This window comes from Halichoerus grypus, chromosome 10 (genome assembly GCF_964656455.1).
Source record: "Halichoerus grypus chromosome 10, mHalGry1.hap1.1, whole genome shotgun sequence".
Taxonomy (NCBI): Eukaryota; Metazoa; Chordata; class Mammalia; order Carnivora; family Phocidae; genus Halichoerus; species Halichoerus grypus.
In genome coordinates, this window is record NC_135721.1 from 127,353,074 (window position 1) to 127,496,370 (window position 143,297).

A 143,297-nucleotide genomic window follows, 5' to 3' on the forward strand; every position below is an offset into this window, starting at 1 on the left:
GAGGCCTGCACTCAACTCTTGTGGTTACTAATTAGCCACGTGATCTTGGGCAAGCCACTTACCTCTCCGACCATCAGTTTCTCCATCTGTAAAAATGGACAATAATATACAGAGGGATGCTGGCGGCACGACTGGATTCTAAAGGCCCTGTCCCAAAGTCGGCACACAGTAGGTCGTCTGTGCCTCTCTTCCCAGAAACCACCCTTGCCATTCCGGACATGGCCGACTCTCAACCTAAATCACACTCAGAGGCAGTTCCATAAACAAGGATGGTTTAATACATTTCAGCACATTTCCGCTCAACAAGATTATATGAAAATAGAATTCTTTATTAAAACAGCAAGGCATAATAATCATTGCTACTCCCCAAACACTGTGTTTACTAACACACACATACACACACACCAAGATCAAGGACTTTAGCAAGACACTTCAACTCCTAGAGCCTGTTTCTCCATCCGGAGGATGGGCAGGTGGGCCGTCCCCAGCTCACTGTGGGCGGGCCCGGCCAGCGGCAGGAGCTCCGACATGCGCTGAGCAGCTTACTCCTCCTCCTGCCCCAGACGGTCAAGGAGAGAAAGTCTCGAAAGTCTCAAGGTGGTGCTGCCCTGGCTCTAACCGCCCCTGCATTGCTTGCTTGTCTCATTTTGTAACAGAGCCAAGACAGAGAGCTCAGGCTCTGAGCCTTGGCGACAGGGGCCCGGAGGCCCTCCCCCGGCAAATGTATTTTTCACAGCCACTTTCTATTTTTGGCAGCGAGTGATACATGTTGTCCCTTAATGGCAGCAGTGGAATAAAGTTCCCCTTTTAAGCAAATTTAAAGTTTAAAGAATGAGTCTGTTTTAAAAGAAAATACCTGGTAAACAACAATACGAAATAGAGCACAAACAAAATAACAATAATGCTGACAGAGAGGAAACACTTCATTAGGTCGACCTAAGAGCATTTCTGACATGTGTCCTGCAATTTTGTGGTTCTAAAGCAAAGTATGAAGAAATACAACGATGTCTGGGTACCTTCTTAACTAACCTGCAGCAAGGAGCTAACACACTCATTTTTTTTCTCTCTTTACTCTATACCTTATATTGATTTTTTTTTTTTTTAAGAAGAAAAGGGTGGGTGGGGGAAAGGAAAAAAGAAAGATTAAAACAAGGGAGGGTTTAAAGCATCGTCCCCCCAAGCTCTTCTTCAAGATCTCTGGTACCAGCTGGGGCTGCCTGGTGGGAGAACCATCTCTTCCTAATGTCTGTGGTTCCAAGGAGGCGCCACCTTTTAGAGGAATTGGCCTTTTAGGGAACATGAGTGAGAACCTAGTCCCAGTGACAGGGCAGCCCTGATTTGGAGGGGGGCAAAGTCATAAGGGCTTTTCCCCCCACACACCGGGGTACAGCCCTGCTCGAAGAGATCTTCCTGCATCTATTTCTGCCAGCCTTCTTCCTTCCCTTCCAAGCCAGGAGGAGGCAGCTACGGTTGCCATGGAAACAGGCTCCGTCCTCCCACAGAAGGCTGCCAACCCTGATTTCCCGCAGAGTTAAGAAGCAGGCGGCAGCGGGGGTCACCCAGGCGTGAAGATGGGTTTCCCTGGGGATACCCTGCCTCCTGCCAATCACAGTGTCTGTCTGGGAATCCTGGGGGTGCCTGGAGGCTGGGGGCCAGGGAAGCCCCCAAGCCCTGGTGCTGCTCTGAGCAGAGACTGGCCCCTGGAATGTTCAGAGATCTCAGGTCCTCTCCTCCCTCCAGCTAAAGCTACAGGGACCGAGCTATGCGTGCATATGCATGTCTGTGTCTCGTGAGACGCAGCCAGCCATGGGTGCCTCTGGCTTTGTCAGCTCTCCAACGTGAAACAGAACTGGCCCTCCACCCCCCGCCCCCCTCCTTGAGCCCAAGGAACGCAGAGCTGCCCATCTACCATGTGCTACTGGGACAATAATTCTGCCAAATCCTACCAAGTCACGTCACCTCTCTGAGCCCATTTCCTCATCTCTAAAGAAGGCATAACCGTCCTCTCTTCACAGGTGCTGTGAGAAGCAGAAATACTGCATCCACTGTGCCCGTCACAAGCATTTAGAGGGTCCTCAATAAACAGGGACTAATGTTAGTAATAGCACTTAACAGAATAAAGGTTTCCAGGCAGTTTTTCTCTTTGACCTGTTTTTTTCTAAAGCTGACACAAAGGCAAGTTTTCATCCTTGATCTTTGTTCGAAGGATGGTGCATCCAGGATAGGGTGCACCACTGGTCCGAGGACCAATTAGTAGGTTCCTACCACCTCCTACAAGATCACTTCTAAGAGTTAGAATGGTGCTCTCAAACTGGAATGCCTTCAAGGGCCAGGAGGGACTGTGAATGGAGAAGCAGAAAGAAAAACTTCCACCAAGTGGAAACCCTAGTGAGCCAGAATGCACATCCCTGGGTAAGGAAGTGGGCAGCTGCTCAGCTCTGGCCAACAGTTGCCCTTGGGAATATGGGCCCAGCGTGGCCAGAGCTTCCAAATTTTCAAGAGAAGCTGGACATTTTAAATGAACTCTCCCACAGATGACACGGTAACAACTAATGTATTTTTTCATAAGCGTAGGCCAAAAAAACAGGTCGGCCAATGGATCATATACCACAGCTGGAGCTTCCAAGCTAGAATGTAGAAAACCAACACCTCTTTTTTTGGCTTGACCATTCCAAGGAGCCCTGGCTGGTTCCTTCCATTGGGGCCATCCTATTGGCCTGTCTTTCTTATTCCCTACTTGAGTCTCGACACTGGGAAAGCTCTCCCATCTGGAGCCCATAGGTCTACAACAAAGAACTCTACTCCTTAGAGCCCAGTCTTTGGAGGGGGCTCATGATCTGCACCTTGAATGCATCAGCCTTTGGGAAAACCTTCCTGAATTTTCTCAAACATCAGTGTGAATGGAGAGATGAGGGAAGTGTCTAGTGAATAGGGCACCTAGGGAGGAGAGATTCTAAGGGACTCCTTTGGTGTTGGCTAGTTTAATAATTTGGGGACACAGCTGATTTTAATAGATACACTGCGTGGCCCTGATTGGCTCTTTTATGGCCAGCATCTGGTTTGACTGGCTAAGGCCTGGACCACAGCACTGGCAAGGACTTGGCCCCTCGGGGAGGTGGGGCACAGCGGAGCTTTAAGGACTCCTGCTTCTGCCCTGCCTGCCCCAGCTTTTGTGGATATCATGGGGGTGGGGGGAGCGGGGAGAGCAAGGTGAGCTAGGAGCAGAGACTCATTTTGGAACCCAACCATAGCTGCAGACAATTCACAGAGCTTTGTGTCCTTTTCCATCCCCCTCCTGTCAGCTTGCCTTCGTTCCCCTCCCCAGACACAGCCTTCTAGGAAAAAAAATCAGCAAAGTGGTCATGCTGGCCCCATTGGGTGGTCAAAGCTCCTGCACCCAGGGCAAACATAGACACAGGAAGTTGGGTGATGGGGGGCAGGGTGGGTGGAGGCACGTGTGCGGAGCCCCATCTGCTCCCGGAGCTCACGGCCGGACGCGGTAACGGACGGGCACGTCGTGTTCCGGCTGCATCAGCCCGAAGCCGTACCTGCTGAGGTCAAACTCGGGGATCTCCACGTCTGGGTTGATCAGCTCCAGGTCAAAGTGCCCCAGCACAAGGAACACGAATCTGCAGAGAGATGGTGTTGAACGTGTGCGGCAGTGGAAGACTAGGGGGGCTTCTGTGGAATAAGGCAGGAAGGCAATGGCTTCCTCCCCAGTCTGACCCCAGTCCTCGCTTCGGGGAAAGCGGGAGAAGGAGAGGGCAAGAGCACAGCCGAAGTCCACGAGCTCCTCCCCGTCCGCCAGCCCCTGTGGCTCGGAGGCCCGCCCACCAGTTCTGCTGTGGGGCTGGACAGAAGTGACAAGGGCCGACTCCACACCAAAGGCTGCCCGGTCAGCATGAGGCCCTCGGCGTGCTCTCTACCCGATGGCCGTGTGTACCTCGTGCTGGGGTGCCGGAGCGGGGAGACGGGTCGCTGAGTCTGTGTGTGGAAGGCAGGGGTCCTCCCACACCCACAACCCACTTTGTGAGTTGTCACAGGCCAGAGATTTGGGGGTCGTTTGTTACAGCAGCATCGGTGACCCTTTCCGACTCCCCCAGACCAGAGTCCTCCCCACCCCCTGCACCCCCCCCAACTCCTGGAACCCTTACTGTCTGCTCCGGTGAGGGCCGCTGTGAAGCCAGGGGCTGTCTCTGAGACTGGGAAAAGGCGCCCCTGCCTCGAGGCGGGAAGGCGAGGACGGAGCGAAGTCCACGCTCTTGACAGCGGAGCTGAGCAAACACAGCTCTGCCTCTTGACCCTCATCAGGTTTCTTTCCCCACTCTGGGCCTCAGTTTCCCGACCTGGTCAAAGAGGTGGGATGGGTCCATCCCAGCTCTGAAGCTCTAGGATGCTAGAGAGTGAGTTTATACAGGACAGGGCGGGGAGTTCTGTACCCACACCTGGATGTGGATCCCGGCACCTCCCCTCACCCAGGTGCATGATCATGGTGGCAGATGATCTGACCTCTAGGGTCAGTAATGGACTGACCCCTACCGGGCAGGGTTGCATGACAGTGAGCGGAGATCAAATAACAAGAAATTGACGAATGTGTTGAAACGCTAGGTGCCAGGTGCTGCGCTAAGCATTTAGTATCCGAGATCTTTTTATCTGTCCAAAAACTTTATGAGGTAATACCCGCAGTGAGTTCTGCTGCAACGCTTTTGAACACGTGAGTCTGTTACAATGTGACCGATGTATTGGGGCACCAAGGAAGCCTCAGGCAGATTTCCCATTTGCTCACGTGTTTTGTGCGCAAGAAGCACGAGGAGAATGCAAAGCCGCACCCAGCTGGACCCACTAAGTGGGAATCCACAAACCCACGCACGTGCACACCTAAACTCTAGCCACCAGCGGGCTCGGCTCACGGGGTGGCTCGTGCGCCCCCAGGGGACCCTCCTTCCACACTTCACAGCACAGCTGCAACCCACCACCGCCCACTTCCACAAACAAACTTCAGGTGGTTTTCAAAGTGAAGAGCCATATTTACGGCAGCACCTAAGTACTTCGCAGCCACGAAACACGTGTAAGCCTGTACGACCGTCTCCGCCCCTGGGTTCTTATCTTGCATGTGTCACTTCGGAGGTTTTTTGTCTGTCGGGCCCCAGCCCCATTTCCCCCACAATCCCTGTGGATTTTATCATGTGGCTTCACATGGCCGTGATTTTTAGGAATGTCACCTGAAGCAGTCAGGCAGAACTGGCTATATTAGGAGCTCCATTTCACTGCTGAGAAAACGGAGACCAATAGATTAATGTAATGTGCCCATTCACTTAGCACAACGCCTGCATATTAGTAATCACTAATTATTAGTAATTACAGTAATAACTAGCACTTATTAGATATTTACAATGAGCCAGGCAGTGGATTAAGTACTTTGCAAGCCTCAATTCCTTTGTTCTGACACCCCTGGGATACAGTATGATCAGTAACCCCAACTGGACAGTTGAGGACCCAGGCATAGCAGGTGACCCAGCTTACAATTACACGGGGGCAGGACAGAAGGACAGGGCGGATGTCATAACCCTGGCCGGATCTGTTTGTGGTCCGGGGCCAAGGCTCTCGGGATCCAGGGAAGAGAATTTATAAAGCACTCGAGTGCACAGCCATTAAAATAACCAAGAGGGAACAATGACGTTTGGCCAGTTCCTGCCGAGGGGTTCTGAACGTGCCCGGCAGCTGCAGACAGACAGCAATGGCCAGCGGCACCGAATGTCCCGTGTTTAGTATCTGGACACCAGGTTTGGAGGGAAGAGCTCACTGCCAGATCTGATTATTTCAGAAGAGACCAGAAATCTGGCTTTTTTTAATGTGAGATCTTCGGATTCTTAAAAGTTAGCACACATTTTTAAACACACAAATAAACAGACCCGTGGGCAGGAGATGGCTCAGAGGCCGTTTGGAGGCTCTGCCCATTTTCCTGGCTGAGAACCCCTGGTCTCCAGAGAGGAGGGCGTGTGCCAACGGGCTGGAGCAGGTGCCTCCCCCACCAGCACCCCCCCGCCCCCACACTCACTGTTTGATGCTATTAACGGCGTAAGCCTTCCCCATGCACTGGTTGTGTCCAGCTCCCCACGGCAGGCTGCAACTTTTCAGTCGTTTCCCGTCCTTGTAAAAGTCTTTCTTCTCTGACCCATCAGAGTTCAGGAATCGGTTATATTTAAATACCTGAAACGGGAAGGGGTTCCATTTTCTGACTCCACGCCCAGAGCACGCATGCCCGAAGAAAACTGTGTCAGGATGTTCCTTGAAGTCTTGTTTATAAGAGGGAAAAACTGAAAACATTGTAAAGGCCAATCGATAGGGGATTGGTTAAAAAATTATGACAGCCATTTAGAAGGTTGAGCTTGCTCTTCGTGCGCTCACACAGAATTTTTTAGACTGGCTGTTGAGTGAAAAATGCAAGTTTCGGAATAGCACGTGTTGTGTGATCCTGTCCACACACCTATCTTTTCATGTGTGTGAGTCTGTTGTGTATCTGTAAAGACATAAAACTAACTTAAAGGATACCCTCCAAACCATTGTTAGGGAAGTCTGTGGAACTGGAGAGTAATAGGAATAAAGGAAGATTTTTACTTTTAAACATATGTGTCTGTATATTTCTACTTTATAAGTATATATTAGTTAGGTAGTTTAAAATTTAAAAATTAAAATGATTTTTAGAGGTGGCCGGCTGGCTCTGTCAGTTCAGCACGCAACTCTTGATCTCGGGGTCATGAGTTCAAGCCCCATGTAGGGTATAGAGATTACTTTAAAATTTTATTTTAAAAAAAGAGGATGCCAATTTCCTTTGGTTACATTGTAGAATGGTAAGGGGGATTGTATCTGAGCACAGGGCTTGGCACAAAGGAGGAGGTGAATGAAAGATGGGTGGAAAGATAGGTGAATGGACCAGTGGTTAGAGAGATGGAAGGGTGAGTTGATGGATGGGTGGTGGGTGGGTGGACAGATGGACAGATGGATGGATGGGGTGGATGGATGGATGGATGGGTGGATGGATGGATGGGTGGATGGATGGATGGATGGATGGATGGGACGGATGGGTGAATGGATAGGTAGGTGGGTGGAGGGGTGGATGGATGGGTGGGATGGATGGGTGAGTGGATGGATGAATATACAGCATAGGTCCTGGCACAGGGTAAGCACCCAAATCTGTTAGAAACTGTGAAAGTTTGACCCATCTCAAAGTCCAGGGAGAGAGAAAAGTGTTGAGAAGCTGACATTGTAACATTCCAAAAAAAGGAAAATTGCTCAGCTATTGCTCACAAAGCACTCCCTGTGTGCCAGGCACTGTGAAGGCCTTTCTTACATATTCTCATTTAATCTTCCTGACAACCCTGTGAGGCAGGTGCTATTATGAGGTCCATTTCACTGGTGAGAAAACAGACAGAGAGGTGAAGGAATCTGGGCATGGTCACACAGAAAACAAAGAGCAGAAGTGGGCTGCCACTCAGATTTGGCTAGTCCCAAAGCCACTGATTTTTTTCCCCATGGTCCCTAGTATGTAATTTACCTCTGGGTCTGTGTAGATTTCCGGGTCTTTCTGGGGACTCAGGAAGGGAAAGAGGAGGAGGCGGTCTCCACGTCTCAGGCTGAATTCCCGCCCGTCTGCCATGGGCAGGGCCAGGTCCACCACAACCTCCCGGGTAATGAAGGGCGCAGCAGTGAGCCTGAGGCTCTCACTCAGCACGCTATCTGCACAGGCAGGTACCAGGAAGGGTCAGCAGCTGTCCCCTCACACACTAAAATGCCACCCCCAATTCTCACTTTATAGAGGAAGGTGAGCAGGCTCAGAGAGGGTATGTAACTTGCCCACCATCACACAGTGAGGCCACAAAAGGCCAAGTGATGAGATATGATTACTATGGTCCTCAGACCTTGGATGTGAGGGTTTGGGTCTGACTCTAGAAGCTGTGAGGGACTATGGGAGCCAGGGAGATATCAGAAGAGACTACGGGGGAGCAGGGCCATCGATATTGGTTGTTTCTGTCTGCCCAGCTAACATTTCCCATCTGGAAATAGTTCCCTGGTTTTCTTCTGGGGACCACCCCTCTCCCACTCTCAGAGGTTGGGCTGTTTGTTGACTTCACTCCCAATTCCATGGGCTCTGTGTGATTGGCCAATCCAAGCATCCCAACCTTTTGAACCCCATAATTGGTTCAAGGTGGACATATAACTCAAAGAACACCAATAAGACACATTCCTGGGACTTTGGGTAGGAATGTTGCAGAGAAGCGCACCCTCCCTGGGCTGACAGCATATCAGCCTGGACCCGCTGGTGGCCATCCTGCGGGCCTGAAACTGGAGCCAACCCAGCAGAGCAGGGCTGAAAGAGCGAGTACTGAGTCCTGATGATGTTGTTAAAGCACCTGGGTCCACCTGTGCCTGAAGCTAGATATCCTCTGAACTTTCTAGTTAATGCCCTCAAAAAAAGTCCTTTTTCTGCTTCAGCCAGTTTAAGTGAGGTTTTCTGTCAATGGCAACCGCAAATCTACTGAGTCCACGAGTCCTGGGCAGCTGAGACAGGGGCATAGAAATGCCAGGTCTAAGAAGATAGGAGGTCTAGGGAGACCCTAGGTCAGAGGATGCCAAAGGACCCTGGACTTGTGGAAGCCCATGCTGGGAAGGACTTAGGGCGCCCACGATGACTCAGTCTTTGGGGCTAATTTGGAGGGTCTGCCTCTCTCACCGAGCACAGGCATGCTGTCCAAAACCTTCTGGGGGAGGGTGGTCATCTGCGAAATGGGCTGCTCCGCTCTGGAAAGGAGCTGCTCGAGCTCTCCACGGACAGCCGCCAGGGCCTCGGGATTCTTGAGGAGGAAGAGCAGAAGCCAGAAGGCAGCAGGACCCATATTCCCCTGCAATGAGAAGGAGCCCCTGTTATACCACCAAGAAGGCAGGCCTGGGGCGAGAGCTGATCGGTCTGTGCCACGGACACAGCCCGGGCCAAGGCACAGGGGTTCCCACGCCTGCCAAACATCTAGGCATGACTCATGTTTATCTTCAGCTCAGGCCGTGGCCCAAATGTGCTCTGGGGCTTTGGTGTAGCCCAATGCCTATTTCAGGGCTATTCTTGGCATCCCCGACCTTGAGCAAACTCATTGATCTGAGCTCGCACAGGTAATCTTCATAGCGAATCGGCAAAGAAGGGTCAGAAGTAGGAACAAGGTGTATCAGTTAAGATTATGGTTAACATCTGAGGGTAACTGGATCCTTAGCCCCAATTCTCCACCCTTCCCTGTATCCACGCCCCTCACCGTGGACTTGGCACCCCCTCCCATCTCAGAGGCAGAGGGTACTTCCCCAGCCCCGTGAATCTCTTAAGAGACCTTGTGTGTTTCCACCTGCCCGGCTGGCTTGCTGGTCCCACGAGGAGTGCACGAGACACACGGGGCAGAGCTGGCTGTCCAGCTGAGCCCAGTCTAGAGCAGCTGACTCCCAGCAGACCCACAGACCCGTGAGGTAAATAAACGCCCCTCAGTGTGTGCCGCTGCGTTTTTGTGGTTGGCTGGTCTACAGCAATAGCAAACTGATGTGACATCTGGACATCTACTTTCAAATAACTGAGTACTGTGTATGTATGAAACAAAGAAGCCATAATCAATGGGGACTGTGAGAGCTCATAATTTCTTGAACAAAAATTACATAAAAATCCCCAAAAGTTTAGTAATGAGGAAAATGGATAAAATTTCTTGCTCCCAGACTTCAGCCTTAGCTGAACTGTTTTAATATTCAGGTATTTAGCATGTGGCTAAACCGTGTGTGGGGTTCCCTGAAATGAGCTCCAGGCATGGGTGGAATACCAACTCACCTCGACTGGGGGGGAAGAGTTTGGTCCACCAGCCAGTCTTGATAATGTTAAGAGTCATTACATATCGTATTTCCCCAGTAACTCTATTACAGACATAATCGCACACAGACAAAAGGACATTTGCACAAGGATATTGATCGCAGGGCTGACGTAACAACAAAAGATTGGAAGCAATCTCGATGTCTATCAATAGATCAATGAGATACAGGATGATCCCTCCTCAGGATGATGATACAGGAAGTCGTTAAAAGGCAGGTGGCTGTGCAGCTGTGTGAGTGCTGACGGGACCGTAGCCAAGATGCAGGAAGCACGACGTGGAACAGGGCTTCACTGTGCTCCCACTTACGTGTACTTTTCAAGAGCGATCATATGAAGAAGCACAGACCAGCTCTTGAAGGAGCCTCTGGGACAGAAGCTGGAAGGACAGGGGGTGGATACTGATTTGCACTGTGTATGTCTTTTTAAACTGTTTGACTTTTTTTAATGGATGCAGTACTTTTTTTTTTTTTTAAGATTTATTTATTTTGAGAGAGAGAGAGTGGGGAGGGGCAGAGGCCGAGGTACAGAGAGAATCCTCAAGCAATCTCCCCATTGAGCACAGATCCCGACACAGGGCTCGATCTCACGACCCTGAGATCATGACCTGAGCCGAAATCAAGAGTCAGACGCTTCACCGACTGAGCCACCCAGGTGCCGATGGATGCAGTATTTTTAAGCAAAACAAAAATGTGTATCTTTATAGTGATCTGCAATGACCAGGAGAAAAGCTCATGACACCATATTAACTAAAATTAAAACGTGGATTTTAAAAACTGCACGATCTTCATCACAGAAGAAAACATTCGGAAAAAGGTAGTAAACAAGTGCACCAGAGCATCGATGATGGTGACACAAACTTTGGTTTTTTTCTTTAGCTACTGAGAACTCGGCACCAAGGAGGTGCCAAGCTTCCTCGCTCAATCCTCCCTTCAAGCAGGCACTGTTATCATCCTTTTCACTGAAAAGGAAAACTAAGCACTCCCTAGCCTCTGCTCATGGCCCAGCACATAGCAGGGGCTCAATGGCATTTGTCAAATAAACATCTATGTCCCAACATAGCCCGGGAGGTGGGCTGGCAGAACTCTGGATTGGACCAGGCAGAGCTGGGTTCGAATCCCAACTCCCCTCTTTCTGTGATTCTGGATAAGTCACTTCTCACTCCCGGTCTCGGAACCTCCCTCTCGAGGGGCGCCTGGGTGGCGCAGTTGGTTAAGCATCCAATTCTTGATTTTGGCTCGGGTCATGACCTCAGGGTTGTGAGATCGAGCCCCACGTCGGGCTCTGCGCTCAGTGTGGAGTCTGCTTAAGACTCTCTCCCTCTCCCTCTGTCCCTCCCCCTACTCTTTCTCTCTCTAAAATAAACAAATAAATCTTAAAAAAAAAAAAAAAAGAACCTCCCTCTTGGTAAAATGGGGATAATATGCTCACTCCTGGGGTTCCACAATGGTCCCCTGAGACTGAGACTGGATACAAGCGACCTCCACATGTTGGCACAGAGTAGGTGCTCAGAAGTAGTTTCCCTCCCAGCACTCTTCCTCTCCCTCCCCTACCCTGTTCGAGAACAAGGGGGAACTTGGACACTGTTGAGATTTCCTCCAGCACCTCAGCTCCAGCAGAGACAAGCAAGGTCACTTGCTGTCCATCACTTAAATACCAAGGGAGTGTAGTGATAAATAATTCAGCCTTGCCTTAACTCAGTGCAAGGGCCATTTTATCTCAACCAGACAGTCTGATGGGGGCCACCACTGATTAATTACGAAGTGGGCAGGGAACTTGAGGCTGCTCAGTGATCTCTGCTTTCAGGAAAAAGCTGTGGCAAGTTAGGCAAGTGGCAAAGACTGCCTTCCACCCAACCACCCAGACATGTGAGTGTGCATGTGTGTGTGTGATCACACCACTACAAGAGATCTTGAATTCGGGCGCCTGGGTGGCTCAGTCGTTAAGCGTCTGCCTTCAGCTCAGGTCATGATCCCTGGGTCCTGGGATCGAGTCCCGCATCGGGCTCCCTGCTCAGCAGGAAGCCTGCTTCTCCCTCTCCCACTCCCCCTGCTTGTGTTCCTGCTCTCGCTATCTCTCTCTCTGTCAAATAAATAAATAAAATCTTTAAAAAAAAAGAGAGAGATCTTGAATTCACTATCCTGGAAGTTGAGCCTCCCGTAGGGCCTTGCCTCAGTTTACCCAGGAGGACATGTCCCATCTAGCCTCATTCCCTACCCCTGCAGCCAAAGTCCATTCACCCAGGAGCACCTGTCCTCTGCTCTACTTTTTCTGTGAATGGCGGTAGCTGGCCTCCAGGGGGCGCTCAAGGTGTGCGGGATGCAGGTCCCGGAGACTCCTGTGCGCCACTTTGTGGCCACCTCACCACACAGTCAGTAGGAGTGGGGGACACCTGCAGCCCTGCCTGCCCCGCATTCCCTCCCTTGCCTGTGGGTAACAGCCCCATTTTCCTTCGAAGAACTACCTCCACTTCACTCTGATCATCTGGGGCTGACCCAGCCCCCCCTAGACCGCAGGTGTGGCCACATGACCCGGGCTGGGCCACTCTGAGTGATGCCCTCAGAGGGGACGTGTGACCCCGGCTGGGCCAGTGAGCACCACACTTGGGATCTCTGTGAGAATCCCAGGGAAGGAGAAGCCCTCCTCCGCAGGGACTGCCCAACAGCTGGGAGCCGCTGGTGGCCTTCACTGCCACCATCTGGGGAAGCCCATCTGGGGCTGGAGCCTCCGCAGAAGAAAGCAGAGCTGAAGGATGGGAGATCATAGATGATCTTTCTTTTCACTTTTTATGATTAAAAAAAATTTTTTTTTAGGGTCAACATGGTCACCCACTGCCTAAAGGCTCAGAGCTGGGAGGGGAGCCTGGACTGTTGTGGGCCTGCCCACATGAACTCCTCTCTCTGCCCACCTGGTGCCCTCAGAGCCAGCCTCTTCCCTGGCCTGGACCTTGGATCTCAGCCCACCAGGTGGCCCTCTAGGGCCTGGATGCTGGAGCCTCTGCTGACTCCTCCATTATCACTCCTGACTTCACTCTGACCAGACACTAGCAATCACAGCTACACCATTTGCCACCTTGTGGAACTCTTTCTGCACCTGGCCTCTGAGTGGCCTCCCTCCCGGTTCCCCTCCCAGCCCCCTGGCCACTCCTCCTCAGTCTCCTGGGCGGGCTCCTCCCCATCTTCCTGACCCCCACAGCTGCAGAGGCCCAGGGCTTGGTCCCTTCTCCATCCACCCAGGCCCCCACTGTCTCCAGTCCGATGGCTGCCAACTCCCAAATGCTCATCTCCCCCCTGGGCCTTAACCCTGAACTCCAGATTCTTCTTTACTCCAGCTATACCCCCCCACCTCCCACCCAGTTGTCCGTTTCAAACTCAGCACACCCAAAACCAACCCTCTGATTTTCTCCCCCCAGACTTGCCCCTTCCACCATCTTGCGCATCTGTTAACATCTTCATCCTTCCTGTTGCTTAGACCAAAACCTGGAGGCATCCTCGTTGGAGGCCTCTCTCAACGTCCCGTCCAACAGCAAATCCTGTTGGCTAAACCTGGAAATGAGTCCAGAATGCACTCACTCACCCTCTGGGCCTCTGCGCCTACCCTGGTCCAGCACCATCCTCTCTTGCCTGGACCCTGCAGTGGCCTCATCTCTAGTCTCCCTGCCTCCACTTCTCTCACTACAGCCAATTCTCAGCAGTGTAGCCAGAATGATCTCCCTAAAGCAGATGGCAGGCCATGTTGTTCCTCTGCTCAGAGCCCTCAAAGAATTCCTTTCTTAGAGTAAAAGTCAAAGTTCTCCCCAAAGCCCACAGGGCCCTGCATGATCTGGCACCTGCTATCTCTCTCATCATCCTCATCCCCGCGCCTCAGGGCCTTTGCACTTGCTGTGTCCCCTGCTCAGATACCCTCATCCTATGTATCTATATGGCTCCCCCACTCCCTCCCTTCCTTTGAGTTTCTGCTCAGATATCATCTTCTTGGTGAGGTCTTCCTTGGCCACCCTACATAAAATAGCCCCTCCTCATTCCCCTCTGCTATTCCCTCCCCTGCTTTATCCTTTCTCTGCAGAACTTGACTATATTTTAATATGCTTACTTGTTTATCAATTGCTCTCTCCCAGAATATCAGCTCCATAAGAGGAGGGATCTTTGGTCTGCTCACTGCTCTATCTCCAGCTTCTAGAATGATGCCCAGCACACAGTGGGCCCTCACTAAATATCTGTTGGACATGTCTCCTGAGCTCTAGTTATCTCCGAGCAGGTTACAGGCTTTGCATCATTCCTTCCTCTCTTCCTCACCAAAGCGCCTTGAGGAAGGGACTGCCATTTTCGTTTTACAACCAGGCAGGTTGATCACAGGGCCTGCGCCCGAAACCACTGGGCTACTCAGCATCTTGGCCCTATTCCCAAGACTCGAGCTCTCGAAGTGTCTTCCCACTTGCCTGAATTCTGCATGCTGCCAACGACTCAGAGTCAGAGGATGTCCTGTCCCCAAGTCCTGCTCAGTTCTCCTGGCCCCGCCAAAGGCTGTTCCCCAGGCTTTCTGCCACTCAAGCCCCCAAGCCAGCGTCCAGTTCTGCTGACAGAGGTCATTCAGCAAGGGATTCTGGGGGCAGTTTGGAATGCCAAGTCTCTGCCCATCAATATGTTATTAGGCACTAATGGGGCCCCAACTGTTGATTAAACCCAGCCCTTGCCCCTTGTCAGCCTTCGCCTGCAAGGACAGTTAATGGCTCTGAGAGAAAACTAAAATAAGCTGCAAGTCGATGGGAAGGGAATTACCCAGAAACGTCAGTCTGTGCAGCTGTCCCAGCTGAGGAGGGGCCAACAGAAGGAGCGGGACTCTGGGGTCCAGGAGAGGACAGGAACCAGGTCTCGAGCGGCAGCATCCTGAGCCCCACTTTCTCTCTCCTCGGTATCTGGTCCATTACCACATCCATTGGCACTGTCTTCTCTGTTTCCAGAATCCATCCACTTCCTCATCACCTCCATGGCCACCACCTGGTCCTACCACCACCGTCTCCTTATTGGTGTCCCTGCTTCTGCCTTTTCTCCTCAGATCCTGTCCCTCCTCTACTTAGAACACTCCCAGGGCTCCCACCTCACCCAGAGAAAAATCCCAAGTCCTTACTTACTGGGACCCACAGGCCCTCTTCCCTCACTCCCAGCACCGCCCCCTCTCTACTCTGCTTCAGCCACACTCAACTCCTTGCTGTTGCTCAAACACTGGGTATGATACAACCTCAGGGCCTTTGCACTTGCAGTTTTCCCCACTTGGAAGGTTCTATTCCCACATCCCTCCCAAGCTCCCAACTTCAGCTCTTCCTTATCAACCAAACATCTCCTCAGAGAGGCCTCCCTGACCCCCCGGGCTACAGGAGACCCCCAGGATCTCTCTATTCATGACTTCATTTTACATCCTGCATATCCACATCTAAAATCACCCTATACATGTGTTTCTTTGATTGTCTGCCCCACCCCCACAGCCAGCGAAAACACAAGCAACAAAAGCAGGTCTTTGAGGCCTATGGGAAGTACTCAAAGGAACTTTTAAATAATTCTTCAAAATGACTGTTCTGCATACTCCAAAAATGTCAAGGTCATGAAAAACAATGAAAGGCACAGACACTGTTCCATATTAAAGAAAACTCAAAAGACAGAATGACGAAATGCACCGTGTGATCCTGGATTGGCTGTCGGACCAAGATGAGCCATAAAGGACATTACTGGGACAACTGGCAAAACTGGAATAGAGGCTGCCTATTAACTAATGATCCTGTATCTGGGTTAACTGTCCTGAATGTGATCATTGTACTGTGTCACGTAAGGGAAAATTCTTGCTCCCAGGAATGTATGCTCAAGTAAACGAGGGGTAAAGAGCCATGATGTCTGCAACTTATTTGCAAATGGTTCAGTAAAATAATCACAGTAGGACAGAGGGAGGAGGAGGAGAAGGGGAGAGGGAGAGAGAGAAAGCACATGCGATAAAATGTTCAAAATTGGGAAATCAAGGTGAAGTGTATGTAAGTGTCTATTAAGCTATTCACACAGCTTTTCTCGCAGTTTGACATTTTTCCAAATTAAAAAAACAACTGAATACTGAATGAACGATCCTGTTCGTGCTAAGGGCCTGACAGTCTGCAAAGCCAGGGAACTGACCGCTGGGTCCGTGTCCGTGCCCACACTCGTGCGGACAAACACTCCCAAACGCACACCCCCACGCACGCGCACTCGTATGCCCACGCACAGGTGTGCGGGCGTGTGCCCGACAGCACCCACAGGCGCTCCCGTGCGCAGCCGCACCTGCGTGCCCCCCGCCCCCGCACGGCCACGCCCACCTGTGTGGCCCAGAGCTGCAGCACCATGGCCCGGGCCTGCATGGCCTCCGCCGTGCCTGTCTCCTCCAGGTGCAGCAGGTAAGTCTCCAGCCAGCGGCTCCGGTGGGCCCGGGTAGCCAGCCGGGCCGGGGACAGCAGCTTCCACAGGCGACCTTTGACTTGGCACGCGCGGTCCTTATCCCCTACAGGGCCAGAGCACAGAGGGTGGGGGTTACAGATCTCCCCCCTGCCCCAGCCCGGGGCCACCCAGCCGGATGTCCCTTGAGGCCAAGGGTCTGCTGGTGGGTGTCACTCCTTGAGGGGCGGGGGGCTAGAGAAAGAGGCTCCAGGGAGGGCCTTTGAATGCTGACCTGTTATTCCCCGTCCTCCCTGCCGCCAGGGGACAGGAGTAAAGGGCCTCTTCGGTTTTATTCGTATCTGTGTGTCCACCACCTGGCCCACCGTTGGTGCCCCGTCAGTACGCCTTAAGTGAATGGTGCTTCTTACGCAGCAGGGGAAGGAACACGAAACACAGAGCAGCATTCTCCCTTCCCAGGGTCCGATCCCAAAGCAACGCCAGCCCGCGCGCCCTGGGGGACATCTACGAGCAGACTCAGCACAGCGGCATTCAGGAGACACTGGGAAATAACCTAACTGCCATCAAGTGGGGACAGATGGGCCTGGGGTCTCATACTCAACTACCTCCGGGGAAGGCAGGGAAGGTACATGAGGGAGGAGGGCCAGGAAGGGGCCATGGGGAACAGGAGGGGTGGGGTGGCCTCTTCTCAGCCCCACGGGCCTGACAGACACACTTGGCCCAGCACGGCCGGGAGCCTGAGTTTTCAGAAGACGATGAAAATCCAGATGTCCATATGGACTCTCCCCCTGTTTTTTTTTTTGGTTTTTTTTTTTTTTTTAATTTTTTTTTTTTTGTTTTATTTATTTATTCATGAGAGTCAGAGAGAGAGATAGAGAGAGGCAGCAGCAGAGGGAGAAGCAGGCTCCCTGCCTAGCAGGGAGCCCGATGCGGGACTCGATCCCAGGACCCTGGGATCGTGACCTGAGCCGAAGGCAGACGCTTAACCATCTGAGCCACCCAGGTGTCCCTCTCCCCCTGTTTTTTAAGGTTAGCATCTGAGCAAGAACTGTGCATCACTGTGCAGGCCGCAAAAGCATCTCTGAAGGTCAGCTGTGGCCCTCGGATTGCCAGCTGATATCACCATGAAATAAACACCGGCAGGTCACGCTCCGGAGCACCGCGCCGCGGTGGAAGCCGGGTACAGATCCAGATGGGCCCACAAGGGCAGACCGTTGAGGGTGTGAAGCCAGGTGCTTATTATTTATACGGTGTGTTAACGCTACAAGACGGTGCTGTATTTACAAACGTATGTGCAAATAAAAGATTTGGTTCTTCCGAAATCACCCCTTGGAAAAGCGGATGTTGCTTTGGGTTGTTACAAGGTTCCCAAGCACTAGAAACTTTCTTATTGCCTGTTTGGAACCACAAAGCAGTGTTTCAGGAAGACCCATCCATCCAATGGTCCTAAACTGGGCTGCATCTTACAGGGCATTTGAAAGGGTGGAAATGTAGGCTAGGCTTATATTAAAATACACATATATTTTAAGCATCTTAGTTACATTTTCAAATGATATGCTCTGTATGCTCTTCTTCAACCTCTAGACCCTTTGAGGTGATATCCTTCTCAATTTAAAGCAATGGGCCCAACTCTTCATCAACTACATTATCTTCCTGTGTTTCTTAATTTTGGGGGCACTGGAGAATCACCCAGGAGCTTTGAAATCTCTGGATGCCCAGGTCCCACCACAGAACAATCTTGCCAGAATCTCGGGGGGTGGAACCTGGGCAAGCGGAAAGTTTCAGCAGGTGACTGGAGGGTATAGGAATTGTTGAAGTGCCCCCGGTCGATGCTCATTCTGGATGCTTATAAGAATTATCTGATGAAATAGCTAAAGGAAACAGAAATTGAACACGGATTTGGAAATGACTGGCATTCTTTGAGGTCTGACAGCAGAGCTATAAACCTTGAATATCGCTGTCAACACAACTTTTCAGGATGACTTTAAAAAGCAATGCAATATGAAAAGACAACCAGCAGAATGAGGGAAAATATTTGCAAATCATGCATCTGATAAGGGTCTAGTATCCAAAATATATAAAGAACTCCCGGGCACCTGGGTGGCTCAGTTGGTTAAGCGACTGCCTTCGGCTCAGGTCATGATCCTGGAGTCCCCGGATCAAGTCCCGCATCGGGCTCCCTGCTCAGCAGGGAGCCTGCTTCTCCCTCTGACCCTCCCCCCTCTCATGTGCTCTCTCTCTCTCATTCTCTCTGTCTCAAATAAATAAATAAAATCTTTAAAAAAAAAACAAAAAAACAAAATATATAAAGAACTCCAACGATTCAACAACAACAAAAATCCACCCCACCTCTTAACTCCTCAGTTTTCACACTTGTAAACTGGGATAACGAATTCCCATGCAAAGGGTTATGCAGGAATTGAATGTGTTAACCTATAAAGCAGAGAGAGCAATGCCAGGCATAGACAGGCCTAGTAAACAGTAGCTATATTATTAAATAAAGCTACTGAATGTTAGCCAATTGTTAGTCCCTGGAGAATATATTCACGTACTCTTTCTATAATTAGGAAATAATTTGTGAAATAAAGAACACAGAGTTCACAGCCAGGGAGACCCAGGTAGAAATCCTAGCTCTGTTCCTTCTTAGAAAGATAATCTTGGGGGCGCCTGGGTGGCTCAGTCGTTAAGCGGCTGCCTTCGGCTCAGGTCATGATCCCAGAGTCCTGGGATCGAGCCCCGCATCAGGCTCCCTGCTCAGCGGGAAGCCTGCTTCTCCCTCTCCCACTCCTCCTGCTTGTGTTCCTGCTCTTGCTGAGGAAGGAAGGAAGGAAGGAAGGAAGGAAGGAAGGAAGGAAGGAAGGAAGGAAGGAAGGAAGGAAGGAAGGAAGGAAGGAAGGAAGGAAGGAAGGAAGGAAGGAAGGAAGGAAGGAAGGAAGGAAGGAAGGAAGGAAGGAAGGAAGGAAGGAAGGAAGGAAGGAAGGAAGGAAGGAAGGAAGGAAGGAAGGAAGGAAGGAAGGAAGGAAGGAAGGAAGGAAGGAAGGAAGGAAGGAAGGAAGGAAGGAAGGAAGGAAGGAAGGAAGGAAGGAAGGAAGGAAGGAAGGAAGGAAGGAAGGAAGGAAGGAAGGAAGGAAGGAAGGAAGGAAGGAAGGAAGGAAGGAAGGAAGGAAGGAAGGAAGGAAGGAAGGAAGGAAGGAAGGAAGGAAGGAAGGAAGGAAGGAAGGAAGGAAGGAAGGAAGGAAGGAAGGAAGGAAGGAAGGAAGGAAGGAAGGAAGGAAGGAAGGAAGGAAGGAAGGAAGGAAGGAAGGAAGGAAGGAAGGAAGGAAGGAAGGAAGGAAGGAAGGAAGGAAGGAAGGAAGGAAGGAAGGAAGGAAGGAAGGAAGGAAGGAAGGAAGGAAGGAAGGAAGGAAGGAAGGAAGGAAGGAAGGAAGGAAGGAAGGAAGGAAGGAAGGAAGGAAGGAAGGAAGGAAGGAAGGAAGGAAGGAAGGAAGGAAGGAAGGAAGGAAGGAAGGAAGGAAGGAAGGAAGGAAGGAAGGAAGGAAGGAAGGAAGGAAGGAAGGAAGGAAGGAAGGAAGGAAGGAAGGAAGGAAGGAAGGAAGGAAGGAAGGAAGGAAGGAAGGAAGGAAGGAAGGAAGGAAGGAAGGAAGGAAGGAAGGAAGGAAGGAAGGAAGGAAGGAAGGAAGGAAGGAAGGAAGGAAGGAAGGAAGGAAGGAAGGAAGGAAGGAAGGAAGGAAGGAAGGAAGGAAGGAAGGAAGGAAGGAAGGAAGGAAGGAAGGAAGGAAGGAAGGAAGGAAGGAAGGAAGGAAGGAAGGAAGGAAGGAAGGAAGGAAGGAAGGAAGGAAGGAAGGAAGGAAGGAAGGAAGGAAGGAAGGAAGGAAGGAAGGAAGGAAGGTGATCTTGTGCAAATAATTTGGATCTCCGAGCCTCAGTTTCCCCATCTGTAAAATGGAGGCAACCTAGCTCATGGGATCATGAGTGCTGTGATTTAGAACTGCTAGGCACTAGTTTCAAATCCCAGACCTCCCATGCTGTGTGGCCTTGGCTGGGGCCCTGTCTACCTCTGGGCCTCAGTCTCCCCATCTGTAAAACGAGGAGCTCAGACTACAGTAGCTCTCAGGTTTTTCCTCGGAAGCCCATCTGTTCCCTAGGAACCGGGGGGCACAGTCCAGAGAAGGACATATCTTTAAAGTCTTATGTTTTCCCTTTGAGATGTATTAGATTTTTGCATTAGACTCTGTGCCTTTAAAATAAGAGTGCCTTTCCCCCAAAAAAATATTCAAAGAAAAGAGGCCCCTCCCAAATAATCCAGTAAAATGAACATTCCAGCATATTTAACTTGGGGCTCTAGTTAACTGCCCCCAATTCCCTCCTGCATGAGAAGCACCAGACTCAGTGATCTAAGGGTCCCCCAAATGGTCAATTTTCTTTTAAAATATGTTTGTATTTTTAACAGTGCAGGGGGGAATAATGCATGCACCTGGTTAAAAAAAATAATAAGAAGAAAAAGAAAGCAAGCTGCTCTAAGAGTTCAAATGGGCATCTTCATCTCATCTCAGCCTCCTGAGAAGTAAAAATCTATACATGTTCCCACATTCTTACGAAACGGGGATGTGAACAAAACTTATTTTGGTGCTCATTTCACAATATATATAAGTCATTATGCTGTACGCCTCAAACTTGTACGGGGTCATGTGTCAATCATAGCTCAGTAAAATGGGAAAAAAATTAAAATAAAAAACCTCACAATATACCCACTCTTCTACACGTTTTTCATAATAGATTTCATCCTATAACAGTATATCCCGTTCTGCTTTAAGTTGCACGGTTTTCCTCTATGTGAATGCATAATTTACTTCATCAGTCCCTGCTGGGGAACATTTAGGCTGTTTGCTGCATTTGCTATTATAAGCAACGGGGCAATGAATATCTTTGTGCACCTCTAGACATGAGCTAGGATACTTCCTAGTAGTGGAAGTTCAGGATCAAAGGAATGAGCCTTTCTGCTTTGATAGGTTCTGCCAAACCACGCTTCCAAAGAGGCTGCACTCTTCACAAGCCCAACCAGCTCTGGGGAGCTTTGTCCACCAGCCTCGACCCCAAAGATGAGAAACCTTCCCCGACATTGCCACCTGCTGCCCGCACTGGAAAATGCAGCCTTCCTATCCAGGGCCCAGGGCCCAGGGTTGCTCCCTGAATGACCCAGGGTCCCTGGTAGCCTCCGTATGGAGGAAAGAGCAATGGAGAAACCACTCTTTCCTGGAGAAGCAACTGGTGCTGGGATGTGTCAGGTGCCTTGTCAGGTGCTTTACACACAGGATTTTGCAATCAGACCAAGTTTTCATTTTGCTGGCTCTGCGACCTCCCAGCTGAGTGTCCCTGACAAATGACTTCACCTCTCTGAGCCTCAGTTTCCCTACTTGCAAAATGGGTATAATAATGCCAACCTGTTAGCCTTGATGGCAGGATTCAATGATACAAGGAGTTGTTTCTAAAAGGATGCGAAGAGGCAACTCACAGAGAGGAAAAGCAAAGGGCTGGTGAAACACGAAATGCTGTTTCATCACAGTGGTCAGGGAAATGCCCATAAAGCCAGATGCCCTTTTTTTGCCCATCAGATTGGTGAGGCTTTAAAGGCTGATAACTGCTTGTTGACAAGGTTGTGGGGAAATGCAAGTTAAAACAAAAAGTTACCCGCCTCCGCCCATCAGATTGGCAAACAAATAGAAAGACTGATAACATCTGGTGGGGAATGAGCAGACTCCCTCCCTTCGGGCAGGCCTATGAATTGCTCCATGGTTTTGGAAACGATGTGCAGCAGGGAACAAGAATTTTAATGTGTATGCCCTTCGACGTGGCAAACCCACTTCCAGGAAACTGTCAGAGAGGAATAAAATCACCAGATGGTAGAGAAGATACAAGTACAATGAAACACTATACTAACCACACACACACACACACACACACACACACAAGGAAACAATTATAAATATCCACTGGAGGGGGATGGCTGCCTAAATACTGGCAAGCAAGAGCTGCAAAGATGTCTCAATTCTTCTGCACGTTGATTTTATATCCTTCTACTTTGTTAGAGTCTTTTTTGTTTGAGTTAGTTTTACCATGGATTTCCTGGGGTTTTCCCAGCATAGCGTCAGATCTTCTGCAAACAGGGAGAGTTTTACCTCTTCTTTACCCCTTCTTATAACCAGTAGTTGATTTCTCTTATCTAATTGCATTGGCTGACACCACTAGAAGATGTTTGTATTGACAGGGAAGAATACACAGCTATAGTGGTAGGTTAAAAAAAAAAATCGAATTGCAGACAATAGATATAATCCCTTTCTAAAATACACAGTGACACTCTAGATATGTATATTTGTCTCTATCTGTAAAATACACTATTCCTATAAAACAGTGTGAAGGGATCTATACCAGCCTGTTAACATTGGTTTCCACAGGAAGCTGGGCTTGGGAAAGTATTATTATTCTTACTGTCTACGTCTTTGAATTGTTAGCCACAAGAATGTTTCTTTCTTTTTTTTTTTTTTTTTTTTAAAGATTTTATTTATTTGAGAGAGACAGAGAGAGCATGAGCGGGGTAGGGGGAGAGGCACAAGCAGACTCCCCACTGAACCCAACACGGGGCTCCATCCCAGGACCTGAGCTGAAGTCAGACGCTTAACTGAGTCACCCAGGTGCCCCGAGAATGTTTCTTTCTTAATTTAAACAATCTAATGTGTTAAAGTTTGGTTTTTAAAAATTACATAAAGGAAATGGGGTCATGAGCTGTTGAGAGCACTGAATGAGATCACGCTTAACCTGGTATCTGGCTCATAGAAAGTGCTCAACACAAAAGTGTTTTTTCTTATTACCTCAGCCATTCCTAACAGTCACCCTGTAGGAAGACCCTATTGTTCTCCCCATTTTACAGATGAGATTGTTGAGGCACAGGGACAATATATAGGATCCAGTAAACCATCTCGAGCCATCTGAGCTGAGAGTCTGTCTCAATCACTCCCTTCAACTGCCCCCCAGAGAAAGGACCTGGGGCAAAAAGAAGTTAAGTAACTTGCCTAAAGTCATCAGTGCGGAAGCCCGCCAGTAGGGATCTGAATCCAGGTTTTGCCACAAGTGTCTGAGTCCAAGACGCACATTATTTCTCAACCTTCCTGTAGCACTTGTCATACATGCAGTTTCCTGGCCTCCCTGGAGACTTGGATTCAGCTGGACCGGGATGGAGCCTGGGGACTTGTATCATTAACAAGGGCCCCAGGGGATTCTTCTCACTAGGTAGCTGGAGACACAGTGGCCAGAAGACAGCGCAGCCCAGTGGTTCCCATGGCCCCATGTACTGAATCCTGCCAGAACCTCTTTACCAATACTGAGTCCCCTCTGGAGCCACAAAAATAAATGGGGTGGATTTTCACAAACCCAAGTGGAAATACTCGAGATGTGGGGTTCCATGAGAACATGCTAAGTGGCGGAACAATTCCTTCAATGTGCAAGATCAATGTCCTAAGAGTGGAGGGCTCATAACTAAGAGAAATGAAGGCACGTGTGCCACAAAGGACACGGACAAGGACAGCCTAATTCACAACAGCCCCGAACTGGGAAAGACCCAGACATCCATCAACCAGGGGACGGACAAACAAATCATGGTACCTCACTCTAACAAAATGCTATGCTACAACGAAAACAGACTACTGACACATACGGCAACGAGGCCAAAGTTGACAGACAAGAAGTTGAGTGACAGAAGCCAGACACAGAAGGGCACACACTGTCTGATTCTATTTATGGGAAGCTCAAAAAAGGTAAAACTAATCTGAGGTGAAAGGAACCCATACGGTGGCTCCCTCTGTGGGGTGGATATTGAGTGGGAAAGGACATGAAGCATTTAGATTTACCTCTCAGCTGTGCATTTAGGACCTGTGTGCTCTCCTCTATGAAAATTATGCCTCAGGGAAAAAAAAGTATTAAAAACCTTTAAAAATAGAATAAATAAACCCCACAATGAGGTCTCCAGGCCCTACTGCAGATGTGCTGTATCTACCAGGAACCCCAGCTCTGGCTTGAGCCCTACCCCCCACCACTGTGTTCTTGCATATGCCCAGTGACAGGGATCTCACTGCTTCCCAGGGTGAGAGACTGTCCTTCCTCCTAGGTTGTCTGTGATCCTTCAGCTGGTGTGTGGGCTCCCCCTGAGTCCCTCTGTCTGCCACACCACCCAGCATGGCCCCCCACAGTGCTTACCCACTGACAGGGAGCCACGTGCCAGTTTGGGGAGCAGCAGGTCGAGCTGGCGGAAGGTGTGGAAGACATCGGCTGAGTGGGCGCGGTCCTGGGCCTGGCTCTCCTGGGTACGTGGCAGAGCTTCGACTCCATACAGAGTCAGGTAGCCAGCTCTGCAGGTGGCAAACAGTGGGTCAGGGGGTCCTCCTTGGACACACCTGGTGAAACCCTCCCACAGTGGCCTACAAGCTTTTCTTCATGCATGCAGCTAATGAGCACCTGCTTTTCCTACTTTATGCCGGACTGTTCTGGGCCAGGGAGTCAGCAGTGGAGAAAACAAAGCCCTCAAGCCCTCAGGGAGTGGCCCCTCTCATGCGGGACACAGTCAGCAGGTGGTAGAGGAACGGGAACAAGGGACCTATCAGCCGATGCTCAGAATACGGGGAGGGGCTCAGAGTACGAAGAGCACGGGGTGGGGGCGGGTTCAGGGCAACATCCTGAGCCAGGAAGGAGATGCAAGGTTGAAGAGCAGCGAGGAGGCTGATGAGGCCGTTACAGAGTGACTGAGGGGACAGCAGGGCAAGACAGAGGCACCAGTCAGGAAAAGAGGCTACTGCCCCTGGAGAGGGAGTCAGGGCAGGCTCCCTGAAGGAGGCAGAGTCTGAGGTGAGCAGGGAGAAGGGGAGAGAGAAGAGGTGCGGGCCAAGGGCACAACCTGGGCCAAGGCTCAGAGCCGAGGGGGCAAGCATGGTCTGGTCAGAGAGCTGCCAGGTGTCACTGGTCCAGGTACTGGAGCTGGAATATGAGGGGACAGGGCGGAGCACAGCCAGGGGGTTGGCAAGGCCAGGGACACAGGGCAGGGCAGGGGCCTGGGTGGCCATGGGGAGAAGCTTGGGCTGGACCTGAAGGGTGCTGGGGGTCTGAGCAGGAAGGACAGGGCGTGGCGGGGCATGGACAAAGGATGAGACACAGGAGGAAGCATGAGCCCTTGTGCACACCCACACACACACTGCCCACAGGAATGCTCTTAAAGAAAATGTTTTCACCACCAGCCATTTGTAACTGCTCCAAAAGCCCAGCCCCACTGGCCTCAGTCCTGGGAGAAAAACCACAGGTTTTCACTTTTTCCATGTGGTGGGAGGGGCTGGACCTCCGCAGAGAGGCCACGGGAGCCCTGACCTGTCCCCCATCAGCTTCTCCTCGTCCCTGGATCTCCCAGGAGAGGGACTTTCCCAAGGAAAGGGTGGAAGCTGGAATGAGGGAGGGTGGGGGCCAAGAGAGGCCTGTCTAGTCCCACTCTGTCCCTCATCTGTGCAGTGCAGGCTCCAGCAGATCTTCAATGTTCGATGGAGGGATAGGCGGAGGGATTGGAGGGTGTGTGGATAGATGGGTGCATGGGTGGGTGGGTGCATGGGTGGGTGGATGGATGGATGGAGGGAGGGACGGGAGAGAGGGAGGGTGGGTGGATGGTTGATTAGAATTTGATCCTGAGAACACTGATCTTGGGAGAAACTATAGGGTCATCATGATTTCGAGCTCAGTCACCCAGACTACTACTATGCCCCCTTTCCCCTGCATCTCTTTCCCTCATCTGTCCTGGCTTCCATGCCCCACAGAGATGGAGAGCTCACGACCTGCCCATCCCACTGCATAAGGCAGCAACTCTTCCCTCCAAACAGCAGACCCTCCCAGGGCCATACCTGAGCCTCTGCATCGTCCTTGTCCCCCTGCCCCTCCAGTCACATGAGGCCCCGGGGCCCTGTTCTCCATACCAGTGCCCCCAGTTTCCTTACGGCAGAGTTGTAAAGGTGCAACTCACAAACTGGATTCAGTCCACCAACATGTTTGGTTTGGTGAAGGGAGTTTTCCTATGAACAAACTGAACTGGGAAAACCACACAAAATCTGGATGCCCCTCATCTCATCTTGAAAAAGGAATCTCCCCCCCCGCCCCCCGAACCTGCAGTCCCACCTGGTAACCCTGGGCAGCCAGGGAATCACAGCTGCCCCCCTTATCCAGGAACGAGCTGGGTCAGCCAGCCCTGTGGTCGCTGGTCCCATTTGCACCAGTGTTTTCCTTAAGGCAGAGAATCATTTCCCTGTGTGTGTGTGTGTGTGTATATATATATTTCTATGAAAAATAAGCAATGAAAAATAAACCATATAAAACCCAAGAAGGCCATGATGTTTCCCACTGTGGAAGTGAGGGTCCCTCCCGTGGCACCTGCACATCAAAGTGACACGGGACAGGGCGGAAGACAGAATAAATCATGGTGCGTAAACACACATGACCTGTAGGTGGTGCTAGGAGCCAGGAAGAAAAATAAAGCTGGCATGGAGCTGGGTAAAGAGAGGGGGCCATCCTATTAACTAGGGTGTCAGGAGAGCCTCTCTGAGGAGGTTATCACTTGACAGGTGAATGAAGTGAGGCAAGACCCATGCAGACATGCAGGGAACAGCATTCTCAGGCAAGGGAACAGAAAGTGCAAAGGCCTTGGGGCAGGAGTATGCTGGGCTGGGGCCGATGAGGCAGGATCCTGTGGCCAGGGTTAGAACTTTGATGGGACTGGTGAGTGAGGCAGGAGTGCCGTAGGACAGGTTGGAAGGTGTAAGTGGTGGCATCTCATGGTTTGGGGACACACGAGTCTGCACCTCCTGTCATCCAACTCACTCATTCCCTTCCTATCTCAGGGGCTGCAGACGGCACTAAAAAGGCCAAGTCCACCAGGCCAGGAGCCAGAAGCTCCATCCCAGGCCTCAGATCCTGAAGACACAGGGATCCATTTACACGTGACCCTCCCCACCCCCACATACACACATGGCTGTTACCAAGGGCGTAAACGGACCCGGCTGCCACCACATCGTCCCCACTCCCCCCCAATGCCACAGCCTCCTCCCTGACTTCTTTTTCTCACACAGGACATAGGGTGACAGGAGCCAGGGGACATGGGAGATGCCCTGCTATGAACTTGCTGTGTGGTTTTAGCTGCTCCTCTCTGGACCTCAGTCTCCCCGATCCCACAATGACGGGGTGGAGTGGACCAGCATCACCCAGATGAATTACAGCCCTGATGGTGTTTGCACCACTCCAGGGTGACAGGAGAAAAATGAGGACCGCTTACACAGCAAGGGTGTGCTTGAAAGTGCAGGCTCTGCAGGGCCGCCTGGGTGGCTCAGTCGGCTGGGTGACTGACTCTTGATTTCAGCTCGTCATGATCTCGGGGTCGTGGGATCGAGCCTCATGTCGGGCTCCACACTGAGCGTGGAGTTGGCTTAAGATTCTTTCCCTCCCTCTGACCTTCCCCCCGCTTGCTCACTCTCCCTGTCTCTCAAATCTATCAATAAATCTTTTTTTTTTAAAGATTTTATTTATTTATTTATTTGACAGAGAGAGACACAGCGAGAGAGGGAACACAAGCAGGGGGAGTGGGAGAGGGAGAAGCAGGCTTCCCGCTGAGCAGGGAGCCCGATGTGGGGCTTGATCCCAGGACCCAGGGATCATGACCTGAGCTGAAGATAGACACTTGACGACTGAGCCACCCAGGCCCCCCTAAATAAAATCTTTATTAAAAAAAAAAAAAAGTGTAGGCTCTACAGGCAGCCCCGCCATGACCCCAAATGATGCGACTCTGGGCAAATGCCTTAGGCTCTCCGGGCCTCAGTTTCTTCATCTGTCAAATGGGGTTTGTAAAGTTCCAGCCTCGTGGAGCTGTTGTGAGGGTGAGAAGTGTTAACGCACATTAAGCCTACATGTGAGCACATATGTAGGTGTCATAAACGTACCTGTGTGCCCATCTGTGTCAGCGAATGCCTGTCCTTTATTCTGAAACTCTGTCTCTAGCTTTTGTGAAGCAGCTGAAATGGCCTTTGGTTTCTGAAATGCTGGCCAGTTGACGGCACCACCAGAGATCCGCGGCTGTCCTTCCCGCTCTTTCCCATCCCACTGTGCCCACGCTGCCCGCCCCCGCCCCATCAAATCCTCCGCAGGTCCTGCCAACTCCGCCCCCAGAGCTACCCTTTGTCGCCATCTCCCGGTCACCTCCGGGTCCAGGCTCCTGTTCTCTCACCTGGGCTACGTTAACAGCCTCCTAACAAGCCCCCCGCCAAGGTTAGTCTCTGTCCGCAGCCAAAGAGAGCTTTAAACCCCAAGCCCAATCCTGTCACGCCCCTGCCCAAACCCCCAGTGTCACTCATCTTACTTAGAATAAATTCCAAAGCCCTTCCCGGCCTTGAGGCTCTGTGAGACCCGGTTTCCGAAAGCCAAGTGCTCTGACCCCATCTTAACCCCACCGCCTCGGCTCGCTGGGCTCAGCCGCACTGGTCCTCTGGCCACGCGTCCTCCTACCTCCGCCACTCTGCCCCTGCGGGCTCCTATGTCTGCAGTCTCGGCATGGGGGACATTTGTAGCCAGCCCCCAAGTCTGAGGCCAGACCCTCGGGGAAGCCCTCCTTTTCAGTCTGGTTAGAAGAGCCCCGTAGGCACTGTTGCCCCATCTGCCGATCTCTGCTGCCATATTTGCCACTCTCGGACATATCCATCTTTATTTATTGGTTTATGATCTGTCTCTCCGACTCGTGCTAGCTCTGTGAGTTTCGGGTCATTGTCTTTCCCCTGCTGTGTGCCCGGTGCTTGGAATCGTGTCTGCCGCTGCCGAAGGAAGGGACACTGGGTGGCGCGGTTTGTAATCTAAGTTTACAAGATCTGATAAAAAGTTCAAGTCCTGGGTTGGTCTCCCAAACATTGTGTTTTCCTGGTCTGTGAAGTCCAAGGCTTGGAAGCCACAGGACAAGACGGTCTCTAAAACCTCGTTCTGCGACCCCATCTCTGGACACCTGGCAAGGCCCGCCTCCCTGACCCGGGCCTCCTTTACAACTCAGCCTGAGCCAGGCGAACACCTGGGTCCCAGATACAACAGGTCATCTTGTAGTCTCTGCTTTGCGTGTCCCAAACTGTTGCCCCACCCACAAAGTCTTCGTGGTTCCCGTGGCCACTGTTAGTGGCTGACCCAGGTCTGGAGAGCTGGGCGCCACTCCTGAGAGGGGGAGCCACCCTGGCTCACCTGAGCAGGCAGCTGTAGGAGAAATCGAGGAGACCCATCTCACGCCAGCCATCGGCCTCTTCTATGGTGTCGCCCAGGAGGACGGTGCGGAGGTTGGTATACATGGCGTCCGTGAGTGCCTGGAGGTCCCTGTGGAGGGCCCTAGGGCGGGGAACAAAGTAAGGGTACAGCCTCCAAAGGGAAACACGTGCGCACAGGCGCCCGCCATCCCTAAACCTCCCAGGGCTCCGGTTCCCCGTTGCCAATGGGGGCCTGCGGACAACTGGCCTAAACTCGATAATATTATTATCATTACTATCATCATCAGTGACAATGGCAGTTGCTCTTTATTGTGCCAAGCACTATGATCTCATTTCATCTTTTGACAACTCTAGGGATCACAGTTACTATCATGCCACCCATTTTAGAGGCAGAGAAACTCAGGGACAGGGAAGAACGTGACTTTCCCAAGGTCACACAGCCAGTAAGCAATGCAGCTGGGATTGAAACCCTGGTCCGCCCAACCCCAGAGTCTGAACCCCCAACCGTGACAGTCTGTCCCTCCTCGGGACACACAAGCTCGGATAAGGAACCCACACACTTCTGGAAGAGAGAGAACTAGCAAGCCAACTCTTTCTCCTTGAGACCCAAAGTTAGGGACACCTGTTTGGATAAAGCATCCCCCGACCAAGGACTGCTAAGACGTGACCCTGAGTGAAGGCGACATGAGGAATGAGGTCGTCTGGGCTGGCGACCTGGTGTCACTGCGAGTGCCTAGGAGTCTGGCAGTGTGTGCGGCTGAAGCGGAAGTCCCTCCATACTGAGCCTCCACAATACAAGAGTCGACGCTGAGCCATGACTGAGCATGTGACTGGAAGCCCACAAAGGTGGGATCTTGTATCTGAGGTGAAGGCCACCCTGGAACACGTGCAGGGATCTAGACCAGGAAAGGCCCCGCGGCAGCAAGCACACGGTGTCCCCGCGCCACAGCGGAACCAACATCCAACAGCAACACCTCGCGGCAGCACCGAGAACAGTGCTAGCCTGCCGACCCAGCTCTCTGTCCCCACCTGCTGTTTGGAAACAGGATGGACCCCTGTAGAGGGAGAAAACCACCCGGTTCTAGGATAACTCAAGAGGGGAAAGCCTCCAGAAGGGTTCCACGAACTCCCAGGAAATATAAGCTTTTGGATGTTCAAGTTGAAACGTTGTTGGGGAAACAACAGACATGACCCACGTGAGATAATGGGTAAGTAAAAGGGCTTATCGCAGGGCCTGGCACTTACATTGTAAGTGCTCAATAAATGGGAGCTGGTGTAGCGATTGACCCTGATCCAGCGGTTCCCCAGACCCCACTCCAAGCACTAGTCCTCGATGGAGACAGTAGCCCTTAACAGATGTGGGAGCCATGCCCAGAAGACCACATACTGGCTGATGGGAAATTCCCAGGAACTCTTAGGGCAGACACTGGAGGAAAGTGGAGTCCTCCCTGGGTATGGGGGGCAGGATGCAGTGACCTGGGGATTCTTATTGCTAATGGGACCTGATGGTCCCCCTAGAATGCCAGGACCCAGGACACTCGGGCTCAGAAATATTCCTAGAGGTGACCCCACAAAGCCAAGGTCAGACTGGGCGTTGTCTCTCATTGATGTTCACCTCATATTCTGGCCTTTCCTCAGCTTTAGCAGCCCTGCAAAACCCAGTCTTCTCGATGCTTTTCCTAACCCCAGGAGGTTACCCTTCCTGGAGATGGACCACTAAGAATTACCATCAGACTGCATGAACTCTAGGAGCAGACCCAGAGTCTTATTTCCTCAGTACATCAGCTGGAGGAGACTAGGCTGTGGAGTTTGCAGACCAGGGTTCAAATCTCAGGGGTGCCATCTACTAATGGTGGACCGTGGGTAAGTCACTCCACTTCCCTGAGTCTGTTTCCTCAACTAGGGATAAAATAAAATATCCTTGTAAAATAGGGATAAAAGTACCTACACTTCTTGAGGCAACAGCACAGATAGCAAAGTATTTCTATCAAATCCCCGGCATATGGTAGGTGTCTTCAAATAGTGACTGGCATCATTCCGCACCCCCAGCATCTAGACGGTGACTAGCGTATAGTAGGTCCTCAGATATTTACAGACGTCATGATTGCAGAATGAACGTGCTCACATATCCTCTTGTTGATATAATTCCTCCTTATGTTTCAGGACCTGCATCACTTCCTTGCTGTGTGACCTAGGGCAAGACACTGCTCTTCTCTGGGTCCCAGTATCCTCAGCCATAAAGCAGAGCTGTGAGTAGCTTACCCTCTAGCATCACTGGGAAAACTAATGAGATCACAGAATATGGACTCAAAAATATTAACCACCCCACCCACTTCCTTTCCTTTTACAGATGAGGAAACAGAGGCTCAGAGAGGGCAAGGGACTTGCCCAAAGTCACACAGCTAGGAAGTGGTAGGGCTGGGATTTGAATCCAGGTCTGGCTGACCCAAGCCCCCGGTCTCCTCCTACTGAAATCAGACCTGCCTCCTAAAAGGAATAAAGCTGAGAGGAACCTTTCTTCAGCCCAATTCTTTTGGCCCCTCCCTGGCCACCCTCAGGCACCATCTCCAGCCACTCACGGTTTCATCTTGGCCTTTTCATCACCGGGGCTGTAATGCGGGAGCTGCACATCAAAAATCCTCTCCATGAGGAAGACAGCATAGGCGTGGAAGTCCAGCTTGGTGCGAGGCTCCCACACCACCGCGTCATAGGAGTGCGGGTCCAGGAGCACGGTGACATACCTGCCCCCCACCAGCACCTGTGGGAAGTCAGCAGGGACGGGGTGAGGAGAGCTGCTACGAACGACAGCAGCGCTTGGGGGTCGGGGGCCCACCCTGTGCCAGACACTTAACAGACAATGCTCTCTCAGCCACCCCTCATGATGACCCTACGAGGGAGGGACCCCTTATGGCCGCAAACGGAGGCTTAGAGAAGGCACGTAATGTGTCCAAGATCACGCAGCGGAGACGCGGCAGAGTGAGGACAGGCGTTCGCTTTTCTGCACCGAAGGCTGTGCTCTCAACCACCTCACTCTTAAGCACCTCCCATTATTATCTTGGTCACTGCCTTCTCTCCAGCATCCAGGAGAGAGTCTGCCCACAGAAGGCAGCAGGTGCACGTTGTGTGCATCACGGGTGGGCGGACAGACGGACACTGTTGGGTTAATGCTAGTAGCTGTAGCAGCAATACCTGCCTCTGAGGGAGCCTGAGCTCTGAATGTAACCTGCTGCCCAAGAAGGAAGGAAGCAGCAGTGGAGAGCTGTAAGCCTGCAATTAGCAAAGGAAAGGGCATTTTCCCTCAAATGTCTGTTGGGGGAGTCACACAATCCTAACCACGCACTGCCTTGGCCCCAAAGTGTGATCTGGGAGTCACATTAATCAAACTCTCTTATAAAATACAGGCCATTAGGGCATGATCTCAGGGTCGTGAGATCGAGCCCCACATCGGGCTCCATGCTGATTCCCTCTCTCCCTCTCCCTCTATCCCACCCCTACCTTCTAAAATAAATAAATCTTTAAAATACAGGCCAATATCCAAGAAAAAAATGCTACTGAACAGACTGTTAGATGGGTGGGTAAACAGAAGGATATCATCAGTGAATGTATGTTGGATGGAAAGATGAATGGACGAGTAGCTAAAGGTTAGTTGGAAACTAAAAGTATGGATGAATATTGGGTACATGATGGCAGGATGCTCAGTGGGTACTGGGTAAAAGGATTGAAGGATGAATGTTGCATGGGTGGAACTTGAAAGGACACATGGAAGGCGGATGGATGTGGTGGTTGTTTGGATGTTGAAGGGATGGATGGATGGATGGAGATATAAATAGATGCATATAGAGTGGACAGATATTGGATACTGAATGGATAGGTAACTGGATGTTAGGTGCATGGTGGCAGAAGGATGGAAAGATGGGTGGATAAATGGAAGTTGGTAGAAACTGAACATATGGGAGTTCAGTCAGTTAACTGCCCGACTCTTGATCTCAGCTCAGGTCTTGATCTCACAGTTGTGAGTTCAAGCCCCGCACTGGTCTCCACACTGGGTAGGGAGGCTAATTTAAAAAAAAGATATTGAATATCTGGGTAAAAACTGGATAGATGTTAGGTACATGAATGGAAGGATGCTGGATAAATTTGAGTAGACAAAGGGTTGGATGATGGATAAATGGATGGATGGACAGATGCTGGATAGATATATGGAATGATGGATGAGTGGATAGAAGTTTGATGGAAATGGAATGTATGAATGTGTGTTCAGTGGATATTAGGATGGAAGGATGCTGCTTATATATTGAGTAGACAGGCAGAAGGATAAATGTTGGATGGATGGATGTTGGGTAGATGGAAGTTGAATGGATGGATAGAGGTTGGTTGGATGGACATACAAGAACTGGACCGACATTGAATGACTTGATGTTGGGAAGATGCTGAAGGGATAATGAAGGGATGGATGTTAATTAAGTGCTGCCTGTACAGCTTGATGGAAAAATGGACGGAAAGTTGGTTGGACCACTGGATGGGTGGGTTAGTATATAACTCAAAGAAGGATGTAGAAGGAATCTGTGAACACCAGGTATGACCGGCCCAGCTGCTCATCCCCTTCCCTCCCTAGAGGCACAGGATGCACTTACAGTAAAGATATCACCATGCTTCTTCTTCATCCTAGTGAGGAAGCTGGCAGCATCTTTTCCAAACTCCAAGGCATGGCCCAACCAGGGGATACTGCCCAGGTCCAGGGGAGGCTCACCAGGTCGCCTAGAGAAGCCACAGTACTCATCACCATTTGATTAAGCAGGGAAGAAGACAAAAAGTGTAGGGCATAGGGTGTAATTTTTAAGTAGAGAGGACAGAGCAGGCTTCCCCGAGATATTTGAGAAAGACCTGAAGGTGGTGAGGGAAGGAGCCACATAGATATCTGGAAGAAGAGCCTTCCAGGCAGAAGGAACAGCGCAAAGGCCCTGAGGCTGCATCATGCCTGGTGTGTTCCTAGAACAGTAAGGAGGCCAGTGTGGCTGGATTGGAGGGAGCAAGGAGAAACAGCAGAAGCTGAGGCCAGACTGGTAATGGATGCCAGACCATGCAGGGCCTTGGAGGCAGCTGTGAGGACGTTAGCCTCTCCCCTGAGTAAGGTGGGAGCCAGGGGAGAGTTTCGAGTAGCACAGGGACATGATTTGACTTGGGTTTTTTTTTTTACAGGATCCTTTTGGCTGCTGAGTAGAAGATGGATTACAGGAGGCCAAGAGCAGAAGCTGGTGTTGGTACATGTCAGGGAGTCCTTGTGGGTGGGAGAGCTTTCTAGAACTCAGTAGTACAAGGACAGAGTTCTCTGCCTGAGCCAGCCTGGACAGGGTCATGCCCACAGGGAAAGAATGAGACTGGGAGAGCACGGCGGAGAGGCAGAAGATAGTGGAAGGACTAGCCTCATCACTGAGCCCTGGCTGCCCCTGCCCCACAATCCTCTGGGGGAGGGGCTGTTAGCTAGGGAGAGCTACCTCACCATCACGAAATGGGCCTCACAAAAGCGCAAGGCTGGTGCTCATGGTGAACCCCTTGGAGGTCCTTCAACCCAGCCTAGGACCAGTGTTTTCATCTTGGAATGATCAGAACCACAGGTTTGCAGAGAGCTCCCAGTCTGCTGAATGAGTGAGTGAGTCACCCCAGCTCTGCACTGTGGAGTCACTCACTCGCTCACCGAATATTACCTAGGAAGCAGGCATGCTCTGTGTGCTGGAGATAACAGCAGTGAACAGGAGAGGCGAGGTGCCTGACTTCACAGGGCTTCCATACTCATAAGGGGAGGCAGACAAAACCCCAAAAAAGGCAAAATCATTTCAGGGAGTGGGAAGTGTGATAAAGAAGATAAAGGAGCTACAACTCAACGGTGAAAAGACAAATAACCCAGGGGCCCCTGGGTGGCTCAGTCAGTTAAGCATCCCACTCTTGATTTTGGCTCACGTCGTGATCTCAGGGTCATGGATCTCAGGGTCACGAGATTGAACCCCACTTCAGGCTCCACGCTGGGTGTGGAGCCTGCTTGGGATTCTCTCTCTCCCTTTCCCTCTGCCCCTCCCCCTGCTCAGTCTCGCTCTCTCTTAAAAAAAAAGAAAAAAAGACAACCCAATTTTAAAACGCACAAAGGATTTGAATGGACAGTCCCCTAAAGAAGAGGTACGAATGGCCAGCAAGCATATGAAAAGATGCTCAGCATCATGAGGCACTGGGGAAACGCAAATCAAAACCACAGGGTGGTACCTCTTCACACCAAGATGGCTATCATCTAAAAAAAAAAAAAAAAAAACCAGGAAAGTAACCACTGGCAAGGATGTGGAGAAACAGAAATCCTCCTGTATTTCTGGTGGGAAAGTAAAATGGTGCAGCTGTTTTGGAAACTAGCCTGGCAGTTCCTTGAAAGGTTAAACAGAGTTACTTTACGACCCAGCAATACAGCCCAAAGAGCTGAAAACATAAGCTCATGTACAAACCTGTACACTATTGTTCATGGTGGCATCATTCATAGTGGCCAAAAGATGGAGCCAACCAAGTGTCCATCGACTGACGAATGGACAGACCAAATACGGTATGCCCGAGGCATGGACCGTTCTTCAGCCACAAAGAGGAATGAAGTAATGATTCACGCTACGGTGTGGATAACCTCAGAACCATCATGTTAAGTAAAAGGAGCCAGACACCGAAGGTCACATATTGTGTGATCTATTTCTATGGAATGTCCAGAAAAGGCACCTCCATAGAGATGGAAAGTAGATTAGTGGTTGCCAGAGGCTGAGGGGAGGGGAGAACGCAGAGTGAGTGCTAACGGGGATGGAATTTCTTTGGGGGATGACAGAAAATATCCTGGAGTGAGGCGGTGGTGATGGTGGCACAAACCTGTGACTATTCTAAAACCCACTGAGCTGGATACTTTAAAAGGGGGAATGTTAGAGTATGCAAACTATAGGTCAGTAAAGAAAAAAGAAGGGTGACAGGACAGAGTGAGGGGGGCTGGTTTAGAGAAAGAGTCCATGAAGGCCTCCCCACGGAGGCGCCACGTGAGCAAAGACCAGCAGGATGAGAAGGGAGTGCAATGGAAGAGGGGGGAGAAGAGGATTTCAGGCAGTGGGAACAGCAAGTGCAAAGGCCCTGGGGCAGGAGCATGCCTTCGAGGCTTTCAAGACAGCAGGAGCCAGCATAGCCGGAGTGGAGAGTGTGGGGGTGAGAGGCAGGACATGACCCGTGGCCAGGGTCAGGCTTCCACACGGGGTCCAGGGGGAGCCCCTGGAGGGTTGGAAGTGGGAGCTGGGAAGTGATGTAGTTATGCTTTTGAAAAGCCCCAACACAGAGACCACTGTGATCATCCAGGGGAGCAACAATGGAAGCGGAGGCGACGCTAGCATCTGACCCCCCCACTTCCAGGACAGGGGGCTTTTTCCCCCCTAAGACACCTTTGGCAGTATGGGCAGGACTAGAGCTTCCTTTCCTTACTCTTTGTCCAGGTTGCTGCCAGAACTCCCCAATGAGCCAGGTGTTATTTCTGGCAGCTTTCATCGTTCCCCAGAAAAGTCCCAAGGAGGCTCAGACAAAGGCAGGAAGCTGGGAGCCCAGGCGTCTGACTCCTGATGTGGTCACGCTGGCTCCTGGAGGCTGGGCCCTGGATCCAGCTCGGGCCCAGGCCACATTCCAGGGTGACTCAGCCGTCAGCCAGCGGGGATGAAGGAGGCTCTATTTTGGGGGCTGCGGTCTCGAGCCTCACCCGCTGACACTCTCACTGTTTTGAGGTACTGCCAGGCCCTGGGGAGGAGGCGGGGAGGGCTGGACCCTCTCATCCCCAGCTCCTGCCCACACAGCCTGCCCTTCCTGTTTCAGATTCCAGGACACCTTTTCTGATCCCCGCCCCCCCGGAGTTTTAATTCCCATCACATGGGTTCCTCTTCAAACTGCCCACTCCTCACTCACAGACTCCATCGCCAACTTCACCACCTGTCCCGTCTCTCTCCCACTCAACGCGCTGCAAATCGGGGGAGGGAGTTAAGGATGGGTATCACCCCCCCTTTGTGTCCTGAAATAGCACACCTACAGGGGACGGAAGTTCCATGAATGTAGGCACCTGTTGTTGACCCCGACACTTTACAACAGTGCCTGGCACGAGTAGGTGTTTAATAAATACATGTCAGACGAATGATTCATGTATACAGTTGGTGCTCAAGGAGCAGCACCTGCCCCCCAGAGTTGCTGAGGGGGTTAAGGGACTCTGGATTGCCCAGGGCAGAGGCTGCATCATTTAGCTGTGCTATCTTGGTGGACTGCCTCTCTATCCAGTAGTTTCACCTCAATTCAGAGCCTTGGGCTCTGGGAGGATTTCATGGGGGGACAACAGGGGGGCTTGTTTCAGCAACCTGAGCTTCCATTTAAAGTGCTAGACCCATCCTTTCCCAGGGCTCACCCACAAGCTGTCTGCCATTAACACTCTCTGGCTTCCCACCCCCTGCCCCTCGCCTCCCACTGTGTAGAGAAAGCATGTGGCCATTTTGCTCTGGTTTTTGTTTTCCTGTTTTTGTAACCGACACCAAAGGTTCAGAGAATTCTCAACATAATGAAGAACAGTCAGAGCAAGGACAGTAGACAGAACAGATGCACATCAGGGAGGCAACAAGGAGCGGTGGGGACTGTGGCCAGGCTGAGAGAGGGCTCTTCTACGGAGTCCCCCGCAGGTGCTGCTCCATTGTCCCATCTTTCACGAGAAGCTGGAAATGTGGAGTTTTATGTGTGGAACCCCCCCGCCCCCAATTTTCTCCTCTTGCACTGTGTGGCACACAGCGGCCCTTCATTTGTGCTGAATCCGGCCGTGGACCACCATCTGGCAGTGCATGTTGGAATGAGATAGATCTAATTGTGCCTGGAAATTTTGTATCCCTCAAGGGCCCAGATCAGCCCCGGACCAGGAACCTTCACCTGATCCACGGTGGCCTCTGGTGCCCTGGAACAGGGGCCTCCCACCCGGAGACCTCTTCCAAATGCTCCTAGAGTAGCAGACACACAAGCCCAAAAGAGGAAGAGAGATGTCCTCCGCCCACATCACAGGAGACCAGCTCCATGAGCCATCTCAGGGTACAGATGGAGAAACCAAGGCCCGAAAGGAAAGCAGGAAGAATGTTTCTGACACCCACATGCAGGTCATGAGCCCCAGTGGGCACAGAAATCAGACTCCTAATTCCCAACCCAAGGCCTCCTGATTTTGGCTCACAACCTCTCCCAGAAGACAGTCACAGTTACCGAGCTGGGTTTAAAAATCCTTGCTGTAACTGCAGAAATTTGGACTGGAGACTAGATGATATTAAGAATTTTTAGGGCGCCTGGGTGGCTCAGTCGTTAAGCGTCTGCCTTCGGCTCGGGTCATGATCCCAGGGATCGTGCCCCGCATCGGGCTCCCTGCTCAGCGGGAAGCCTGCTTCTCCCTCTCCCACTCCCCCTGCTTGTGTTCCCTCTCTTGCTGGGTCTCTGTCAAATATATAAATAAAATCTTTTTTTAAAAAAAAAGGAATTCTATATTCTCAGGCAGAATAATAGAACCGTGGTTGTTTTTGACACGCATTCTGAAATATTTCCTGCAGAGATATTGTAACATCTGTAATTTTTTGTAAAAATGCTAACTGTCAAATCAAAAGGGGATCCATACATGGGGTTCTTACACTATTCTTATTTTTCTGCGTAGTTGAAATTTTTCATAATTACAAATTTTAACTTAAAAAAAGCTAGAGGTAAAGACAGCTGCCAATTGACTCAAGTAGTTTTCTTTTCTTTTTGCTTTTTACTGAGAAAAGCATGAATTTTGGAACCGGCTAGATGCGGAATATAATTTCTGTGTGGCCCTGAGGAGGTCACCTAGCCCTTGTAGGTCTCAGCTGTAAAATGGAGTGATGAACAGTACCTCGAGGGTCAGTGAGCAGAAGGGAAGGTGCGGGGCCTTCCTTGTTTGACTCAGATTGGCTCACTTGTACACAGCATCAGCATCCTCCACCTCTTTTCCAACACTTGATTATCTGTCCTTCCTTAGGAACTTTCTGGTTACAGCCACATCTTACTATCTTAACATCATGTGGTTCTAAGACTTTTGAGTGTTCAGATTACAAATAAACTGTGTGGGAAGCAAGGAAATTCGTTTTTCCTGGGAATTAAAAATTCTTACAGCCCAGATTTGTAATCCAGGCAGACCCTGGACAAGTTGCTTAGCCTCTCTGAGCCTCAGTTTCCTCCTCGGTAAAATGGAAGGAACAAGAATGCCCCCTGCTGAGTTGGGAGGAGGAAATGAGATTGGCGCCTAAATTGGGGTCCCCGTGGGATCTCCCCAGGGCCCACCCAGCTGCCCCTGAGCTGTCAGTGACCCCTATATCCACACTTCTCCCCAGTACCCACTTGCTGACCCTCCTAAGCCACCAGGTATAAAAATCAACAACCCACCCTCAAAGATAAATTCGCTCTCCTGGTTATAGCAAGAATTTGCCATATGTTTAACTGGCATTTTTTTCCAACCCTGCAATTCCACTCTCTCCTATTCCCATCATCATCCCCATTTTAAAGAATGGGAAACTAAGGCAGAGAGAGGTTGCTCAGGTTGTTCTTATTCCTAGAGGCTGAGAATATCCATATGCTGAGCATCCAGGGACCCTGCCTCCCAGAATCCATGTAGTTCATGGCTGCCCAGTCTACCCCGGAGTAAAGCACGGAGCAGCGGGTCTCATAGGAAGACCATAGCACTTTGTCCCAAACAGCAAAACCGCTGGAGACAACCTAAGAGTCCATCAACTGGGACAGGAATAAAAAGGAAAAAACGGAACCTTCCATTTATTCATACTACGGAATACTACACAGATGATCAAAAGAATGAATCAGATCCCCATATAGCAACAAGGACGGATATCAAAACTAAAATCTGGAGTGAAAAAAGCAAATGCACAGTCTGAAAACATTTCCAGACTGAGTTTCCAAAAAGCCTGACCACATCCGAAGAATAATTCATTTCTCATAGAAAAACTTATGTGTGGCCTTTTTCTTTTTCTCATTTTTTTTTTCCAGGCAAATGAATGAATACATAATTTTAAATCTAACCTGAAAAGGTGTCCAGAGGTTGAAGAAAAATATCATGAGCTTATTGTTTGGAAATTTAACATATATTGTTTAAAAATAAAAAGTTCCCAGAAATGTTCTGGGATTTTTAGACACTCTCCTTTCATGCCCTGTATTATATACAGCCTCATGGAGGAGGTATGATAACTAAAGGCAGTGTGGTACCCTGAATTGGATCCTGGAGGACATGATAGAAAAACTGATGAAGTTCAGGGGCGCCTGGGTGGCTCAGTCGTTAAGCGTCTGCCTTCGGCTCAGGTCATGATCCCGGGGTCCTGGGACTGAGCCCCGCGTTGGGCTCCCTGCTCCTTGGGAAGCCTGCTTCTTCCTCTCCCACTCCCCCTGCTTGTGTTCCCTCTCTCGCTGTATCTCTCACTGTCAAATAAATAAAATCTTTAAAAAAAAAAAAGAAAAAGAAAAACTGATGAAGTTCAAATTAAGTCTGGAGTTTGGTTGATCTTAACAGACCAGTGTTGGTTTTTAGTTTTGACGAACCTACCACGATAGTGTAAAGTGTTAACAATGGCAGAAACTGGATGAGGGGTATTTGGGAACTCTTTGTACAACCTCTGCAACTTTTCGGTAAATATAAAACCAGTCTAAAATAAAAAGCGTACTTTTAAAAAAACCTGGAAATTTCCCCGCCAGGCTTGCTCTCAGGCAGCCCTATGAGGGAGCCTTGATCAACAAAAGAAGTTTGGAATTGCAGGAAGGAAAGGGAAGGGTTTCAGTCTTATCTATAACAGCACAAATATTTAAATCAAACGTACTGAGCTATTCCATGTGCGATTCAAATTAATATTTTAAATATTTTATAAAAAGAAAGACCTACTGCCATGTCCCTGATTTGAGATATATGAGATTTACATCTCCTAAATAGCAGAGCAGGACAACCTTTGGGACGAGGAAGCTGAGACGTTTGGCCCCGGTTCTGCCCTGCCAGGCTGTGGGGTCTCAGGGGAGGGGAGACCCCTTTCTGAATCCGAGCCTACCGAACTCCCTCGTCGAGGAAGGGGGATCCCATGGAAAGTGTTTCCAGGGCGGATAAGAGAGCATCCTTCAGGGCCTCTGCCTTCCCCAGCCTCAACTCGTGCATCTGTGCAATGGGGCGAAGAGCGAGGTTACACCCCCCCCTCCCCCCCCCCGCCAAGAGCCGACAGAGGCTGGGGACCGGCTCGAGTGGTGCTGGATCCAGGCAGAGGCTGAAGAGAAGGAGGCGGCTTCTCGCACCCGCAGCCGCTCCGAACCTGTCCACGCACCCACTCCCCACCCGGAGACCCCGGGCTCTCTCCCCAGAAAGCCCTTCGCAGGTGCCGGCCGAGCGCTGTGCACCGGGAGCCATCGGCCGGGTCCCCCACCCCGTCGCCCCACTTCCCGCGTCTCGTCCTCACTTGGAGCCTCCCGCGGCGGCGGCCCGGCCGGGCGCCCTCCCCGACGTGGGGCTGCGGGGGAGCGGGGCCGGCGCGGCTCGGGACGAAGGGCTCCGGGGCGCCCTTCGTGCAGGCGGCCCTTTGTGCGGGCGGGGGCACTCACCGCGTGCGCCGACGGCTCAGCAGCAGCAGCAGCAGCAGCGCGCCCAGCAGCCCGAGCAGCAGGGCCCAGGACATGGCCGGGGGCGCGCGGGCGACGCTGCGGCGGCGGGCTGGCTCCGGGGCGCCCAGGTGCCTCTCGGCCCGGCGGCCCTCCCTCCCCGCAGGCCGGCCGCTGGCCCGCCGACGGGGCCGGGGTCCCGGGGAGGGGCGAGGGGGGCGGGGCGCCCTCAGGGAGCCCCTCCCCCAGCTCGGCGGCGCGGCCCCCTCCCGGGGCCAGGAAAGGGGTGGAAAATGCAGGCTGGAGCGGAGGGGTGGACGAGGTGGGACGGGAGGGGGGACGCTGGGAAGGGGAGGGGGGTGCTGAGAGGGAGGGGTTATTTGGAGGAGGGAAGGAGGGGAGGGGGAAGAAGAGGAGGAGACGGACTATGGAGAAACCCAGGGGTGATGGGGATAGGGAAGGGGGTACGCGGATGGGAGGGTGATGTGGTGAGAGGGGTGGGGGAGGCCCACATTCTACCTACAGTCTCCTCATCCTGCCCCGGACCTGGAGTTCTCTACCCTGTTTGGGCTAGGTGGGCTTGGCTGGATTACACAGCACCGTGTAGTCCCTTCAGTAACTGCAGTGAATGGGGCTGCCAGAGCAGCTCCAGCTTAGCTCTGAGTCACCAAGTCCTCCACTGCTGTTAGAGACTGAGTGCAAAGCACCCAGACCCGTACTGGAGCACGGTAGGGACTCAGAACGTGGTGGCCATCGCCAAGATTACCTGATGCCTAGGGTGGGTACCAGCCTCCAGGTCTTGTGACTGTGCAAGAGACCGCCTCTGGGTGCCTGGAGGAACCCAGGCTCGCCGCTGACTCCTCCACCCATTTACACCCTCTCTGAGGCCAGTTGCTTGTCTGGGAACAGACAGGTCAAAGTCGTTGTGAGAAATTAATGAGAGCTCGTCAGTGAAAAGAGGTTGCAAACTACTGTGCCTGGCAGAGGTGAGTGTTGTGAGTCAGTGGGTGGAGGTCTGATTCTAATCCCGTGTCTGTTTCTTACTGCTTGGGGGCCTTTTTTTTTTTTTTAAGATTTATTTATTAATTCGAGGGTAGGGGGTGGGCAGAGGGAGAGAGAGAATCCCAAGCAGACTCCCTGTTGAATGTGATCTCTTGACCCCGGGTTTGATCTCACCACGGATGAGATCATGACTCATGAGTTTACGGCCAGAGATGAAACCAAGAGCCAGAGGTTTAACGGAGGCTTATCGGACTGAGCCCCCCCAGGCACTCCTGCTGGGTGCCTTTAGGCAGGTTTCCTTTCGGTCTTCAGTAGCCCCGTGGAGGAGCTGTTAGTCCTCCCTGGTCTCCTGGCTTCAGCCCCCTCCCTCCAAAAACGGATCCTGGTAGATCCAAGTCAGATCCTGTAACTGAATCCTGCTCAGAACTCTCCGTGGCTCCACCTCACTCAGAGCACAGCTCCAAGTCCTTACAAGGTCCTGTAAGGACCAGCATGATCTGCCCCCTCACTTTTACCTCCCTAACCTCATGGCCCCCCACTCTCTGCCTCCCCAACTCTGCTCCGGCCACACTCATCTCTTGCCCTTCCCCACATGTGCCAAACTCACTTCTACCTCAGGGCCTTTGCACTTGATATTCCCTCTGTCTAGAACGATCTCTCAGAGACTTGCACAGCTGGCTCTTTCCATCACATCCCTCATCCCTCGGTCTCTGTTCAACCGTCAGCTCCTCCAAGAAACCCTCCCTGACCACCTGGTCTAAAGTGGTCACGCCATCATTCTCTATTGCTTTAACCTGTTTGGGTTTTTCTTGACAGTACTTAACATCCCTGCTGTGATGTTAAAGATTCATTTATTTGCCTGTTTAATGTTCGCTGTCAGTGCAGCTGGATGACCCTCATGTGTCCTTTGGATTCAGAACACCAAGAGGCAAAGGAGTTTCCTGAACCTCTTGTTTATTTATCCAGCTTATCCGCCTACAAAGCCAACAATCCCAAAAAGGCCACAGAACAGGCCTGTAGGGTTTTCTCCAAATTTGGGGAGCATGACGGGGCGGCCTTCTGGCAGTGGGGTTCACAGCCCAGCTTGGCCAACGCTAAGCTGTGTGACTGAGCAGTCTGTTCCATCTCCCTGAGCCACGGTGCCTCGCCAGTGGGGTTGAGTAAATGACCTAATCCGAGGGACACGCCTTGGATGCCGGAAACACAGGCGAGCGTTAGTGAAAGTGAACTGCTGTCAGCACTATTCCAGTTCAGCCTCTCACCATATATGTGATCAGGGCTAGGTCTCAGTTCTGTCATCTGAAAAATGGGAAGAATCGTTCCTTCCTCACAGGTCTATTGTGAGGACTGGATTAAATGATGAGAGAATGAAATCACCCAGCATGGGGCCTGGTATACAGTAGGTGCTCAATAAATGTTAGCTCTTCCACTACACATCCCAGTGTTTACATTGAGTGTAAACCAGCAGCTCCCCAATCCAAATCATTCCCAAATAGCATGTCTCTCCTCCTGCTCAATCTAGGGACAACCGCCCCCCCACAAGGAAGGAGACCAGTTGCTCCCATATCAAGAAGAGATGTGTTGGGGCCTCTACCCTCGTTAATGGAACTGATTTTGTTCAGGAATGGGGCACACGTTTAGGAAGGTGGCCCCGCCTTCTGCCCATTGGTCTGAGCCAACCAGGGATATCCCTCTTTGCTAGGGATTGGTCCCGGAGAGGCCACGTGGGTGCCTTCTGGACCTCTGCTGGGGGTTTCTGGGAGATTTTTTTTCCTCCCTATTTGCCTCCTCTTCTCTGGGGGCCATTGTGTGAGGATGTGATGGTGGGGTGTCATGAGGGGAGGCCAGAAAAATTGCAGAGCCCCAAACCCGAGCTAAGGAATAACCATCCCAGGAACCCCCTGTCTCCAGGCTTTTGTTTAAGAATTAATCAAATGTCTGTGTTGCCGAAGACACAATGAGTCAGATTTTCTCTTACGTGCAGCCAAAAACATTTCTAGCTAAGACAACCTTCCAGTCATGGCTATAGTGAGGACCCCGTGAGGTGAATGCATCCAAAGCGCCTCTCACAGTACCCGCCCACGTGAGCTTTCAAAAGTGTCACTTCGGGGCGCCTGGGTGGCTCAGTTGGTTGGGCGACTGCCTTCGGCTCAGGTCATGGTCCTGGAGTCCCGGGATCGAGTCCCGCATCGGGCTCCCTGCTCAGCAGGGAGTCTGCTTCTCACTCTGACCCTCCCCCCTCTCATGCTCTCTCTCTCATTCTCTCTCTCAAATAAATAAATAAAATCTTAAAAAAAAAAAAAAGTGTCACTTCATCTTATTATTTTCACTTGTATTACAGATCAGGCTTGCTAACTTGATTAAGCTAATAGGGTATCCTTTTCAGAGGGGGCCTAACTCTCCAGCTATGGCATCTTGCAGAACAGCCAGGCTCAGGCAAGAAGCAGAGATTCCAAACTCCCCTGACCCATGAGGCCTGACAGGGCCCTGCTGAGGGCTGGTATGACCTCAAGACTGAAGATGAGGGAAAAGTTCCTCAAGGGCCACCCCTCCAGCCTGTGGCAGAAGGGCTGGGACAAACAAGGCTTGAGAGCTAAGTTCAAATCTCATCATGGCCAATCGCTTGCCGCAGGACCTTAAGCAAATCACTTCATCTCGCTGAGCCTCAACTACTTCATCTGTGTAATGGGCACGTTGCTGGTAGTGGTGATGGCAGGGAGTCACCCAGCACGGTTCCAACCCTGGCATCCAAATCTTCATCTGGGAAGTGAAGCCCACGTGTCAGGTGGAGTCTCAGGAAATTCCTTCTTCCCTCCAGCTCTCCCAGGGGCTCTCACCCAGTGACAAGCATCTACACATTCCCCTGTAGGAGTCTTGTTGCGTCCAGATGTCCACTGTCTAGTAGAGACAGGACATATGGGCAACTCTCTGATCCTGCCCAACCTCCGCTCTCTTATCTGGCTGCAATAGGGTCATGAGGACAATGTCAAGACCCAAGTCCAGAAAATGGGGGACTCTGCTGGGAAAGGACAGTTTTCCTCCCACACTCCTGCTTTTTTCCAGGGACCAGATCCTGTTCATATCTGCATCCCAAAGACCACAAACACATTACGTTTGGAAAGGAAAATATTATGTGTGTTGCCTTTTTTTTTTTTTTAAAGATTTATTTATTCGAGGGCGCCTGGGTGGCTCAGTTGGTTAGGCGACTGCCTTCGGCTCAGGTCATGATCCTGGAGTCCCTGGATCGAGTCCCGCATCGGGCTCCCTGCTCGGCGGGGAGTCTGCTTCTCCCTCTGACCCTCCCCCCTCTCATGTGCTCGCTCTCTCTCATTCTCTCTGTCTCAAATAAATAAATAAAATCTTTAAAAAAAAAAAAAAAAAGATTTATTTATTCGAGAGAGAGAGAGAGAGCATGAGAGGGGAGAGGGTCAGAGGGAGAAGCAGACTCCCTGCTGAGCAGAGAGCCCAATGCGGGACTCGATCCTGGGAGTCCAGGATCCTGACCTGAGCCGAAGGCAGTCGCTTAACCGACTGAGCCACCCAGGCGCCCCTGTGTGTTGCCTTCTTCAAAGCTAAAATCTAGCCTCATCAGAGAAGGCCAGTTTTAAATATTTTTGTAATTATGGCTCTAACTTTAGTTGGTAATTTAGGCCATTCAAAATACTTTTTCATATTAACTTGTCTAATCCCCCACAAGACCCTGTAAATAATGTTCATATTCCCAGTTTGCAAATGGTGAAACCAAGGCCCAGAGAGACTCAGTAAGATACCCAAGGTCACACAGCACTTCTTTTGCTAGGCTATAGCATGGGGATTTGATGCCTTCTTAGGACAGGCTAATTTCCCCATGTGGTGTGAACACAGCTGGGCTTTGCTACCTCCACAGCTTCATTCATGCTGTTTACCTGCCTGGAAGCCCTCTCTCTTTCTTTTAGTTTATCCAAATCTGTTATGGGACGGGGTGATAGTCCAGGTCCTCTGAGACAGCCAATATGGGATGAAATATCCAAGAGATTTATTGGGGGAAAATGCCGGGGTGGGAGAGGGGTAGCGAGGAGGGAGCTAGAGGAGGCCGGGAGGGAGGGAGGAAGGAAGATTCGGTGGTTGTAGACTGCAATGCCATTCTAAGAAAGTTCCGTAAGGCACACACTCACATGTCACCCCCAGTTGCCCGGAAATGTTCAGGAATAATCTACTACACATATAAGGTGACCCGACTCATCCTGGTTTGTCCAGACTTTCCCGGTTTTCGTTCTGAAAGCACCACATCCCAGGAAATCCCTCAGTCCTGGACAACCAGGAAGGTGGGTCACACCATCAACACACATCTGTAGTATGTAAGTGGGTGAGACCGGCGGAGATTGGTTCAGAGCTGTGGCAGCCGTCTTGGACCCTGAGGAGAGTCGTGGCAAAGCCCCACAGCTAAGTAACCACCCTGGAACTGTCCTGTGGTAGATTCGACCATGGTGTCCAGTTCTTACACTTTCCCTGTATTGGAATGAGACATTCACAGCCTTTACCATATGCCTGCAGCGCCCCCCACTGTGGGCAGAGAATATCTCCCCGACCAGTGATGCTGGACTCAGGCATGTGACACGGTCTTACCAGTGGGAGGTGGAGAAGTGATGGGGCGTGCCAGTTCTGAGTACAGATTTTGAGAGGAATTGTATATTTCCATTGACCTTCTTGGTTTCTGCCATTAGTAATGACACACGGAGAAACCTGAACTCAGCCTGAAGCCTGAAGCAGAGATTTCTCAGCAGACCTATGAGTAAGAAAAAAATGAAGATTTGCTATTCTAAATCATGGACATTCCGAGGTTTTTGTTACCAGCAAAAACTGACTAATGCATGCCTTATCTCTGAACTTTCCTGTGCCATTTTGGCTAGATGTCATTTATATGTTATGTACAGTTTAGGCTGCTTTTTATGCTTGAAATCTTGGTTCTCTCATCTGTACAAGGGGATGATGACAGGGCCTCCTTCCCAGGGTGGATGGAAGGATTCAAGAAGATCGTGTGTCTAGCACATACAGTAAGCGCTTAATAAAAGGGACATAGCGTAATTCTTTCGGCACACACTTGTCGAGTATTTCTTTGCCAGCACTGTGTAAGCCTCTTTATCGAGAATTTTAGAGGAAGTAGGAAAGAAGGCAAACCTTCCGTATTTGGTCATTTTCGTACAGGAGTAGAAAAAACATGTCTGGAATGGAGGCAGAGGAGGGCTGGAGGAAATGACCTGTTTTCTGACATCTAGGCCTTGCTGCTGATTGTCTCTATGATGCGGGCACATCCCTGGGTTAGGAGATTGGAGGTTCTCTAATGAACAAGGTTTTCAGCTGCCATGAAGCTATCCTCCACCATCCTCCCCCAGGAGAGCCAGGATTATGCAGGGAATGTAGTTGGCGAAGAGCCCAGAGGCTGGGGGCAGCTATCCGGACGCAAGCAGGCTGAGCTGGGCAGCCTTCTGTGCAGCTTTCTCAGGCTCCTTCCCAGGCTGGGGTATGATGTTCAAGACGGGTCTCGTCCTGCTCTCCGCACTATCTGCCAGAGGGGAAGGGTGCTGGAGGAGAGGGGCTACAGCAAACCTCCGCTCCTTTGATTTCCCCTGGATGGGGGTACAGGCAGCCCCATGGCTCCCAACCAGCTGCCTTGGCACTTCGGAGTGGAAAAACTGATACCACCAGAATTCAATCTCCTCCACTCCACGCTGTCCTGCCTGAGCACGAGTCTGATGGGGAGGACAAGGAGAGAAGAGACCCATGTGGATCCAGTCTGCAGACAGGCTCCATGGGCTGCCACCCTGCCACCCTGCGGCACACTGAGAGCCTTCCAGAACCTCTGCTTTCTCATGGAGAAACACGGGGACAGCAATCATCGCTGTTTGGTTATGTCTCAGAGTAGCTGAAGAGGACCCAGCGAGATAATGGGGGTAGGAAAAGTGGCCGCATATGGCAACATTTTCCCCTTCTCCTTCTTGAACTTATACCAAAGCATCAAGGAGAGTTTAAAAAAAAAAAAAAAAAAAAAGCCTCACAAACTCTATTTTTAGCAAAACCAGGAGAAGGATATAATCCATAAACTTCATAGTGTGTGTGAAGTTTTCCAAAAGCAGCTTTAAAATAGGGCAGAAGCCACACACAATGTAGTGAATGGGCTCAGGGGTGCAAATCTCAGAAAGGAAGAGCAAAAATACTTTGTGGGGATGAGCACTTGCCCCGAGGTAGAAAGCTATCCTCCTTACTTATAAAAATGAGTGTAGGACCCGGGGTGAGTCGTGTTGTCAGTAGAGGCCCTCTTGGATCTGGTCTGGTTCAGAAAAACAGAGTAGAACAGAGAATTAGAGAGAAGACATTTACAGGAAGTGGTCTGTCTCTCTGGTGGTAGAGGGGAGAACCGTTCAGTTAGGAAGCCCAGCAATTATCCTTCTTCCCCACACCCACTGGAACAATCAGCAAATAGGGGACCCAGGAAAAGCAAGCCCTTCCAATATTAAAAAATAAACGCAGAGGGCGCCTGGGTGGCTCAGTTGGTTAAGCGACTGCCTTCGGCTCAGGTCATGATCCTGGAGTCCCTGGATCGAGTCCCGCATCGGGCTCCCTGCTCGGCAGGGAGTCTGCTTCTCCCTCTGACCCTAACCCCTCTCATGGGCTCTCTCTCATTCTCTCTCTCTCAAATAAATAAATAAAATCTTTAAAAAAAAAAAATTAAATAAACGCAGAAGCCTCAATACAAAGATATTGTAATAAACCCTGCAGAAAAGAGCATTAAACTCTACCAACACATGGAAAAGGTTAACACGGAGAGGATGAAAATTGCATCCAAATAATTTTGGCATGAATAAAAACTGACTGAGCAGGGGCCTGGGTGGCTCAGTCGGTTAATTAAGCGTCTGCCATCAGCTCAGGTCATGATCCCAGGGTCCTGGGATCGAGCCCCGCGTCAGACTCCCTGCTCAGCGGGAAGCCTGCTTCTCCCTCTCCCTCTGCCTGCCGCTCTCCCTGCTTGTGCTCTCTCTCTCTCACTATCTCTCTCTCTGTGTGTCAAATAAATAAATAAAATCTTTAAAAAAAAAAACTGACTGAGCAATTCCCTCTATGAAGGAAAACAATAAAGCAGAAATAATTGAAGAACTCAGAAAGAAGATGGTCCACAGAAGAAGGTAATGATGATGAGCCGCCAGAGCTCAGGAAAGAATTAGAAGGGAAAAAAAATCACAGAAAGTAAGACCAACTTGGAAGAAACATGAGGAACAGACCTTGTGGAAAATAGAGTGAGGAACACAGATGACAGAAACAAGGAAAGAGGGAGAGAAAATGACATGGGAGAGAGCGGTAGAAATAAATGATAGGAAAAGGAGACAATACAGCGGAGAGCCAACATGTGCATGATTGGAACCTACAAAGAAGAAATATAAAATAATTGAACAGAACAGACACTTATGGATATAATTCAAGAAAACTTCAAATGAAAGAAGGCTTGAATCTACACGATAGGAGTTCACATTCTGTGCCAGGGAAAATGATCCAGAGTGGCCGACACGAAGCCATGTGCCAGTAATTATTATACATTAAAGATAAAGAACCCTTTGGACAACTGGGCAAAAAAAATGAACAGTGTCATTTGCAATATCTGGGAGTTGGAGCATACATTTCAAAACTGATCTATCAAGGGACTGAACGGTAAGTATAAAAGTAAATGATAGGGGCACCTGGGTGGCTCAGTCGGTGAACCATCTGCCTTCGGCTCAGGTCATGATCCCAGGTCCTGGGATTGAGTCCTGTATCAGGCTCCCTGCTCAGCGGGGAGTCTGCTTCTCCCTCTTCCTCTGCTGCTCCCCCCGCTTATGCCCTCCCTCTCCCTCTCTCTCTTTAAAAAAAAAAAAAAAGTAAATGATAAAAATTCTTGACTAAAATCAGGGGATGGAGGGAAAAGGAGGAAGGAAGGAGAAAATGAAATTTTATAAAAGGGAACTAACAGATGCTGTCTAAAGAAATAAGGGACTATGGATGTCATACGTTATATTCACAAAGGAGCCATAGAAAAAGACTCCAAACTTCACTAAATATTGGAAGAAGTACCTGTAAAAAACAAAACAAATTTTGAAGAAGCAGACTTCACAGTGAAAGACTTTTAACTCCCTCCCCACAAAACTCCCAAAATGACAGAATTAAGGGGCACCCGGCTGGCTCAGTCAGTGGAGCATGTGACTCTGGATCTCCAGGATGTGAATTCAAACCCCATGCTGGGCATAGAGATTACTTAAAAAATGAGATAAATAAAATAAATAAAATAAAATAAAATAAAATAAAACGTTTTATGAAAAGGAATTACAGAAGAAAACAAACTGAAGGAAAGCAAAAGTTATTAATATGAATACAGCAGGAATCAATCTTTATCACGTTAAAGAGGTAAATATCTATTTCTGTTTTAATGGGTAGCCATGTAAAACAGAGCGGAGAAAAGAAGACTAATAAATAAATTCCCAAAGCTGGTTCTTTTGATGATGGCAGAGAGGGGGCATCAACAGTGAAACAGATAAACCACTAGTTAACACAATCCAGAAAAACGGAGACAGTGCAAGTGAGTATAAGAAACGATAAGGAGAGAATTAGCCACAGAAAAAGAGAAAATTAAAAGGATCACAAGGGTCTACTTTGTTCACCTCTCTGTAATGAAAATTGAAAATCTGGATGAAAAGAAGAATTCTCCAGGAAAATATAATTTACCATATTTGGCTTCAGAAGAGAAGGAAAAACAGGCTGATTCTCACAGAAATGCTGCTCTCAGGAACACACAGACCACATGAAGATCTCGTTAAAATTGAGATTCTCGTTCTGGGGTTTTGCCCAAGACCCTCAATTCTGTAAAGCATCTCCCAGATGCTGTTGCTATGTCTGGATGAGGGTAAAGGTCGTGGGAGAAATAGAGAAGGCTGTCGAAGTTCTGCACCCCCATCACCAAAAAAAACCTAAGGTAGCCTCACAGGGAAATCCCCTGAAACTTTTAAAGAGTAAACCGTTCTAAGGTGTTTAATTTGTTTCAGAGCATAGGAAAAGAAAAAAACTTTGAAACTATTTTTACAAAGCAAGTGTGAGGTTGATATTGAAGTCTTGGCTGGCACAAAGAAAGTAACAACTTTCACTTGTAACTGTCCATGCACAAATTCTCAATAACATGTTAGCAAACAGAACTGGAAGCACAATAAAAGAATAACACATCACGTGACACCTGGCTGGTTTAGTGAGTAGAACATGCACTCTTGATCTCAAGGTTGTGAGTTCAAGCCCCATGTGGGGCGCAGAGATTACTTAAAAATAAAATCTAGGGGGAAAAAAGAATAACACATCATAACAAAGTGGGTTTTATTCTAGGAATGCAAAGCTAGTTCAATATTGGGAAATCTGTTCATGTAATTTTTTTAAAGATTTACTTATTTATGAGAGAAAGAGAGAGAGCGCTCATGGGCTGGAGAGGGGCAGAGGGAAAGGGAGAGAGAAAATTCTCAAGCAGAGCGGGACACAGGGCTGGGTTCCAGGACCCTGAGTTCATGACCTGAGCCAAAATCAAGAGTCGGCCACTTAACCAACTGAACCACCCAAGCGCCCCTGTTAATGTAATTTATCGTATTAATAGATCTGAGGAGAATAGCCATGATTCTTTTTTTTTTTTTTAAGATTTTATTTATTCATTTGACAGAGAGAGAGAGAGCGAGAGCAGGAACACAAGCAGGGGGAGTGGGAGAGGGAGAAGCAGGCTTCCCGAGGAGCAGGGAGCCAGGGCTCGATGCGGGGCTCGATCCCAGGACCCCGGGATCATGACCTGAGCCGAAGGCAGACACCCAATGACTGAACCACCCACGTGCCCCGGAATAGCCATGATTCTTTTTAGGCACTAAAAAGGTATTTGAGAAAGTTCAACATCCATTCTTGATGAAAACACACACACACACATTCAATAAATAAGAATCCATAGATACTCAGTAAAGTAGAAATAGGTATTTGCCTCTTTAACATGATAAAATATATCTGAGTACATCATGCTTTTGGAGAAAACCTAGGGGCGAGTCCACTAAAGGACCAGGACAAAAATGTCCATTTTCACTGCTATAATTTAACATAGAACTGGATATTTAAGATAGCCCCGGTCAGTGCCAAATTAGATGGCAAAGAAAGGGGTTATAGAGACATAAAAACTGAACAGAAGAAGATAAAATTGCCAGTATTGTGCATATGAAATGATCCTGTCTGTAGGAAACCTGGGATAATGCACTAAGATGTCAGTTACACATGCATCAATCAATAACTTCCCTATATTCAAACGATCATCAAGTGGAAGATCTATTGAAAGAAAATTTCCCACTTACAGTAACAAAACCAAGATTGAATACCTAGGAGTAAATGTAACAAAAGATATGCAAGACCTACATGAAGAAAACTTGAAATCACTACTGAAGGGCACACAAAAAAACCTTGAACAAATGTATTAATTACCCGTTTCAAATACTTGAACAAAGGTACACCATGATTTTGGGTGGCAAGTTTCGTCATTAAAGCGGTATCTGTTTTCCTTAAATTATAAGTTCAATGTTATCACAGTAAAATAGCAACAGCTTTTTAACCAGATGAGCTAATTTAAAATTAATCATACAAAAAATTAAAAAAGCAAAAATATCCAAGAGATCTCTGGAAGAGAAGGGCAATGCGGGGAGAAGAGCTCTATCTGTTATTAGACCATATTGTAAAGTCTTAATAAATTAAAACATTGTGGTACTGGTGCATATTAACAGATTGATGGAACAAAAACAGAAATAGATCAAAATCCACTCAGGAATTTAGTACACAACAAAGTTAATGTGGCAGGTTATGTTTTCTAAAAACAGCCACGACGGTATTTCTGGTCCCACAAACTCTTCCAGACCTTGCCCCTCTCTTGAACCTGGGCAGGCCTCCGTGACCACCTTAATTAAAGTAGAGTGCAAGTGATGCTCTTTAGCTTAGGAGGCTAGGTCATAAAGACAATGCAGCCTCTGCCTGGCTTTCTCCCTCTCTATGGAGATGCTTTGCCCTTAGACCCAAGCCACCAAGTTGTGAGGAAGCCCAGGGCACCTGGAGAGGCCTGTGTGGAGACATATCAAGGTCCCCAAATCTCAATCCCAGCTGAACTCTTACCCAACAACCAGCACCAACTTGCCAGCCATGTTAGTGAGGCATTTTGAAAGTGGATCCTTCAGCCCTTGGTGGACCCAGCCCAGCTGATGTTAGATAGAACACAGTCTTCCCTACTGACCCCTACTCAAATTGATGATCCATTAATGAAATTATTTTTTCAGCCACTTTGGAGGTAATTTTTCTGCAGCCATAGGTAACCGGAACAGTTAACATCTCAAATCAGTGGTGAGTTAGGAAGTCTTCGGGTGGCTATTCAGCCATGCCTGTGGTCCACAGCTCCAAATTCTGATGCCCAGGCCATTGCATAGCCAGGATGTCTATGGTTCTGCTTCCACAGAGGTGCTATAAGTGTAAAAGCTTGTGCTCCATAGCCAGGCTGAGTGGACTCAAAGCCTGGCACCTCCACTTAAAAGCTGTGTGGCCCCAGGCAAAGTCTTAACCTCTCTGTGCTTCAGTTCCCCATGTATCAAATGGGCATGGTCATAGAACCTACACCACAGGGTGGTTGGCAGGATGAAAGAGTTAGTATCTAGAAGTTTTGGAAACATTAGATAAATACCACCTGGTAAGCATACTTATCACAGCCTTCCAACCTTCCTCCATTAATAATAATGAAAAAAAAAAAACAGAAGAGGAATAAAGAGTGATCTATAGCTGTGTCCTTCACTTTGGTGAATGAAGATGTCTCCTTCCTTGGCGATCAGAAGGATTTCTGAGCTGGTGGGATATTGCAGCCATGTGCTTTATTCTCCTGAAGAGAAACTGTCTGAGCATGAAACCAACGCATAGGGAAGCACAGCCAAGAGATGGGGAAAAACTGATTTCTTTAGGCATAATCTGAACCTCTGGATCCAGCCATGCCTGAAGCTAGGACGCTCCTGACTACAGGAACCATTAAATTCTCTTTTTTTGCTTATGCTGGTTTGGGTTGGGTTTCTGTCGCTAGCAATCACAAAAAGTTCTCCATTCTGAGGCCTGAATATAATAGCACATGAAAGTATCTGTTCCATATTTGGTGCTCAAGACAGGGGGTTGTAAGTAGCCCAAGGTCACACAGCAAGAAAGGGGTAAAACCAGGAATCTCATTCTGATTCCTAGGCCCAAGTGAATAAGATCTACATGCAAGTGCCTCGACAATTCCTCATGTTTTGGTGGCACTTTACAGTTTACTCCAGTGCATATGATGTGGCCGTCACACCAACTGTAGAAACAACAGCCGTCACCCTGGCATCAGGCAGAGTTCCTGGGTGCCAAGCAGCAGAAGCCAACCCTGGCTAATTTAAGCAAAAAAGGAGAAAGGAGGGTTATAGAAGCAGAAGTTGACCAGCTGGGACTTGGAAAGGACAGTAACAGGTCAGCTCCAGGGACACAGGAGGCGGGAGCCAGGGTTGTGGGGAATAGGAGCCAAAGGGCCAGGTCTTCCGGGCACCAACTGTCCCCATCTTAGCATTAATTTCCCCTGAGTGGCTCTTCTCCCAAGAGAGAAGAAGAGTTCTTCTGATTGGCTGAGTTTGGGTCATGTGACCACCCAGCCGACCTTGATGGACAGCCAAACAAGGTAGGAAGAGTAGATCCCCCAAGGAGGACCAAACACTGGGGTGGGAAGGTGAGATGTTGGGCAGGAAGGCCACCAAGCCCTGGGATGGTGGGGTCTGGGCTCTGACCAGAGACCCTTTACTTTCATTCCCCTGCGGGGCTCCAGGCTGTCAGGGGAACAAGGGGGCATTGTGCTCCTGGCAGGGATGAATGGCTGGCTCCTAGGGATGTGCCTGACCCAGACGAGGCATCCTGGGCACAGGAAACCACCTCAGACTGAGCTGTATTCAGAGGGCTAGGCCTCCTCCGCTTTCTCCTCCTGCAGTGAACAGACCCCCCTTCAGATCCAGCCTTGCCCCTCAGCTCCAGCCCTATGTTTTTTAAGAGAAGCCGAGGATATTGCGGGGCAGGGGGGAGGCTTATTTTTTCAAGATGCAGAATACTTCATGGATCAAACAAAATCTGTGCACATTGGAGGCAGCCTAAGGATGGCCCACATGTAAGCTCTGGAATGCTCTTTTGTGCTCACAAAGATTAAGGCCCCACTATGAGGGCTTACACTGTTAGGGTTGCACTAGGTTGCAAATTTCCTTACTTTGAATTTGGATATGCAAAGAAACCTAGCCTTTTATACCCTCCTTAGAGGTCATCTAGTGCAGTGATTAGGAGTGAGGGCTATTATGGAGCCAGAGGACCCAGGTTCAAATCCCGGCTCTGCCACTTACTGTGTGACCTCAGGTGATTCACTTAACCTCTCTGGGCCTCAGTTTCCTTTGGAGGACACATGTAACCAGGGCCTGGCATAGAGTAAGTACCACAAAATGTTCTGCTTGGTTCCCTAGCCTGATCTTGTCATGAGCCTTCATGTGGTAAGAAATACAAAATCTTAAGCCAGGACAATAATTTAAACTGTTTGTTCAGGTAAGACCAGTTTCACTTGGCTGCTTCAGGGACAAGTGTGGTTGTTTAGTTTTCTTTCCTCCCCTGCTTCTCTCCACAACGGCATCTGCCTGCACCCTGCCTTAGCCACTGGGAAACAGAGCTCCAAGAAGAAAAGTTGAGGTTCCTGAGTGCTTAAATTTAGTGAGGATCCCCTCTGCACTAAGCAGGCCAGGTGCATGAGGTCCTCAAATCCTCATAACACCACCTCCCACCTCCACCCCTGCCCCCAGCAGGAGGACTCAAGACTCCTTTAACCAGTGTTGGAAGCTTGCAAGTAATGGAGGTGGCATGAGACTCCAGAATGTTGGACTCCAAAGCCTGGTTTTCCTCTGCTCCCATCAACTGTGTTCCCGTTCCAAGTGATGGGACAAGATTCAGAAGCTCCTATGCCCCTAGTGGCCCATGTCACTTGATCCCTAAAGAAAAAACTCTCTACCTTACTGACAAAGTGTTCAGTATGAGAACCATTTGTCTATATATAAATAGTTGACAATGCTTTTGGTTGTAGGGGATAGAAACTCAATTCACACTGGCTTAAGCAAAATAATAGTAATAATAATAATAATAATAATAATAATAATAATAATAATAATTTCTTGGCCCAAGCAGGGAAAGTCCAGGGGTGGAATCCTGGCTTCAGGGATCTGGGGAAAAACAGCTTCAGGTACAGCAGGATCCAAGAACTCCAAGGACATTGTCAGAATTCATTCCTCTCCATCTCTCAGCTCAGCTTTTCTCTGTGCTGGCTTCCCCCTCAGGCGGCGCCCCCCGTCTTGTGTCAAGGTGGCTGCAGGCAGGATGTCGGGCTGCTAGGGAATCCTAGCTGGCAGCCCGGCATCCTGCCAGCTCACAAACCCCAGTAGAAGGAGAGCCTTTCTGTCAGCAGTCTTAGCGAAAGTCCGGGGCTAACTCAGCCCAGCCTTATTAGTCAGATGCAAATCCCTGTAGCCAGATGGGATGCTCAGGTTGGCCAGGCCTGGCTCTCCAGCCCACTTCCTGAGCTGGAGGTGGGGACTGGGGGAGTTTCACCGTCTTGATGCCCTGATTAGTGGCCTCCCTGGACGAGCCCTTTGCAATGTGACTTAACTCCACATGCTCTGAATCTGGGCTGACCATGAGACTAGCTCTGGCCAGTGGAACAGAAAGAAGGTGCTTCTAGAACGTTGAAGGTTGCCAAGGTTTAAACATTGGTTGGGCCATTTACTAGCTGTATTCGTTTCCTATGGTTGCTGTAAGAAATTACCACAAACTTGGTGGCTCATGACAACAGAAGCTGACTCTGGCTCAGTTCTGGAGGGCAGACAGTCAACATCAGCTTCACTGGGTGGAAACCAAGGTGCTCCCTCCAGAGGCTCTAGAGGAGATCATCCCTCGCCCCTTCCGGCCTCTGACGGGGCTGCTGACATCCCCTTACCTGTGACACGTTACCACAGTCTCTGCCTCTGCCTCCCCATCACCTTCTCCTCTGCTGTGTGTCTGTCTACTCTCCCCCTGATGATGACATGTGGGGTGGCACTGAGAGCCCAGCTGGATAATCCAGGTTCATCTCATCCCCGAATCCTTAATTTAGTCACATCTGCAAAGACTTTACCATATCCGGTAACGTTCACGGGTGCCAGGGATTATGACCTGATATCATGGAGGTCCACCATTTAGCCCACTACACTAGCTGTGTGACCACGGGCAAGTGTCTTAACCTCACTGTGCCTCAGTTTCCTTACTGTCAAATGACAGCTGCTACCTCAGTGGGCTCTGATGAGGGTTAAATCAAGTCATCACATAAAGCACTTGAAAGGGTGACCAGCACACGATAAGAGCTTTATATGTGTTAGCTACTAATCCACTTGAGAGTCTTTGGCCATGGCTAAAATTCCCACAAGGACAGTTCCCTTCTCTGTCCTGTTCACCACTGTCTTCCCAGCACCTGCCACAGAGATTTGCACATGGTAGATACTCAGAAAATATTTAATGCATCCCTGCCGCTGGCTGGCTGTGAGGCTTTAGGGAAGTTGGTTTCCCTCTGTGGGTCTCAGATTGCTCCTTCCACCATGAAGCGCTGCTGGCGGGGAAAGTACATTTCTCTGTCTGGAAGGGCGCGTCCCTGTTAGGGGCGGAGGCTTCCAGGATCAGGGGCTGGCCACAGTTGCTTCTTCTCTGAGTCACCAGATTTCTCAACGTAAGGCTAAATGTCTAAATATTATGAGCAAGTAGGTTGAAGATAAGGTGGGGAAACACTGATTCGGCCAAAGTGGCTTCAGCCAAGGCTCTGGGGCTGGACTTCCCAGTAACATGATTTCCTGCTTAGCACCTGCCAGGAAAACAGGCTGCCCACCCACAACCAAGTGGGGCAGCCCAGATGCCCACCTTTGGTGGTTAGAACATGCTCTGGCCGACTGTTCCCACAACCAATAGCTAGTCAAATCCTCGTGACTTAAGTGGAGAAGCAGAGGTCCCCCCAAAGTGAAGGCATGTCCAAAGTTATACTGTGTAACTGCCACTGGATGAGGCTAAGCCCCAGAAGTCCTCACTCCCAGCCCAGCACCTGCAGGAAGCACCCGGCAAAGGGAGAGGGAAGGTGGCAGGCAGGGCTGCAACATGTGCAGATGCCCAGGGGCGAGAGGCATGACACAAACGCAAAAACTCAGCTGAATGAGAAAAAGAGGGCCCAGGCTTTTAGACTCAATTCTGAGGCAACACGGAATCATTGATGGTTTTAGGAAAAGGAATAATAGAATCTGAGAGAGAGTCTTTTCCAAAGTGTGGTACATAGACCGTCAGCATGAGAATCACCGAGGGAAGGGGGTGGAGAGGAGATTGTCACAGTGCAGATCCCTGGGTCCACACGAGGGGGGTTCTCTATTTCAACAGACCAGCCCCCTCCCTGCAGTGACTCTGGAGCTCCCCCTCGGTGCTTTAGTGAGTACAGAGATGCTGGGTACCATTCCAGTGAAAAGAGCAAGACTCAGCCAAACTTGGTTTCAAATCCCAGCTCTGTCATTTACTTATTGTGTGACCCTGGCCCGGTTACTACGCTGAGCCTCAGTCTGCCCTCCTTTAAAATGGAGACAATCATCGTATTGGCCTCCCAGTTGTTCTAAGAATTAAGGAACGTAATACACATAAAGCGCTCAGTGATTAGATCGAGAACATTTTTAGCGCTCAGAACACGCTGGTTTTTAGGGACTCGCAGTGGTGGGGGGTGTGGAGGAGGTGACAGAGTGGGGGCAGGCGTGGAGGCCCACAGCCCAGTGAGGAGGCAGCTGTGGGAGTCCCGAGGAGAGGCCTGTGGCTGGGATGTGGAAATGGGGGCAGACAGGTGCCCTCTGCACTGTGAAAGGTGCCCCCAGGCATGGTGCTAGGAGATGGTCTGAGGCTGGAGAGAGAAGGATGAGGTCAACAGAGAGGATAATAACATTAACTACGTTCACAGCCATGCATTGGACATTTAGCATGCGCCGGACCCTGTCTCAGCAGCTTGGTGAACTTGATCCTCATAGCGACCCGACGATGTGGGGATCACCTTATCCAAGGGTTTATCAACCTCAACACTATCGACATTTGTACTGGATAATTCTTTGTTGCAAGTGGCTGTGCTGTGCCCTGCAGGGTAGTTAGCAACATCCCTGACCTCGGCCCACTAGAGGCCAATAGCTACCTCCAACCCCCAACCCCCACCACCCTGCCAAGTTGTGACAACCAAAAGTGTCTCCAGACTTTGCCCAATGTTTCCCAGCAGGCAACATCACCCCCAGTTAAGAAGCACTGGCTTTATCCTCATTTTATTTTATATTTTAAAAAGCTTTTATTTATTTACTTGAGGGAGAGTGAGTTTGAGAGAGAGCGCAGAGGGAGAGGAAGAAGAAGACTCCCCACTGAGCAAGGAGCCCAACGTGGGGCTTAATCCGAGGACCCTGAGATCATGACCTGAGCCGAAAGCAGACACTTAACAGACTGAGCCACCCAGTCGCCCCCTTTATCCTCATTTTACAAGGAAGAAATGAGAGGCTCAAAAAACCAAAGTACCTTACTCACCATCACCCTGCTAGGAAGCGGCAGATTTCAAACTCAGGTCTGGCTCAGAGCGCCGAATGTTAACTTCAGCTGTGAACGAGGTCAGATCTTTCCATGGCAGGCCCCGATTGTCTGTATGAGGAGCTGGGGGCCAGTGGTTGAGCTGCCTTGACCTAGATTGCATGTTCATTAGTGTGATTTTGGGAGGGGTGATGGACATTGTTGGGGAGCCAGACTCAAGTGCCCCCCCCCCCGCTTCCTCTAGGGGCCTCCGGTTGCCTTGGATGGTGGGGCTGAGGGAGATGCATGTGGAGGGCAGGCAGGCAGGAGCAAGATGAGGCTGTGGGGTCAGCCGTGCTGGAACCCCGCTGCCAGGCGCCTCCCCAAACACTCTCCAAGATCTTCAGGCTAAATATTTATGCTGTGAACTCTGTTTTCCTTCCTGTGTGGACAGATGGAGGCTCACAGATGGGTCCAGGCGATGTGGGGAGACAGAATGCAGAGAAACGGGAAAGGTCGAGGCTGGGGGCCAGAGGTCAGAGGTCAGGAGAGAGTCGTTGGAGGCTGGGAATAAACATCTGTCCCCTCAGCTTGACATCTAGAGCCTTCCAGGGCCAGGCCCAGTGCCAACACAGTCACCTCCCTCAGGGAGGAGTGGAATTTGTGTTTTTGTTTTCTTAAGAGATGTGGACTAAAATGATATGTTTCTTTTGCCCAGTCTTAATCTTTTTAAGCATGGGAGCCGGAGGTGAGGGGACAATTAAGTCAAAAAGTCTTGCCCAGAGAAGAAGCCACTCTTCTGGACCCAAAAATACTTTGTTTACACAGATGGCCGCTAGAAAAGGCCTGACTCTGAGCCCTTAAAGAAGGTGGATTTACGAGGAGGGGCCTCCGGGTGGGCCGAGCATCAGAGCGAGGCCCCGGCAGCCCTGTGGCTTCGCTCCCATCCGAAAGGACAGGCCCCGACGGGTCCTCCTCCCCGCGATGGATGACAAGGCCGTCGTGCTGTCACTTTTACTGCCGACAGTGGCTCAAGTGTCGAAGGGTCACCTCTGACCTCTAGGCTGGGATGACCCCGAGGGCCTGCAGATCTCGGGGGGAGGATTGCACGCAGTGTGACCCGTTTCGGTAGGAAATGCCTCCGTGAGGATGCACAGGCCTCTTAGCTATCCCCGGAATGGCGAACGACACCACCAGTGTGTGTGCGTGTGTGTGTGTGCGTGCGCGCATATACGCACGCCTGCCCCGTGGTGGCCTTCTCTTTCCTTCTTTGTTCTTCCACCACCGTGAAAGCGTCCGGAGGTGTCTGAGGGATGTGAAAACAGAGAAGAGCAGCACTTCCATCCACCCTTCCCTCTTGGAGGATAATAATGTCTCTCTGGATGTTTCTAGACTGAGGCCAGTTCTTCATCTTCAACGTGCATCCAAAACACCTGGGTGTCTTGTGAAAAAGCAAATTCCGACTCTGTAGATCTGGGGTGGGGCCCGAGGTTCCGCTTTGCCAAGACACTCCGGGGTCTAGGGATCACACTGGGGGCAGCCAGGCCTTAGCACGAAGCCATTGCGGGAGGCGGCCCTCGTTGCTGTTGGCCCAGCCCGCCTTGCACGCCTTGCACGCCCCCGCCTTAGACCTTTGCGCCTGCTGTCTCTGCCACCCGGCATGCCCTCCCCTCCGCTAAGCCTCTCCGTGAGCTCCTTGCCTTCTCAGGCAGGGTATCTTCTCCGGCCGGTGATTGCTCCACGTTCAGCCTGAGGGAATGTCTGAGCCAGAAGGGTCTTGGGGATAATCTTGTTCATCTCCCTTCAGAGTTCCCAGGGCTTTTGTGGCAAGAGCTAAAATCCCTGCTAAGTCTGGCTGAAGCAATAATAATCATAATAAATTAATAGCTTGTGTAAATGAACACCCCCAAATATTTATTGAAGCAACGTTTGTGATAATCAAAAATTGCAAGCAATCCACATGCCAATATGGAGGAACATGGCCAGGAAAACTGTTGCTGCCTCCCGCCCTGGAATGTTGTGTTGGTGTGAAAAAGGTTGGGGAGGTTTGCCCGTGCTAGCCTGAAGAATCTCCAGCATTTATGACTAAGAGAGAAAAGCAAGCTCAGAATGATATATACGATACATATCATTCCTTTAAAATACCCCCAAAAGATCTTTGTATTTTCTTTTTTTTTTAAGATTTTATTTACTTATTTGACAGAGAGAGACACAGCGAGAGAGGGAACACAAGCAGGGGGAGTGGGAGAGGGAGAAGCAAGCTTCCCGCCGAGCAGGGAACCTGATGAGGGACTCGATCCCAGGACCCTGAGATCATGACCTGAGCTGAAGGCAGACACTTAACGACTGAGCCACCCAGGTGCCCCAGATCTTTGCACTTCCAACAAGCATATCTTTGTGTGGCTGCGTAGACTAAGGCAGGGTCTCTCAACCTCAGCACTGTTGATGTATGGAGCAGGATCAGTCTCTGCTGTGGGCACTGTTCTGTGCTTTGTAGAATGCTGGGGCACCTGGGTGGCTCAGTCGGTGAAGCGTCTACTCTTGATTTCGGCTCAGGTCATGATCTCAGGGTTGTGAGGTTGAGCCCCACGTCGGGCTCCGTGCTCAGTGGGGAGTCTGCACGAGATTCTCTCTCTCCCTCTCCCTCTGCCCCTCCCCATGCTCTCTCTCTCTCAAATAAATAAATAAATCTTAAAAAAAAAAAAAAAAGAATGTTTGGCAGCATCATCCCTGGCCTCCATCCATGAGATGATGGTGGCACTTCTCTCCTGGTTGCAACAACAAAAATGTCACCAGACGTTGCCAACTGTGCCCTGGGAACAAAATCACCCTGTTTTAGAACCAGTGGAGTAAGATCTGGAAGGGACCATCGCAAAGAGAGAAGAGCAGTTACCCCTGGGACCGAGGTAGGGACCGGGATGCGACCGGAGCATTTTCATTCATTCACCTATTCCATACAAACTTGTTAAGCACCTACTATGTGCCAGACAGTGTGCGAGGCACTAGGGATGCTGAAGGGAAGAAAACAAAAACCCTTGCCTTTGTGGGTATGACATTCTTGTAGGAGAGGCAGACAAGAAACAAATGAGTAAGACGTTAATACGAAAGATGGTGCTAATTGCTTGGGAGACAGACAGCGAAGGGGCAGGAGAGGGCTCAGGCCAAGGTGGGGACGTCACAGTCTCAGGATAATGTATGAATTTCTTAGAAGAGGGATTTCCACGTCTTGAGTGGTTTTAAAGCCTGGGTGGGCCTGGTTCCCTGCAACAGCCTTCAGGGGGTTGGACTCTGGTGCCTGGGCCCCAGGCCTTCCTTCCGTCCCCAGATCCTCCCAGCTTCAGACAATAAACTCGACAGATACCCTCAACTGTATACATATGACAGCTGGTAGGCCAGCCGTATGCATGGAGCCCGCATGGTGGCATAGAAATAATACTAATGGCTCTTGGAGCCCTGGCTGTCTGGTCCCTGTTACCCCTCTGATTTCACCTCCCACTTTCCCCACTGACTCACTAGGATCCAGCCATGCTAACTTTCCTTCCACTCCTTGAATATTCAAGCTCGGCCCTGCCTCTGGGCCTTTGCATTTGCTGTTCCTATTGCCTAGAACACCTTCCCCGTGATCTCCCCATGACCGGCTGGTTCTTGTTAACCAGGTCTTGACTCCGATATGACCTTTGCAGAGAAGCCTTCTCCGACCACCCCAGCCAGAGGAGGTCCCTTCTCCAAATCTCTGCACACGCCCCTCTTCCCAGGCATGTTGCCTTCATCGGACTTGTTCCCTGATGACACGATTCTGTTTGATTATTCGCTGGATTGCTATTGTTGGTGTTTCCCACTAGAATGTCTGCCCCATAAGAAAACAATCTTATCTCTTGATAAGGTACCCGAACAAGTACCTGGCACACAGTAGGTGTTTAATAAATGCTCATCGAACATATGAGTGACTGAATGAATGAACGAACGAATAAGAGTCATCACATGTATGACGACTGCCTATCAGATGCCAAGTAAACCTTTCTCCATTAGCTCTGTGTTCTTTCTGTTGCTGTTTTGTTGTTTTGCTCTGTGTACTCTCTGTACTATATTGTTTAGCATTTTTCTTTAGATCAATTTCTTTATTTAAGGAAACTTAGATAAAGGAATCTTTTTTTGTGTTTTTCTTTTTTAAAAAGATTTATTTATTAATTTGAGAGAGAGCAGGTGAGCAGGGGGAGGGGAAGAGAGGGAGAATCTCAAGCAGACCCTCCGCTGAGTGTGGAGCCTGACGTGGGGCTTGATCTCATGACCCTGAGATCATGACCTGAGCCGAAATCAAGAGTCAGACGCTTAACTGACCGCGCCGCCCAAGCACCCCTGTAGAGAGGAATCTTGGCAATAACACCATGTAGGGAGAATCACCATATACTTTCTATAAATAGCAGGAAAACGACACAAGTAAGTTCCATGGAGACACAATAACATTATCTGATGTGGGACACTGATGCTGCTGCAGGTGTTAAGCCTGGGGCTGTTCTGTTTTGTTAGAAAGGAGATTGGCCAACATCAGAGAGGCGCTGGAGACACGGTGGCTGCGATCTACGACGTCCTCCCGGCCACAGTCAGTAGGATTAAAGGAGAACCGAAATCAGATTAACGCTCTCACCATCACGTAGAGCCAAGTCCAGAGTTGGCCTGACGTCAGCCCAGGGACCACAGCCCAGGTGCCACCAGAACGTCAGGACACGCCGTGTTATCGTGCGTAAGCTAGCAGGTGGTAAAGCCAGGGTTCGAACCACTCAAGTCACACCCCAAGTTCTTTCCCTATTCTATAGAAAACATGGCCTCTGCTCTAAAGTGGGCTATTTGATTTCTGACCCCTGAGTCAGGCAGGTCCCCGCTCCCCTGGGGTAGGACTAAAAAGGGCTGCCAAGAATAACTGCGAGGTGGTAAGAACATAGGATCTGGAGGTGCCCAGCCTCGCTGTGAACCTGGTTCTTTCCCTACCAGCTGTGGGGCCAAGAGCCAGGCCACTTCCGCTCCACAAGCCTCAGCTTTCCCACCTTACGTGGAAGCATGATGACTTTCCCCCCGACGCACTAGGATCCAGCCATGCTAACTTTCCTTCCGCTCCTTGAATATTCAAGCTCAGCGCGGCCTCTGGGCCTTGGCACTTGCGGTTCCTATTGCCTAGATTGCCTTCCCCTCCATGAGCCTCCGTTTTCCCACCCTACATGGAAGCATTATCAGTACATGCCTTCTAGGCTTCTTGGGAGCAGGATGGTCAGTTCTAGACTCATGCCCAGTTTGTCAGTGAAACAAGGGGCACAGATGGGGTTGCCACAATCGTGTTTTGTAGATGTGATTAACATCTACAGTCATGGACTATATGTAGGGGAGATTATCCCGGATCATCTGGGTGGGCCTGATCTAATCAGTTGAAAGGCCTTAAGAACAGAATGAGGTTTCCTTAAGAAAGAAGAAATCCCACCTGTGGACAGGAGTCTCTGTATCTGCTCCTGCCTGAATCTCTAGGCTGCCCTTCCTAATGGCCTGCACAAATTTGGACTTGCCTAACCAGACTCCCACCACATACGTCAAGTCCTTACAATAGATCTCCCTCTCTCTCCGTCTCTCTCTCTCTCTCTATCCCCCCCCCCCCCCGCCCACCGCCTCTCTCCTGGATCTGCTTCTTTGGTGGAACCTTGACTGATTCAGGAAGGATAAATAAGAGAACACTTAGAAGGTCTAGCACATAGTAAATGCTCACGAAATACTAGCGCCATTATGGTTGCTCACTCTGGCCCTCTTCCCTCATCTAAAAGAGCAGATCTCCTTGAGGCCATTCTGAGACCAGTGGATGTGGCTGAGAAGACACTGACCTGGGAGTCAGAGGACATGCGCTCGGGCTTGGTGCCTCCCCTATCCCTTCCTGGCAGTGACCTCCTCTGAGCCTCAACATCCTCCACCTGAAGAATGACAACAAGCTTACCTCCCACAGGCTTGCTGTGGTTCGATGCCACCCTGACCGTATACCACCCGGGATGCCAGAGATACTTGAGTAAGCCTTGTGGGCCTCCACACGTATTCATGTGCTCCGCGTGTCACAGGCACAAACGCGTTGTGCTAGGCATTGTGGGGGATTATAACCCACATGGAAGCCAGGGCATCACATGGCCCATCTCTGAACATAGACACACGCAGATGTCTCTGAGCGAAGACACACCCTCTCCCTAGAGATACTTACACTGGAGGAGGCCAGCAGGGAGGGAGGTGGAGCCAGCCTGGGTGACTCGGAGGTTTGGATCATGGCCGAGTAATTTTCCTTCAAGATCAATGTTCTCAGGATTAAGTTCTAACCCCCCACCCAGGCAGCCAACCATCCACCTGTCCATTCATCAGACATTCATCGAGGGCCTACTGCGTGCCCGCAAGGTGCAGATGAGGGACAGAAGAGGGACTAGACAGGCCTCTCTTGGCCCCAACTGTCCCTCATTCCTCCTTCCACCCTCTCCTTCCGGGGAAAATCCTTCTCCTGGGACATCCACAGACTAGGACATTCAGAGCCTAGGAGGAGCTCAAGGGGAGTCTCGCAGAGATCCAGGCTCCTCCCACTATGTGGAAAAATTGAAAACCTGCAGTTTCCCTCCAGGGACTGAGGCCAGGCCGCCTGTGGCTGGGGCTGGACCCCTGGAGCATTCACAAACGGCTGGTGGTAAACACATTTCCCCTGAGAGCTTTCCAGTAGGTGTGGGGAGACTTGGGGGGGGTAGATGGGAGTCAGACAGGAGCACTTGTGTCACCAGATTGGGGGGGGGGAAGACAGAGGCTGACAGACACACAGACGGAGGTGGAGAGACAGAGATGGTCAGAGAGAGAAAGACTCAAAAGGACAGACAGACATAGAAACAGAGGTGGAGGGGGACAGAGGAGGGGAGAGGAAGGAGAGGTGAGCTTCCATGGATTGTGAGGTGGGTGCACTGGATCCTGTCCCTCCTGGTCTCAGACCTCCTAGGACCCCCACGGCCCTCAGGACAACCACGACCTCCCCTCACCCCAGCTTGTGCCTTGGCCCCTCCAGACTCCCCCCCCCCCCCGACTCCGGCAGCTCGCTGACCAGGCCTACATCTTTCACTGGCCTCCAGGGCTTTGCCCAGGCTGTGCCCTCTGCTTGGACCCCCCCCCTCTCCCTGCTGCTCCTCTTCCTCCCCCAGGAAGCCCACCTTCAATCCCTCTCCAGATGCAGGTCCCCCCCACCACACCACCGGTTCCCACAGCCCCTGGGTTTTCTTCCCCCATCCCAACACTGGCTTCTCTGCGTGGGGATTGTCTGTGTCCCTGTTTATCTCCCCACCTGACCAGCAGCTCCAGGGGACGGGCTCCGTGTCCATCCTGTCCCCTGCTGTGCCTCAGGGTCAGGCACACCGTGGAGGTGTTGGGCCTATGGTCAATATTCAATGAATTTTGGCCAATTGTCAATTGGTCAGTCCACTGTGGCTCTGTGACCCTGGTGAACCAGGTCCCCTGGCTGAAGCCTCCTCCCCCATCTGTAAATGGGCATTATAAGGCTTGGCTCTTAGGTCCTACACCTGTTAACACTTGCGGACTAGTTTTTGGTTTTTTTGTGTTTTTTTAAGATTTTATTTATTTATTTGAGAGAGAGAAAGCACAAGCCAGAGGAAGAGACAGAGGGAGAGGGAGAAACAGGATCCCCGCCGAGCAGGGAGCCCGATGTGGGACTCGATCCCAGGACCCCGGAATCATGACCTGAGCCGAAGGCAGACGCTTAACCGACTGAGGCACCCAGGTGCCCCACGGACTAGCTTTTGGATGAATGAATGAACTCAGAGCCGGAGGGGCCATGGGAGTCCAGGGCTGGGAACTCAATCACCCCGACATTGCAGGATAAGAGTCAGAAATGTCCGAGTGGGCTGGGTGGGGACTGTGGTCACCACTACTCAGCTCCAATCACCAGCTGCCAGACCTCCCGATTTCTCAAGAGCAACCTTACAAATACAGCTTTACGAGAAGTTTCCCAACTTTTAAGTGGTGGCAACTAATGTAAAACATTTAAGCACATCTGTGAGCAGGATGTAACTGCAGGCTGTGGGTTTGAGACTCTCAATAATCCAACCACTGTGGCACAGATGTGGAGATTGAGGCCCAGGGAGGGGGAGCCACCCGCCCCAGGGCTCGGAGTACAGGAACTGGAGGGAAAATAGCCATCTTTCTCCCCAGGCCTCAGCCCAGCTGCCCGAGCTCAGGGCACAGGCCGGCCTGCTTGGCCACAATCCCAAGGAAGGCAGCGCAGCGTTCTGCACCGAGGCCTGGCAGTTCCGGGACGAGAGGGAGGTTCCAATATCTCTGCCCACCCCACCTAGACCAGACTGTATCAGGCACTGAGATCCAGAGAATAATGCTAAGCAACAAGCTGGCCTAAGAAGCAAGAGGTGGGGTGGGGGGGGGCGGGCACATTCCTTCCTGCGCAGAGCTGGGAAAGGGATGGATCTTGGTTCAATTCCGGCTTGGAGAAGCATGCTCTGCTTCTGAGACTGGGACCCCCGGCCCAGCACCACCTTTACAGATCTTGTTGAGGGGCTCCTGATGCCAGGCCCCTCTCACCCGAGCTCATTTGACCCCCACAACCTTCCTGACCTCCCTCTCTCCATCTCCCCCACCTCTGCCCCAGTCACAGTGGCTGTCCAGATACGCCCCCACCTCAGGGCCTTTGCACTTGCTGTTCTGTTCGTCTGGTACACTTTCCGCCATTATCCATATGGCACATGTCTTCACCTCCTTCAAGCCTCTGTTAAATGCGACCTTCTCAGTGAGGCCTTTCCAGCCTGTTCACCCTGCTTAAGATCATAAACCAAGCCAATATCCCCATCCCCCATCTGGCTTTATTTTCCCCATAGCACTTCTCACCACCTCACCTATTATATGTTACACTTGTTTATTTGTATATTAGTTTCTTGTTGTGCTGTAACAAATCCCCACAACTTGGTAGCTTTTACAGCAATGCAAGCTTACCTCATAGTTGTGGAGATCAGAGGCTCAAGCTGGGTCTCATTAGGTGAAACTCCAGGGGCAGGGCTGAGTTTCTTCTGGAGATTCAAAGACAGAATCTGTTTCTTTTCCTTGTCAGCTGCTCCAGGCCACCTGCCTTCCTTGGCCCCATCCTCCATCCTCAAGACCAGCAGTGGTGAGTCTGGTCTCTCTTGTGCTTCGTCCCTCTGGCTCTCACCCTCCCTGGCTGCCTCCCTCTTGCACTTGGAAGGACCGTTGTGATTCCACTGGGCCCACTGGATAGTCCAGGATCATCTCTCCAGCTCAAGGTCCGTTGATTAGCCTCTTTGATTCCCCCTTGCCATGTAACCTAGCGTATTCGAAGGTCCTAGGGATTAGGATGTGGATATTGTGGGGTGGGGGTTCCCATTATTCTGCCTATCACACACACACCCACACACACAATCAGCTCCAGGAATGCACAGATTATTGTCCATCAGGTCTACTACTAAGCCCAGTGCCTGGTGCTGAGTGGGTGCTCAATAAATATTTGGCTGGATGGGGGGCACCTGGGTGGCTCAGATGGTTAAGCATCTGCCTTCAGCTCAGGTCATGATCCCAGGGTCCTGGGATCGAGCCCCACATCGGGCTCCTGGCTCAGCGGGGAGCCTGCTTCTCCCTCTCCCTCTGCCTCTCTCCCTGCTCATGCTTTCTCTCTCTCTCTCTCTATCTCTGTGTCTCAAATGAATAAATAAAATCTTAAAAAAAAAATTAAAAAAAAAATAAATATTTGGCTGGATGGGTGGATGGATTATACTGTGGTGGCCAAAAGAAAGGGAGGCACAAGGTGATTCGGACACCCCAAATCACCCCTATCTGACGCACATGGAGACCTTGACTCAGAAAGACCCAACATGCCAAAGGCTGGGGAGCTATGACTTAGCCCCTGGCCTCGCTACACCAGGCGGAGTGTGCCCACGCCATCAGGCCATGCCCATAAAGAGAGGGTGGACGTGGGTGGTTTCACTCCCTTATCGCTTAGCTCTGCCCATTCCAGGAAGGAACTGGGCTTCTTGTCCTCCCACAGGCCATGGGCTCTGTGCAAGAGCCCCAGGGAGAAGGCCTGAGGTCTGGACAGCTCAGAGAGGGGAGAGTCCTGGCCTTGAGCCCACCCTCCACGGGCCCCCACAACCCTCAAGCACTCTCCTGCCAAGGCCGTACCAGGCCACACATGTAGGCAGCTGCCAGGGCCCAGCCTGCCCAAGTGGGGGCCATGGCAGCAGGTCGGGTGGGGTGGGGGCCGCAGGACCCAGCATTAGTCATGTAGCAGCTGGGGCGCTCTCCCTCCCAGTCCTGCATGTCTTTCCAACTTCAGAGGAGACAGGCTCAGGCCCAGGTTTGCTCATGACTGAAAAATGTTCTGCCCCAAAGGACGTGAACAAATGGCCTGCTGGAAAGGCAGCAGAAATAAATGGCTTTCCAGCATGGTGAGAGATGCTCAGCCACATACAGCAACATGCAGACATTGTGGAAACAGAATGTTGAGGGAAAGAAGTAAGAAACAGAAGGAGAGGGGCTCCTGGGTGGCTCAGTTGGTTAAGCGACTGCCTTCAGCTCAGGTCATGATCCCAGGGTCCTGGGATCAAGTCCCTCATCGGGCTCCCAGCTCGGCGGTGAGCCTGCTTCTCCCTCTGACCCTATCCCCTCTCATGCTGTTTCTCTCTCTCTCTCTCTCAAATAAATAAATAAATAAAATCTTTAAAAAAAAAAAAAAGAAAAGAAAAGAAACAGAAGGAGAACCCGTAAATTAAAAACTCTCATGCATTAAATACTACTACTTGTGGGGCCCCTGGCTGGCTCAATCGGTTAAGGGTCCAACTCTTAGTTTCGGCTCGGGTCATGATCTTAGGGTCGTGACATCGAGCCCCAAGTTGGGCTCTGTGCTCAGCGTGGAGTCTACTTGAGATTCTCTCTCTCCCTCTGCCCCTCCTCCTGCTTGTGCTCTCTCTCTCTCTCTCAAATAAATTTTTAAAAAAATACTACTACTTGTTTTACAAAAACACATATACACCTAGGGACATACGTCATAGGCCTGGGCATCAAGGATGAAGAGAAAAATTAAATTAAATTAAATTAAAAAACAGTGGAGCACAGACCAATGATGGCAGGTTTGACTCAACAACCAAAAGGTGCTCTGTTTCACTCTCAATTTAAAAACCGAAGTTTATGGGGCACCTGGGTGGCTCAGTCAGTTGAATGTCTACCTTCGGCTCAGGTCATGCATGATCCCAGGGTCCTGGGATAGAGCCCCGTGTTGGGTTCCCTGCTCAGCAGGGAGTCTGCTTCTCCCTCTCCCACTCCCCCCGCTTGTGCTCTCTCTCTCTGTCAAATAACGAAATCTTTAAAAAATAAAAATAAAAACCGAAGTTTAGACAGAGATACCTGCTTTCACCTACAGAGTAACAAAAAAATCCAGAAGTTCATAACACACAGTGCCGCCAAGCTTCTAGGGAAACAGGCACCCTCACACATTGTTGGTGGGACAATAAATTGGTACAACCTCTCCAAAGTGCAATTTGATCTTATGGATCTAAAGGTAAAACGCACAAATCTGTCATAAGATCTGATTGCAGAGATTTTTCGCACAGATCTACTCACACGCATGTGTGATGGCATTAAGGAGAAAGAAAATGACTCTCCCATTGTGTGGAAACAGAAAAAAGCCGGAAATAACCTAATGGTTCCACAGCAAGGGAATGACTAAGTGGAACTCGGGCCAGCCCCATGGTGGAATACTACGCAGCTGTGAAAAGGGACGACGGCAGCACACACGTGCTAAATGAAGATCAGCAAAACATGTCAAGTGAGAGCAAGCAAGATGTGAGACACTGAGTGTGCCCTGCTTCTGTTTGTGTAACTAAAGAGCATCTGTGGTCACGTGTATTGGCATTCACACACCTTCTCTGCGAGAGCCCACAGGACACCGAGCACAGGGTTGCTGTGGGAAAGGGGACCCGCAGAGCCAGGGGCCAGGGCGGGGGGAAGACTCCGTCCTCACTGCATACCTTTTTGTGCCATCTGAATTTTTTTTACCACTTACATGTCTTGCCAAGGTTTTGAGCAGAATTTTAAAAAATAGAAAAGCGAACTCATTTCTCCCCCAAATTTCATGAAATGCAAATAACAGGAAACCAATTGTCTCTCACCCCTCCCCTGAGACCACTTCTATCAACAGCTTTCCAGGTTTCATAAGTGATCTGAAATGCTGGCATGCGGCGTCTGTGCTGTTTGAACTTGAAGGACAGGCTGCATGACCTAAAATTGAGCATAAAACCTTTCTCTGGTTAAGTCAGAAGGAGCAGGAAGGTTGTTGTAGGGAAGGTGAGCAGAAACGGTGAGCCGGGACGGTGGCCTGGACAAAGAAGGGGCTGGTTTCGGGAGACAAGCGTCAGGGACAGGAAGGTGGAGGCAGAAGGGAAGGGGCGCCACAGTGTCCAAGTCCCCTCTGGGCGTGTGTTTCTGTCCTGGTCAGGACGGGGCTGAGTGCAGGGGACCTGGACAGGCGCCCAGACAGAGGAGACTGGAGTCCGGATCAGAAACTCCGTGATGGGGGCTCTGGGGGCTCCAGAAAGGGGTACAAGAGTCCTGGATATTAGAGCCTGGGACCCTCAAGGTCAGAGCAAGATTAATGGGTAACGTACTCACTTGCTCCAGACTGTCTGCCGTGAAGCCTGGAGGGAGACGGTGCTGACAGCAACATCACCAATAACTGTAATAATAACAGTGGCCCACACTTTGTAGTGCTAACTAGAAGCCAAGTGCTTTAACCCCCACAACCACTCCCTAGATAGGTGCTGCCATCCCCATTTCACAGATGAGAACACGATGGCACAGAGAGGTAAAGCAACTTGCCTAAGGTCACACATTTAGGTGACGTGGATACCACTCAGGGCACACCGCCGAGTAAAAGGGAGGTCCCGTCACCCCAGAGCCCCAAATCCAAACTTCCTCACTCCCTCTCCCTCTCCTGGCCACCGCAGCCCCAGCCTCGGCTGCCCTGCTTCTGCGCTCACCCCCCCACCCCACCCCCACACAGTCCCTTCTCAACCCAGCAACCAGAGAGATGGTTCTGAAGTTCACAGCGCATCGTCCCTTGGCCTGGTGTCTGGCAGGTCCAGGGATTCAGGTGAGGCAAGGTTCAGGGCACATAATGTCAGGAAACCCTCACTCTCGGGTGAGACCCTGAGCCCACCTGGCCCTGACAGCGACGGCCCCTATAGTTCTCACGCAAGGCTTCTCACAGGCCCTAGGTCTGCTGTGGCACCCCATGGCCTTCTAGAAATGTCCAAAGTCCTGAGCAGGTCTTGGAATTCCTGATCCAAACCTGCTGGCCTTCCATCTCCACTCCCCTGACCCAACTCTCCACTGGCCCAGCCCGCTGCGCCCTGAATCCCCCATATTCTTCCCACCTCTGGGCCTCTGCTCAGGCTGTGCCCCCCCCACTCCTCCTTTCCCCTGACAAAATACTGTTCGGTGACCAAGTGTTCCTCACTTGCTGCCTCCCCCTTGAAGCCCCACTGGCTTCCCCAGCCAGAATTTAATCTCTTCCTCCCCTTTGATTCCGAACCTCTCAGATGCATGGATCCCCCATGGCCCCCATGGGGTCTGTTCCCTGGGGTCCTTCCAGAGCATGAGTCCCATATCCGTCTGCACTCTCTCTCTGCCTCCCTGGGCCCCGCACAGGGTCTCAGGCTTAGTCACCACAGCAGGGGCAGATCCACATTTGACTTTCTCTCCCAGCAGAAGGGGCTCCTGAGACAAAGTCTTCAATTCAGGCAGGGGATGGAGGTCAGGACAAAATCAGGAGAGGTTTCTGTGTCCCTGCAGTGGGTGTCAGGCCGTTTACGGGCCCCCCCCGCCTCAGCCCTCTCCCCTCCATCACTTACACCCCCCCGGTCCCCTCTGAGCCCTCTGCCCTCCGTCACTTGGCCCTGGGCTCTTTCTGTACCCTTCTCACTGACGGAAGCATCAGGAAGGAAGGAGCGGGCTTCCAAGGTTGTGCTGGGAAAACCCACACCTGCTGTTGCTGGCACCCCTCCCCCAGGCTCCCTGAGGAGCTGTGCTGTGCTGGGCGGGGGATGGGGTAGGGAGGAGGTGGGGGGTGGCTATCGTACCTCCACCTCTATTCACTGGGCACTCACCAGTGCGGAACATAGCCCAGCGTCCCCCAGCTGCCCTGTGCTGTCTCTTGACCCAGGTGTGAGGCCAGCAGCTCTCGTAAACTAACGCAGGCTCTTCCTAGTCCTCCAAAAAAGTCCCAGGAAAGAAGCTCATTGGCTTGGCTTGGGTCATTTTCCATGTGTCGCCAATTGCTATGGCTACAGGATACTGAGTTCTGATTGGCCAAGCCTGGGTCACCTGCCCATCCCTGGACCAAGGGCTGGGCGCCACCCATCAACCTGGATCCCCTTTTCCTTGCCTAGTTATAAATTAAAATTCAAAGCAAATGAAAGCAGACCTGAGGCCATACAGCGTCAAGGGACACTTTTTCCAATCTAGAGCTCAATTTCTTACATAAGAGTGGGATTTTTTTTCCCCCCCAATTCCCCTTTCACTGAGACTGAGGCTCTTCAAGGTTCCCTATTCAGGATTCTTGGTTCTAATTCCTAAAGCTCAGTCTCCACTCCCAGCAGGGGCTATGAAAATAAAGCCCCCAAGTAATGATTAATTACAAAGGGAAATAGTAAATTACAGGAAAACTTTTGCTCAGCTTAGCCAAGAGATCACCGTGAACATCACCAATAAATGATAGTAATAATCGTCAATAATGGTTAATAATAATCAGTATCCTGTGCCTCCTGGTAAGTTGTACCCAGAAGGTTACCACATCCCTTCTGTGGCTCCTAACAAAAGTACGTGATCTGGAGGGACATTCTACAAACTGACCTGCACTCCTCAAAGAATATCAAGATCAAGAATGGAACCTCTCAGATTCAGAGAGACTGGAGAGACATGATGGTCACATTAGATCCTGGACTGAGAAAAAAAATTGCTATGAATGACTTTACTGGGACAATTGGCAAAACATTTACAGACTTTAGATCGTATCTGTGTTAAAGATGCAGAATTTGATAGCTATGTGGTTGCACAAGAGAATGTCATGAGTCTTAGGAAATGCACACTAACATATTTAGGAGTAAAGGAGTATCACATCTGCAGCGTATTCCCAAATGATTCAGGGGGAAAGTGATACCTCCAGAAGGAGAGAGAGAAGGAATGATTGAACAAATGCAGCAAAATTCATCATCCTATTCTTGCAACTTTTACTTATTTCAGAATTAAAAGTCTCTTCAAAAGTTCCTAGGATCCCTTCCATGGCATTAGCTCGGGCTGCAATTTTCTGCTCTTCTTTGCTTGAACACCTGCAGACTTCCCTTAAAGTCTGTGTCATCCATTTACAAGGCTACTTGCCACGTTTTACCCAGAATCCCTCAGTGTCCTGGCAGGAGGGTTTCCCAGTTCTCTGTCCTGTCCCAAAGCCCAGCCCCTGGGCTCCCTGAGGGCAGGAATGAGTCTCTCTCATGCTGCTGCAGCCCCCCCCGCCCCGGGGGGCCAAGACTCCCAGGCTCTGCAAGTATTTGTTGAATGAATAAACAAGCCACGGGGGTTATAGGCAGGTTCAAATCGTAGCTCTGTGCTCACCCATAGGAAAGCCTCTTTACTCAGCGGAGCCTCGCCTTCTCCATCTGCATGGATGATATTTCTGGTGTTTTTTTTTAAATCTTTTTTCTTTTTTAAAATAAAACCCAGGTACAGAAAACCACGTGGCACAAAGAGATACCCTAATAACTCTGGTAAAAAAAACAAAAACAAAAAACAGGGCACCTGGGTGGCTCAGTTGGTTAAGCAACTGCCTTCAGCTCAGGTCATGATCCTGGAGTCCCAGGATCGAGTTCCGCATCGGGCTCCCTGCTCAGCAGGGAGTTTGCTTCTCCCTCTGACCCTCCCCCCTTTCATGCTCTCTCTCTCTCATTCTCTCTCTCTCTCAAATAAATAAATAAAATCTTTAAAAAAAAAACAAAACACAAAAAACCAAAAACCACACACACTTTCTTGTGACCACCTCCAGGTGCCAAACTCAGGCAGCCCCTCTCCAGCAGCCCCAGCAAGAGCCCCGTCCCCCAGCTCCCCCCCCCAACCAGCATACCCACTACCCTGATTTCCAGGGTCATCACTTCTGTTTCTTTCTCGTCTTATCACCTCCACGGGTGTCCCTAGAGAGGATACTTTGTCTTGCCCATTTTTTTAAAAATTCCATTTCTTTTGTCTCTTTCCCTTTCTGTTTCCTGCTCCATCTGTTTCTCTTCCTTGCAGTCTGTCTGCGGCAGATCCTGTGCCCTCTGACCTGCAGACTCCCCCCACCCCACCCCGCCCCGGGGTTGCAGGGGGGCGGCGGAGGGGGGTTCCATGTGCTCTAGCTTTGGCCTTTCCTGCAAAATGGCAGCTGCATCCAGAGGCCTGAGCCAGGTATTTGCAAGAGATGAGGATGCTGGGGAGCACCTGGCCTGAGCCAGGTATTTGCAAGTGATGAGGATGCGTGGGGAGCGCCTTGCTTGGGCGGGCAGCCCCCAAACACAGGAGCCAAGACTATTTGGGGTGCCCACGTGGCCTGACCGCAGTTCGGCCAGGGGAGGCATCCAGTCTCAAGAGCCCGCAGCGCAGTCCTGCCCACCCCACCTTGGCAGGCCCATCCCTGTGGGAGCTGGTGGCCGGACGCTGAGTCTCTGCAGCTCAGGCTCTGGAGAGGCCTGGCTGAGCACCAGCTGAATACCCTGCCCCAGGGGGCTCTGCCAGGGAGAAGCAGAAGGTGAGAGGGACGGTCAGGGCTCTGTTGCCAGGATCCCCCCCTCCGACCCGAACCTAGGCATGGACACGCGGGGTCTGTGGATGCAGGGTCTTCAAGCACCAGAAGGAGCTGAGAAGCATCTGGCCTGGGGTGGAGTGGCCTGCTCCAGTTGCTGGGAGACTTGAGGACTCTGGATTGTTCCAGGTAATACAGGGCATCAGGTCACGGAGAGGCAGTTTTCCCTACAGGGATTCTCTCGCAGCTGCTCTGAGCATCTCAAGGGGAAAAGCTCCCTTGCTCCTGACATGTCCCTCACCACCTGGCTAGCTCTCTCTCGTGTCCGTTTCAAGCCCCAACAGGGCTCTGCTTCTGGGCCGGGCCCGCAAGAGGATCTGGCAAGCATGTAATGACATTGTTCAGCTCTTACTGTATTTATTTCCACCATTATCTTTGATTGATGATAAAGACATAGGTTTTCCATTTCTGCTATGATACATAGTTTCCTTTGTGCAGAAACAGATTCAGCTAAAAAAAAAAAAAAAAGGGTAGATGGGGAGTCCGTTTAAAATCTACATTAGGGAAGGCGGAGCACAGTTAGCCCAAAACTCAGAGCCGACTAGAGATTGGGAGGCTCCCGTGCCGTGGTTAAGAGGGCAGACTCCAGAGCCTGAGGGCCTGGGCTTAAATCCTGGTCATCTGGGCAAGCTGCTCCCACCTCTCCGAGCCTCAGCTTCCCCATCTGTAAAAAGGGGGATGCTGCTAACCCTTTGAGGTTCCCGCAGGAGGGAGAGGGCCATTTCCCCGGACCCCCCGGCTCCCTGTGCATCCTGGGTCTGACCCCAGGGATCTGCCCCTGCCCCTCAGTCTCAGAGAACTGAGCCCCATGATCCTTCTGCCTCATCTTGCCTTCCTCCCATCTTTTTATGCCATTTTTACAGACTCGATTATTGGGCTTCCTCGAATCACCCCAGGGCTTTTGTATGCACTGTCCCCTTAGCCTGGAATGTCCTACCACTTCCGCATGGGAAACTGTTCCTCCCTGAAAAATCCAGTGGGCTCCCTCCCCTCCCCCTGAAGCATCCCCGGAGGCTCCCCCCTCTCTGACATTTCCTGATTCCCTGACATGGAGCATCCACGAATGTTTTAAACAAATGATTAAGCTCTGCTGCACTCCACCCTCGTGGATACAACTGTCTGCCTCCCTCCCTTTCGTCGGCATGCGGACCCACTCAGCCCCTCCTCAGAGGGGACCATGCAAATGTCTAATACAATCATGACACATATCCAACCAGAGGCCGGAGATCTGCCTCCAAACACCCGACACGCAATGTGGAAGAGCATTGCCTCTGGCTAGTGACCTCACCAGCCCAGCCTCAGTTGGCCCCTCTGAATAATGGGGGCAATAACAGTACCCGCCTCATTCTGGTTGTCCTGAAGACTAAATGGGTTAATCTATGCAGGAAGCCCTAACCACAGCCCCTTGAAGAGCATAAGCTCTCGACGCAGAGCAGGAGAAAGGCACCTCCGGCTAGGACAGAGCCTCGAGACCAGGGCCTGGGCTAGCGAGAGGCAAGTGAAGTGCCCAGGGTGCAAAGGTTAAGGAGGCCCTCACTCCGGGGTCAGTGCTGGTCCGGGGAGCCACAGTCGTCCCTGGTCGCCGCTCGCCCCCTGCTGGCTACTCTGCAGAATGACAGCCCTTCCTTCCGCTCCCATGGGTCTCTGACCCTCAAGCCCGGAGCTGGCCCGAAGGAGGGCACTCACCAGCTTGGAGGGACAGGTCCTGCCTCTGTCCTGTGGGAGCCTCGGTTTCTTCACCCGTAAACTAGGAGAGCCTGCCTCACAGTGCGTGGCAAACAGAAGGCTCGCCTCAAACATTTATGTCCTTCCCTCCCACAACACCAGTATTTTTTTTAATTTTTTATTGTTATGTTAATCACCATACATTACATCATTGGTTTTTGATGTAGTGTTCCATGATTCATTGTTTGTGCATAACACCCAGTGCTCCATGCAGAACGTGCCCTCCTCAATACCCATCACCAGGCTAACCCATCCTCCCACCCCCCTCCCCTCTAGAACCCTCAGTTTGTTTTTCAGAGTCCATCATCTCTCATGGTTCGTCTCCCCCTCTCATTTCCCCCCCTTCATTCTTCCCCTCCTGCTATCTTCTTCTTCTTTTTTTTCTTAACATATATTGCATTATTTGTTTCAGAGGTACAGATCTGAGATTCAACAGTCTTGCACAATTCACATCGCTTACCAGAGCACATACCCTCCCCAGTGTCTATCACCCAGTCACCCCATCCCTCCCACCCCACCCTCCACTCCAGCAACCCTCAGTTTGTTTCCTGAGATTAAGAATTCCTCATATTGGGGCGCCTGGGTGGCTCAGTCGTTAAGCGTCTGCCTTCGGCTCAGGTCATGATCCCAGGGTCCTGGGATCGAGCCCCGCATCGGGCTCTCTGCTCGGCGGGGAGCCTGCTTCTTCCTCTCCCATTCCCCCTGCTTGTGTTCCCTCTCTCGCTGTGTCTCTCTCTGTCAAATAAATAAATAAAATCTTTAAAAAAAAAAAAGAATTCCTCATATCAGTGAGGTCATATGATACATGTCTTTCTCTTTTTGACTTATTTCGCTCAGCATAATACCCTCCAGTTCCATCCACGTCCCACAACACCAGTATTTAATGAGCATCTACTGTGTGCCGTGGGGTAAAGAACATGACTGAGACATAAGTTTTCCCCTCCGGGGGTTTAGGGCATGGAAGGAAGGAGGAAGAAGTCCGGGAATGGGACTGAAGTAAGGCATGGTCCCTGTTGAACACACACTCGGTGCCCACACGGTTCCAAACACTTGTGGATTAATGCTCTCAGAAGACAATGAGGTGGGGACTCTTTTTATTCCTGTTAGGGAGCTGAGGCCCAGAGGGGTTAACTAGCCTGTCCAAGGTGGCACAGCGGTGGAAGCAAGACTAGAACCCACAAAGTTCTGTACGAGGCTGGGGTGGAGGGTACGAGGATCCATCCACCCATCCATTCAGGACATGTTTGTTGAGCACCTACTGTTCCCAGGGCCAGTGCTGGATGCTGGGGAGAGCGCAGAGACCCCACAGATGCGCGCCCGCCCCCAGGGAGCTGTTCGCCGGGGAAGAGATTGGCGGGGAGGGAGATAAATAAGTAAAACCTGTCATTGGCGATTCCTGCTGTACATAAAAAATAGCAGAGGGGAGGGCGCCTGGGTGGCTCAGTCGTTGGGCGTCTGCCTTCGGCTCAGGTCATGATCCCCGGGGTCCTGGGATCGAGCCCCACATCGGGCTCCCTGCTCCGCGGGAAGCCTGCTTCTCCCTCTCCCACTCCCCCTGCTTGTGTTCCTGCTCTCGCTATGTCTCTCTCTGTCAAGAAAATAAATAAAATCTTTAAAAAAAAAAAAAAAATAGCAGAGGGGAAGGAGGCAGGCTGGGGCGTGTTTCGATTTTAAATAGTGGGGCGGGGCCTTGTGGGCTATTGGAGACTTTGGCTTTCACTGTGAATGAGGTGGGAGCCATGGGGGATTCTGAGCAGGGAGGGACACCGGGATGACAGGCATGGGGACGAGGATGGAGCTGCCTTTGAGTGGGCAAAGGTGGAGGGTTCGGTTTCAGACGTGTCCATTCGACCTGTTAGTGTGCATGTGGTCTGGGTTAATCCGAATAAAACACCTCGCATGGACCTGGCAGGCACACGGGGAGCCACGGGCGAGCCGGGATCGCCGCTACCGCTGCCGCGGGTATTATTATTACCGGAACCCTGGAGGGATCGCTTCTAGGTCTTGGCTCGTTCCCGGGCTGCTGCACTGTCCCGTGGGGCCACCAGGTGGCGCCAGCGCACAGCGGGCGGGCCCGTCCCTCCCAACTAGCCCCGTTTGGAGGGGATCCCTATGTGGGGGGGCCGTCCTGTGCTCTGTAGGTCCTATAGCAGCATCTCTGGCCTCCACTCACTCGAGGTCAGCAGCGTGCGCCCTCCTCCCCAGGGTGACAACCTAAACCACCTTCAGACATTGCCAATTATCCCCTGGAAGGAGAATTGCTCCGGAGCAGTCAGGGCCCCTGCCTTGGTCCCTTCTCCACTGGGTTCATTCACTGCTTGCCCTGTGTGTGCTGGACTCAGAGCCCAGAGGACCTCCCGCTAGCAGAGATCACGCCCAGACAGAGCTGGCCTCCAGGGGCGGGTTAAGCATTCCAGACAGTGGAAGACCAAGGGTCAAGTTCATCCCTCGCCCCCTCCATGGGGGAGAGGAGCCCTGGGTTCAACCCAGGTTTTGCCAGTTATTAGCTGTGTGACTTTGGGCAAGTCACAGTAGCTCTCTGAATTTCCCCATAGGTAGAATGAAGTAGGAGTCCATTTTGGAGGCGAGCCCCATGCTGGGGTCTGGGATCCAGCCACAGGAAGGCCACTGTCCCCCGGCAGGAGCTCACAGGCTTGGACGAGGTGTGGCGTCTGCAGGGTGCATGCTGCACGTGCCCACACGCTCCCCGACACTCCCGGATGCTTCTCTGCTTACATTTTCTCCACTCCATCACCTAACATACTAATTATTATACTCACTTCTCTGGTTTATCATCAAGCTTCCATGTCAAGCATGTGAGCTCCCTGAGGGCAGAGGTTTTTGAAGTGGTTCACTGGGTATCTCTGGGCCCAGGACTATGCCTGGCACACAGTAGGGGCTCCATTTGGTTGGACGAATAAATTCCCTTCTTCCATTTTTGCCCCATCTAGTCCATTCTCAACAAGGCAGCTTAGGGGAGCCCGTGGAAACCCACCTCAGGTCATGTCCCTTGAACTCTTCTCAGAGGGAAAGGCAATGTTCTCCCTATGGCCCGTACAGCCCTGCATGACCTACCCCGCCCCCCCGACCAATCTCATCTCCCGCCATCTTCCTTTCAGTCACTCTGCGCCAGACACGCTGACCTCCTTGCTGCACCTCACACACATCGGCATACTCCTGCCTCAGGACCTTTGCATTTGCTGTTCCCTCTGTCTGGAACTCTCCTTCTCCCAGATATTGGCATGGCTCCTTCCTTTCCTCCAGGTCTCTGCTCAAATGTCACTGCCTCAGAGGGGCCCCCTGCCCAGACACTTTCTATCCATCATCAGATTATTTTTACAAAACGTATCACTAGCAGAAAGGATTTTATTGGACTGATAACTTCTTTATTGTTAGTCTCTCCCCCCCACACACACACAAAAGACAAACCCCTTCCCTCTTAGAGCTCATATTACAGTGAGCCTGATGGTCAGGAGGGGCCTCTTTGAAATGGTGACATTTGAGTTGTGACTTGAAGGGCGAGAAGGGACTGGTCATGGGCGAAACTGAGAGAAGGTCTTTTCTGACAGAGAGAATAGCAAGTGCAAAGGCCCGGGGGCTGCTCAACCCTGACTGTCTAGGCAGGCCCTGTTCATTTGGGTGGTGGTTTCCCAGGCCATGCCCAGCTGCTGGCTGAGAGCTCTGAAATCATCAGGAAGCTGTAGAGTGTAGCTGGGGGCTGGGCCAGACCTGGCCACACAAAGGCCCATTGATAGCCAGGCAGGAAGGGCCCGAGGTGGCCCAAGCAGTGGCTCCCTCTTGCCAGCTCCCAGGAAGCTCCGGCTGGAACAACTGAAAGCCCGGAGCTCTCGGTAGACTCCTGTTTGCCAGGGTAGGAGAGAAAGATGCAGGCACGCAAGGCACGCAGGGCAGGGGTGGGAGGGCTCTGAGGTCCCACAGCCTTGTTCTAAATCCAGCCCCGCCCCTGGCTAGCTGAGTTGACCTTGGCCACATCACCTCACTGTCTGAGCTTCTGCTCACCCCTAAAACAGGGTGAAAAACAGGACCAACACTACAAGGATGGCAGAAGCCATATATGAGAGCAGCAGGAACCAGACGTGACCTGGCACGTGCCTGCTAGCAGGTGGCCAGCCGCGGTGTCGGTCATGGGGGTCAGCCGCGGGGGCCAGCTGCGGTGGCAGTTGTCGGGGAGGCTCTAGCAGGACTAAGCATGAAGACCAGCAGGGGAACATGGCTTGGGTTTCTGGTTCAGACAAACCTGGGTTTGGCTCAGGTTTCCTGCTTTCTGGCTGGAGGCAGGTGGGACTCTCCCAGGCCATGCCTCAGTTTCCCCAACTGTAAGGCAGGGATAACAAGAGCCTTACAGGGAGAGATGACTGTGAAGGAGCCAGCATGGCTGACAGGCCGAGGACTCAGTCTGATGACCGAGAACAGAGAAGGCGTCAAGCCACACTGGAGCCGGGAGGGGAAGGAGGATGTGAGCAGGGCCTCGAGGCAGGTGGGCGACCCCTGCACGTTCGTAAGCTGGACCACAGGTTAGGGTAGTTGAGCACATCTCAGGCTGGGGGGGCAGCAAGAGCAGAGACCCTGGGAATGGAAAACCACACAACAACGACCTTGGCCCCGGGCGTCGAGAGACCCTGCTAGAAAAGCTGGCTGGCCCAGACTGGGGACAGCAGACCTGGAATGTGGACTTGGGCCTGGGGCGATGAGGGGGCTTGCAAGGTTTGGGAATTGAGGGCCACGCCATCGTGCCCTTGAGTGTTGGCACAGCGAGGACACCGCGCCCCACGGCTTTGTCCCCAGCACCCAGCTCGGGGCCTGCCACACGGCTGGTGCTCCGGGAGATGGTTTTGACTGAATCCGTGAATGAATGGGGGCGAAAGCTGGGCCTTCCCTGGCCCTTCTCTGCCCATACAGCGCCGGGGGCCTTAGAAAAAGCTACGACTTGTACAGCCTTGTTTCCTGTGCATCTACTATGGTCCTAGTATTGGCACAAGCCAGGAACGAAGCAGATCTAGTCCCAGCAGGTGAGGCACAGGGAAACCAACAAATAGCATTCTTTCGGGTAGTGTCCAGGGCTAGGGAGGAAGCGGGATGGGAGTGTGAGGGAGCGAGGAGGGGGACCGCCGGAGGAATAGCTGAGGGAAGGGCATACCGGGCAGAGGGACTGGCACAGGCCAAGGTCCTGAGGTGGGAATGGGCTCAGTGAGATGGAGGGGCAGCTAGGAGGCCCAGGAGGCCAGGGCAGAGAGAACCAGGGGAGAGGCGCCCAGGCCCTGCAAGGCCTGTGGGGTGAGGAGTTAGGAGGGCACGTCTGGAAGGTTTTGAGAATGGCTTGATCTTATCTGCATCTTAAATCCTCCTTTCAAAGGGCTTAATCATTGTTATCCCCATTTTACAGATGAGAAAGCTGAGGCTCCAGAGTTTTAATGATTTACCTTAGGCGCCACGGCTACTAAGAGGCAGAGCGGGGGTCCAACCCCAGCCCGTCTGTCTCTGGGGTCTGCAGGGCTGGAAGGGGTTGAAAGCTGCCTGCTGGACCCAACACAGTTCTCCCGAGTCATTAGGCTGGGCCCAGAGCTCACCTCTAGCAGCCAGGAAGTGCCCTGGGGAGGTGTCCCTCACCATGCCCCCAGGGGCAGCCCCAGGATGCATCCACACCCTTTCACTCTCTGGGCGGTTCCGGTCATCAGCACCAAGGCTCAAAGCTTTGTGGGAGACTAAGTCCAAGCTGCCACCCGATCTGCCCTCCTGCTTTTGCTTTGTGGCCTCGCATCAGCGCCCCACCCTCTCTGGGCCTGCTACGCCCCTCCCTTTGTCCGAAGAGTCCCGGCCCCCTGCTGCTACAGGTACCAGGCTGAGGGCAGAAGGGCAGGCAGATAAAGGCAGCCCAGATGTCTGTGGGTGCAGCAGGGCTCAGGCCCCACCCAGATAACAGGACCCACGAGGAGGGAGACTCCTGAGCCAGAACCCGGCCACCCCGTCCCTCCCATCCCTCCCACATCAGGTTTCTGGGGGGCGGTGTCCACACTGCCTGACCCACTTCTCACGCTACCCCCTCCTCAGTGCCCTCCAACCAGGTTTCCACCCTCTGTGCCACCAAATGGCTCTTGACGTCACAATTCCTGCTGCCAAGTCCGATGTGGCACCCTGCGCTCGTGGTTGCCTCTCAGCAACGTTCTTGCTGAGCTCTGTCTTTGGGGACACTGCCGCCACCGCCCCCCAACCCCCGCTGGTCCCCGTCCTGGGTGACCTCCCTCTTCCCGCTGCTTTAAATAAACGTGTGTGTGTGATGAATAATCTCGGATTCCCATCAGCATCCTGATCTCTCTCCTGGGCTCTGCACTTGAAACATCCTAAAAAGACATCTTGATTTCCCCAAACACATATCCCCCTCCAAGCCCACCCAGAACCTCCAGTCTTCACTTTTCTTTTACTTCTGTCCAACTCCCCCGCCACCATCCTGGTCCAAGCCACGTTTGCTCCCAACGGCAGCCAAAACAGGTCACTCCCCCGCTGAAGCTTTGCGTGGTCTCTGGCTGCTGTCCCCCAAACTCCAAAGTTCTCCCCATGGCCTACAAGACCCTACATTGGCCTCCTCCCCTCCCTTTCAGCCAGACTGGCTTCCGTTCACTTTCTCCAGCAAGCTAAATTCTTTCCTGCCTCAGGGCCTTTGCACTTTGCCCGTCCTCATCCTGTAACCGTCTTCCCTGTTCTCTTCGTAACTGCCTTCTTTTAAACGTCACCTGAATCATTACCTCCCTAGAGCTCTCCTCCCTGGCCATCCAACAACCGAAGGAAACTGACCCTGTCCCTGGTCACTCTCAACGCCATCACCCTGTTCATTTCCTTCATAGTTGTTAGCACGTCTGGAACCCACTTACTTACTTTTGTATTATCTCTCTACCCCTCCGCCCCAGAATGTTGGTTCCATGAAGGCAGGGATTTAGGTCTGTCTTGTTCGCCGCCAGAGATGGAAACCAGGAATGCAGCAGTGTCTGGCACATAGTAGATGCTCAATAAATATCTGTTGGCCGCAAGGATGGCTGCATGGACAGGTGGCTAGGCAACCAGATAAATGAACTTAAACTATACCTGTCATCGTACCACTCTCCCACTCAAGAACCTTCCTTGGCTCCCCACTGCCTATAGAATAGACAGCAAACTCTTTGTGCCTTCAAAGCTTTCTGAACCGGTCCCAAATAGGATGGTGACTGCACCCCCAGCAGATAAACAAATCATTCATGCTAAACCATTAGGAAGGGGGCCAGTTAGCCGTCCCGGCCAGGAGCCATTTGAGAGCAGGGTCTCAGTCATCTTCATCCCTGTGTCTCAGCATGCAGCCCCTGGTCAGCAACATCAGAGAGGTTTGACAAATAAATACAAGAATTAGTGACTGGCTGAGTGAGCGGGTGAAAGTAGCCCGCTGTGACCCGAGCAGCCAGCAAGTAGGAAGGCTCCGAGGCAGACGCTTCAGACCCAGACAGCTGACCTTTTCAAATTTAGAAGATGGGAGTAGTTTTGCTGTTCAGGTGACTGTTCCTGGTCAGGGTTTCAAAGTGTATAAAGCTGGAAAGTGTGGTGACACGGAAACTTTGAAGCCTGCCAGAAATGAGGTTGGCAGTGTGTCTCGGGAGGGGACGATTTGAATAACGACCCGATCCTCCAATTAGAAGAGCCCTGTGGCGACAGGTTAGTAAAAACACACTCCTATGCAATTTGAGCAAAAGCCGCTAAGACCCACAGCATGGGGAGCGAAGGTTCTTGGGGCTTCTAGAAGGTCTTGCCGGCTCACTTCCGGTCTTTGCATCCCTCTGAGCCTTTCAGACTGGACTCTCTTGTTCCACAGGTGGGATGGGGGCCTCGCGGTGATGGAAGCGAGGTGGCCGAGCTGCAGTGGGTGGGGCCCTCCCCTGAGTCACCCGCTCCGGAGGACGGACCTGCCCCCACAGAGTGACACAGCCTATTTTATGGCTCTTCGGATCAGTCCCTATCTTTGGCTGGGGTCACTGGAAAGCAGACTCAGTGATGGGTGTGCACGCAGGCCATTTGTCGGGGCCTCACCGGCGAGGGAGTGAGGACAGCGACACGGGGCCCAGGGAGACACTGGGCTGCTCTGAAGCGGGAATGGCTCCTCTGCTCCCATCAGGGCAAGGGGACGGGGTCTTTGGACCAGACATTGGTTGCGGGCGCCCCTGAGGAGGGGGCGTGGCCGCGGGCTGAGCGAGTCCTGGAGAGGGCTGACTTGGTCCTCCACGGGGAGCTGGGTGGCATTCCAGTGTCCACTGTGGTCCGCTTCTCTGCACCTTCACCACCTGGAGCCAACCACCACCTGCCACCTGGACGGCTGTCGTAGGCTCCCCACTGGCGTCTCAGCTCCCGCTCTTGACCCTCCACCAACACTAAGTCCATCACCAGGGATCTAAAGCCAGAGGAGCTCTCCCAGTGCATACATCAGACCGCTTCACCCTGGGACTTAAAGCCCTCCAGTGGCCTCTGGGGATACTCAGAGCAAAATCCCAATTCTTCGCCACAGTCTGCGTGAACCCCGCCTCTGCCTGTGACCCCTCTCTCCCTCCTCCACGGTGTGCCAACCCACAGCCTTCTCTTTTTCTGAAGGCAGTGTTCCACCTCAGGGCCTTTGCACGTTCCCTCTGCCTAACACTCCTTCCTTCAGCTCTCCCATGTCTGATTCTCTATCCTTTACTTCTCATCTGAAATGTCCCCTCCCTGCAGCCCTGAGCCACCATCAGGAGAAGGAGCACCCCTCAGGCCTGCTATGAGCCTCCTGCTGTGTGGCAGATGCTCCCTCCAAACCTGGCACCCATAATACTACAGTAGAGCGGGGCTGAGCTGTCCCCCTAATGCCTGTGATCGCGGAGTCATGATTCATACTTACCATCTCCTGCAAATTCGCTGTGAGGACAAATTGCTAAGGGTAATTTATGCCACTTACGCAATGAATTCTGCTTGTTGCTGGGAGGAAACTTGCCGGGGAGCGTATGAGCCATGCAGCTCCCTTCCGAGCACAGCCCTCCACCCTTCTCTGTCACCCCCAAAAGCAGACCTTTCTGTTCTGCCACCTCGCCCAGGCCCCTCCGCGCCTCACTACTGCTCGCCAGGGCATGCACCACAGAAGCGGTGTGATTTATTTCCAGAACGATGGTGGGTGGCTTAGTGAAGTAGCCAAATAGGAAAGAGGTCCCTGCTTTGTGGGGAGCTTGGGGCTAAGGAGTAGGGGAAGATGTGGAGTAAATCTGCTCTTAATTCTAGAAAGAGCAGGGATGTGGGAAGATGCTTTATGGCCAGATCCCACGTCTACAACCAGAGCTTAGCAGCCTGGGGAAGTCACTTCCCTTCTCTGGACTCCATTTCCTTAGCTGTCAGATAAAGAGCAATTAGATGAAACCAGGGGTGGCCCATAGTTTTGTAAGAAGGACAAATTGAAAAGCCTAGGAGTCTGGGTAGGAACACCCCCCACACACACACATACACACACATCCGGTCTCTCTCCATCTGTCTTTCATTTGACAAATATCTTAACACCATCTCCTGCCACAGGTGGCTGTGGATGGTGGAGAGCTGAGAGTCTTTGCCTTCAGAAGTTTACAGTGTTGGGGGAAGACAGCTCATAAACCAGGGAACAACCAAACGAACAAGGAGATTCACCCAGTGATGCGCTATGAAGAAAAAAATCACACGGGACTGGGACAGCTGGCTGCTTCCGACAGGGTGTTCAGGGAAGACATCTACCATCTGAAATCAAAGAAGTGTCCCCAGCACAGGGAGAAGCAAGGGAAAATCCCCCGAGGCTAATGTCCCCAATGTTAAATGCACTCCAATTATTTACTTACCACCCTGCATGCAAAGTACCAAGGCTCAAAGACAAAATTTAACCTTCTGTACATGAAACGAATTGGTGAGGCAAGAGGCTGGCAAACATTTCCTTGTGTCAAGGGCCAGAGAGTGAACAGTTTCCATTTGGGGGCCACACATAGCCTGTCACGACTACTCAGCTCTGCTGTGGTCCACACGTCAACAAATGGGCATAGCTGTGTTTCAGTGAAATTTTATTTACAAAGACCAGCAGCTGGCTGGCCATCGCTCGCTAAGCCCGGAGTTAGGCTAAACAATAAGAGAACTATGAATGGAGAAGGAGGGATCACAGGACAAGGAAGGAGTCCAGGAAAAATGAAACCAACAATGTGTACTGGTTGGTTCATCGCCATGTAACACATAATAGCAGTGACATGGAAGGAAATCAAACTGCTCAACAAGGGAAGAAAAGACAATCGAGGCTGTGTCAACGCAAAGGAAAAGGGAGTGACAGTGAAGAGTGACAGATGACACAGAAACACGGAAGAGCCGGGCTGACGAGTGCAGGAAGGACACGCCACAGGAAGGACGTGCCGATTACAACAATGAACTGTGTTTTCTCTGATCCTTGTCGTGGCTGCAGACAGAGGTCCTGGCGATGGAGGGCAATGCGGGACATGACGTTTCTGCGTCCGTCATTCTGCCGGAGCGGATGACCAAAACCAGCACACAGGCAAACCAGATTTTTAAAAAATTTACAAATTAATTCAGCAGATGTTTAATAAGGGCCTACTATGTTAGGGGGTACCAAGACTTCAAGTGGAGATCATGGAAGTTCCTACCAGATGAGGTTAATAAGTAGAATTTTTTTTAAAAGATTTTATTTATTTATTTGATAGAGAGAGCACAAGCAGGGGGAGCGGCAGAGGGAGAGGGAGAAGAAGCAGGCTCCCCGCTGAGCAGGGAGCCCAATGCGGGACTTGATCCCAGGACCCTGGGATCATGACCTGAGTTGAAGGCAGATGCTTAACCAGCCAGCCAGACGCCCCTAGAATTTTTTTTTTTAAAGATCTCGCATGGGTGAGAGTGGGGGAGGGGCAGAGAATCTCAAGTACTGAGCACGGGCCCGACCTGGGGCTCAGTCTCGTGACCTTGAGATCATGACCTGAGCCAAAAATCAAGAGCCAGACCCTCAACCGACCAAGCCACCGAGGCGCCCCTCATAAGTAGAATTTTATCGTTTTTAAGATTGTGGTAAAAATACGCATTACATACAAGTTAAATCTTAACCATTCTTACACGTCCAGCTCTGTATTGCCGGATATATTCACAGTTTTGCAACCAATCTCCAGAACGTCTTCATCTTGCAAAAATGGAATTGTACTATCGTTGACCACCAGCACTCCACACCCCCTCCCTTCTGAGACTCAAGTTGACCCAGTTACATCCGGGCCCTCGGATCTGCACACAGCTGTGCTCACTGTGGGGCATAATGATGTGACCGTAGAAAACTGAGAACAACTTCCAGGTCCATCAGGAGGGAAGGAGCTACACAGAGGCCATCCGTCCATACAGGGTTACCACGTGCGGCCGTTCAGAGGAAGAAGGCAGTTTTCGTTCAACAGAGATTCCTAAGAACCTACTCCGTGCTGGGGCCCGTTCTTGGCACCAGGGATAGAGCAAGAACAAAGCAGTCTCTACCTTCCTGGGGACGACATTTTAGTGGGGGTGACAGCCCATGAACAACGAACCAATAAAAATAACAGGATTCAGAGTAAGAAATCTTGTGGAACAAAATAAAGGAGACCATTTTAGCGTGGTGCTCACGCAATGCCTGAGGAGGGGACGCTGAGCTTTCTTTGAGGAAGCCTTTCAATCACAGAGAAGACATCTCTGCGAAATATTAGGGTAAAAACCCACAAGTAATTACAAGACAACTTCTGTTGTTCTTTAAAGTAAACGTGTCTTTATTGTCCCATACGTGCCGGTAGGCAGACGGGCATCAATACCAGCCGAGCTCCTACCATTCCAGGGGGAGGGATTTCAAACTTTTTCGGTGAGCCTATACTCACTTTTATTAATCAATCTATTTATTGGGGCGCCTGGGTGGCTCAGTTGGTTAAGCGACTGCCTTCGGCTCAGGACATGATCCTGGAGTCCCGGGATCGAGTCCCACATCAGGCTCCCTGCTCAGCAGGGAGTCTGCTTCTCCCTCTGACCCTCCTCCCTCTCATGCTCTCTGTCTCTCATTGTCTCTCTCGCAAATAAATAAAATCTTAAAAAAAAAATCAATCTATTTATGAACTGTCTGTAAACAAAAGGCATTTAAAAGCACATATACCAAAAAAAAAAAAAAAAAAAGTAGCGTAGGGGTTCAGAGCATTTACCTCGGGGTGAAAACGACGGGTGTTCAAACCCCAGCTGTCTGTGTGCTGGTTCTGGGGCCTCCAGCGAACAGTGGCTTCCGTTCCCCAGTCTAGAGCCACGGCCGCCACCGGGGGGATTTTGCTCTCCCCAGGGTCATTTGGCCATGTCTGGTGACAATTTTGGTCGTCACGACTTCTGCTACCGGCCTGTAGAGGGAGGAGGCCAGTGGTGCAGCCAAACACCCCTCATTCCCCGTGCAGAGAGAGAATGACCCAGCCCCGAATGTTAATGTTAAGAGCCGAAGGCTGAGCACCCTTGTTCTAGAAAGAGGGGCCGTGTCTCCCTCACAGGGCTGAAGACGAATTGGCACAGCTGCTGGCAGAAAACAAACATCAACAAATGGGAACTACTAATTTTAGGACTGTACTTCCCCCAAATTAAAAAAAAATTTTTTTTCGAGTGGGGAGGAAGTAGTAAGGCCAGGAACCAATTCTGCCTAATTCCAATCCTGGTGACTTATGACTGAAAGGGATCCTTGAGTTTTCGAACAGCCACCCGGGTCTCCACAGGCTGTTCGGGTCTGCCGACGCCCTAGGAAGGGCTCCTAATTCCCCCCGGCTCTCGTTCGCTCTCATCTGCTGCCAGTACTGCGGGAACATCCCTGCTAAATTAGCCTCTGTCTCTTGGATGTTCAGCTTTCTCTCTCTGGTCCCCATCTCCCTATGGTTCACACCACTCAGGTTTCTCTTGTTGGAAAATCAAAATCAAAAGCCTCCCTGAGCCTCACACGCTTCCCTCAGCTCCCAGCCTTCTCTTCTCAGCCCTTCACGTGGGATTCGGCAGGTGGCTGCCCCCTCTGCTGCTTCGCGGCCCCCTTTCTCAGCCCCTCCCCTCTGGCCTGCCCTGCAACGGTGACCTCCTCCCCATGCCCCACAATGAGGTTTCGAGCCTCATCTTACCTGCACTCAACACTGTGGACCCCTCCCCTCCCTTCACTTTCCTGTCCTGCCCACTGCTGCTTTCTCCTACCATGGTCTGCCCTGCTCACTCCCCCTCTGCTTCCCAACCGTTAGAAAGGGAGCTCTTAGGGGCCTGGGCCAAGGCCACCTTCTCCCTCCAGGCGCCTGCTCTACGCAGCTCCAGAGCCAACTGCACTCACTCCTAGATGTGTGCTCATCTCCCACACCAGCGACTCACGACCCACCCTGGTCCCCACTGTTCCCTGGAGTCCCCAAACCGGACTATGTTCAACTGTCTGTTTGCCTATCTGTTCGGTGGGGAAGCCAGAAGCTAGGTGGATTCCTCCCTCCCAACGGCCATCTGTTCCCTCAGCATCCCCCCAGCCCCTCCTCCATACTGTCCCTGCGTGACTGTGTGCACTTACCTGGTCCCCTACTTCTCCTCTGCGTCTCTACAGCCCCACTCTCCCTGCAGCCCGAGCCATCCAGTAAGATTACATCTAATGACATCACACGCAGCCCCACCTGCTGGGAACTCTGGAGGCCACTGCTCTAAGGATAAAACCCAATGTCCTTACCTTGGCGCACGAGGCCCCACAAGGCATTCTGGCCTCATCCACCTCCTGGCCTAGCAGTCCCCAGTCAGCCCTTTGTTCTTTGCACCAGCCACAGTATTCTGTTCCTGTAGCTCAGCAGGTAACCCGCTGGTCTCCCCTCAGCTCACCCACCTCCCGCCAGGGACCCCTTCCACACCGTGCACCTGAGGCCTGCAGCCATGTCCTTTGCAGCGCTCCTTGTGGTTGTTAATTTTTTTAAAAAAGACTTTATTTTGGGGAGGGGGCAAGCAGACTCCTCGATGAGTGTGGAGTCCGATGTTGGGGCTCAATCCCAGAACCCTGAGGCCATAACGTGAGCCAAAATCAAGAGTTGGACGCTTAAACAACTGAGCCACCCAGGTGTCCTGGTTGTAATTTTAATCATACGCTCCACCTGGGGGTGTGGGGCGAGGAGAGTAAGTTTTATGAGGCCACTGACCCCATCCTTTTTGCTAATCATTATATTCCTAGCACCTGGTCACAGAACTTTACACTCAATATCAGAGTGGTAAACATTCAACAAATAGAAGCTTTGATTACAATCTCCAAGCGGAACCAGGCAGACAGCAAACTTTCGACTGACCCCAGAGGACCTTCTTGATTCAAACTCCATCCACTCTCATCCTCTCATTGCCCAGATGTCTTGTTTGATTTGATGGGCATCACATGGGCCCATTCTGGAAAGAAAACCCAAGTGTAGGAGGATGCCTGGATCGTACGGTGGGGTTTAGTGCTTTTGCTCCATCAGCTGAGTTTTTCACTCAGCTGGTCTAGTCACTGGGTCAGGCGGGCAGTGTTTCTCGGGAGCACCCAGGGGTCAGCCGAGCAACCTGGAAGCCAAGCCACTTGAAGGAACACACAGGAGCTGAACTCCCATGAGAAAAAGAGAGGAAAGGCCTCCAAGAAGCCAAACTGTTCTAGGCAAAGACAGACGACCACCAAGGTTTGGTTCTTGAATATGTATTTTTTACTGAAAAAATCATTCATAAATTAACATACAAAAATGTACAAACACATGAGTAAATAATGTAATGACAAAGGACTATTTTTGTGAAAAGTGTTTTTAAAACATCTTTAGATTTCAGTGCAAAAATGTACCCCTGGCACCTCTTACAACAAACATAAGAGCAAGCTCAAAAACACATCGTGATGGAAGGAAGCTAGCTACGTTCAATGCCATTGTCAACGGTGAGTGGACACATCAGTACACGCAGCTGGGGCTCAGCTACTCGTGACTGTGGCAGAGGAGCTCCAACAAGAGCCCGTCGTGTCAAAAGGAATATTTTTGCAGTAACTCCTCACCCAGAAAAACAGCGTGGAAGGAGAAATGTTTCCCTGCACGCAGCTGAGACAAGACTGATTGAAGGGGTCACCCATCAGTAGCCTTAAAAGAATTTCAGCTGCCAAAATACACACAGGGTCACATTTGGTTTTTATTATTATTATTTTTTTTTAACATGAGAATCTCACACCATTAACAGCTCACGGGCCTGGCTGTTATGTTTTCAACTTCTGTTTTTCCCCACACGATACTCAACTTGGTGGGTAAATGACTAAGCGGTACGCACTAAGAGATTTCACACTAATAAGACAAACTCACACATGATCGCAAAATAATTTCAGTGACCTTACTTCAAGCAGTGAAAAGACACCTTTCCTTTTGTCCTCAAATCAGCATTTTCTTTTTCAAATCAGCTGTTTAGCCTTTTGCCAACGTTTTGTTCTTGGTGGCAAGTATGTTCGTGAAAAGCTTCGAACGAGACCATTTTACAACACTGCTGTGTATCATCCTTAACCAAGGATCGGTCTGTTCAATGACATCATGGCTGTGTCCCACTGAAAGCCGCTCACGGCCTTCAGGGATGGGAGAGGACAGGAGGAGGAGGAGGAGAGTCAAGGCCAGCACACAGGCCCGAGGGGAGGCGGGAGAAAAGGGGAAAGAAATCTTTATTGCTCTGTGCACCAGACTTCAAAGGAAAACCAAGTTAGCTCCTGTGTGTAATGTTCCCTCGTGAAAGTCTTTTAAAGCATGAGATGCTCAACATTCTTTTAAAACATATGATACAACTTACCAGCATTTTCAAGGGCAGCAGCCTGCTCTCTCATATGAGCCGATAAGAGCTTTGTAATGCAGTTGGTTTTCTACAATACCACTCTATTCTTCAAAAGAACAAAAGCATGAACAAAAAACAAGGCCTGGCCAATCACTCCCACAGCTTGTGGGGATCATACGTCCATGGAACCAACACATGCAACGGAGAAAACCCCAACCCACACGTATATACACAAATATACCCCCTACACACACATCCATGTAAACCATGAAAATTAAGGAAGTTGAAGGCAAACAAGGCAATTAAAAAAAATATGAAGTACTTTTCAGAAAGTACTCCTAATCACAATATATAAATATGTTTTATGGAAAAGGAGAGGAAAAGACTGGCCTTTTTCAGAATCCTGCAGAAGCCAAGAGGGACTACGAATTGAGGGATTTGGCTCAGGGGAAAACAGAGAGGCACAACTCCAAGGGCAATTTAGACTCTACCTTCAAGAAGTGCATGGGGTATGAACCCAGCCTTCTTTTGGGCTTGGGTCCTGGCATCCGAGAGCTCCGTCCATCTACCTGCAAAGCTCTGACTGGGTCCACCCCAGCCCCCAACTGACCCACAGCACTTAAGTGTCACCTGCTCTCTGGCTGACTTCTTCAGTCCATCCTCGTTAGTTCTATGAACTAGTTCATAATGTTGACAAAGAATCTTTCCAGAAACCAAAAAGGGAAATATTCAGAGGAATCACCGAAACTAGTTGATAATTTAGGCACAGATTTCAGGAATTGTGGCCAAGTTCCACAAGAGCAAAAAAAAAAACGAAAAAAGGAAAAAAGAAGAGGCAGAAAACCCACCCACCCGACCCCACCACTCTCGGTGATGAAAGGACAGAAACTAAACTCCAGAGACCCAGGGGCGTGTGCACAGGGAGGCCCCCCGAAGGGGTCCACTTTGAGCAAGGAGGGCTCCTGTTTAGCAGGAGACTGGGATGAGAGTGTACGTGCCCAACAGGGAAGAGAGAGTCCACAGCAAAAGTCAAGAGCAAGACTTCTGGAAGAAGAAGATGGGAGGGGGCAGGAGTCAGCTACCAGTGACAGGCTGGACTGTCCTGATCTGTTTGTGACATGCCCTCTATCCACTCCCTTCCAAAGTGGTAGCAATTCAGGAGGTGATACCCTTCTCCACTGCATTTTAACTGAGTTCCTGCATTTGCCAACCAAATAAGCGATCTAATATATAAATCCTCAGTTTGAATTGGAGCCAGCTATAAAATTAAATTTAAAAAAGGCATTTTACATGGCTTATTTACAATTATACTTCTTCAAGAAGTGATTGTTATAGGTCTATTTATCTTCCCCAGTCCCTCCCCCCACCCTCAATCCCCACCCAAAGCAGGTAATTAAAAAAAAAAAAAAAAAAAACTGAAACCAAAGAGAACACCAGTGATGGAGAAGAATGGTGTGTGGAGTTTCATTTGCTCTTCCTAAAAGAGCCCTGTGGTGGGGTGCCTCTTTGCTCTGAAGGCCGAGAAGCTCCAAAGGCCATTCGTAGGAACGGGCTCGAAGCCAGGACCCACAGCAGATGTCAGTTCCTGTTCTGGAGAGCCCGGCTGGGACGGGACGCTGGGGTTCGAGACCAGGGGAGAAAAGCAGCAGGACCGACGTCCGTCTTGTGAAAACAGAAAGCCAGTCCTGATGAAGGACGTTCCCAGCCACAGTGAAGGCGTTTTGTGCGTGTACTCTGTTCACATTTTCTCCTCGAACCCTGTGATCCTTCATCAGACACCATATTTCTATTCTCTTCCTGTGTGGAGCCCCAAGACCTCTCCCCAGGTGGCTTTCTTGGTGGCGGTGGGTAAAGCAAACACAGCTTGTCTCCTCATCTCAGTACTCGGTCACCTGAGCCAGCTCAGGTGTCAAGTTGACAGTAATGTTTTTATACAAGGCGTCGTATGTGATGTTTGCAAAGTAGTTCAAGTTGTTGAGGCCGTCCAGCCCTTGCCGTTCTTTGGACTTGCGCAGCAGAGCATACCTGTTTGAGCAGAGAGCAGAGGGGTGGCTCTGAGTGAGGGCCCGATCTCCGCAGGGCAGAGGACAGAGCAGGGCAGCCCACAGCAGGGGCCACAACCCAGGACAGCTCTCCTGCATCACACGGCGGAGGGATCGGCCCACCCTGCCCAGATGCTCCCTGCTGAAGGTTATTATTAGAAACATCTCCTACCTCATGCCAGGGCTTTACTTATGACGTTTCACTGAATGCACCGCTCCTTAAGCAAATGAGGAAACCAAGGCTCCCAGTGTTCCATGACTTGCCCAAGGTAAGGTCACGGAAGGGGGAAGTGGGAGGTAAGATATTAAAAAACACATCAGATGAGCCAGGGCGGGGTCTGCATTCAGTGCTTTCTTACTCCCCGGACAACAAAGTTCATGCAGTCAGACCTTGTGGTCCAGAGAGCAGTCCTCCTCCCAGTTAACAGGACAAAAGGCACTCCTGAAAACAGAGATGTCACTCCATCCACATGCCCCAATTAGTGCAGTACGGAACTTCCTTATCAAGTGCACCCGCACGAACAGAAGCTCGGGGGCACCCTTCCAGAACTGGAGCTTGCAGAAAGGGTGCCAACTCTGCTTTGTCCTGTCAGTGGAAGTTACACAGGGACCTCTGACCGAGTGGATCTCTCTCCAACTCCCTGAAGGCTATAGAGGAGACCGTGAAGCTTAAGAGGCCAAATGAGTGATTTCCTTCAAAGATCTACGATCAAAATTTTCACCGATAATCTGATTTCACACAAACGCCTGCCGCACGGGTAAATGAAAATCTATCTAGGAACTATAAAGCAGCCACAGCAGGACCGTGGAGAGGAGGAGGGGAATAAGCCGAGGGGTTGCAATATGATATGCTCTGGGACATCTGGAAATGCAAAGTATAAAGGATATTTGTAAGAAGAATAAAGAAATTGTGCCCACCTTCCAAGAAATTGGACTTCTCCTCGATGGTGATGAGGAATAGACTTGTACTTCCCTGTGTCACCTTCCGGCCGGCTCACAGAGTAGCCTGCATTCTGTACTCTGTCCGAGACAAAGAGATTGGGCTTTCAGATAAAATGATCAAGTACCATAGATGACCACAGATGGCCAAGGTTGAGAAACGCCAAGTTGAACAACAGAACTCCTTCTGTGTCTGAATATTCAATTGCCCATCCCTATGGGTAAGTTCATGGCTTTAGAAAAGAGGTCTACAATACCAGAAAGTTTTGAAAAAGAAAAGGAATTCAAAATTCTTGAGAGTAAGGTATGACACAGATTCTCAGTGACAGGTACAGCACTGAGCACTCCCCAGGAGATGAGTGTGTACTCTCTCTCCGCTGGCTTGTTTGGGTCCTATCAAAAAGGCTTTTCTCACCGGTGCACAGCACCTTTCCTGTCCACAACCTACTATAAAGCCAATCAGTAAAGTCAGAGTTGCACTGTGTTTTCCCTGCTTATGAACTTAATGATTCTGCCCACCTCCCCCATCACCAGGGAGATGAACTAATTTGTATGATGTCCTCTGATCTCGATGTAAAATTTCACATCACTAGGAGGAAAGCAGAACTTAAGGAGGTATTTGGTTATTTATCCTTAATGTGATAAAGACAGAATTTCACAAGCTGGATTTACTGGAAACTTGATAGGGGTGTAAGAAATAATTAATACATGGAGGTAGACTTTGGATATCTACATGAAATCTATGGTTGTCTTCACATTTTAAAACTTCGGAGAATATTATTTCAACATCCTCCTCTCGACTCCAAATTACACTCTCCTTTTGATACTGGGAAATGTGTTCTCGCTCTGATTTGATAAATATATAGAGAACGCCTACTGTGTGCCTGGGAACTGTGCAGGGCACTGGGGAGAAACAGCTCCTGTTCTTGCGCCCGGGGGCTCCTGCTGAGCTGGGGAGAGCTCGAGCTGAGAATTATGACAGATATCCTGGGAGAGCTCAACTGGATTCAAGGACCAGTCAAACCAGTTATGTTTATGGAAAAGCTGTTCATCCTCACTAGGTTCCTAAGAAACCCAAATTAAGAGGATGAGATGCCATTTTTACCTCTCAGATTGAGAAAGAATTGTCTGGAGCTCCTTTGTCCAGTACAGGCAGCCTCGAGCCACACATGGCTGCTGAAGGGCTGAAATGTAGCAAAACGCAAAAGGTTGTCTATAACCAATGTTGGCGGTGATGTGAGAAAGCGGGAATGCTGATGCACCGCTGCTTGGACTCTTTCTGCGATCTCTTTTGGGGAGAAATCCTGATGATAACTATGCAAATTTAAAAGAGCATTTACTTGACTTGGCAGTTCCACAGCTAGGAATTTAATCTGAAGAGCTATTTGCACACGTGAACAAGGATATTCAAAATTGTAAACAATGTTCATTGACAGGAGAGGATTAAAATAAAATACTGTGTATCTCCATAAAGGAAAACCATGCAATTGTTAAAGATAATGAAGTGGCTCTCTCTGTATTAAAATGGTTGGGAGGGGAAAAGGGATGGGTCTGGGTTGTTTGTATATGAATACAAAGAAGCAGAGAAAGAAACAGCCCTGTTAAAATACTACTTCCTGGGAACAAGACAGCACAGCAATGGGGATTAAGAATTATACCCTTTGGTTTATGCACCTTTATTATCTGAATTTTTACCAGCAAGTATTACTTTGTAATTAAAAAGCAACATGTAACTTTCTTTTTTAAAGCCCATCTAGAAAGTCAACAGATACAAGGTGGAGATTCTTTTGCTTATTTGTTCCTTATTAGGTTACTATTTACTTAGTCTGTAAAAAGATTAGTTTACACTACTCAAATACAGCATCATTCTCACAAACTTGTGTAATACAAGCCTTATCCGATAGTATAGATAAATCTGTGTACACCTATCACTAATACATGACCTCTGGTTTGGGGAGGTTTCAGTGAAATGTGCTACGAATTTAAAATAATACCAGATTTCAAAGATATTGTAAGAGAAACAATAAATGTGAAGTTTCTCATATTGATTATATGTTGGAATGATATTATTTTTGATATATTGTGATAAATATACTATTGGCATGTTTTATTACTACACTAAAATGAATTCCATCTCAAAAAGTCTTTTTTTAACCTTTTTAAACGTGGCTACTAGGACGTTTCACATTACCTACATGGCTTGCACCCCATCCCCCCTGTGTGGCTCTGGTCTGGGGAGCCGAAGGTGGCATTTCTAGAAGGCCCCGGAAACTGGAAGAGGGGAGTACCTGTTCCACAGGTCGTCATCTTCTCCACCCCAACCCCAGAAAGCGTTCGGAAAGCCATTGATCTTCCGAAACTGTTCCACTGTTAAGCCGCTCACTCCACCAAAGAACTCGGCGTAAGGAAGCCTAGAAGGAGACACACAGCTTGAACCATCTGGGAATCGAAGGCTGGTTTCTTCCCCTGGGGAGGGCCACCGTGGCACTGGAGAACCGCGTCCTACACGACACAGCGCCTACTGCCCTCAACCACCTGCAACCATTTCCATGCACTGAGACGCATCGACCTTTGTGGGGAACTGCATCTTTCTCGAATTGATTTGTTTCGTAACAGCTTTACTGAAACATAACTAACGTTCCAAATGATTCACCCATTTATAAAGTGTGTGATTCCATCATTTTTAGGATATTCATGGAGTTGTGCAACCATGAACCCCAATCCATTTTAATACCTTTCATCACCCCAAAAAGGAGCCTTGAACCCATCAGTCACTCCTCATTCCCACTCTGCAACCCGAAGCAACCGCTGTTCTGTCTCTATGGATTTGCCGATTCTGGACAAGTCACAGGAGCACAATCATGCAACATGTGGCCTTTGGTAACTAGCTTCTTTCACAAACCAGTGTTTTCAAAGGTTCATCCCTCCGGCCACATGTAGCAGGACTCCATCCCTTTTTACTGCCTAATAGCGTTCCGTGCTGTGGTTGCGCTCCATTCTGTTTATCCATTCGCCAGCCGATGCACGCTGGGGTGGAGCTAATTGGATTTTGCCATCTTTGCATCTCTCAGCATCCTTTTAGATTTAACCTCTTCCAGAGGAAATGATACTCACAGATACATATACTTGTCCAACTTAGTTGCAAAGTGCCTTGGCATCTGCCCACAACCATAGTAGTTCCGATCGCTTTCTGGTATATGATCCACATCGTGAAAAATAAGACAGTCCCAGTCCAGATCTTTCATTGCTTCTTGAAAACCGACGTTGAAAAGCATGGCTCGATTAAAGGGTTGGGTGCCAACCTAAAAGAAGCAGAACTTTATTTTTAAAAGGACGCGTGGAGCGACATCTTCGCTGCCTCAGCCCTGCCTAAAGGAGAGTTTTAATGAACCTGACTGGGACAGATCACCGAGCCAGAGGTGCGCTTGGCCAGCACGCTCTTCACTGCCTCGCAAGCCACTTGACATCTGGCCTCGATTTCCTTAGAAATAAGAAGGGTAACAAGACCAAGCTCCTCTCTCCCGAGACTGTCATGAAAGCAGGCATCTGACCTATCGCAGCATTTGGAGAAGTATCCAGCCCCATAAAGGGAGGACAGAAGAGTAAGGCCATTTCTACCCGTGGCTCCTTATCTTAAGGGGAATTTCCTGGGTCTGGACACCAAAGACGCCACCCAAAGCACATCTGGCTCAAGCACCACACCAGCGGCCTTGATTCAAGAGTAAACAAAGTTCCATCCTGGACTCACTCAAGTCTGCCCGTGTTGAGTAACATCTCAAACCAGAAGCCCAGAACTGCTCTCTGCTCCTCCTTTCACCTCTGGGTAGCTCAATCCTAAGATCGCAGTTTCACTGGCTCCGTACTCCAAAGGTGGATGGACTGGCTGAGAGCACTCTGAACTGCTGCCTCAGAACAGAAAGAACAGGAAAGGACAGGCCACTCACCTGCTCAACCACATAAAACGCGAACCGCAGGCGCTGCCGCTGAAGCATGGGGATCAGGTGTCTGAGCAGGACTGGGAGGTGCTCGTGGCGGTTCCGGAAAGGGATGAGGATCGCCACCTGGAGGGGGTCACAGCAAAAGACGCCGCCCCGTTAATCCTCTCAACCTCCACTTCGTAGCTGGACACTGCCACAGAATCGTGACCAGCCTGCCCCTGGGGCGTTCTGGAAGGCTGCCTTGTCTTCGACCTCCACTAAATGAAAAGCTATGCTGGCAGGGAGACCCTTGGAAGTAAGTGGACTTTGTTCTTACACACACCATACTGTGTACATAGTCGGCCCGCTGAATGGATTCACTCTAGACCACATCCCAGAGGAAGATACTCATTCTACACCATGACCCGCACACAACTAAAACGCACTCCACAAAACAGTACTCCCCCTTAGGACATGCAGTGCACCTTGACATATATGTATCTTTTATATATATACATTTTTTTTTAAATGCTCGTCATTGAATTGATATGACATCCCAGAGATGGGCTGGAAATGCCCACCTATTTCCAGATCTGCCTTGCTCATTGCAGGACTGGCACAGAAGAAGCACTTGAACAAATAACTTGCTAAAAGAATGGACTTAAGCCAGTGTCATGAGCCAGATCCACATACTGATGGCTTCGAGTCATGCAGAAAACCACTAAGCAATTCTCAGTGTCGGGCTGGATAGCTCCGCTCTTTGTTGCACTAAACTCATAGTAACAATGCCGAAAAAGGCATGAAGCAGTGAATTTGTGAAGATGGCTTTTACAAATGTGGCACACGAGACCTACGAACCCTCCCCCTTGCTTAGCCAGTATTCTACGAAGAAGACAAAAGGGTCCTGCTCAGTCATCGGAGCGATGCACGTTTCTGGGGCTACAGAATGTCCTTCAGGAAACCCATGCCTCCGAAATGTTTCCATCAAATGCAGATACTCTGCATCGGGTCATAGTGTGCAAATTACGAATTACCACAGTCCGTGAACCCTTGGAAGGATGGCAAGGCCAGGTGGGCCTCCCAGCACCTCAGGCCTGACTCCACACCCTACCTTCCATCGAGGCATGCAATCTGAAGGCTTCCAGTGACCTCCGAGCTTGATGGCTGGGTCTTTAGAGAAGATTTCATGGATGTCATCCATTGCAATTTCACTCATGTTTATGTCTATTGGGCCCTCTGAACAGAGAGTTGGGGGGGGGGAATAAAAAGAATTAAGAGACCAGAAAGTGTCAGAATGTTCCCCCGCCATGACCAGGGTTTCACTCTCTAGGGAGGTTCAATGCTTTTTTTTTTTCAGCTGATTTGTTTTTCACAGAGATGGGAGGCGCTTCCCCTGCTTTGCAACTCCCTGCATTTCAGTTCATCACTAGTACTGGGCAAAGCAGCAAGTCGAGAAATTAAGACTGAGTGGAACAGCAGTTGAACTTCTCAAAGAGGAAGGAGGAAAGAGTGAGGCTAAGCTTGGAGCCTCTCTGCGTGCTCCAGAGGCAAGCAGACACAGGGCCCCAATTCACTCATCAGTGATCCCGAGTGATGCTGCCCAAACCCCAAACACTTGTCATCACTGACTTAAGTGAAGAAGGGGCCCTGTCCGAGAAGCCCAAAGGCACGGAAAAGGTAGAAGGGCTTCCTGCCATTGCTTCAGATTACACATGAGACGCTAAGAATGAAGAGAGAAAAAGACCCCAGAATTCTTCTGAACCAGCACTTGGAGAGAGTCACATTCGTCGTATGATCAAACAAGTTATAATCAGCGTGGGATTTTATCTTTCATACTAAAAGATAAAGCTGGTTGCCTGTACTTTCTCTAGGACATCTTACAGACCCCAAGTCACCGAGAAGGGGGTACCTGCAAAGGAAAGACTGAAAAATATGGTAGAAAATGGCACCAGGAACACAGGCAACCTTGCAGAAGGGCTGGAGAAGGGTCAGGACACAAGTAGCTTTTGTAATCCCTGTTTCCAGTTCCAAATCCCTGTTCTATTCTCCACATAGGGGAGGCATCCTGAGAAATCGAGAATACTCTCCCTTTCATTTTAATCAAAGAAACACACACGTCAGTTTGAAAAGCAGGGGACGCTCTACTCACTCATGGAAGGGAGCCTCTCGGGGCAGGTATGGTTTGCAAAGTAGGTGAAGTCTTCAGGAAGAAATGTTGTGGTTTGTAGGAAGGTTTCACTGTGGTTCAAGTCAAGAGGATAATCTAGAGAGAGAAGGAAATAGACAGCTCAGACTGGCACAGGTCATCAATTCTGCAACTCTCAGAGGCCTACCAAAGCATTTTTCTTAGATACCATCATTTGCAGAATCAGGACTCTGGACTAGCTCTTCACTGGAGCTAAAAATTTGAACCCATCAATAAAAAGGTTAACCAGATGATACTATTTTAACCAGTGTCTCTATTCTTACTGTTATTACAGCTTTATAAGCACTCAGTGTCCAGTCGAAGAACTCTATGAGGTAATTAAAAACAAACAAAAAAACAACCAGCACCCCGCTCCCCCCATGTCTTACTCTCTACAGGAACTAGTTTCATTTCTTTTAGCCAACTACTTTAGTATTTACTTCCTATACAGCTGTTCCAGATGCTTACATCTTACCCACTGACTTCCCACTGTGGGGCCTGTGGATTTTGCTTCCTTCCCTCCCCTGCCCCCACCACACATACCCCCTTTTACCCTCCTGTCTCCCAACATCTATGGTCGCTGTGGTTCGGCCCATCTTTAGTATTTACACTGAAGTATTTATTCTATAGATACTATTCATAGCTGAGAAATGTGCAAAGTTACGATTCCTTTTCTTTTCCCACATAATTTGTTTTTCCCTACATAATTTGTTTTTTCCTGAAGGGACTGGTTCTCTGTATGCTTAGTTTTATATGGCATCACGACTAACTCAATACCATGCCCTCTGCCACTACGGTCGCTCTTAGGATGTCCCCCAGCATCAGGCATGCTCTCAACTTCGTCTTCCAGACCGGCTCTCCCCTGGGCCCGCTGTGCAGACGCCGCCCTGCGGTCTCCCCTCCTCAACGTTCTAGAGACTCCCTTCACCTCTCACCAGCGTGAAACCTCACTGTGCCTGGCTTCAATGTCTCCCTTTTTCTTGCTGGAACACATCTTCCAAGTAGCTTCCTAAGCAGGGGGGAATGGGAAGTGGTTGTGAAACCGTGTACATCTGACTGTTTTTGTTCTTTCTCACTTGATTCATGGGGTGGCTGGGTTTACAGAATGCTCGGCTGGAAACAACTCCCCCTGAGGACTGGGCAAGTGCTACCCACTGCCTTCCAGATTCCACCTACACCTGTTAATTCTGAAGCCATTCCAACTCTGGCTCTTTGTGAAGGTGACGGAATTTCTTTCTAAAAGTGCGATGAACTTTCTCTTGGTTGAGGAAATGTCACATTTCTATTTTGAGTTCTATTCTCACCCACTGTGTTAACCATTCGACCTTTACAGTCTAGAAATTCATGTCCTCCTGTTCTAGAATTTGGGGGCAGGACTAGAGGTATCACTGTGGTGATGATCTCCCTCCCTTCTGTATTCTGCAATCTCTTTCTGGAGAACAGAAAACATGAGTTAGATGTTGGACCTCCTGGTCCTCTGATTTTCTCATCTTTTCAATCTTTTTTTTTTTTTTTTAATTTTATTTATTTATTTGAGAGAGAGAGCAAGAGAGCACGAGTGGAGGGAGGGGCAGAGGGAGAAGGAGACGCAGACTCCCCAGAGCAGGGAGCTGGATGCGGGGCTCCATCCCAGGACCCCAGGATCATGACCTGAGCCTAAGGCAGCTGCTTAACCAACTGAGCCACCCAGGCGCCCCTGGCCATTCTTTTAATTTTCACTTACGCTATTTTTTAATTTTAAAAAGTCCTTTTTATTTTCTGAATATTCATTTCTTACAATATACTCTTTTTGCATGTTTGCAATTCTTTTCCCCTCACCCTTGAGAACGCGTGATAGCTGTTTCGCATTTTCTTCTCCCAGCATAGCCTCTTCTCTCAGTTTGCTGAGGCTTGTTTGTTTTGATCCCTAGCACAGTGCTCCTTGGTCACCTACTAATATTTAAGAGTGGGGCCCTTGGGCGCCTGGGTGGCTCAGTCGTTAAGCGTCTGCCTTCGGCTCAGGTCATGATCCAAGGGTCCTGGGATTGAGCCCCGCATCAGGCTCCCTGCTCAGCGGAGAGCCTGCTTCTCCCTCTCCCTTGTGTCTCCCCTGCTTGTGTTCCCTCTCTCACTGTCTCTCTGTCAAATAAATAAATAAAATCTTTAAAAAAAAAAAAAAAAGAGTGGGGCACTAACCAGCTAACTGGAAGGGCTTAGATTGAGGTTCTTCATTATAGAGTGTTCTGGCCAGAAGTCTGGTTTGGAAGCCTCTAGTGTATCCTAGGGTCTTCTTGATCCAATCAGATTCCCCAGAGAATGCTATTCTTTTTTCTTTTTTTTTTTTAAGTAATCTCTACTGCCAACGTGGGGCTCGAACTCACAACCCTTAGATCAAGAGTCGCAAGCTCTGACTGAGCCTGCCAGGTGCCCCCAGAGCACTCTATTCTAACCTCCTGCCAGGAGGGTGCAGTCCTTGCTATAAGCACACTGGGACAGAAGAGAAGAAAGGGGCTGGGGGCACCTAGGCCAAGCCAGGAGCCCCCAAGTTGAGGGGCCCCTGTTTCACCATCCCTGAGGGTGATCAAGTCTCTAGTCCTCTGCCAGGATGGGGAAAGGACCTGGGTATCCGACTGCTTTTTAAATAGCTTTCAACCAATTTTTATCTTAGTTGCCACTTTTATTCTTATCTGCAAAAGTACGTGACACTGCTAATTCCTGAGCTTCTGGGGGATTCTGGGGGGGTAGCGGCTTTCCCTGCGGCCACATCAGCAGTCCATTTTCTTAGATCTGTTGAGCCCTGTATCACTAGTCTGTCTGCTTTCCGACTTCCAACTTCTTGTTCTCTTCATTCTCTGGGGTTTATGCCACTGAACACACACACATGGCATGCAAACATGTGCGTGCACACACACCCCCTCTTTACTGTCATTTTAGTGGGGCTTTAAGAGTGTGAAGCGGATGCCTTCTTCCTAGGGAATCTGCATGAAGGGGGCCCTCCAACTTCTTATTTTTTTTACAGATAAAGAAACCAGGGCACCATATACACAACTGGTATAAGGAGACTTGGCTACTGTACAACAGAGACCCGACTAAACTCTGGGTTAGTGATCTTTCCAGTACGCTGTACTATTTTTTCAGAGTATTAAAATCTCTCTCACCAATCCCCTTTGGGATTCATGCGGATTCTATGAAAATTAAAACTTCCTATTCAAACTCGTTTTTGCACCGGAGAATTCTACAATCTTCAACTCAGATATTTTTTAAGCCAACACTGTGAGAGGGTTTCCAAGAATCCACGGCTAATAAATACGGTGAATCCTGTCATACAGGCACACGCTGTCTGCTCTACAAGGGCCCACAGGATACAACTCAGTGCGAGTCGACTGGAAGAGAATTAAGTCTCTTAACAGGGGAGGAGAGGAACAGAATGCTTTCTGTCCTTTGCAGCGGTAGCTTTCCTGAAAAAACACCAAGCCTGCATTAGACAGACATAATCAGAGCCGGCATAAACCCTAAAGGCAAAATTACATTTACACAGAAATTAGCCCAAAAGTCCTCGGTTCGTACATGCAAACCTGTCCTAAATTGATCCTTCTTGAAGGTATTAACACTTCAAAAACCTACGTCAAGAACCTCCGATACTCATCATTACTCTGGATAATTCTGATTTTGCTTCTTAATTATATATGTGTATGTGTGTGTGTGTATAAATATACAAATGATTCTCTTTAAGAAAAGTTTTCATGTGTACTAGAAAAGGTGTATTTTGAGATATGCACATGTGCGGAGGGAGAAGCTGCTCCAAAATAGCATCACAGTAACTACATTTGCCTCCGAAAGAGAAGAAATTCCCAGAGGCATTATAATAGCATTTTCATAAGCAAAAAAAAAAAAAAAAAAAAAGCCACAGAAGAAGAGAATAATAATTCTGGGCAATGACAGAACCAAGCCTTAGAACTACAACCTAAATAGGAAATAAGAAGTAAAAACAAAAACAAAAACAGGGTGCCTGGGTGGCTCAGTCGTTAAGCGTCTGCCTTTGGCTCAGGTCGTGATCCCAGGGTCCTGGGATCAAGCCCCACATTGGGCTCCATGCTTGGCGGGAAGCCTGCTTCTCCCTCTCCCACTCCCCTGCTTGTGTTCCCTCTCTCGCTGTGTCTGTCAAATAAATAAATAAAATCTTTAAAAAAAACAAAACAGGGGCACCTGGGTGGCTCAGTCGTTAGGTGTCTGCCTTCGGCTCAGGTCATGATCCCAGGGTCCTGGGATCGAGCCCCACATCGGGCTCTCTGCTCAGGGGGAGGCCTGCTCTCCCTCTCCTACTCTCCCTGCTTGTGTTCCCTCTCTCACTGTCTCTCTGTCAAATAAATAAAGATCTTAAAAAAAAAAATAAAAACAAAAGCAAAAAACTAACATGTAGAAGAGACAAGACACTTTCTAGCCTCAATGATCCTACCTTTGGGGGTTTGCGTGAAGACACAGATAAAGCCTTTTCTACTCCCTTCAAACATTAATAAGCCTAGTAACAACCAGCATAAAACAAAACAAGACAAAATCAGCACCACTTATTTTTCTTCTGATTACTAAATTAATGAAATCATTTTTTATAGACCCCACAAACACACAACTTCCAAGTGGCAGTAGCCTTGCCCTACACCTCGAGGGGAAAACCACCCCAACAAAAACCTTCATTTCCTCATTTCTAATTTTAAATTCTTTACATAAAAATGCAATTGAAATCTGCTTTCTCACCAGCAGAAACCTTTTAAAGAAGTGGAAGAGGCAGAAGAAATTAACTGCTCGTGACCTGGTAACGCTGCGTGGTTTCTGTGGGGTACCAGCTCTCCTCCCCAGCTGCCCAGAAATGGGCACGTCCCAATGACAGCTCCTTCCTCTTACTCTTCTCCTTTTTTTTTTTTTTAGATTTTATTTTTAAAGTAATTCCTACACCCAGCGTGGGGCTCGAACTCATAACCCGGAGATCAAGAGTCGCATGTTACTCCCACAGAGCCAGCCAGGCACCCCTTCCTCTTCCTCTTCCTCAGCGTGTCCCTACTGAACGAGGGAGCAGCTGCAAGGATAAAGCGAGCCTGCTGAATTTCTATGGCCATGGCTTTATTTTTTAATTTAAGTGTAATCTATTTTAAATCAGGACATGTCCTCCCAGCAAGGGAGGTAGAAGGGCAAAGAAGGCACTGTTTCTCCATTTATAAAAAGGAAAATCAACAGACATCCTTCCTACCTACAAATTCAGATGGCCTGATGATTCAACTTTGCTTTACACCAATGGTTCAGCAGCCACGCCTGCACATTAGATCATCTACGAGGCTTTTAAAAATCCTAATAATGCCCAGGCTTTTTCCCAGACTAATTAAACAAGAACCTCTGGGGGTGGGGTGCAGGCTTTGCTATTTTTTAAAGCCCCACCTTGGCGGGGGTTTTCAGATGCACTGGGGTTGATGTGACTACCCCAATACACAGGGGTAGCAAAAATCTGCCTTCTCCCTTATCTTACCAAATCCAGTGGGGCAGGGACTGGGAAATGCGGAGCAAGAGATTCCAGGAAGGACCACCACCTTCCCCTTCCATTTGAGAAAAGACCAAACACTTCCCTCTCTGCTTAGAAAATGTGCAAACTTATATATGCTAGAATGATGTCATCAGAACAAATATCTGTAAAATAGAATTAGCATTTTTCACAAGTTAGCACACCTAAGGATGACCCTGTACTGCTGGGTGAGTGGACGTAAGGAAGACTATGGACTAAGCACCTAAAAACCAGAGGGAAAGAGGGTAAGAATATCTAGCTCATTGACTATATTACAAAGCACCCTAGCAATGACTTTATTCACTTTATTCACCTATAGCAACAATTCTGTTTCCAAGGATGTGGGCAAGAGAACATTTTTCTGAGTATGTAAACTACAAGAGAGTTGGGGCCGAAGCTGTGGGAAGGTTTGCATGCATGTGCGTACACACGTGTGTACAGAGGTAAGAAATCTCCCTCTGGGTGAAAGTTACAGGTAGAAGGGCACCTGTAAACTCATATTTAAGGATGAGAAAGGACAGGCCACCCAACCACTCGCCTTAACTATAAAACTAAGTGGCTGGGGGGGGGGAGGCGCCTGGCTGGCTGAGTCGGAGGAATGTTCAACTCTTGATCTCAGGTGGGTTTGAGTCCCACTGTGGGGGTAGCGATTACTAAAAAACATAAATAAACATAACATAAAAAAAAACCTAAGTGGGAGTTTTCTTCTGATGCCAATGTTCTTTTGAGCATCCCCCCCGCTGCTCACAGGAAGTTCTGCGGATTCCCGATCTCATACCCCACATGGCTTTCAGTGACAAGAAGCTTCTTCTCTAGGTTATCACATCAGGTGTATTTCCTGGTTCACAGTCCTCATCCCCTAAAGTGCATTCTTTTTTTTTTATTTTTTAAAGATTTTATTTATTTATTTGACAGAGAGAGACACAGCAAGAGGGAACACAAGCAGGGGGAGTGGGAGAGGGAGAAGCAGGCTTCCCGAAGAGCAGGGAGCCCAATGTGGGGCTCGATCCCAGGACCCTGGGATCATGACCTGAGCCGAAGGCAGACGCATAACGACTGAGCCACCCAGGCGCCCCACCTAAACTGCATTCTTATTAGACAATCACCACTTTAACTTTCAAGGGTAAAGAAAGCTAGCATTACTTATGTCACACGGAGCTTTTCAGCTACACTTGGCCTAATGAAGGCCACTGAGTGTGGGTGTGCACCCCCAGCACTGTGTCCAGGGTGGGGCAGCAGAGCCCAAGGACCACCTCAGTCCTGCTATCCTTGTCAAGCCCCTGGTGGCTGCTGGTGGGAGTGGTCGGGTCAGAAATGACAGTCACCCAATTATCTCAGCAGCTTCAAGTCCAGCGTGCCCTCTCTGACGCTGCCAGGCAGAGAACTGCTTCGAAACGAATAAAAATGGTGGGTTTTCACTGGATACACCGCCAATGAAATAACATTTCCTCTTTAATACCCACTCCCCAAGGATGTGCCAACAACACAGAAGCCAATTAAGATGGTAATCTCGGAATTAGGTCACAACACTTAAAATGTTTTCTTGTTAAATCTATTCACTCACGCACTCAAAAACCACTTCTTGATGGCCTACGCGCTAGGCAGTGTACAACGCGCCGGGGCTACGCAGACGGGAGAGACCATGAAGACGCTGCCGGGATCCAGAGGTCAGCAGGCCCAACCCTGCAGCCACACCCCGGCCGAGACTCCTGGGTGCCTCCACATTCTCATCCAGTGGGGACACAGCAGTTACCCTACTGAGTTCCCGACAAGTCCACGAGGCAATGCAAGTTACGTGTCCAGCACAGAGCAAACATGATAGCAAAGCCTGATGGCAAAGACTTCCAATTTATGAGGGAAATAGACACCATGAACACAAAATGGATGATTATTCCAACCAGAGGGATGCTGGGAAAAATTATTACAGTGCATGATAATTTGAAAATAAACACATGCTAAGTCAAATAATAACGGGTCCCTCCTGGATATGCCTTCCAAGGGCACAACTCACTTGGTGCTTGGTTTTCAAGGACAACCACCCGTGGGGGAGTTAGTGAGATCCTGTGCTTGTGGAGGGACGGGATCCTGCTTGTGCCCCTCTAACTTCTGAGAAAGGACAGACTACTTCGCCAAATGCCCAGATGGAAGTCCTAGCATCATCTGACCTTGGAGAGGCATGAACACTTGGACAGGATAAATGTCACGGCAGCACAAACGTTCCTTTTTCCTGACTCATCAGGGGAAAGAGCTCTGGAGAAGCAGTCAAAGGACTCCCTAGTTTCAGCACACGATGACAAGCAGGTTCAGGGCGGGGTTCAGGGAACACATGACCCAGTCACTCCAAACCCACCCCCCCCATTATCTGTACTACACCTAAGGAATGAAGTCACATAAAATCCTGCCTACCCGACAGGGCCATGCTGGAGTCAAGGGAGACAATGTGTGAGGGGATTGTTTGCAAAACCTAATGCCACACACGATGAATGAGGAAACAAAAGTGTGCTCAGCCTTCTCCCATGACTTCAGGCGCTCATCCGGTTCCTCTTCCAGGTCTGGGTCAGAGCTCAGGTAATTGTCCCCTGAAGCCACAATTTGGCCGAAAAGCTCTGAAAAGTCAAACCCTTGCTCTTTGCAAACAAGAAGAAAGGAAGTATTAAAGCTTCGGTTTGCTAACTATACTCCTTTGTTGCTAAGTCGGCCAGCAGGGCAGACTGAAGATAAACGAGGATGTGGTCAGTTCTTTCAGGGATTCCATTTCCCTTTGAGAGACAATGCTTTCTCCTGAGATCCCAAGCACCACAGAATTCTCATTTGCAATGTTTGCAAAGCAATTTCACATTCTATAGTGAGCTCTGGACAACTGCAGAACTTACTACAGAAGAAAAGAGGAAAGAGTATTTCTTAAACTATACTCATTTTATAATACTGCACTAGGCTTGAGTGAAATCAGTAAGGAGCCACAGGAAAGCACACCAGTTCTCAGTTAAAGAAATAAAAGGCGGGCACCTGGGTGGCTCAGTTGGTTAAGCGACTGCCTTTGGCTCAGGTCATGATCCTGGAGTCCCTGGATCGAGTCCCGCATTGGGCTCCCTGCTCGGCAGGGGGTCTGCTTCTCCCTCTGACCCTAACCCCTCTCATGCTCTCTGTCTCTCGTTCTCTCTCTCTCAAATAAATAAATAAAAAATCTTAAAAAAAAAAAAAAAAAGAAATAAAAGGCAAATCATAAATGCTTAGCAAAATAAAATCTCAGAATCTATTTTTTAAATAAAAATCATCCCTGGCCAGACAGGAGAAGCCGCATGACTGTCCCATTTAACCATGTGGAAATACTTCCTATGTTCAATTTTTGGAGGAGTTAAAAAGAGAGACAAAAAAGATGGCTTTCAAAGGTGAAGCACTTGCCGTGTTTAGCCTTTATAAAAATAGTTAGAGTCAAAACCATGATTCAGGAACAAGTTCTTTTAATATAATGTTAGGCAAGCCATCTAACCTCTGTGTTTTTTTTTCCTCTTTATATAATTAGTGCTTATAACATAATAAAAGCCACAGGTAAAAGCTCCGAAGATTGAGAAGGCAGAAATGTTCACTCTTGTGTCTGTCATTGCTGTCTTTAGCTAAATAGTCTGAAAAGCTTTCTGCAAAGCTGAATGATTCCGACCACCAAACTCAGTCACGTAGCTGGAATTAAACCACAGGATGAAAACCACACCTGACGAGGGAAGGTAAACCAGGTAAATGATTAAATTGCTTTTTTAATTTGTGGAGACTGTCCGAGATTCCGTGATTACTATGAAGTAGAAATTTGTTAAGCCTCGAAGCATCCGTAAACAACGAGGTAAACAAGTCCTACTGGACTGACCAAATTTGAGGAGAGTCCGATGGGAAGAAGAGAGTTGAAGCAACTCTCCCAGTGCGGCGACCAGGGCCAGATTTGCTCTGAAAACACTACGGACCGCTACCACCCCCACAGGTAACCAACCCACCCCCAGTGTTGAACCCCACAGTAAGTAAGCAGAAGGAAGTCTGGCTGTGTGGAACATTATTTTTGAAATCAAAGTATTTCCAGAAACAGCTTTTGGTGCTCCTGTTTTGCTTGTGTCCTAAACACAAGCTTAATTTCGGTACCCTCTTGGAGGCTAGTGCACTGAAAAACGGGGTCTTAGAAGGTATTTCTTACCTCCCCGACCCTGAAAAGTCTTAGGAGCAAAACTGGAGTCATCTGGCCACCCTTAACATACTGTTAGCAAAACGAACAAGGATTCATTTTGCAAGAGTCTCTTTTTTAGTAATAAGGTAAGACTCAGCCAAACCTTCTTTTACAATGCACTTTTCTCCATCAAAAATAATTATTCAAACCAAATTTACCTCTGTGGGGAACAGACATTCTAATCAGACCACCTCTTTACTAAAAATATACCTGAGTCATTCATGCTGCTATTCCTCTTGGCATAAGCACTCCGAACCACCTGCTCATAAACCTGAGCGCCAATTGTTCTCATGTTGTCCCGGATCAGAATGCCTTGAGCTTGCATCATGAAGAGGTAGGTGTTCACTGCGGAGAACAGAAGGGGAGGGAAAAAGAGGTGAATTCAAAAACAATCATTAAAGCAAAACAAAACAAACACACATACTTGGGGTTTCTTTCTTTAAAAAAAAAAAGAAAAGAAAAGGAAAAAAAACTTTTCAGTTCTAAAACCCCAAAATGCCTTAACTCTATTTTCCATTCTGGGCTCGATGTTTCCAGGTTACCAACATTTCTTGGGTAGCTCAGTAGGACTAAGGGGAATTTCTGTCAATATTCAGCAGTTTTAGGAAAAAAAAAACCCATAATTACAAAAGTTGTATTCCACCAGGTCTTCAAATATCCAATCTGTATTCTATCACTGTGATGATCACAAAACTTTATGGATTGGATTAAAACACTTAAAAAAGATCTCATCTTGCTTTAAGGTGACCTTCTCAACACTCACTGGCTCTACTCAGAGAAAGGAAATCACTGTCCACTCTGCCCACTAGAAACATTTAGGTCCAGATCTGGTCTTGGCAACCTTTGAAAGTGGTGGACTAATAAGGCTCCAGCTACCTTTCTTTGGGGGATTTGGGGAGACAAGAAGATAATGAGAGACTGTCATCGGTCTGACTACCCACCCACCTCAGCCCGAAAGCCCAAAGCAATGGGAAAAGAACACGCAACTTGATCCAAGTGTCAACTGAAACATAGTCCCTTCATAATATATACAAATACTGAACTATTACATTGCACACCTGCGACAAATATGTCAACTATATTTTATTATTATTATTTTTTAAAGATCTTATTTATTTGACAGACAGCGAGAGAGGGAACACAAGCAGGGGGAGCAGGGAGCCCAATGAGGGGCTCGATCCCAGGACCCTGGGATCACGACCTGAGCCGAAGGCTTAACGACTGAGCCATTCAGGCGCCCCTCAACTATGTTTTAATAAAAGCAAAACAAAACAAAAAATTTACTCTTAACAAATAATTATTCAGATTAACCGGTCATCATCATCTCTGGGGAATGATCTCCACTCGTGTTTTTCTGAAGTGTCTCTGAGATGGGAAACTAGGGAGTCACAAAGAGTTAGTATGGTTCCTGTATGCCCCCTTGCCATCTCAAACACTATGCCATTCATTTTCAAGAAATTACAAGGTTTCAAAACACAACTTTTCTTAATTTTTATAATTTTTTTAAAAGATTTTATTTATCTGACAGAGAGAAAGAGAGAGCACAAGTAGGCAGAGCGGCAGGCAGAGGGAGAGGGAGAAGCAGGCTCCCCGCTGAGCAGGGAGCCCTATGCGGGGCTCGATCCCAGGACCCTGGGATCATGACCTGAGCTGAAAGCAGACGCTTAACAGACTGAGCCACCCAGGCGTCCCATCAAAACACAACTTCTTAACCAGCCATTCTAATCTACCCTCTTTTCTCTTCACCACTGTAGAAGAGGGGTGTCCCTCAGGGGTGGCACACATTTACACATCCAAACTCCGGTGTGTGCTGGAGATCATCTGAACACTTGGCTGCCGTCCAACCAGGCCCCAGGCAGGTACGCTACCAACCGCCTGGGCCACTCTGCCAGGCTCGATACACGAGGCCTCGGGCTGTCCTGGCTCTTCCACGAGGCATATTTTATTGACACCACTTCATCATTATTATCCACAGTGTCCTGCACACAATAGGCAGTAAATAATGACTAAATGGATGAAGCACAGACGTCAATTTACTTTATTTCAAGCTACTCTGTTTGGTGCTTAAACTGTGACAGGGTTGGGGATGGGGACAGACCAACTGGCACAATTCTCCATGAAAACCCCAGGTGGCCCACATTAAACAGGGACATAAAATCTTGCAAAGGATTTAAATGATCTCTAAGGTATATCCTGAGCCATAAAATAATAAACAAAAAAAAATTAATGTCTATAATGCTTTCAGAAATGAAGTGGTTTCAGAGTAGGCCTTGCACCGACCGACTGGAAGACAACCACACGTTAACCTCTGACAGCGGCAGAGAAGAGATCAGATAGAATATTTATTCTCTATGGCCAGAAAAGTTATAGGAAAAGACAGCTTCAAGTTCTTAAAAAAGTGTAACTCTGTGAAGCCTCTGAAAGCAAGAGTCACATCCCAGTTTTGATCTACAGCAGACAGACAGCACAGGTCACAGGAGGCAGGCAGTCTAGAAATATCCCTAAACAGATTTAAACTCCAACCAATATCAAATTTCTAATGTTTCATGGTATTTTTTTATCATTTGGGCTATAGAATATGTACATTATACATATTGTATATAACTGCCCTGAAATCTTCCTTCCATCCCCAACATAATACTAAACCAGCTGTCTTCAATAATATGAAAACAATGGGGCGCCTGGGTGGCTCAGTAGGTTAAGCGGCTGCCTTTGGCTCAGGTCATGATCCCAGGGTCCTGGGATCAGGCCCTGCGTCAGACTCCCTGCTCAGCAGGGGAGCCTGCTTCTCCCTCTCCCTCTGCCCCTGCTCATGTGCTCGCTCTCTCTCTCGCTCACTCTCTCAAATAAAACTTAAAAAAAAAATATGAAAACAAATATTCATTAAACATTGCATGTAAGGCTGTTAGCTGGGCCCTGCAAAAAACATACTACTTCCCTTCCCCTAAATTTCAGTCTTCTGGGTACGTTTATCTTCTGTAAGGACACTGTTGTTGGCCCCTCTTTTAAATTCTTCCTCCCCTTTTTAAAGATTTATTAACTTATTTTAGAGAGCAGGGGGAGGGGTAAAGGGAGAGGGAGACAAGCAGATGCCCCACTGAGCATACCATGCAACGTGGGGCTTGATCCCAGGACCCCAAGAGCCGGATGCTCAACCAACTGAGCCACCCAGGGGCCCCTCTCCCTTTCTTTGATCTGGAATCCCAAGTGGGGCCCATGAATTTGCACCTGTAGCAAGCTCACAAGTGATACCAATGTGGGGGGTCTGAGGACACTTCCAGAACCATGGCTCTAGAGAACTTCAGCTACATAATAAACCATGAGTAACATTCATTGAGCATTTAATTATTATCTCATTTAATTCTCATAATTCTCCTAAGAGACAATACTATTCAACTTACAGTCCATTTCTAGGCTTCAGTTTCTCCATGCAGCTTCACCAAGGTCAGCTGAGAATGGACCCTACACCAGGTGTACCCGTGCTCAAAGGACTAAGCTTTAAGACCTTGCTCATCCATGCTATAGCCACAACTTCTCCCTCAAAGATTTCAGGAACCCACATGGCTTACACGATTACTGCTAAGGAGCCAGCTTTCCAATCTTTATCTCCTCCACAAAGCTGCCAGATGGATTTTCCTTAATTACAGATTTATCCACACTGCTCCTGCTCAAAAGCCTTCCATCCGGGGGCTTCTGCTCTCCTGTCTGCCATGCAAATCTCATTAAACTTTCAACCCCCCGTTCACATCCTTCTTCAGTCCTCCTCTTCTGGAATTTCTGCGGTACTGTTACAGATTACCAGAATTTTGCCTCTTGTTTGTATTTTGTCTCAGTTGGCTAACAACTGCTTCACGTGTTGGTCTTGCCATTCAACTAACAAACGTACACAAACCACCTATTAATGCTTTTTGTGATTATCTACGGGAATTAGCACAACGCTGAAAAAAATAAAAGGCCGAGGAAATAAATTTTGCCAAACAAAGGAAAATAATCACAAATTCACAGACTCAGCATTGGATGGGATTTTAAAGGACACTTTTCACCACCATTTATTTATTTTTTTTATTTTTTATTTTTTAGATTTTATTTGTTTATTTGAGAGAGAGAATGAAATAGAGAGAGCATGAGAGGGGGGAGGGCCAGAGGGAGAAGCAGACTCCCCGCTGAGCAGGGAGCCAGACACGGGGCTCGATCCCAGGACTCCAGGATCATGACCTGAGCCGAAGGCAGTCGCTTAACCAACTGAGCCACCCAGGCGCCCCTTCACCACCATTTAATGCTTCCACACCAACCCCAAAACTGTGCCTTCCAAGAAGACGGAGTCAGTATGTAAAACACAGCCATCTTCTTAGAAAATCCTACTTTGGGTTCGGTCCAAAATGTTTCCCAATCACTTTTACCCACTGGTTCTCATTCCACCTCTTGAACGAACAGTCAAATCCCTTTCCCCCACCTAGGATAGCCAAGGACAGCATTTTCAATCTCCCTGCACCCTCACCTCAACCCACCTAATAACCTTCTCCTGCCCCTCAAGGCTAGGCAGCCCTGCTTCCTTTGTGTGCCCCTCTGCATCCTGGCTGCTGGCCTCTGGATACAAGCCTGGCAGTCTACACCTGACAGAGGGTGGTGCCACGCTGACAAAACGGTCCGGGTGCAGTTTGATGGGCTCAGAAACAAGCAGGACCACCAGCAACCCTGTTCCATCTGTTACAAAGTGGTCCCCTCGACCCCCTCTTGGAGACTCACAATGCAGGTAACACAAGGCCAAAGAAATTCTCCAACAATGTTCAATTATCTAAAACCGGCCACTTCCCAAACCAGCCCCATTTCCTCTGATGATAACTGGCAACAACAAGTGATTCTCTGCAGAACTTTGGGAAATTCTGTTTTAGGTATTTCTATTAATAGAATTTAGAATTTTCCATTACCTGCAGGTAATCACCTGGGAATTACTGAATTGTCATTGACAAACAGGAGTCACACCACACTGATTCACATGAAGACTGCTGGAGTCAAAAATCCTCAATCTTTCCAGATACGGGCTGCTAAAGCTGCTCCCTTCCTCTTCTGTGCTCATGCAGCTGGTCATATAGCTCAGACTATAGGACCTTACAAATGTCCCCATTAAAAGTCCTGCCACTAAATTTAGCGTGCGGCTCTGGCCTAAACTAGGAAGTGCATATGCACACACACATTGCTTTCAATCTAAATTATCTCATCTAAAATTCACATCTTTGTGAGGTAGATATCATCGCAATTTTTTTATGTAGATAAGGAAGTCACAGAAGTCATTTACCCAAGGTCACATGGTCAGCAAAGTCAAAAACCAGAGAGAGGTGAAATCAGGTGTTCCCTAACATTTTGATGAGCTTTTGGGAAAACAGTACTTTCCAATAGTATGATCTTGATCAACGGTGGCTGAATCACAGCTAAAAAACCCTAATTTAAATTGGCACACAGTGGCTAAGTCCTCCATCGTGTCAATAAGTAGCTACGGAGCACCTGCTTTCCTGGGTACTTTTTACAGGCAGGACTAGGCCACAGTAAGGTACAGACACAACAAGAAATTATAATGCAGGGTGATAAATGCTAAAATAACATTTACTACTAACTCAGGCTTACTAATAACTTTTTTACACTTTCATGAGAAACTATAATTATTATCTAGCCCCAGTATCTGGGCTGAGGGATCTCTTACGACCATAATGTAGTGGAGGAAAGTAAGCCCCATTCAGGTTTGCATAATTGGAAATTTCCATCCAGGTGCCAATGTAAGCAGCCTTGGGCCATGGCTTTAACTGGAGCGTTTGTGGGAGCGAATCCCTGGGTCTCCCAACCAGAAGACATACGCTCTCCTCTCCATTAGAATTCTGGTCAGCCCCCATATCCATATGAATCAGGTAAATGATTTTCACTCCAACACACACATTAATAAATGACTCTGACTCATAAAAATTCCTCACAAGATAATGAGATCTGACATCCCAGATGAGGAGCAAAATAATTTGAGGAAAAGACAAAATTACAAGATCCTATACACTTAAAGAGTGCACAATTTTTTTATCCTACACATGTGTATTCTTCATGTTTGTTACATCTGCCTTGGTAAACTACAAGGAGAAAAAGAAAGACTTTCTTTTCCTGACCACTCATGAAGATCTATGTCTTACCCCCAATACGCACACACCCCCAACACGCACACATGCACATACACACGCAGCCCAATCTGCCTTCCCTGCTTTATTTTCCCATTTGACATACTACACATTTTCTTACTTGTCTTGTCTACTGTTACCACCCTTACAAGAATGTGAGCTCCATGAGGGCAAAGAGCTATACCCCTGGTGGCTAGAAGAGTGTGTCTGGAACCCAGAAGATGCACAACCAATATGTGAGTAAGTGAGTAAGTCAGGACACTAAACAATGGAATCTTCTGAACTAGGCTGTGCCCAAGGAAGCAGAGATATGGGATTCCAAGCCCTTCTCTTACATTAGCTCCCTCTCCTTTATGAGAGAAACCCCAAATGTTGTTCCCTGAACTAACCTGTTCCTAAGAAAAGTTCAGCAATTCCTTTTTACCAATTGAGCAGAACTGCCAAAGAGATTAGTTTTTTTCCCCAAAATATGTTCTCTGGTACTCTCCCTCCTCACGAAGTTGTTTGGTTTTCTTTCATGTTCCTTAATATAATGTGCAAGATTATTCAAAACCTCATACAAAAGGGGCGCCTGGGTGGCTCAGTCAGTTAAGCAACTGACTCTTGGTTTCAGCTCAGGTCATGATCTCATGGGTTATAAGATCGAGCCCTGAATCGGGCTCCCCACTCAGCGGGGAGTCTGCTTAAAGATCCTCCCTCTCCCTCTCTCCCCACCCTCATGCATGTTCTCTCTCTCAAATAAATGAATAAATCTAAAACAAAAACAAAAACAAAAAACCTTGTACAACATTATTTGTAACAGAAAAATACTGGGAAAAACCTAAATGTCTATCCAAAAAAGACTAGTTGAATAAATTATTGTATATTCACATGGACGGAGTACTATGAGGCCATAAAGAAGAGGGAAGAACCATTAATAATAGCCCCAAACTGGAAAGAACCCACAAGTCCATCTACAGTAAAACAGATTAAAAATTTGTAGCTTATCTGAATCTTGGAATACTGTACAGCAACCAGAATGAACAAACCATAACTATATGCAACCACACAAATGGATCTCTCATACATCACGTGGAACAAGGACACCAAAGAGCACACGGTATCATTCCATGTACATAAAGTCTAAAACAGGCACAACCAGTCTATAGTGTAAGAAGTCAGGAAAATAGGTATCCTTGGAGTGGGCAGTGGGGCTGGAAGGGGGCTTCTGGTAATTGTTTTATTTCTTGGGCACACAAACGTGTGTTGATTTTGTAAAAATTCACCAAGCTGTTCACTTATCTGTGAATACTTTAATAAGTATATTTCCATAAAATTTACCCCCCCCACAAGAATAAAGAAAATCTGTGAACTGAATTCCAGGATTATCTTGTTAAATGAAAAAAAAAAGCCAAGAGCCTTAATAGCATGCACACACACGCCTGTGTGCTGTTTCAGCAATGAGGTGAAATTTATACACTTACACATTTTTATAAAAAGAAACATACAAAAGGCAAACCAGGTAAAACACTCATTATACACGGATTATGTGCCAAGAACTGCCCTCTGCTCTGTAGATAAAAAGTTAATTATAAATAAGATACAGTCCTTGTGATTATCTGTAGTGCAGGACCCAGACAAGGAAACCTGTAACTAGTCATGTTTCCAAGGGACAACAGAGTGGCTCCTAAATCAGACTGTGAGGGCGGGGAAGGGAAAATACTCTCAAGGAGAGGCTGAGTCTAGGGGCGCCTGGGTGGCTCAGTCAGTTAAGCGTCTGCCTTCAGCTCAGGTCATGATACCAGGGTCCTGGGATCGAGCCCCGCATCAGGCTCCCTGCTCGACGGGGAGTCTGCTTCTCCCTCTCCCACTGCCTAGCTGTGCTCTCCCTCTCTTGTCAAATAAATAAATAAAATCTTAAAAAGAAAAAAAAAAAAGAAGAAGTTGAGTCTATGGTTGGGTCTTGAAAGAAGAGTGCAGAACAGGCTGGGGAAGAGCACCCATGAGGACGAACGGGTATCAAGGGAGAAAACATGTTTGAGGATCGAAAAGCAGTTCAGTATGGCTGGACTGAAGGGTATGTATGGCAAAAACGAGAGAGGAGGCTAGAAAAACAGAGGGGGCGAGATCATAAAGGGCTTTATGTGCTATATTTAGGGGCCTGACACTGAAGAAATAGTCCAGGATCAGATTTCCAGTGAGCCAACTAGTAGGTTATTAAAACAAGTAAATTCACCCCTACTTACATTCATGGCTCCAGATAAAGGCCTGATATTTTTAGGATCTAGACCTAAGTTCCTTAATCAAAGGAAGGAAGTTCTTTGGATGAACTGACTGAGGCTCTGTGTGCAGAATCCCATTTGGTTATTAAAAGTTGGGTGTCCAGGGGCGCCTGGGTGGCTCAGTTGGTTAAGCGACTGCCTTCGGCTCAGGTCATGATCCTGGAGTCCCGGGATCGAGTCCCACATCAGGCTCCCGGCTCGGCGGGAAGCCTGCTTCTCCCTCTCCCACTCCCCTTGCTTGTGTTCCCTCTCTCGCTGTCTCTCTGTCAAATAAATAAATAAAATCTTAAAAAAAAAAAAAAAGTTGGGTGTCCAAATCTTACCAAAGGCCGTATTTTCCCTCGACGTGAAGCAGCAGGAGGAATCTCCTGTCTGCCAAATCTTAGAGCCAGCAGATGGAGAGAAGATGTCAAGATAGAAAACTGGAGACTACTCATACTAACTACAGCTGGGGAGGGCTGGGGTGCGGCGCGGGCTTTTGACAGTCCGCAAAGGTGCTGCTTAGCATTCGTCGAGTGGGTTGCCAGACTCCCTATTCTTTCCCTGGATTTACTCACACCAGGCATCTCTGTTCTGTCCCCCCCTACAGACCACACAATGTGTGATTTATAACAGTGTCAAATACATTCCAGGAAAACACTGTAACAAATCTTATGAACCAGGGTTATACCCCATTCGGATGTCCACGCTCTCAAAATAAAATAAAGGTTGGGGAAAGAGAGAGTGTAAAAAGAACAGAAGAAGCAGAAAAGGAATAACTAGAGGAAAACAGGAAGGCTGCTCACTTTCTCTCCCGTCCCCCACATACAAGAGACACATAGAAGATACGATACAAATGAAGGGGAAACAAAGAACAGAGATGTGTCTTAGGAGTTTTGGACTTGAGTTTTGCCATGCGAGAGTCTATCTGCAAAACCTACACTACCTTTTTTGACCAATATTTTCTGAGAAAAACAAGAACCAGAAAAAATTACTGATCTCTACCACCAAAAACAGAGATTATCAATGTTCGCGGCTCTACACGGAGGTGTTCTGTAAAGAATGCATTCACTGATTCTGCTTATAAGGAGATGGATTCCTGGGGGAAGTAATACATTTACTGAGCCCCTGTGTGCCAACACTTTCCCAAATACTTGTGTTGTCTCATTCTCTCCTTACACTAAATCAAGGTAGGTTATCCGCCTCATTTTATAGATGTGGGGACTCAGGCCCGGAAAGGTAACTTGACTGTGTGTAACCAAGATTTATCTCCAGAATCCAAGTTTTTAACAAATACTATGTTCCATCATCTTCTCAGGTTCTCAAATGCCTAGAAATCCCTTGAACACACAGCTCTTATTCCCACACTTTGCTTACAGATTCCTTTTATCTGGATCCTCAGTGTCAATATCTTATACCTGATTGGCTCCCAGTATCCCACTTCAGTAGTGCATGCCAATGCTCATGATATATAGTATGGTGCGTCCCTAAAATTTTATTAAGTTTTATAAAAATGTAGTAAGTTTGAAGCTCTAATGTAAATCCTGATTTTTTTGCATTTCAGATCTACTTAAAATGTTGGAGGCTCACACTATACACTGAGAAATATTAAGATCCAAGGTTGTGGGTGCACAGTGACACATATTTAAGAAAGAAAATAAACCTGTTCTGTTTTGTTTTGTTTTTTTAAGATGCAAGGAATTTTTTCGGGGCACCTGGTGGCTCAGCCGTTTAGCCTCCGATTCTTGATTTCGGCTCAGGTCGTGATCTCAGGGTCCTGAAATGGAGCCTGGCGTGGGCCTCTGCACTGGGGTGTGGAGCCTGCTTAATTAAGATTCTCTCTCTCCCCCCATCCCCCCCTCTCCCCGCTCGTTCTAAAAAAAAAAAAAAAAAAAAAAGATGCAAGGAATTTTTTGACAAGCAATTTATAGCCTTTGGCATATCTATTTTAATGTTCAAGAGCAACTGTGTGGCAATTTTCACACAAAAAGTATTTAAAGAAAACTGGGTGTTGGCAGGGGAGACATTAAGAGAGTAAGGAACCCCCAAAATTATTTTGGGGGAAAAATTTCACTTGACAAGTCTTTTGCTTTCCTAGTTCTTCCCATCTGAAGCCGAAAAACCACCAAGTTGATCACAGGTTCTGTTTTCCACCCTCCCTAGTTATTATACCCAGCTATGAAAAAAAAAAAAAAAAAAAAACAAGTGGTAAAAATTAACAACTATGAAATACTCTGTAAACATTTCTACAGACCTGTTAGTCTATTATCTGTTAAATTATTAAACTGTACATGAGATTAGAAATGAAAATTCTGCCTAAACAGATATTAACTAGCCGAGCTGCCTAAGGCAGTCACTTTAGCTTTGTTTCCCCCCAAATTCTTAACAGCATGGTTACCAACCTCCACAAGTACATACCCACAAGGGGCTCGGCCAACACGGATGCCCCAATCTTGCACTGTGTAACCTGCATGGAACCCTGGGTCAGAGAAAACTAGAAATTACCTTTCTGGCACTGTTCCCATTGAATACCTGCAGGTACCCTGGCCCTACCCTGGGGGGTAGTCTCAGAGAGGGTGGAGATGTCACTGTTGGGACCAACTAGCAACATGCTTTCGGCAGCTGACTCCAGACAAAGGTTCTGCCCACCTCTTGGGCCTCACCTCCCCACGGCCAGGCAGAACTGCTCCTCCGTCTGACTGTGCTCTGGTGATCCCTGCTCATACTCATTCTAAGCTTTCACAGCCCCTTTCATAGCTTTTCCTGATATCATCCCACCGCCCAGGATTACAACGGTCCAGACTCTTTTCCAATTGATACATAAACTTTTATCCATGACCCTATACATCTGAGCATGGCTCTTTCAGCAAGCTGTAAGAGTATGGAATGCCTTAGTCTTTCTCTTTTTTAATCTATAATGTCTGATAAATAGTAGACACTTAGCTATTTATTAAATTAATGAATTACAGCTCAGCACACAGCATGCTGTTATGGCCATTTGGTGGAGGTGACCTGTTTTCAAAAGCTAGAAGTTGGCTTTTCTGCAACCACACCACAAAGATTCAGCCAGAAAAGGGCAGAGTGAAACATACACTTGACTAACTTTGCTAGTGTAAGTGTAAATTGGTATAACCCTTTGGAAAAACTGTTTGCAAATTCAACAAAGAGCCATAAAAATGCTCATATCCTCTGATCTAGCAATTTCAAGGAAACTTCCAAATATGCAGACATTCTTTGCACAGTCTTTTATTAAATGATTTCTAAAAGCAAAAACTTGGAAAACAATTCAAAAGCAACAATAAGATAACTGTGATACATACACTTGACAGGATCTTACATAGCTTTAAAAAGCTATGAAACCTCATAAACGTAACAGATGTAGAACACCTAGCACAGACTACCACACTTAACATGAAAAAAGTTGTTATATTACGGTAACTAGTGCTAAAGAATAAGCACGTGCATAAGGCAAAAGAAGACTAGAAGCAAGGATACCCATGTGCTTAGGTGTTAACAGTATGTGAGTTGACTTTCTTCTGCTTCTACAACTTTTCTCTACAACAGTTTTTAAAAATATATATATAATACAGAAAAAAATAAATAAACGATTCCTCCAGCCAGACCGAATTTATCTGACAATAGACATTAATAAACAAAACATTCGCAATTTCATTCTTTAGCTGTCAGACTGGGGGTGGGGAGAGGAGCAAGTATGTAAAGTATGCAGCTGTCATACTTGAATTATCTCCACATCAACATTCTGTTCTAGAAAGGTGGTCAATAACGGCCACTCCTCAAGTCCTCCCTACCCTGAAGCCCAGGAATGTCTACAGAATCCAGGAATTTACATACTGACAAGGAGTTCTAGTTTTCTGTCTTTGGGGAATGGAGCATACGTATACCGCACAAATGACAGGAAGAGTAAGAAACCCCTCATGGGGCACCTGGGTGGCTCATTCGTTAAGCATCTGCCTTTGGCTCAGGTCGTGATTCCAGGGTCCTGGGATCGAGCCCCGCATAGGGCTCCCTGCTCTGCGGGAAGCCTGCTTCTCCCTCTCCCACTCCCCCTGCTTGTGTTCCCTCTCTCACTGTGTCTCTCTCTGTCAAATAAATAAATAAAATCTTTAAAAAAAAGAAACCCCTCATAAAAATCTGCCTTCCAAGGAAGATGGTGGAGAGGAAACTCCTCGACTGGGGAGGTCAACAACACTGGTTTTGAGTACCGCCCTGGCTGGCTCTGTGGTCTCTGGACCTCGGCCTTCCCATCTTTACAACATTCATGTTGAACTGCGTGTGGTTTTCTCCATCTTTCCAACCAAGCCTCAACCCCCATCACTGATACACAGGAGATCTGCGGATAAAATTACACTACATGCATTCAAAATATAAGGTTATATAATACTGAAACCTTCTGATTCTTCTCCCTTCCCTTTGGACCTTGAGGATCACTGAACTGCCAAGCCTCCTTACGTTCAAAATCTCACAATTCTAAGTGTGTTTTCTCCTTTCTTCGCTTTGGAAAAACTGGCCTACATACACCTCAGATTTACGGTTGTCTGCCTTCTCTCCTCTCCTTTTCCATAGCTGGTTAGGGTTTGACTGTCCTACACTATTGGCCTTCATTTCTAGAACAATGGTGCTTCAGCCCCCTTCGTGATAAAGCTGGAGGGCACCTGAATGGATGGGAAAGCACATTCCCAGAGCCACCTCCTTCTCCAAACAAGTTGGTCAGGGTATTATACTGGAGCTACCTACAATGAACAAGGATCATAAAAGGGCTTCTAATTCTCTGTATTTCCTCTCTTACCATGCTAAAAAATTATAATTTAGTGATGATTTAAAAGAATGCAATTCTATAGCAAAGATGAAGCTAGAAGTTGCTTGCATTTTCAAAAGACTGATAATAATGGGGGTGTCTGGGTGGTTCAGTCAGTTAGGCTTCTGACTCTCCATTTCTGCTCAGGGTTGAGAGTTCAAGCCCTGTGTTGGGTTCCAGACTGGGCATGGAGCCTACTTAATAAAAAATAAAAAAGGGACTGATAATAATGAATGTTGGTGAGGATGCAGGGAAATAGGTATCTCATGCCTGCTGAAAGGAACATAAATTGGGATAACCAACCCTTAGAGGGCCATCTGGCAATGTATATCAAAATGAAATGCTCACACTCTAACCCAACAGTTACCACTTTCAGGTATTCGTCCTATAGAAATAACTGGATAAATAAGTGTGTTCAAGGATGTTTATCTCGGTACTATTTATAAAAGCAAAACCACAAACCTACCTAAATGTACAACAAAAGGGACTAGGGACAAAAATTATGGCAAAGTCACGCCATGGAAATCTAAGCAATCATTACTTCATCTAAAAAATCATCCTGTAGAAGAATGTATATAGTATACCACATTTGGATTAAAGAAAAAGACACAGAGGAATATATACGCATAAAACAATTTTTTAAATGTTCAGTGCCATCTCTGCTTAGAATTATGGGGTCATCTGCACTTTTTCTTTGTTACAATGCAGCATTTCCATAGCCATCAGAAAAATCTTTGTATAAGAAAGAAGTTCTCTGTTCCAATAGTGAAAGCTCTTGCAGTAACCAAATCTGTTTGAACTGACCCCAAATTTTGAAGTTTTCAGAGTTACTGAGAATGCCTTTTTCACATAGCACCCACTGAATATCTATGAACACACTCTAGGAATGCTGCCTTCAAACATGGTCTTTTTCTTTCTTTTCATTTTTTTTTTTAAAGATTATTTACTTGAGAGAGAAAGACAGTGAGCGAGCGAACACGTGCTCAAGGGGTGAGGGGCAGACAGGGAGAGGGAATCTCAAGCAGGTTCTGCGCTGAGCGGGAGCTAAAGCAGGGCTCCATCTCTGACCATGAGATCATGACCTGAGCCAAAACCAAGACTCGGATGCTTAACCGACTGAACCACCCAGGCGCCCCTCTTTCTTTTCATTTTTTAAAGCAATCATACATTTTAATGGGGGGGGGAGAAGCAGGCGGTACAAGAACACAACCGAGCTTTTGCCTTATTAGCCCCTCACTCTTTATTGCTCCAGCTAATTTCCCTGATCTTAAACCATTATTCCACCTTCACCTACACCCAAATGATTCACAATTATCCTAAAACTTCTGATCTTTCTAGTTAAAACCTCACCAAGCAAGCTTCCTCTACCTAGCCCACAATCCCAAAGTATTCGTCCACTGACAGTTCTTTGGCCTCCCTCCTGATCCTCTTTTGGAAAGGAGATTATTCTCCATGTCCTATGGGGATAATATATTATAATCATATTACTATTAGCCTGGAAGACTGTAACACACTAATAGGGTTATCTACTCTTTAGGAATTTGTTTCCAAAAGGCATCATTCTAGCTGAGATTAACACTTACACTGTCAGACACATGAAATCAGAGCCATCATTTCCATAGAAAGGCAAAAATTACCAGAGAAAGCACTTGAAAATGTCTTGACTCTCGGCATAAACACTTAGCAAAGAAAGATCTTCCCTTGACACCCCATAGGTATGAACCCTTCCTCCAGACCAGATGGTTTGTCCTTAGCAGACATGAAATTGTCCTAGAAAGGGGTCCTCTGAGCCATGCAAAGCACTGGACTCATTTTCTCTCATCTCTTATATTGCTTTGTCTTTCACTTGATCCAGGATATTCAGACATTAGCATTTCTTTCTTTAGCTAAGTGATGTTCACATGTTTAAGCAATGCAAGACCTACCAAGTCCACAGAAACAGAAGGGCCAACCAAGAGAATCCTGGAAAGCGTAATGCATGGTCAGAACTTGTAAGACTATTCCTAAACATTAAAAAAAAATTCTTCCCACAGATTACTTGATTGCAAAGGGGAAAATGTACGTTACAATGGAGAATTCAGACAGGCACCCCTTGACCAAGGGATCAAGCTGGGCATCCCTAACACTGGAACTAGCTGACATTACCTTCAGAATATTCTTGCCAGAAACTTGTAACCTCAATCTAATCAAGCTTTCAGAACTGTCTCCCAGTTTAGAAAAATTCAGGGGATTAAAAAACACATCAAACTGACACCAAGCAATTCCAGAATGTAGAACATTTTGTAACAACTGGCCTGGTCTCTTCAAAAAGTTACTATAATGAGGAGTATGGGGAGAGGCGGGAAGGCAGTTACAGACTGAGACCAAAGAGACAAACTCAAATATAGTATGTGATTTGAGGGGAGGGTGGCTATAAATAACACTTTGAGCACCACTTGGGAAATTTGGATATGGTCTGGATATCAGAAGATATTTTCAAAGTACTGTTAATTTCAATAACAGTATTGTGGTTATGTCTATCATTTTTTTAAAAGATTTTATTTTTAAGCAATTTCTACACCCAATGTGGGGCTTGAACTCACAACCCCAAGATAAATAACTGCATGCTCCACCGACTGAGCCAACCAGGCACCCCAATCCTTGTCATTTTTGCACCCAAATCCTTGTCATTTTTAAGAGATGTGTGCTGATGCATTTAGACGTTAAATGTCTTGCTGTATCTACAGTTTAATTTCACATGGCTGGGGTGGGGGGGGAGCCGGAGTTAAAATAAATAAAGCAAAATGGTAATAACCGTTGACCCTAGATGAAGGGTAATGTGTATACTGTGTTATTCTTTTAACTTTTTCTGTAGGTTTAAATTTTTTTGATAATAATAAAAAGCTGGGGGAAAAGTTTGATTTTGGATGCTATCTAAATTGCCAACTAAATCTAAATTAAAGTATATTAATACCATACTAAGAATCCTGTAAGTGGATCACAAATTGTAATACGGGGAGTAAATACCTAAGTAATGTTTACATAAGAAGTTAAAGCATTCGGTGGCTATTCTATGCCAACAAAAAATTATTTTGTTTCTGAAACCAAGAACTGCATTTACTCTTTTCATATAATTTCATAGGAGAACTGAAGAGAAATTACAAATAAATTTTCCTGTTGCTCCCTCAATTTATATTTGAATGGCTTTCCACGGCTGTCAAGGTCAAGTTCAAATTCCTCTTGCATAGCATAACTTACAAGAGTCCATGAAACCTGGCCTGTCTCTGCAATTTCTTATCTTGCCACTCCCCAATCCCACCCTCGATGGGCATCAGCAACTCTCTGCAACCAGCCAAGATCTCAGACAACACTGCTCCTCTTGCCTGGAACTTAAAGACACAAAACCCAAGATTAAGACAAGGAAAAAGTTCCAGGAAAAATCAACCATCACAACAAAAGCATGTGCTCAGGATGAAAAGGGAGGGGGAAGGGAGAAGATGCCAGCGAACGCCACACCCTCTCTCTTAGCAAGTAGCATTCCTAGCTTGGCTTGTTTGCTGCTCCCTTTCAAAATTACATCTGCAGGTTTACCGAAAGGAAAGTAACTAAAAATTCCTGAGGCTGACCTTACTCTCAGACAAAAATTCCTAGGACTGCACACCCCACAATCAAGAAACAAAAACAAAAAAACCTTTTATAGGTTAAGAGTTTTAAAACTCAGTATGCCCAAAGACTTTTTAGACGACTCTGGGCTGACAACCACAGAGCACTGAAATGCCACAAAAATTAAATTATGGTGCTTTGTAATAGATTTAGCACTATTTTTAAATATTAACAAGACTGCTGGAGGGAATAAGTTTATCAAGGGATAAGAATCCTAGCAGTATACCCAGTTCACTCAGAGGCCAATTAACATCTCCCACCACGCCCAAGACCTAGACTCTCCAGGCTTCCAAGTTGCTGTAGGACCCCGTGGGTTTGTCGGCAGGGGCCCCTGACCAATAAGCTACCGCAATCAATGCTCTAGGGGCTCGGTGTACAGGGAGGCCGACCTTGAACTAGTATAACCACGCGAACTAACCTCCTGTGTCTGTACTCTGTTTTGCTTCTTTTGCTGTCTGAAGACCCCAACACCCAATAATGTGGCTGTATGATTTTTAGTTTCTCTTCTCACCTTGGATTTTCCTTTCCCACAGTTATTTTGAAAATCAGCAAATGCCTAACGTTCATAAACTGTCAGTAGCCATCTGTGATTTTTACAATTAGATCACTGTTAAAAGGGAGCATAATTTTTTGCTCTAGACTTTACTTCAACAATCTGGCAAATTATTAAGGGGATGAGTGATTTTACCTTTAGAGCAGGGTCACTGTACTATGCCACCCTAAAAAAACCCAATTCTTAAACGACTACAGGCCTGGAGTCTTCTGGTTAGAGAAGACTCCCCTCTCCTCCAAATCCAGCCCCCCAAACAAAGCTTGGCACTTTCTGGATCCCTGCTCATAAAATGACCAGGCCACTGAGAAATTTTTGAGGGGTTATTATCAGGTAAAAAGAGAAACTTAAAAAAAAAAAAAATTGTGCGAGGAAAGCTTGGAACTATATAAGAATAAGAGTAGGTGCGCCTAGGGGCGCCTGGGTGGCTCAGTCGTTAAGCGTCTGCCTTCGGCTCAGGTCATGATCCCAGGGTCCTGGGATCGAGCCCCACGTCAGGCTCTCTGCTCAGCGGGAAGCCTGCTTCTCCCTCTCCCACTCCCCCTGCTTGTGTTCCCTCTCTCGCTGTGTCTCTCTCTGTCAAATAAATAAAATCTTTAAAAAAAAAAAAAAAAAAAGAGTAGGTGCGCCTGGGTGGCTCAGTCGGTTAAGCATCTGACTCTGGATCTTAGCCAGTTCTTGATCTCAGGGTTGTGAGGTTCAAGCCCTGTGTTGGGCTCCACACTGGGCGTGGAGCCTACTTTAAGGAAAAAAAAAAAAAGAATAAGAAGAAAATGAAAAAAAAAAAAAGATCAGGTAACACCAACTAAACCTCTCTAAATGGACCCACAGATTTTCTTGAAGTGTCTTTTGCTAATTTGCGGCCAGAGCACAACACACTCAAGAAAATGATGCTCACAGCAGGACACTAACAACCAAGTAATTTTATGAGATTATGTCGGCGTCTGTGCTAAATAATTTATGCTGGGAGTGGTAATAAAAGCAGAGATGAAGTTAAGCTATTGACTGAAGATACTAACCATGTCAAACAGAGAGAGAGAGAAGGATGAATGGGTACCTTCCAGACCCAGCACAGATGAACCTGCCAAATGATCTCCTCCTCCTTGAAGAAGTCCCGTTGCTCTTACGGGCAACACTGTTTGCACCTGGCAGATGTGCACTGACTGCAAAGTGTGCGAAGTCCCCGTGGCGCCAGGCCTAGAGTAGCACACAGCTAAACTACTAAGAAGCTGGCTGAAGGGAGGAGAGGCACCACCGGATATGAGACAGTGAGCAGCTGTGGCAGCCCACGCTGGGGGAGGAAAAGGAAGCACTACACAGTGAGTGTTCTCACTCTTTAGAAGAACAAGGTTAAATGGCATTCATCCTCTGCGTTTACGGTGATGAGTACCTGCTGCTTTCTGGTGAGTGAAAATGAAGGGGAGGCATTCTGAGAAGCAGAAAATTACTTCTGTATTCCTCTACCTACATAAAGGCATCATCATCCTCAAATTATGGGACCGGGGCATTCGAATACCACCCCATGAGGTGTGTGCCTATCTTTTAAGAGGCGCTATAGTTTTGCTGACTTCTCTGTCTGCACGCAGCCTTTTCAGAAGAAGCTTAGAGTGTTAGCCAGAGAGCGCTACAACTTTCTGATGCCATGTGGTGAGCATGGGCTAGAAAGGAACCACAGAGCTTCAAAGGTGGTCACAACCAAACGAGCTGCTGTGCATAGATGACCCACACTCAACTAAAACACAAGTTCCTCCGTAGTATGAGAAGTCTGACTCTCCCTCCCCAGAGCCCGGCCCTAAGGTAACACTGCGTCTGGTAAAACATGCATCATGCCATCCATCCCGCCCCCCTCCCACCACCGCCTAGCACCGCACCCAATAGCAGTTTCCCCAAGGCAGCACTTCCCGAACAGCACTGCTCTTTAATCCACAGACAATTCAGGCTAATATGCACTATTATTTCTAATTTTTAATCCCCTTTCATACCACTTAGACTGTGAACACCGATCTCTGATCACTAATGCTAGGTGCACACACTTCTTGGCAATGATGTTAAAGTAAGGCTTCCTTGATTCTTATTCGATCTATTTCTGATTTCTTAAGTGGAACTCTCTCCGTAGGGAAAGGGGGGAGACTGCTTTTTTATTATGCAGCTGAATGGATAAAACAAAATTTAAATATAACCAGAATGCAATACAAAATAAGAGTTATGTCCTGCAAAATTCCATATAGATTTGGCTAACGTGATAGGCGAAATATCTTTTAGGTCATAAGCAGGTGTTCTAAAAGATATTTTCCATCTTGGGGCGCCTGGCTGGCTCAGTTGGAAGAGCGTGCGATTCTTACTGTCAGCGTTGTGAGTTCAAGCCCCACACTGGGCGTAGAGAGTACTTAAAAATAAATAAATTTTAGGGGCGCCTGGGTGGCTCAGTCGATTGGGCATCTGCCTTTGGCCTGGGTCATGGTCCCGGGGTCCTGGGATCGAGCCCTGCATCTCCTCGCCCCCACCCCCCGCTTGTGATCTCTCTGTCAGATAAATAAAATCTTAAGAAAAAAAATTAAATAAATAAATTTTAAAAATAGCAATTTTTTTAAAAAGAGCTATTTTCCACCTTCAGACACAGAGTAAATAAATTTTATTTCTTCAGAGCACAGGAAAATAGCAAAGTAGAGAATCAGATGACATTGGAAGGGAGCCTAGATCTCACCCCTCCTGATACACCAATCAGATACAGCCTAGGGCTCCTGAGCTAAATTAAAAGATGAAGGTCAACTTGGTTACTAATTTCCCAGAGACAGCCCAAGGGAATCAAGATAGAAAAGCAGAACCAACCCTGGAACTCAAATAGGATTAAATGCATGTCACAGCATTATTTATAGTCCAGAACAAGTAGATAATAATTCAGCTGGACAAGAGTTTAGGCCCTTTCCTGAGCTGATTCACCTACTGTTCAGAGAATGTAGGTACCTTCCTATTGTAGCCATGAGCTAGGCACCAGCCATGAGTCCTTAAGCAGATATACCCAATGGTGTGGACACCGCCTCTGCAGGGCAAGACTTAACAATCAGCTGGCCAGGACGTCTTGAAAAAAAGCCTACCAATGCTTGCTTGATAAGATACATAATCACTGAGCCCTGGAAGCCATCCAGGGACTCACGGGGGCTTTGGCAGGACAAAGTGGGGCAGACAGGTAACAAGGGCATATTCTTTTCAAACTTCCTCCTTGCACAAGCCTTAATCAAGAAGAAAATTAAGAGTTAAGGGGTTTCATTTAATTTCGATGAAGTATCATTATTTCCATTTTATAGAAAAACAAACCGAGAGTAAATTTTGCTTTGACGTGGCCTACAAGTTCTCACCAAGCTTGCTACTAAGGCCTTGGCGATCCTTGGCCTCCGGAACCCCCTCAGTACGGGCTGCCGTTGCCCTTACAGCTAATGGGCAAAAATGAAAAGTCCTCAGCATTCATGGAGCCCAAAGCAAAGTCCCCTCCAATCTCCCAGATATATTAATTTCATCCCTTGCCCACTAGATGGTTACATAAAAAGAGAAAAAAGAAAAATTTAAAAACCTAGCGCCAGACCCAAAACTAACCACAGTTCGAAAGGAGAGAACGACAGATACTTTGATCTTCCTTTTCAACTCCTTATAGTGGACCGTTTTCAGCACTGCTGGGGTGACTCAATGAGCTCTGGGAAGTGACGTGAAAACTCTACCTGAAACTACTAGCTCAGGGCTGGGTCCTGAAAACAACCTCTTGCCTCTAACTTTCTTCTCAAAAAAAAATAATAATAATTTTTTTTGACAAAGATTTTTTTTTTTGCAATTGCCAGTCTTCAAGTGAAACTGAAAATTAATTTTCATTCTACTCTCCATCATTCTCTGCCACCACAGTAAAGAACATTACTGAGCCTTGCCTAGAAAACTCAATGTTGGTTAGACAAACAACGCCTTGTTCACATGTCAACTGAGCTTTCAGTGGACTTAACTCCTCCCCAAAGGAGGGCCAGGTTCTCCCTCAATGCACTCCCTGCCATAAATACTGCTGTTAACTAGCAGAGTCAAGAGCTTATTTAGGAGATATGGCGAGTAACGCCACAAATGCCTCGACGCAACAGGCAAACATTACAGGACTGGCCCCCAATCTTAGCAATTTGTCAAATGAGCAAGCTGTAAAATTATGCTCTCCAGAAATACCTCTCATCCCATTTCCAGAAGGATCTATTCTGACACAACTGCTACCTATAAGCTGTCACTTTTTAAGGTTTTCTATCGATTTCAAATGAGACCACCTTATCCTCCAATTAAAAATGCCATAATATCAGAAAATCCATCAGATCACATTAGAGAGTCAATCATCCAGCTATTTATTATCATTGTCACTATTTTGCTAGTTGCACAAATAAGAAGGGGGCTGCATGGGCTGAAGGAGCACTTCCTCAAGCTCTTACGGCTTCCCAGATGCACAGACCAGGAATGTTCTGGAACACAAGGCTGAGTCACTGAGACCGCTCAGAAGCAAGGAACTCCTCTTCGAAACAGGACTCAATATAAGAGGTTTGTATTAATTAGTCAAAGATGTTTAAAAAAAAAATAATGAAAGCACTGACAGGCTACAACATGGATGAACCTTGAGGATGTTATGCTAAGTGAAATAAGCCAGACACAAAAGCACAAATATTGCATGATTCCATTTATACAAGGGACCTAAAACAAGCACATTCATAGAGACAGAAAGTAGAAATGTGATTATGAAGAGGGAGGACTGAAACCATCTGTTTAAGGACCAGGAAAAAGCAGGACTGGGGAGTTGTTGTTTAACAGGCGCAGGGTTTTTGTTTGGGATGAGCAAAAGTTCCAGGAATGCACAGGGGTGATGGTTGCACAATATTCGCAGTGAACTAAATGCCACTTGACTGCATACTTACAATGGGTACAATGATCAATTTTATGTTATGTGCATTTTACCACTATTTTTTTTTAAAAAGCTGTATGTAAGACCTAGAATTAGTAAGATCAGCGGTGGTAAATAATAAGCCTAAACCAAGGGGCACGAAGGTTCTGTACTTCAAATCCACTTAAGAGTGAAAAGAATCAGGGCGCCTGGGTGGCTCAGTCAGGTAAGTGTCTGACTCTTGATTTCAGCTCAGGTCATGAGATCGAGCCCTGAGTCCGGCTCCAGCTCCGGCTCCATGCTGGGCGTGGAGCCTGCTTAAGATTCTTTCTCCCTCTGCCCCTCCCCCACTTAAAAAAAAAAAAGAACGAAGAGAATCCACACTCCCAAAGTGTAGAAAGAGTCCAGACAAAGCTATAGCCACTCCCACTCTTCTCCATCCAGCCTCATGACCTTGAATGTTACGTGCACGCTGAAGGCTCCCGACTGAGTCCCGCCTTGACTTCTATGCACTCGTCTGCAGGCCAACTGCATCCTTGACGTCCCCACTTGGATGTCTTAACAGTCTCCCCAAACTTAACTTGTCTAAACCAAATCACTGTCCTCACCCACCACCTGCCCCACCTACAGCCTTCCTGTCTTGGTTTAAGTACAACCCTACCCTGCCACCTCACCCCTTCACAGCCATTCTCAACCAGGAACTGTGAGACATCCTTCTTAAACAGATGGTTTCAGTCCTCCCTCTCCAAAAACTTCCAATGAATCCTCATTTCTCTCGGAGTTAAAGTCAAACTCTGGACCATGGCTGTCTCCTAAATCAGGAGTCCGCAAGCTTGGGGGGCCAGATCCTGCCCACCCCGTTTTTGTAAACAAAACATGACTGGAACACTGCCACACCCATGCGTGTTGTCCATGGCTGCTTCCACCTCCAAGCTACAAGGAGTGGAAGGAACAGTTGCTGGCAGGGACTACACAGCCTGCAACAGTTATAGCTGGCCCTCTGCGTATGAAGGCTGCCCACGCAGGCTCCAAGGGATTTGTGCCTTGTCCTCACCCCCTCTGAGGGCAGGTCCTTTTTCTCTCAGCCTCACTCGTCTGCTCCAGCCACAGTGGCCTTCCCGCTGTTCCCGGGTACCCTAGGCAAGCTCCTACCTCAAGGCCATTGCCCAAGGAGCTCTCTCCCCACGCACCTGCAAGGCTTGCTCACGCAATTCCTTAAAGTATTCAGTTGTCACTTCAGTGAGATCTTCCCGAACCACACTCTATTTAAAACTGCAACCCTCGCCCAGCAAAAAAAAAACCATACCTGCACCTTCCCTTTTCCTGTTTATCTTTCTCCACAGGGCTAATCACTTAATATGATATATAATTTTCTTTTTTGTCTGACTTAACCCTGTAGCTCCAGAGGACAGAGATTTCTGTGATTTCTGTTCGCTTATCCCAGTGCCCAGCTCCCAGTGCCCAGCGTACAGTGGCAGCCCAATAAATGAATACATGTTACCTAGAGCTGAGTGTGTGTGGTATGGCTAGCTAGCCTAAGGAAAAATTCAAGATCTCTATTCTAATGGGGGGAAGGGTCAAATGATTAACAGAAGAGATGGAAAAAATTAGGATCCATACTTAAAAAGAATCTGAAAATACAATTTTGGCTTATGACACATTCCAAATATAGACAAATACCTCTAAAATTAAAGACAAAATTTTCCATTAAAAAAAAAATCAAACACAGGTCTAGAGTTGCAATTAAGTAATAAATACCATCTGTGCTCATAATTTGAAACCTGTTTCAAGCTCTAGCTTTCCAATTTATTCATATCCTACTGAACTTTATTTTTAATCTTCAAAGTCAACATCTTAATTTATATATATCCTATCATTCCATTCCAGTTCCCATTAATACTGATTTTTATTCCACCTTCTTGGCTGAAATGATCAGAACTAGGTGGGAAAAAAACCCTCCTGTTTTGAGGTTAAAGAAAAGTTGTGTTAGCAAAAAAAGACACCAACCCGGAGCTGAGAAAATGGATAACTCTAGTTTCTTTCTTTTTTCTTTTTAAGATTTTATTTATTTATCTTTGAGAGAGAGAGAGAGAGTGAGAGAGCACAAGCAGTGGGGAGGGGCAGAGAGAGAAGCAGACTCCCCGCTGAGCAGGGAGCCTGTCGGGGGCTCCATCGCAGGACCCTGGGATCATGACCTGAGCCAAAGGCAGACGCTTAATGGACTAAGCCACCCAGGGACCCGATAATTCTAGTTTCTATAAGCAATATTTAAAAGAAGAAAAATGTATCATGCAAGAAAAGTAAAAAATGGAAGAATGGTAGTAAGTTCTTTGCCCAACAATCAAAAACATCAAGGACATTTCTAACAAATTGGCCTTAAGGGGCAACAGCTTGATAAATACAATTTTGACATTTAACAAGAATAATATACCTGAAATGAACTAAAAAACTATTATTAGTTTGTGTTTAGAAAAAAAGCTTAGAAAAATATGTACCAGGCTGCTTAATAGCAATTACTTGGAGGAATGGTGGGGTTATGCAGGGCTTTTAACTTTCTAAGATTATACATTTCTGTAACATTTTAATCTTCTATAACTCCATATTCTTTTGCAAAATTAAAATATAGAAATGATACAGAAGAGTGAAACAAGCTTAGATGCAGCAGATAAAAATTCCCAAATAACAACTATTAATGAAGCAGTTATGTTAGAAATAAACTGTTTTGATCTGACAAATAATTAATGTTCAGATGAGAAGTTGCAAAGTATCTACACACAAAGGTTGTTTTGTTTGGCCTATTAGAGCTCTTCTGGTTTCCTTTTATCTTTAAACTGTGACTTAACTACCAGGTAAATAGTTTGGTAGCTAAAAGCATCAACTTTGGGGGCACCTGGATGACTCAGTCAGTTAAGTGGTTAAGCATCTGCCTTCGGCTCAGGTCATGATCCCAAAGTCCTGGGATCAAGCCAGCATCAGGCTCCCTGTTCAGGGGGGAGTCTGCTTCTCCCTCTCTCTCTCCCTCCCCCCCCCATGCTCCATGCTCTCTGTCTCTCTCAAATAAATAAAAATAAACAAATATTTTTTTTAAAAGTATCAAGTTTGGAGGTAAACTACCTGGGGTTAAATCACAGTTGGCTGAATGACCTTAGGCAAATTACTTAACCATTCTGTGCCTCAGTTTCTTCATCCATAAAATAGGGACAACAATATTTGTACTTCCTTTAGGATTAAATGAGTTAATATTTGTAAAACACCAAGAAGAAAGCCTAGAACATAAAAAGAATTACATTTATTTAAATGCTTATTATTGGGGAGCCTGGGTGGCTCAGACGTTAAGTGTCTGCCTTCAGCTCAGGTCATGATCCCAGGGTCCTGGGATCAGCCACCCATCAGGCTCCCTGCTGAGTGGGGAGCCTGCTTCTCCCTCTCCCACTCCCCCTGCTTATGTTCCTGCTTTGGCTATCTCTGTCTCTGTCAAATAAATAAATAAAATCTTTAAAAAAAATAAATAAAAATAAATGCTTATTATCATTCATATAAAAATCCAGATTTCTAGAGTCTCTCGAAATATTGGAAGATCTAGCAAAAACGAGCATAAAATTCCCACCTTGCTACCTTGATGCAATCATCAGGTGCTGAGTAGCCCAGTGGCTCTCTCCTTTGAACAGAACACAATCTTTTTAGTTGACCCTAATCCCCCATTTATGCCCTCTGATCTAAACTGAAAAAGGAAAATATTTTATAAAATCATGTGTTTCTATTCTCCAAGGAGTTACTTTTATATTATTAATCTAACCATAGAGGTGCCTTTTAGGCAACATGCTTGAGCAATGGGAACATGACCAACCCAGAAGGGCCCCACATTGACCACTGAGCTGAATGCAAACCAGCTCATTAGGTGACCCACCTCAAAATATCCACAGGCCCTAACTGACCAATGGGCTACTTACAACCAGGCACAGTTGCCAAACAAGGGAAAATTCCCTATGACCCCATACCTCCTCATCTTTCCCCTTTAAGTACGGCCAGATAGCTGCTCCCTTGCTGTGTATTCAATAAACTTCCATCTGCCTCAGGTGAATCCTGTCACTGCCACGGACTTCCACCCAATCGAGTCACCCCACATTTGGAGGCCCCCATCCAATCGGAGAGGCACCCCACTAACCATCCATGAAACAATGAAGATCCGAAGACACTAAAACGGGGCTACAGCTTAGTGGTTAAGAGCTGGCCTCCAGAGGAAATCCCCTGGTCTTGAGCGCAAGCTTTGTCACATATTAATGAACTGTGTAGACTTGGTCATGTTACTTAGCCTCTCTGAACCTCACTTTCCTCACCTATTAACAGGAAGCAAATAATAACACCTATCTCATTGGGCTAGGGAAGAAAACCAACACATGCAAAGTTCAAAGACCAGGACCTTGTATATGGTTAACACTCGTGTGAGTTCAAAATTTACTGAAAGAAATCACTAAATTGTACACCTGAAACTAATATTACACTGTATGTTAACTAACTGGAATTTAAATAAAAACTCTTAAAAATTAATGAAAGAGAAAGAGAGAAAAAGTTGGTCCCTGAGCTGACGGAGGCCACACGGCAAGAACATGCGTGTACAAATCAGTTAAGTGCCACGCACCATTACTGGTGCTATAATAGAAAGAAACCGAGGCATACGTGTGGGGGCTTAAATGACAGGCTGAAGAGCCACTTGTTCAAATACTTCTATCCCCACTCCCAGCAGACAGAGAGGAAGCTGAACAGGGTGCGATTCATCTTTCCTTTGGCTCTGATCCTGTGGTCCTGAGCTCATGACCGAACTTCTCACAGTCCTGTGAGGCTTAGAAATAACAAATGTCAGACCCCTGAGTTAGTGATTAGAATAGAGTGGGCCTTCAGGAAGTCACAGTTATTATCCTTTTTACATGCCTTCGATTTTAGAGTAATGTTAGATTTACAGAAAAACAGTGAATATATTACAAAGAGTTCCCATACAATTATGACTTTTATCCACATTGTTATTCCAGTTGTAAAGACAGAGAAATGACTTCTAAGCTACTTTTAAAACGCATGACAATAGTGAAGACAGTCACTCTGGGAAAGTCCTGCTTGAAGCACTTAAACACACCAGACTGCATCAGTGGACCGATTTAACAGGTCTATTTAGATGTGTCATAAGATACGTTTAAAGGCAGACGTGAGCAAGAGGCTACGATGCTCATCACAGGCGTTAGCAACACCTTCTCCAAGTTACCATCTCCGACAGGAGCTTCAGCAGGTGTGGGGTATCTCCTTGAGTCACAAAAACGCCTTTTATGCCCTGCAGAGCCCATCACACCACAGTATTTCCTAACCAACCAGAAAATGAAAAACTCTGTGGCCCAGACAGGCCTGCATTTTAAAGCAGCAGGGATAGCATCTGCTGGGCTCTCGAAGGTCAGACTCTGAGTGGCCATCCAGAATGCTGTGGGCTGGCAAAGGTAGGGGAAAAAATGTTGGATGTGAGCCTGGATCCGAGCACGCACTGAACAATTAATTACCAGTCCCATTCCTTCATAACTGTTTGACTCCTAGCAGCCGCCTATCATAAAGGTAATGTAAAAATATCATTTTACATTTTACAAAATAGAAATGAGAGACTCAGAATAGACATGTCCAGACAACAGCTAGAAAGGCGGGAAAATAACAGCTATTGTCCCAGAAATTGAGTATGATTCACACTAACATTTGGACCAACTTTTTTTCTTGTTTCAGATTCACTTTGACGAGCTCTCAAAAACCTGTCACAGACATTTCTGGATAGTTATTTTATTTTATTTTATTTATTTATTTGACAGAGAGAGACATGGCGAGAGAGGGAACACAAGCAGGGGGAGTAGGAGAGGGAGAAGCAGGCCCCCTGCGGAGCAGGGAGCCCGATGCAGGGCTCGATCCCAGGACCCTGGAATCATGACCCGGGCTGAAGGCGGACGTTTAACGACTGAGCCACCCAGGCGCCCCTCTGGATAGTTTTTAAAGCCTCATTCTTTTTAAGGTACTCTTTTTTTTTTTTTTGAGAGAGAGAGAGGGGACAAGAGGGCGAGCAGTGAGAAGGGCAGAGGGAGAGAATCTTAAGCAGACTCAGGGCTGAGCACGGAGCCCGATGTGGTCCTCGATCTCACAATCCTGAGATCATGACCTGAGCCGAAATCAAGAGTCGGACGCTCAACCGACTGAGCCACCCAGGCACTTCTTTTTTTTTTTTTTAAGATTTTTATTTATTTATTTGACAGAGAGAGACACAGCAAGAGAGGGAACACAAGCAGGGGGAGTGGGAGAGGGAGAAGCAGGCTTCCTGCCAAGCAGGGAGCCCGATGCGGGGCTCGATCCCAGGACCCTGGGATCATGACCTGAGCCGAAGGCAGACGCTTAACGACTGAGCCACCCAGGCGCCCCCACCCAGGCACTTCTAAAGCCTCATTTTTTAAGAGTAAGAAGAAAGCATCGTCTGAATCTAGGCATTAGAGTAATTCGTGTGGAACGCTTGCTACAAGATATATGTGCAAAAAGAATGGCAGTGTTTGGGCGCTGCAGAGGATTTCTCCTCTTCACCAGTGCTGGGATGCTGCTCTGCCATCCCCTGACTCAGCACCTAAAAGGCACGATGGGAAGGGAGTACCATAAAAAAGCCATGCATTATTAACAAGAGCCTTGGCATCAAAGCAGAATGATTTGGAAAACAGGAAACTGTCTGCAGAGTAAGAAGAGTAGCAAGCAGCTTAAATCACTTTTGGCAGCGTCATACCATTCAGAGATGTCCACTCGAAGTCATTTCTCTTCGTAAGCAGCCTTTCTCTCTTTTAACCC

The 143,297-nt window shown here is 48.6% G+C and overlaps 2 protein-coding genes and 1 long non-coding RNA gene across 5 annotated transcripts in view; 1 reads left to right on the forward strand and 2 right to left on the reverse strand.

Moving 5' to 3' along the window:
- Positions 1 to 255: 255 nt before the first annotated feature.
- On the reverse strand, positions 256 to 79,572 carry PTGIS (prostaglandin I2 synthase). 3 transcript variants are annotated; one of them, XM_078057294.1, is made up of 10 exons: positions 79,507 to 79,572; positions 34,238 to 34,361; positions 32,183 to 32,361; positions 29,584 to 29,724; positions 24,547 to 24,698; positions 16,224 to 16,405; positions 8,732 to 8,900; positions 7,556 to 7,737; positions 6,059 to 6,210; positions 256 to 3,629 (listed from the first exon to the last, which is right to left on the reverse strand). In XM_078057294.1, the coding sequence occupies exons 2-10, from the start codon at positions 34,265 to 34,267 to the stop codon at positions 3,485 to 3,487; spliced, it is 1,332 nt and encodes a 443-aa protein (XP_077913420.1). In that variant the 5' UTR covers positions 34,268 to 34,361; positions 79,507 to 79,572; the 3' UTR covers positions 256 to 3,484. The 3 variants fall into 3 exon arrangements, with proteins under 3 accessions (XP_077913420.1, XP_077913419.1, XP_035976916.1); XM_078057293.1 differs by lacking the exon at positions 79,507 to 79,572 and adding an exon at positions 69,924 to 69,943; XM_036121023.2 differs by lacking the exon at positions 79,507 to 79,572 and adding an exon at positions 42,258 to 42,445.
- Positions 16,418 to 17,624, forward strand: LOC144379298 (uncharacterized). The gene is made up of 2 exons (XR_013442077.1): positions 16,418 to 16,924; positions 17,329 to 17,624. It is a non-coding gene; the product is annotated as an uncharacterized LOC144379298 (long non-coding RNA).
- A 14,658-nt stretch (positions 79,573 to 94,230) lies between the features above and the next one.
- The window catches only part of B4GALT5 (beta-1,4-galactosyltransferase 5), a 75,258-nt gene continuing 26,191 nt past the window's right edge, over positions 94,231 to 143,297 (reverse strand). The window contains exons 2-9 of the mRNA XM_036064647.2: positions 114,368 to 114,502; positions 104,388 to 104,501; positions 103,350 to 103,474; positions 102,266 to 102,382; positions 101,436 to 101,623; positions 100,610 to 100,732; positions 98,301 to 98,402; positions 94,231 to 97,365 (exon numbers count right to left, since the gene is read on the reverse strand). Coding sequence (XP_035920540.1) covers positions 97,218 to 97,365; positions 98,301 to 98,402; positions 100,610 to 100,732; positions 101,436 to 101,623; positions 102,266 to 102,382; positions 103,350 to 103,474; positions 104,388 to 104,501; positions 114,368 to 114,502 — 1,052 coding nt within the window. The 3' untranslated portion in view covers positions 94,231 to 97,217. The remainder of the gene's footprint in view (positions 97,366 to 98,300; positions 98,403 to 100,609; positions 100,733 to 101,435; positions 101,624 to 102,265; positions 102,383 to 103,349; positions 103,475 to 104,387; positions 104,502 to 114,367; positions 114,503 to 143,297) is intronic.

What these genes read in the sequence shown, in the direction of transcription:
- PTGIS (XM_036121023.2), bottom strand. Translation starts at nt 42,331, where the DNA reads ATGTCCTGGGCCCTGCTGCTCGGGCTGCTGGGCGCGCTGCTGCTGCTG. An exon ending in TGCAGCTCTGGGCCACACAG is followed by an intron (nt 8,901 to 16,223) that starts GTGGGCGTGGCC and finishes TTCTCATTGCAG; the next exon opens with GGGAATATGGGTCCTGCTGC. An exon ending in AAATCTACACAGACCCAGAG is followed by an intron (nt 6,211 to 7,555) that starts GTAAATTACATA and finishes TTCCCGTTTCAG; the next exon opens with GTATTTAAATATAACCGATT.